The sequence below is a fragment of the Oryctolagus cuniculus genome, chromosome 4 (genome assembly GCF_964237555.1).
Source record: "Oryctolagus cuniculus chromosome 4, mOryCun1.1, whole genome shotgun sequence".
Lineage (NCBI taxonomy): Eukaryota > Metazoa > Chordata > Mammalia > Lagomorpha > Leporidae > Oryctolagus > Oryctolagus cuniculus.
Genome location: NC_091435.1, coordinates 77,752,282 through 77,874,177, shown reverse-complemented (window position 1 = coordinate 77,874,177; position 121,896 = coordinate 77,752,282). Strand labels below are relative to the sequence as shown.

The 121,896-nt window shown below is 40.9% G+C and overlaps 2 protein-coding genes across 21 annotated transcripts in view; one reads left to right on the top strand and one right to left on the bottom strand.

Annotated features, from left to right (window-relative positions):
- The first annotated feature begins 253 nt into the window (after positions 1-253).
- On the top strand, positions 254-105,065 carry POLQ (DNA polymerase theta). 7 transcript variants are annotated; one of them, XM_002716640.5, is made up of 30 exons: positions 254-552; positions 1,596-1,775; positions 4,140-4,270; positions 6,495-6,651; positions 8,530-8,638; positions 13,675-13,894; positions 18,294-18,441; positions 21,232-21,378; positions 23,087-23,299; positions 44,591-44,733; positions 47,533-47,737; positions 48,053-48,195; positions 54,064-54,257; positions 55,731-55,855; positions 57,058-57,301; positions 62,751-65,839; positions 67,686-67,829; positions 69,528-69,724; positions 72,029-72,269; positions 75,496-75,689; positions 75,933-76,070; positions 78,415-78,589; positions 83,495-83,621; positions 85,017-85,138; positions 88,537-88,721; positions 94,093-94,204; positions 96,496-96,620; positions 101,127-101,280; positions 103,560-103,675; positions 104,101-105,065. In XM_002716640.5, exons 1-30 carry the CDS (start codon positions 387-389, stop codon positions 104,212-104,214), a joined length of 7,758 nt encoding a protein of 2,585 aa, XP_002716686.1. In that variant the 5' UTR covers positions 254-386; the 3' UTR covers positions 104,215-105,065. The 7 variants fall into 7 exon arrangements, 4 of the variants coding, with proteins under 4 accessions (XP_002716686.1, XP_069928293.1, XP_051715231.1 ...); XM_070072192.1 differs by lacking the exons at positions 101,127-101,280; positions 103,560-103,675; positions 104,101-105,065 and adding an exon at positions 96,706-98,757; XM_051859269.2 differs by lacking the exons at positions 254-552; positions 1,596-1,775; positions 4,140-4,270 and adding an exon at positions 5,857-5,962.
- A 15,584-nt stretch (positions 105,066-120,649) lies between these two features.
- STXBP5L (syntaxin binding protein 5L) overlaps positions 120,650-121,896 on the bottom strand; it is a 426,109-nt gene continuing 424,862 nt past the window's right edge. For all 14 annotated transcript variants that reach the window (XM_051859274.2, XM_051859272.2, XM_051859275.2 and 11 more), the window contains one exon: positions 120,650-121,896. This exon is cut by the window's right edge and continues 4,254 nt beyond it. The gene's annotated coding sequence lies outside the window, so the exon portion shown is untranslated.

Here is a 121,896-nt window from a genome sequence, read left to right as displayed (position 1 = left end):
TTGTGTAACTAAGTCATTCTTGGACACGGCTTAACGTCCAGAACTCTTTTGCTTCTACCTTGCCGAGGGCAGGAGCACATTTAATCCAGATTATAAACGCAGATGCTTTGAATTTAGATGTAAACGCGGTCCGCTCCAGTTAACCAGCAAGAGGCCAGAGGTCGGCTGTCTTACACGCGCCGTGGGAGCCGCTCCATCCCTTCGACTCTATGGTTCTCGGCTTACTCTCGCCGCCGAGAGCTCTATGGTTCCGGGGCGGGCTGGGAGCCGGAGTTTCAAAGCCGTGGCGGGAAGATGGTGGCTTAAGCTGTCTCCAGGCCGCGGTTCTCCGGAATGGAAGGGCGCTGGGACTGTGGTTTGCCCTAAAAGTCCGAGAAGACGGCGCCATGAATCTCCTGCGCCGGAGTGGGAAGCGGCGGCGTCCAGTCTCAGACTCGTTCTCGGCAAGCAGCAGTGACAGCAGCGCCAGCCCCCAGCTCCTCGCAGGGTCCGCGCTGAGCCCGCCACCGGGCCTGGGGCGCAGCCTGAAGGAACGTGGGGGCCGCGGGCGAGGTGGGCAGCTTGGAGTGGGGTGGGAGAGGCACGTGTCGGGAGACGGCCTCGCCGCTTGGGGGATGCTGCTTTGCAGAGCTCGCTGGGCTTCTATTCCCTTTCTCTGTGCACGGGACCTCTGCGGCATTATTGACAGGCGTGCGCTTAGTGATCGTCGGGTGAAAATGTTCACTAGGCTAATCCTCCGCCTTGCGGCGCCGGCACACAGGGTTCTAGTCCCGGTTGGGGCGCCGGATTCTGTCCCAGTTGCCCCTCTTCCAGGCCAGCTCTCTGCTGTGGCCCGGGAGTGCAGTGGAGGATGGCCCAGGTGCTTGGGCCCTGCACCCCATGGGAGACCAGGATAAGTACCTGGCTCCTGCCATCGGATCAGCGCGGTGCTCCAGCCGCGGCAGCTATTGGAGGGTGAACCAACGGCAAAAGGAAGACCTTTCTCTCTATCTCTCTCACTGTCCACTCTGCCTGTCAAAAAATAAAAAAGAAAATGTTCCAGTGGCTTCTGGGTCTTTTGACGTGATAAAAGCAATGTCTTAGTTGGCCAAATCCCGTTACATGTCGGCAGGTTCGCTCCTAACAGATCCGTACACCGCATGGTGGGTCTAGGACGTGGCACGGGACGTTTGGGAGTACAGAGGAAGGCTGGGTGGGAATTGTACGGTTCTCTCAGATTGGTTGGATTTCCGGGGATTGTTGATCTCATATTTGTCATTGTGCAGTCCTCGTAATGCTAAAACTTAAAAAGAAACTCCCCTCTAACTTAGCTTTGCAATGATTGCTTTGTGATTCCAACATTCTTCATTGTGTACAGCAAAATTTCTTGTCTGGGGTTTAAGGAAATTGCTTTTTTTTTTTTTTTAATTCTATGCAATTTACTATGATCCTTCTATAAGAGCGTGATCAATTTCTCACCAACTGCTGAAGGTCAAGATGTACTTTGAATCACTTCATTCTAACACTAGAATTCCAACATACAGGTGAGGGCCAAATACTAAAGTCATGTGTTACAACCAAATTAAACTCTTAATTTTTTCTGTTTTTTCTGAAAGGGGCATGCAAGCAGACACTGCCTGATGACCAACTAGACAAGCTGCTGTTGGCAAATTGGGGACTACCTACAGCGGTTCTGGAAAAATATGACAGTTTTGGTGTAAAAAAGATGTTTGAATGGCAGGCAGAGTGCCTTTTGCTTGGACAAGTCTTGGAAGGAAAGAATTTAGTTTATTCAGGTATTCAAATTTATGCAAAGTAATTGTGCTGTTTTTAAGATATCAGTATAAAGGATACTCTCTTGAGGAAGTTATGTTTTTATAAAAAAAAGAGACTGCTTTGTAGCTGAAGAAAATTTTAAAATATATATGAAAAGTGGGATCTCATTGTATGCATTTTTTAAAAAGATTTATTTATTTATTTGAAGGCAGTTACAGAGAGGCAGAGAGAGAGAGAGAGAGAGAAAATCTTCCATCTGCTGGTTCACGCCCCAGTTAGCTGCAACGGCTGGAACTGTGCTGATCCAAAGCCATGAGCCTGGAGTTTCCTCCAGGTCTCCCACAAGGGTGCAGGGGTCCGAGCACTTGGGCCATTTTCTACTTTCTCAGGCCATAGCAGAGCGCTGGATTGGAAGTGAAGCAGCCAGGTCTCGAACCAGCACTCATATAGGATGCCAGCACTGCAGGCTGTGGCTTTACTCACTACGCTACAGCGCCAGCCCCTGTAACTAGTTTATCTTTTTCCTATGATCTTATGCTGTTCATGCTGCCAAAGTTACCTTTATAAAGCATAAATATGATTTTGTCACTCCCTTTCAAAGAACTCCTCAGTAATTAATTTATTAAGGAATATAAATTTTGTATGTACAACTTTATTCTTCCCACCATACCTGCCCTCCCACCCACACTCCCACCCCTCCTCACCCTCTCCCCTTCCCAGTCCCATTCTACATTAAGATTCATTTTCAATGAACTGTACGTAGAAGACCAGCTCTATACTAAGTAAAGATTTCAACAATTTGCACACACATGCACATACACACACACACAAAACTGAGAACAAGTATCACATTTAACTCTAATAATACAACTCTTTGAGGACAGAGGCCCTGCATGGGGAGTTAGTACACAGTGATTCCTGAGGTTAATTTAACAACACACTTATGTATGCTGTCAGTGTCCACCCAAGGCTCTTGACATGAGCTGCCTAGGCTATGGAAACCTTTTGAATCTACAAAGTCTGTCAATATTTAGACAAAGGCCATTAGCAAAGTGGAAGTTCTCTCCTCTCTTCAGAGAAAAGTACCCCGTCTTTGATGGCTACTTCTTTCCGTTGGGATCTCACTCACAGAGATCCTTCATGTAGAATATTTTTGCCACAATATCTTGGCTTTTCATGCCTGAAATGCTCTCACGGGCTTTTCAGCCAGGCCAGAAAGCCTTAAGGGCCGATTCTGAGGTCGGAGTGTTACTTAAAGGAATTGTCATTCTATGGGTCTGTTGTGTGGACTGCTTCTCATGTTGGAAGAGTCTCTCCTTTTCTCAGACTTGATCCTATTTATATGGTCATTTTAATACTTAATCCTATTTGTATGTTCACTTTCACACTTAATGTGATCACTTTTACACTTAAGATGACATTTTTATCACCCAGCTTAATGGGATTTGGGGTCCCATGACAAGTTTTTAAACTGTACCCTTAGAAGCTAGTCCTTAGGAATGTATGCAGAACTATACAGCTTTGTAGTTACAAACTTCCTGCTCCCTCTCTTACTCCCACTCTTATTTCTTACTGAGATCAATTCTCAAATGACTTTATACTCATATGATTAACTCTATGTTAAGTAAAGAGTTCAACAAATACTATGAAGAGAAAAAAAACGAAAAAACAAACAAAAGAACCAAAACTTTCTCTACAGTCAAGACAAGGGCAACTCAAGTCATCCCTTCTCAAAGTGTCAATTTCACTTCTGCAGGTTTTGTTTTAGGTGCTCTATTCCTTCTCGCAGATCAAGGAGAACATACGGTATTTGTCCCTTTGAACTGGCTAAAAACCTCTACGTGGCCCTTTCAGGTTTCTTCTGTCACTCCCTGGAGCACTTTACATCCGGCTTACTGAATTACCTTCCTGCACGCCTTTGCATGTGCTGTTTCTCAGGCTTGTCATCCCTTCTTCCCTCCCACCCTCCCTTCCTTCTCATGTGTTGTTTCCTTTCTGTACACTTCCTTACAGCTTGTTTCCCTCAACTTCTGTCATAGTTTCTACCACTGTGTATTAAAGTTGTTTACTGTTTTCCTCAGAACAGGGCTTTTAACCAATAAAGGAAAGAATCTTTAGGTATAAATTAGGCAGTCAATAATATTCAACATTTACTGATGAGAGAATGATTTCTTTACTGTCTTTTTTTTTTTTAGTGTGAAACTATTTAGGAAGCTGATTTAAAATTAGGGCATTGCAGGATATAAAGCTTTAAAATGCTGGTTGAGGCCTCAATAGTTTAGCCTTAGATTCTATAGTATTAGATATGGCTTAAACATTTATTAGTGCAGTGTTCCAAATATGACCTCACTTTGCTGTAACTTTCTGTAATAATTGTGTTTTAGCTCCTACAAGTGCTGGGAAGACTCTCGTTGCAGAATTACTTATCTTGAAGCGGGTTTTAGAAATGCGGAAGAAAGCTTTGTTCATTCTTCCCTTCGTTTCTGTGGCTAAAGAGAAGAAATACTATCTCCAGGTAATGTTCTTGTGCTGCATTTGAAATCATCAAAGGTCCACTATTGGTAGCTTTGGCTTTATTCATTTGAAATAGGATTATAAAAGTGAGAAGAAAACACAGGATCTTTATCCTGCTTAACAGGGAACAAAGTATCTTTTATTGCCTCCTCATATAGTTTTTTTTTTTTTTTAAAGATTTATTTATTTTATTTGAAAGGCAGAGTTATACAGAAAGAGGGAGAGAGAGAGGTAGCGAGATCTTCCATCCACTGATCCACTGGTTCACTTCCGGAATGGCGTCAATAGCTGGAGCTGAGCCAGACTGAAGCCAGGAGACAGGAGTTTCCTTCAGGTCTCCCAAGTGGGTGCAGGGGCCCAAGCACCTGGGCCATCTTCTGGTGTTTTTCCAGGCCAATAACAGGGAGCTGGATTGAAAGGGAAGAAGCCAGGACCTGAATTGGTGGCCAAATGGGATGCCGGCTCTGTAGGCAGTAGTGTTGCCTGCTATTGCCACAGTGCCAGCCCATTTTTTTTCCTTAGAAAAGATTTACTAATTTATTTGAAAGGCAGAATGACAGAGAGACAGACACAAACACACAGCTAGTTTCTGTTTGCTGATGAGAGAGAAAATTTCCGTTTGCTGGTTCACTCCCCAAATGGCTGCAATGACTGGGGCTGGGCCAGGCTGAAACCAGGCACCTGGAACTCCATTGGCTCTCTTGTGTGGGTGGCAGGGTCCCAAGCACCTGGGCCATCTTCCATTGCTTTCCCAGACGCATTAGCAGAGCTGGTTAGGAAGTGGAGCAGCCAGTACTCATATTGTGCTTGTATGGGAGGCTCACAGACTGTGACTTAACCCACTGTACCATGATGTGGGCCCCCTCCCTTGTAGTTTTAAAAGTTAATTGTAAATGGCTGCAGAAGGAACTTAAAAAAAAAAAAAATATATATTATATATATATATATATATATATTGCCTAAAGGAGAAATGGTCATAAAATCAGGAGTAATTAGTAAAACTTATGTATTTTTGTAGACTTGTCCTTAGGAAGTAAACAAAATACTTCAATTAGTATATATTCATGCACATCGAGAATCAGCATTTTAACCGAATAGCGGGACTTCTGAAAGATGGAAAGGAGTGTTTAAGGAAGCATATCCTATCCTGAGGGCTATTTGGGAATATTTAGGGGTTGAAGGACAAAATCCTTTGGTGCTTAGATAAGTCTGTGGTCTGTCCTCTGTTTACCTGAAAAAATGAATAACAGTAGTTTAAATATAATAGTCAATAGTTCTTAAGACATTTTCATGAATACAGTGTTTCATTTAATAGAGTAAAGTTACTGCTGCGATTTCTCCAGTGGAAAAAAGTGCATTGGAATGGAAAGATTGTACTGATGGTCCAAAAAATCTGGATTCTAGTCCCAGTTTTACCAGCAACTATGTCTTCAGCCTAGGCACATACTCAACCGGGCTTCTGTTTTTTCTTTTCTAAAATGAGGCTAATAGCCCTTAGCACTGTATGTTAACTCAGTAAACACTCAGAAAAAAATTTATTGAATGAACAACTCTAAAGTTCTGTGGTTCTGTAAATCTTTTTAACAGTTATTTCAGAGGCCAAATAGCCACCAAAGCTGGTCCTACATGGTAACATCCTCTCAACTTAGACCCAAAGTAACAAAATGATGAAAGGATCCTTTATAATGAGAAGGTATGTTAGTTAAAAGTTGAACTAAAAAAATTTAGTATCGAAGTCCCACTGAATTTAACTTTTAAAAACTTTTTTCCTCTGTTGCATAAGAACCTAGTCCTTAGCTGGATAATAAGACCATTTTCCTCATGAAGTATAAATTTGTTTCTTAAACAAATTAAATATTAGTGTTAAAAAAGCAGCTAGTTTCTTGTTTATTAGATTAAAAGTTTTACTGCTAATTTTTCTTCAATTTTAATTTCTTTAAATAGCACTTAGAGCTTTATAGATTATTAAGTACTACAATTAAAATGGCATACTTGATTTAATTTGACTCTGTCTTAATAGAAATCCCTGTACTGAGTTTTGTCAGTTGTAAACTTCATATTTTTAGTATATGAATTGAAAAGAACAAGTGTGTCTTGGCCAGGAGCTACTGACAGTAATTTGATAAATGTCTTGAGATAATTATCTGTGTTCTTGGATAGAACCAGTGTAAGACTCACAGATTCCAAATTGTCTCACCTGTGTTATTCCTTTTGCTTCAATTCAGAGTCTGTTTCAGGAAGTAGGAATAAAAGTAGATGGTTACATGGGCAGTAGCTCTCCAGCAGGGCGCTTCTCTTCCTTGGATATTGCTGTCTGCACAATTGAGAGAGCCAATGGTCTGGTCAACCGCCTCATAGAGGAAGATAAGATGGATCTGTTAGGTAAGAAATTAGAAAGAAACCCAAGTCATTCCTGTGGCTAGTTTTGATGGAATGGATTGGAACGGATGTGATTTCTGTATGTCCATGATATTTTTCTGTTGTCTGTTATCTACATCTGGAGGCAAGAATTGGCATCTGTAATGTCAAGAACTTTATTGATTGATTTGAAAGGCAGAGATACAGAGAGAGAAAGAGAGAGAGACATGTCGGTCTTCCATCTGCTGGTTCACTCCCCAAATGGCTGCAATGGCCGGAGCTGGGCCGATCTAAAGCCAGGAACTAGGAGCTTCTTCCGGGTCTCCCATGTGGGTGCAGGGACCCAAGCACTTGGGCCATCTTTCACTGCTTTCCTGGGCTGTAGCAGGGAGCTGGATCGATCGGAAGAGGAGCATCCAGGACTTGAACCAGGGCTCATTTGGGATGCCAGCACTGTAGACGGAGATTTAACCTTCTATGCCGCAGTGCTGACCCCAGGAACTTTATATATAGTTAAGTTTTTTGTCTTGTCGCTATTACACACGTACTACTTTGCACTTTTGTACTACACAAAACTGTACCAGGCATAGAAGGAAGCCTGTTGGGCTGGGTCTGCCAGCTCTGCAATTAGTTTATATGTTTATTCATAATTGTACTCTGATACTGTGCTATCTAGATTAGGCCTGTGTCCTGAAGCTGCCATTTAGCAGGGATGGTCAAAAGCAATAGAAACTGATTGTGTATTTGAATTGGGAATATTTAATCTGGGATGATTTTCTATGTTAATGCATTTTTTTTCCTCTAAGGAAAGGACATTATGTAGAGTTAAACAGGAATAATATGGTTGTAGAGGCAGAAGCAGCAAGAATATCAGCTGCTCATTGAGAACCTGGTAAACTTAATGATTATGGTAGCATTGTGGTAGGATACAGATGCATGATGAGACTCAAAGATTAATAAGACATAGGCTTTGCTGTATGAAGCCTGGGAGGAGAAATCGCTATCAATTTCAGAAATGTCTTGTTACTTGTTAAATATCTTGAAGACTACAGTAGAATCTTATTGTCATATCAAATATACCTATTACAGTGCCTGGCATAGTGTATGTAGAATGCTTTTATATGAATAAATGATGAAATACTGAAATATCAACATACGGTATGGTTTGGAGATAGCTTACTGAAAAGGAGAAAGCATCACGTATAGAAGGAAGCTGTCTAATAGATCTTGATTTTGCGGGGCTGGGTTTGTGTGGTAGGGGACATCAGTGCATGTGGAAACTGGTCTTATGGAAATATTTGAAGATGACATTGGTGAATAATTCATTTCCAGTCAATTGTGGACATTATTCCAAATGCATAGACTGGCTCAGTTCTCCAAGAAGAGGAGAGCATTATGATCGTATTTAAATTTTGTGATAAGGTGATTGACTAGCCTAAAGTATTGAAAAAAGATCTGTTAAAGTCATATCTCTTCTTGAAGTAATTCTGTTTTTCTTTAAGCATTTCTAACATAAGTGTGGTTGTTTTCCCACAGACAAGTAAATACACTGAATAACTGACATAGATGTCTTACATATTTCATTGTAATTTCATTTCTATAACTGCCAATTTAGAATTGTGTGAGTAGTGAGAAAGTTTCTGTGGATTTGATTGGTCCTGAGTAAGTGAATCATTGATTTTTAGATCCAGGATACACTGCAGTAGTACAGTAGTAATGCTTGAAATACCTGGGAAAGTAATTTTCCATTAAGAGGAACCTACTTTTTGTTTTATGCTTTGAAATTTTTATCACTTGCAGTATATTATAATGACAGCTACTTACCGTAGAAGATTGCTTTTTAAAAATTTGTCTTAGAATTGTGAAATTCTGTTAAACCTGGTATCTGGAAAATCTTTTTAGGAATGGTGGTTGTGGATGAATTGCATATGCTAGGAGATTCTCACCGGGGGTATCTGTTGGAACTTCTGTTGACCAAGATTTGCTATATTACACAGAAATCAGCATCCTGGTGAGTACCTGACTGAAGTAACTGAGTTCCTCAGAGTCCAAACAATGTTGAGAAAGTATCTGTAAAAGTACAAAAATGTGAGTTAAAGAAATTAAAGGATATAGTATTTATTTTTTATTTAGAACAAACTTGTGTATAGTATCTTATTTTTCCAAATGAAGTACTTCAGACTGAAGTTTATTTTAGATTACTTTGTAAACTATTTTTCTTTATAGGATTTATTTATTTGAAAGGCAGAGTTATAGAGAATGAGAGAGAGAGAGTGTGAGAGAGAATGAGTGAGCACACGAGTTTCCATTCATTGATTCACTCACCAGATGGCTGCAACAGCCAGGGCTGGGCCAGACCTAAGCAAAGAGCCCCATCCAGCTCTCCCACATGGATGACAGGGGCCCAGCTACTTGGGCCATCCTTCACTGACTTCCCAGGGGCATTAGCAGGGAGCTGGATCGGAAGTGGGGCAGCCAGGAGTTGAACTGGTGTTTATGGGATGTTGGCGCTGCAGGCTAGGTTTTTAACCTGCTGCGGACAGCGACAGCTCCAGTGTATACATTTTTATTACAGATTTTTAAAAACCACATCAAACATGGGCAGTTTTGTGTGAGTTTCAATAGGAAGTCGTTAGGTATTCAGCTTACAGTCCTGATTTGGCTCCTTTTTTTTTTAATTTAAAGATTTATTTTTTATTTGAACGACAAAGTTACACAGAGAGAGGAGAAGCAGAGAGAAAGAGAGACAGAGAGAGAGAGAGACAGAGAGAGAGAGAGGTCTTCGATCTGCTGGTTCACTCCCCAGATGGCTGCAATGACCGGAGCTGTGCCGATCTGAAGACAGGAGCTTCTTCTGGGTCTCCCATGCGGGGGTGTAGGGGCCCAAGGACTTGGGTCATCTACTGCTTTCCCAGGCCATTAGCAGAGAGCTGGATCGGAAGTGGAGCAGCCAGATCTCAAACCGGCACACAAATGGGATGCTGGCATTGCAGGTAGTGGCTTTACCTGCTACACCACAGCGTCGGCCCCTCCTTCTGACTTCTTTTTGTTTCTTAATCTTAAAACAGTATTTAAGGTCATGCATTTTTCTTCAATAAATAATGTAAGAAAGTCCACATTGATCAAGACCCTCAGTTCTTTGGGGATGGACTAAATAACTATCGTTGCTTACAAAGGTGTCTGCAACTTGATGGAACCAGTGTTTATAACTAACGTTTATGTTTTTAAATTTTTATCATTTAATTCTAGTTTTTCCACAAAGTTCTAAAAAATAGTTTGTTGATTAATTTGAGAGCAAATTAATATATATAAATAATATATACATATAAATAATATACATAAATTATATACTCAGTATATAAATATATATAATATATATAAAATATATTTATATATACTATATATAAATATATTTTATATATTATATAAATTAATATAAATAGCAAGAGCTCCTATCCATTGGTTCACTCCCAAATACCTGCAACTGGTCTTCCTCATGGTGGCAGGAACTCAGTCACCCGAGCCATTCCTTCTGTCTCATAGGGTCTTTGCTCGCAGGAAGTTGTAGTCAGGAATTAGAGCTGGGAATTGAACCTAGGCATTCTGATGTGGGGTGTGGGATCCTTGAGTGCCCGGCCAAAGGTTCACTTGCTCCATGAAGTTTTTGAAGTCCTGTAGTATACACAGTTAATCTAATTAGTTAAGTGAATATTGAAAAATAGCATTTTTTTGATGCCTGCTTCTCAGAGGCAACTTTCAACTCTTCTACCCAACTCTTTTTTATTATTATTACTTGGTCTTCCATCTGCTGGTTCACTCACCCATTGGCCGCAACAGCCACAGCTGTGCCGATCTGAAGCCAGGAGCCAGGAACCTCTTCCAGGTTTCCCACGTGGGTGCAGGGGCCCAAGGACTTGGGCCATCTTCTACTGCTTTCCCAGGCCACAGCAGAGAGCTGGATTGGAAGTGGAGCAGCCAGGTCTGGAACTGGCGCCCATATGGGATGCCGGCGCCTCAGGCAGAGCGTTAACCCACTGTGCCACAGCGTTGGCCCCAGCTCACTTCGTTTTTAAATATTTTTAAAAAACCTATTTATGGGGCCGGTGCTGTGGTGGAGTGGGTTAAGCTGCAGCCTGCAGTGCTGGTTTGACAAATCCTGGCGGTTCCGCTTCTGATCCAGCTCTCTGCTAGAGCTCCTGGAAAAGCAGCAGAAGATAGCCCAGGATTTTGGGCCTTTGCACCCACATGGGAGACGTGGAAGAAGCTCCTGGCTCCTGGCTTCTGCCTGGCCCAGACCTGGCTGTTGGCAATTTGGGGAGTGAACCAGTGGATGGAAGACCTCTGTCTCTCCTTCTTCTTTGTAATTCTGCCTTTCAAATAAATAGATCTTATATATAACTTATTTATGAGAGAAAGGAGAGAAGAGCTATCTCCCATCTGCTGGTTCACACCCGCAGTGTCTGGCACAGCAAGGGCTGGGCAGGCTGAAACCAGGAGCCAGGAATTCAATGTGGGTCTCCCATGTGGGTGGCAGGGACTCAGCTACTTGAGCCATCACCTGATGTCTTGTAGGATGCATATCAGCGGGAAGCAGCAATCAGGAGCAGAGCTGGGCTGAAACCCAGGCATTCTGCTATGGAATGTGGAATGTCCCAACTAGCAGCTTAACTTACATCAAATGCCTCCCCCTATATATTTATCTCATTTTGTGCAGGATGAGGATCTAATGCTCTATTTTTTCTGTTTTCAGAGATTTATGTATTTGTTTGAAAGGCAGAGTTACAGAGAGAGGTAGACACACACACACACACGGAGGGAGGGAGAGAGGGAAGTAGAGAGTGAAAGAGAGGGAGAGCGAGAGCTTCCATCTGCAGGTTCACTTCCCAAATGGCCACAATTGCCAGGGCTGGTCCAGGTTGAAGCCAGGAGCCAGGAACTCCAGGGTCTTCCGTGTCAGTGGCAGAGGCCCAAGCACTTGGATCAGCTTCCATTGCTTTCCTGGGTGTGTTTACGGAGCTGGAGCCCAAGCAGAGGGGGCTAGGCTTGAACTGGTGCTCTGATATGGGATGCCCGTGCCCCATATGGCAGCTTAACCCATTGCGCCCCAACACCAGTACCTAGCTCTTTTTAATAGTATTTACTTGTTACTACCTAATCTTGTCTCTCTTATCCTCTAATCAACTTTCCATTCTTGAAATATAATTTTGCTAAAATCGTTATTTGGTGTTACAGTATTACATATAAATGCTATTATCAACTGAGCTATAGTATGCTAGGATAACTTTTACTTTTTGAAATTTTTGTTTTCCCTGAAATTAATAAATTTATTCTTTCTTTAGCTTGATTTTCTATGTATTTACTGCTAATTATCCCAAACTTCTTCTCCAGTTTGTAAATCTCCACCCGGTACATTCCACCACATACGCTATTCAACCAAAGTTGTCATGTTCAAGAAGTTCCTACTATGGGCCGGCACCGTGACTCAATAGGCTAATCCTCCACCTTGTGGCGCCGGCACACCGGGTTCTAGTCCCGGTTGCCCCTCTTCCAGGCCAGCTCTCTGCCATGGCCCGGGAGTGCAGTGGAGGATGGCCCAAGTCCTTGGGCCCTGCACCCCATGGGAGACCAGGAGAAGCACCTGGCTCCTGCCTTTGGATCAGCGCAGTGCGCTGGCTGCAGCGCGCCGGCTGCGGCAGCCATTGGAGGGTGAACCAACGGCAAAGGAAGACATTTCTCTCTCTCTCTCTCTCTCTCTCTCTCTCTCTCTTACTGTCCACTCTGCCTGTCAAAAAAAAAAAGAAGTTCCTCCTAGGCAACAAGTGATGGCTCAAGTATTTGGGTCTCTGCTGTACATATAGGACACTTGGATTGCATTCCTGGCTCCTGGCTTTGAAGCTCAGCCCCAGCTGTTGCAGACATTTGAGAAGTGAACCAACATATGGGGAATGCTTTCTCTCTCTCTCTCTCTCTCTCTCTCTGCCTTTCAAATAGATAAATAATTACTAAATACAAACATTACCTCTTTGTAAAAAAAAGTCTCTCCTAAAGCCTTCTTCCCTTCTGGACAGGAGGTTAATCTAGATATATCCTGTGTAGCTCTCAGGTTGGGATTTCCCTTTGCATTCACATTCATTTCTTTTGCCTTTTGCTTGGAGCATATGTCTTTTTCTTGATTTGCTTTCTTGTTTTGATAGGGATGTCTTCCATAAGTTCCAGTTTATTTCAGTGAGCACATTATTATTTGTAAAAGTTTTTGAGAACTTGCATGTCTGAAAACACCTTATAATTACTTCATAGATGGTCAAGTAGAAAAGTCAAGATTGCAAATTCTTTTCCTTCATTGTAAAGGAATTACTTCATTTTCTCATTGCTGTTGAGGAGTTTAATGCTATGCTAATCGTTTATCCTTTTTATGCTTTTTTCGGTTCTCTCTGGGAATTTTTAGGAGCTTTTGCTTTTCTTCAGTGCTGTGAAATTTCACACTGATGTGCTTAGTTGTTGGTATATATAGAGAAAGTGGAAGAAAATAAATGATAGAAACAGCAAATATTCAGGAAAGAGGGAAGAAACCATACAGAACATTAGAAAAATTCTACAAATGAGTAAGAACACAAATAACCCAATATATCGATGGGCAAGAACCTTGAACTGGCATTCCCAAGAAAGTACCCAGATGGCCCATAAATGGAATGGTGTTCAATCTTAGTGACCAGGGAAATGTAAACACCTCTTGAACGAGCTGTTACCACACACTCTCCCTAGCAGTTGACATTAAACGTGTTGACAAAACCAAGTGGTAGCAAGATTGTGGAGAACGAACACACATGGCTTGTATGGATGCATAATTTTGGAAAGTAGCTTGACATTATCTGCTAACAGTGAAGACAGTCTGACTCAGTAGTCTGGGATTCAATAATTTGGTTCCTAGATATGTGCCCTAAAGAAATATTCATATGTGTACCAAAGGGCATGGCCAAGAATGTTGTTAGCAGCACAATTTGTAATTCACTGTGTCTCTTGATCAACGCTTTGATTTGTTTTCCACAGCCGGGCAGGTTTAGCTAGTCCTTTGTCTAATGCTGTACAGATTGTTGGCATGAGCGCTACTCTTCCTAACTTGGAGCTTGTGGCTTCCTGGTTGAATGCGGAACTCTACCACACTGACTTCCGTCCTGTACCACTTTTGGAGTCAATAAAAATTGGCAATTCCATATATGACTCTTCAATGAAGCTTGTGAGGGAATTTCAACCCCTGCTACACGTGAAGGTGAGTCAAATTTCTTACCCCATTTTTACTAGTATCTTTGTGTTTGATGGCATTTTCTAGCAAGTTGTTAACAATTTTCAAATTATATAATTAGGGGTTGCAAAGTAATTGAATGTATATTACATGGATGTTTTAATTAGTATTAAGCTAGTTGGTTTCATATTAAAGAACTGGTGGTGATGGTGAGAGTGGAAATGTATTTTTGTACCTTTAATATAAATAATCGCCATTTCCTGATATATAAACATTGAAAACATTTGTGCATTTTTCTCTTTAAATGGGAAAGGTTTTCTTATGGTTTAGTTTACATCAAATACTGATGTGGAAAATAAAACTTTGTTAAGGTAGATATACAGTAGAGTAGAAAGAGTTTCATTTTTGGAGTCAGATTTACTTCTGATACTTACTAGACATGCTAGACTGTGACATTAGTTGAATCACAAAACCTCTTTGAACCTAGTAGTTTATAATACTTTAGCATTATTGCCAGAATGAAATATGTTGTTTTAAAGATTTATTTATGTATTTGAAATTCAGAGTTACACAGAGAGCATAGGGAGGGAGGGAGGGAGGAAGAGAGAGAGAGAGAGAGAAAGAGAGGTCGGTCTTCCATCCACTGGTTCACTCCCCAATTGGCTGCAACGGCTGGAGTAGTGCCGATCCGGAGCCAGGAGCCAGGAGCTTCCTCTGGGTCTCCCACGTGGGTGCAGGGGCCCAAGGATTTGAGCCACCATCTACTGCTATCCCAGGCCATAGCAGAGAGCTGGATCGGAAGAGGAGTAGCCGGGACTAGAACCAGCACCCATATGGGATGCTGGCGCTTCAGGCCAGGGCATTAACCTGCTGCGTCACAGCGCTGGCCCCGAAATATGGTTTTTAAAAATTGTCCAGCATTTAGAAAGTGCTTGGTAAATAAGAACTGTCCCATACTCCTAAATATGCTTGAAAAATTTTAGTTGACAGAATTTTCTTTTTTAAAACCTGGATTCTTTAATCCTGAGGTTAAAGAATTGACATCAATCTAGAGTGGGGTACCTTTTTTTAAAATGTAGATTTGTGCCTCTGAGTACTTAAACATTTAAGGGTCATTTTGAAGTTGAGATTAGGACTAAATTTGTGTGTGTGTCAATGTCTTCATAGTTATGTGTTTGTAGTCTATGTGTGCTTGGGATGGAATCTTACTCAGTGGCTTTGCGCTGTACCCCAAATTTACCTGGCTTTGTTTACCTCAGTATTTATGTAAACACATTTACATTCCTGTTAATCATCTTACCCTGTGCCTGTCTCTACTTTATTTGGGCCACTTTCACTTCTGACCTAGGTTATTAAACTAGCCTAATTTTTGTGTCTTCTGACTTTGTCCACCTTAGATCAGGAGCTGGTGATCTATTTAAAGTGGACATCAGATCTTGTTACTTTTCTGCTCAGAAACTTTCAGCGACTTTGTATCCTTCAGCCTTATAAGACTCTACAAGATCTGACTCCACCTACTGCATTCATAGTGATGTCTTCGCTGTTCCTTAATATGCCAAGAGTCACCCACTCAGGTTCTTGGAATGTTTTCCCTTTAGTCATCAGTAAGCTTTACTTTTTAACTATTGATTCTTTACCCAAATGTTTTTTAGACCTCGTGTGACCACTTTAACTAAATCAAGTTGTCCCTGTTTCTTATTTTTCTCCTAACTCTTTCTCTTTCTCTCTCTCTTTCTTCCTTCCTTTCTTTTCTTTCTTTTTTTTTTTTTAAAGATTTATTTTATTTATTTGAAAGAGTTACGGGGTGGGGGGGAAGGGAGGGAGAGAGAGAGGTCTTCCATCTGCTGGTTCACTCCCCAGATGGCTGCAATGGCCAGAGCCGCGCCAATCTGAAGCCAGGAGCCAGGAGCTTCCTCCGGGTCTGCCACATGGGTGCAGGGGCCCAAGGACTTGGGCCACCTTCCACCGCTTTCCCAGGCCATAGCAGAGAGCTGGATTGGAAGAGGAGCAGCCAGGACTAGAACTGGCACCCATATGGGATGCCGGGCGCTTCAGGCCAGGGCTTTAACCTGCTGCGCCACAGTGCTGGCCCTTCTTTTCTTTCTTTTGCAGAGTTATGCAGAGGTAGAGAGGGAGAGGGAGAAGGAGAGGGAGAGGGAGGGAGAGAGAGGTCTTCCATCTGCTGGTTTACTCCCCACATAGCTGCAATATCTGGAGCTGTGCTAATCTGAAGACAGGCACCAAGCGTTTCTTCTGGGTCTCCCACGTGGGTGCAGGGGCCCAAAGGCTTGGACCATCTTCTGCTCCTTTCCCAGGCCACAGCAGAGAGCTGGATCTGAAGTAGAGCAGCTGGAACTAGAACCGGCATCCTATATGGGTGCCGGCACTGCAGGTGGCGGCTTTATCTGCTACACTACAGTGCCAGCCCTTTCCTTATCTTTCCAAATGGAATATACTGTGCCTTTTACTTACCTTGTTTTTGTTACTATCTTCCTGCTGGAGTAGAAACACTAGGAAGACTGAGCTTTTTTCCTGCTTTGTTCTCCATCTCATCTCCTGTACTTAGAACAAGTACTTGGAATATGGTGATATTTAATTCACTCATTGAAGAGTGAATGGGTGGATGAATGAATCCAGTTACACACACTGACCTTCTAGAATAGAGAACTTGTAGAATTGCCTGAAATGAGTTAACTTACATTGAGAATAATGCCTCCTCTTCGTATTTCAGCTAAATCATTTCTTTCAGATCTTTCTGTCAAATTTTTTGCACATAGGAGTCCTTGAAGCACCAGATTCTCCTTTATAATTCATCTTATGTTTGTACTTTGCATTTGTTTATTTAGAATTTTAGTGTGTCTTTCAGTGAAGCCATAAACCTCCTGAAAATTAGTGATTTATAGTCTTGATGTTCTTTTTTTTTTTTTTTTTTTTTTTTTTTGACAGGCAGAGTGGACAGTGAGAGAGAGAGAGACAGAGAGAAAGGTCTTCCTTTGCCATTGGTTCACCCTCCAATGGCCGCCGTGGCCGGCGCAATGCGGCCGGTGCACCGCGCTGATCCGATGGCAGGAGCCAGGAGCCAGGTGCTTCTCCTGGTCTCCCATGGGGTGCAGGGCCCAAGCACTTGGGCCATCCTCCACTGCACTCCCTGGCCACAGCAGAGAGCTGGCCTGGAAGAGGGGCAACTGGGACAGAATCCGGCGCCCTGACCGGGACTAGAACCCGGTGTGCCGGCGCCGCAAGGCGGAGGATTAGCCTATTGAGCCACGGCGCTGGCCTTCTCCTGTAACTTGTGCTTGGTGTTAGTAGCCAGATACAGCAAGACTGTGCTAGCTCCACTCAAGAATGCAGATAACAGCAGCGGCGTGGTGTCTGACAGGGGTCAGATGCAGAGCCTAACTGAATTACTCCTAATTGCTCAGCTGGGAGGTTGCCACCCAGCAGGTATTTCATCGCTTTGTCTCCAACAAGATGGCGTATCATCACCTGCGATTTTAAGTGCTCGGGACACAGATCCTCCAGCAATCTGTTCAGAGATGCTTTAGAAAAAAAGACCTCTGGGGGCTGGCGCTGTGGCGCAGTGGGCAAAGCCACCACCTGTGGTGCCGGTGTCCCATATGGGCAACTGGGACAGAATCCAGCGCCCCAACCGGGACTAGAACCCCGTGTGCCGCCGCCGCAAGGCGGAGGATTAGCCTAGTGAGCCACGGCACCGGCCTTGATGTTCTTTTGCTCATCATTTTACCCCATTCCCTGAGAGTTGGAACTTAGTAAGTATTAGTTGAGTAGATAGGAAATACAAGGGTGCTTCAGAAAGTCTTTGGGAAATGCAATTAAAAGATGAATTTATTTTGATGCAAAATAATTTTTTTTATTTATTTTTGAAAGAGTTAGAGGTAGAGACTGAGAGAGGTCTTCTATGCGCTGGTTCACTCCCCAGATGGCTGCAATGGCCAGAGCTCCGCCAATCTGAAGCCAGGAGCCAGGAGCTTCCTCTGGGTCTCACGTGGGTGCAGGGGCCCAAGGACTTGGGCCATCTTCCACTGCTTTCCCAGGCCATAGCAAAGAGCTGGATCGGAAGAGGAGCAGCCGGGACTAGAACTGGCGCCCATGTAGGATGCTGGCACTTCAGGCCAGGGTTTTAACCTGCTGCACCACAGTGCTGGTCCCGCAAAAGAACTTTGAAATCTATACATAATATTTTTATAACGTGCTTTCTCATGAAGTTTTTGATGACTCACTATATTTCCTTCTCATCCTATATCATAAGGTGTGTTTTTATTTTCTTTTTGTTTTTTTTTTTCTTTGTTATTAACTGATTTTTATCATGCCTTTGAGTAGAAAAACCTTCCCCATGAAGCAAAAAGACTGATTTGAAAATGTTTTGAAAGTACCACCTGAGTGGCTGTTTCTCTTTCTTTTTTAGGGCGATGAGGACCACATTGTTAGTTTATGTTATGAGACCATTCGTGATAACCATTCAGTATTACTTTTTTGTCCATCGAAAAAATGGTGTGAAAAGTTGGCTGATGTTGTTGCCCGAGAGTTTTATAATCTGCACCATCAAGTGGAGGGTGAGTTCAGGATGGAATGGAACCCATCCATTCTTGGTACCTTTGCCTTAGGGTACTCAGTGATCATGTTAGCAATGCCTGGCCCTCTTCATCACTGCTACTGCCTGCTTCCTGGGTATTGTCTTCACTAAACTGCTTTTGTGATTCCAATCCTCCTCTTTCTTCCTGATGTGTGTACACAGGCTGATCATCTTCAAGTTTTTAGCATCTTGAGTTTATATCGGTATGCGAATATACAAGGTTCTTCATCTGTGATCCATGTATTTATAGAGTTTGACCTTTGGAGCTCCTAAGTTGTATGCACGTCACATGTGCACATTTTTTTTGGGAAAGTGGCCATGTCTTTCTTTAATTCCATAGGAATGTATGGCTAAAATAATCATACATACACATATATATGTGTATATATACATGTGTGTATATATAATCACATATACTCATATATTTTAAAATCGGCTATGTTGGGGTATAATTAATTTATATATAAGTGTTCCCACATTAAATGTATAATTTGATGAATTAAAAAAATGTATATATCTGTTTAACCACCACTATAAGCAACATATAGAATGTTTTGATGACTCCAAGATGTTCTTTCGCTGTCACTCTCCTTTGAGCTTTATCCTCAGCCCCAGTTAACCACTGATCTGCTTTCTGTCACTTTAGGTTTCTTGTGTCTTTTCTAAGAATTTCATAGAGGGCAGACATTGTGGCACAACAGGTTAAGCCGCTGCTTGTGACACCTAATTCCCATTTCTGAGTGCCCATTCTAGTTCTGCCTGCTCTGTTTCCTGTCCAGCTTCCTGCTCATGCTCCTGGGAAGGTAATCAATGAAGGCCTAAGTACATCAGTTCCTGCTGCCCACGTTCAAGACCCTGATAGAGCTCCTGGCTTCAGCCTAGTATAGCCTTGGCTGTGGGCATAAGGGGAGTAAGCCAGCAGATGGAAGATTTTTCTTTCTCTGTTTACTCTGCCTTTCAAATGGATAAATAAAATTAAAAAAATTTTCACTATAAATGAAGTTCTACAATATATATATATATATATCTTTTGTATCTGGCTTCTTTCGCTCAGCATGATTTTGAATTTCATCTGGGTTGTTAATGTTTATCAATTTGATTCTTTTTGATTGTTGAATTGTGAGCTAATGTGTAGCTATAACCATTTGTTTTTATTTTTATTGATTCTGAGATGCACACTGTTGCCTCACCATTTTTACTAGCATGTGGTGGTCCTTTGGGGCCCAAGGTAAATACAGGAAAAACGGAGACTAGGTCTAGTCACAGAATGTTAGGATATTTTATTACTAAAGTGCCTATGACATCATGAGGGCAGGTGGCAGCTATCTGAAGCATGCTCCAGTGAGTACATTTTGCCTGCAGGTTATATTAACTTGGTGCTGGTCCAATATTGTATTATCTCATCCTGTTCCCTCTTAATCAGTGCCTTCTGTTTCATGCTAAATTATATTCTTTACGTTGTACCATGACAACTTATATTCCTTAACCACAAACAATTTTTTTTCTGTAGTTCTTTTATCTTTATTTGTAGATGCGGTTTCCACATGCCAGTGCTTGAACTGGAGCCTGGCCTATGATGAAATTTTCAACAGAATAATTAAGACAAAGCAGCACATTTTTTTTGACAGGCAGAGTGGACAGAGAGAGACAGAGAGAAAGGTCTTCCTTTGCCGTTGGTTCACCCTCCAATGGCCGCTGCGGCTGGTGCACTGCGCTGATCCTAAGGCAGGAGCCAGGTGCTTCTCCTGGTCTCCCATGGGGTGCAGGGCCCAAGCACTTGGGCCATCCTCCACTGCACTTCTGTGCCACAGCAGAGAGCTGGCCTGGAAGAGGGGCAACTGGGACAGAATCCCGACTGGGACTAAAACCCAGTGTGCTGGCGCCGCAAGGCAGAGGATTAGCCTATTGAGCCGCGGCGCCGGCCCAAAGCAGCACATTTTTTTATGAAGCTGAAATTTGAATTCTTTTATTATCCCTCTACTTTTTTTCAAGTTAGAATGACTTTTTTTGTATTAAAGATATTGACAAATGATAGTTTTAAAAAATTTTTAATTGATCTTCCCAAAATAAAACATTGCCAACCCCCTCTGAGTCCTCAACATTTTAGAAAAGTTTACCTCAAAATTAAAAAAAAATATACATAAAATGTGAGATATATATTTAAAGATACTTATTTTTTATGAAAAGTTTTACAAGTTCAGAAATCTAAAATTCTGGAAATTTCAGTTCCTGCATTTAAGAAGGTTCAGGTCTTTTTTTGTGGAGAAGCTTACAAAAGGCAAAAACAGAAGGTAAAGCATGATGATTACCAGATAGTGCCAGAGAGGCTGGGATAATTTTCTCAGAAAACTAGGCTCCTAGCTGGTATCAATACTGCTGGCTGGTGGGATATGCTTTGAGCAAGGGTTTGAGTTTTAGGCTTTAGATGGCAGTTAGAAGCTTCTTCTTCTTTCACAAGATCCTCTGCCTGCCCTGTGTGCCTGCCCTTACCTTAAGACAAGTTTCCTGACTTTTAGCACACATAAGCATTGTCTGAGATTTAAAAATTTTTCATGTCCAGGTCATACTGCATAACAATTACCTGACACTATCCAGGGATGAGAGCCAGAGCTCACTGTTTTAAAAGATCTCCGTGTGATACAGTATTTTGGAGTTTCTGAACCATTTCCTTCGTATTTAGCTCTATCATGACTTAGTCAAGTAGCACTTAAAGAGGCCCAGGCAAAGCTGCATAGTATTGATAAACTTTTTTTCTTAAATTTGGTGACAGAATTGGTAAAGCCACCTGAATTTCCACCTGTGATTCTGGAAAAAAAGGGCCTCCTGGAAGTGATAGATCAGTTAAAACGTTTGCCTTCAGGACTGGACTCTGTATTACAAAAAACTATACCATGGGGAGTCGCATTTCATCATGCAGGTATTTATATTTCTACTCTGTTATTAAAGCGTCTTCTTCAGCAATCTGTATAATCTCTTCATTTTTATATTTATGTGTGTTTATTTCTTTTTAACCAAGCTTACTACTCGTAGATTTCAGTTTAAGAAATCACGTGACTGGGGCCAGCGTGGCATAGTGGGTAAAGCTGCCGCCTGCGACACCAGCATTTCATATGGGCTCCAGTTTGTGTCCTGGCTGCTCCACTTCTGATTCAGTTTCCTGCTAATGGCCTGAGAAAAGCAGCCATGGATGGCCCAAGTGTTTGGGTCCTTGCTACCCACGTGGGAGCTGGATGAAGCTCCTGGTCCCTGGCTTCAGCCTGGCCCATGCCTGGCTGTTGTAGCCCTTTGGAGAGTGAACCAGAGGATGGAAGATCTCTCTCTCTTTCTTTAACTCTGTGTTTCAAAACAAACATTTTTTAAAAAAGAAATTGTGTGACTAAAATAAGAGTAGAGCAAACATGTTTAAATTTATTTGTATGGTATATAAATACTAAATGAAAATGTGTTTGGGCCACTGGGTAGGTGAATTCCAAAATTGTTAACCTTCCTCTACTTTGTTTTCTTAAAATTGAGGTTGGAGTGGCACTTGCTACCCTAATTCTTTGCCACTCTGTCTCCTTTTGTCTCAAGGAGTACTGAAATAGTCTCTTAATTATATAAAAATCAAATTAGTGTTAGAATTTGTCATACTGCATTTGGAGAGGGCTAGAAGTATCCAAAGTTGTCAAAGTTGCACAGGTTATGACAGTCAATGAATTAAAGAACTTTAAGGAAGTGATATCAGTGCTCAGATGTGCTAAGGATATGATGAAGAATGTGTAGTTTCCAAGTTAGGAATTTAACCCCTTAATTAATTTTTAATTAAAGTTAAAAATGATAAATGCACATAAAGGTCCGTTTTTAGTATACACACATTTATACACACAAACACGAAACAGGGGGCTGGCAAAACTGTGTTGGTCAAATCTAGCCTACTGTCTGTTTCTGTAAGAGAAGTTTTATTGTCATGCCCAGTTATTCTGTGTCTGCTTTCATGTCACAGTGGCAGGATTGAGTGGTTTCAACAGAGACTTTCTATTCCACAAAATGTAAACTATTTATAAGAAAATCTTGCTGCCTCCTGGTCTAGAAGGTGAGATATACTAGAGATGGCAGATTATGCTTTTCAATAGATTATTTCTCTGTTTACAATAATAACAATAGCTTAGGGGCCAGCACTGTGGAGTAGCAGGTAAAGCCGCTGCCTGCAGTTCCTGCATCCCATATGAGCGCTGGTTCATATCCCGGCTGTTCCACTTCTTATCCAGCTCTCTGCTATGGCCTGGGAAAGCAGTAGAAGATGGCCCAAGTCCTTGGGCCCCTGCACCCGCGTGGGAGACCTGGAAGAAGCTCCTGACTCCTGGCTTCAGATTGGTGCAGCCCTGGCCATTGTGGCCATTTGGGGAGTGAACCAGTGGATAGAAGACCCCTCTCTCTCTCTCTCTCTCTCTGCCTCTCCTTCTCTCTGTGTAACTCTTTCAAATATATAAATGAATCTAAAAAAAAAAAAAGCTTAAAACCCTTAAGCTTGTAGTAGATTCTTAGATTAATTTGTAAGTGATCAAGACTTGTATTTTCATTGTGTTAACAGATATATATAGAAGCCTTTTTTGTTTTTATTTTTTTATTTTTATTTTTTTTTAAAGGTCTTACTTTTGAGGAGAGGGATATCATTGAAGGAGCCTTCCGCCAAGGGCTCATTCGAGTCTTGGCAGCAACTTCCACTCTTTCTTCTGGAGTGAATTTGCCTGCACGCCGTGTCATTATTCGGACTCCTATTTTTGGTGGTCGAACTCTAGATATTCTTACTTACAAGCAAATGGTTGGTCGTGCTGGCAGGAAAGGAGTAGACACAGTAGGTAAGTGAGTTTGATTTGAATTGTAATAGCATTGCTGAAGGACAGTGTCATTCTGCTTGAAATTTGACTAGTGCCTGGCATCTTGTTTCGCAACATGGAGTATTTCTTCATTATCTAATGTACTAATGTTCTCTTGGATTCCTTTAATATTTATATTGAGTATGTGTGGGGATTAAATCCTCATCTGAGTTTACTCCAAGTTCTGGTCTTGTGAGAGAAGAATTCAAAGCAGAGATATAGAAAAGGGAAGCGGGATTCATTTAAAGGGATAGTACATATTGAGATGTGAATGCAGGCAACTTCTTCCAGAGGAAAGAATGGCTACAGCCCCCTCCAAAGTCAGATGGTTCCTTTATTGGGTAAGGAGTTGGTGACCTAGTTGGGTATACAAATGGAGTGGAATTTGCAGGTGGTGATCTCTTTAGGGAGGTGTCATGGTATCTCCACATGGGGCTGCAGTGTACACATGGTTATCCTGGTGCCTTGTGAGTCTCAGGTGTAGGATGGGAAGTGGGTGTGCTGAACCCTCTGCCATGTTCCATCAGCTTGGAAGGGGGTAGCATTCTGGGTGATACTGGGCTTTGGCCACAGGCTGCTGGAGTGTCTTAGCTCTGTTTCCCCAACTCCCTGTCTTGCCCACCTGAAGTATAAGTTATAATGCTCATAGATGAACTGCTGATTTCTAAGTAGAATTAAGATAATCTTCTGTATTATGCACAATGAAACATTTCATTGTCGGGTAAATCAGGGTGACTTTTTAGTTCTGTAGGTGACAGGCCTCAGAGGTCAAACAGGGATGCTGACCTGAGAGGTCAAAGCTGGGAAGCGTGCTCACCTTTGGGAACAGGAGCTTCGTACACTGTCTTTTTCTCCCTAAATTGGTGCTGGGTCTTAGAATACCTTTTCTGTTTCTTACCTTGCACCAGCAAATAATGTTATTACCCACAATCCAAACAAAAATCTTATCTTAAGCAATGAGGAAGAGGCTTAAATTAAATGTCAAGACAGCAGCAAACATAATTTCTAATCTTTGCTACATCATTGGGTGTGACTAAATTGTTATGGGTCTTCTTCTTCTTTTTTTTGTTTTTGACAGGCAGAATAGACAGTGAGAGAGAGAGACAGAGAAAAAGGTCTTCCTTTTGCCGTTGGTTCACCCTCCAATGGCCGCCGTGGCCGGTGTGCTGCGGCCGGCGCACCGTGCTGATCCGATGGCAGGAGCCAGGTACTTCTCCTGGTCTCCCATGGGGTGCAGGGCCCAAGCACTTGGGCCATCCTCCACTGCACTCCCTGGCCACAGCAGAGAGCTGGCCTGGAAGAAGGGCAACCGGGACAGAATCCAGCGCCCCGACCGGGACTAGAACCCGGTGTGCCGGCACCGCAAGGCGGAGGATTAGCCTAGTGAGCCGCGGCGCCAGCCATATGGGCCTTCTGACATTAAAGAACCTTGGGAGGAACATTTCCTGTCATTGCGTCTTTCTTTTCTAGGACCTAATTGGCTCTAGTATTACACAGACAAACAGCTTTGAGGTTTCTGAAGAGAAATTTGGAAATCAAGCAGAAAAGGGAAAATGCTAATGGGAAAATAGGTGGAAGATTCGGGGCACAGAAAACTGAGTGGTTGCTGAGGAAATAACTTTAAAAATAACCTGACTTGTTATGTGAATAGTATTCAGTGTTTGTGGTAACTTTATAAATACCACAAAAAATGAGAGTTGATTATATTGTGTTGGTGACTAGATTAGTTAGAATCTTAAGTTCACTCTTGTGAAAAAAAGCCAACATAATAGGTGTTTAAGGAAGACAGAAGTTGGGGCCAGCATTGTGGTTAAACTGCCTCCTGCAATGCTGGCATCCTATATGGGTAGAAGATGGCCCAAGTGCTTGGGCACCTGCTACCCATGTGGGAGACCTGGATGGAGTTCCTGGCTCCTGGCTTGTTGTGGCCACTTGGGGAGTGGACCAGTAGATGGAAGATCTTTATCTCTCTGTCTCTCCCTTTCTCTCTCTGTAACTCTGCCTTTCAAATAGATAAATAAGTTTAGAAAACAAAAAGAAAAGTTCATTTCTTTCTTTTTGCAAGGGCTACAGCTAGGCCAGGCTGAAGCCAGGAGCTTTATCTGGGTCTCCCACATGGTTACAGGGGCCCAAGTTCTTAAGCCATTTTCTGCTTCTTTCCTAGGCATGTTAACACGTGGCTGGGTCTGAAGCAGAGCAGTCAGGACTGGAACCTGTACCCCTGTGGGGTACCAGTATTGCAGGTGGTGGCATAACCTGCTGAGCCATGGTGCTAGCCCCTGAGAAGTTCATTTATTTCTTATATAACAATATAATATAATACTAATGTAATACTAATGTAATGTAATATAAATACTAGTGTAATTAATCTGAGGCTGATAACAGTGGATTCATTGTGTCAGAAAATCTGGTTGTCCATTTTGATTTTCTGTCTTCAGTAATGTAGTTTCTATCCCATTATATAAGATAGATAGCCAGTCTCATTGCTGTCATTGTATCTGCATTTCGCCACCAGAAAAGGGAGATGAGGCAGTAAAGGGCATGCCCTGCCTGCTATGGGCATCACCCGGAAGTTACAAGTAGTGTATTTCTTCCATGCGGTTGTCTAGAACATAATCACATGGTTCCATAAAGGGTGTGGGAGGATGTAATCTTCAGCCGGTGGCCATGTGCCCAATTAACACTTAGGGTTTTATTAAAGGAAGCATGAGATAATGGCTATCAGGAGACAACTGTTAGGCTCAGTCCCAGTAACAAAATGACTCATATATACAATCCCTGAAGGGCTGAAAGATTCTGGTAATGAAAAAAAAAAACATCTAACTTGTTAGATTTCCCCTATAGTAGGCATCAGAGAAGTTTATTCTACTTTTCTTAATTTACCTACAAAATATGCAAACTGCATGTATATGTTTAAAAAGATAAGGCACAGAGACTAAGACTGCCTTCCCATTCCTATTTGCCTCACCCTGTGATTTTTTAGTTGACTCACAGCTCTGGAGAGTAAAGTGCAAGTTCATTTTTTATGTAATTCTTCCTTCAGGGCCAGAGGGTCTGTAAGTTAATGGAGAAGATGAGGTCTTATTTGCCTTGCTATATTTTTTTGGGAAGATTAGTGTCCTAGACTAATCATCAAGCCTAAAATCAGAAAACACTCAAAGAGAACTAGACTAACATTGTTTGTGAGCTCCTAAGGACTTCTTGCCTTGTATACTGATCCACTTCAGGATGGCTTATGACTGTGTTGAACTTCAAGCAAGCGGGGAGTCTGGGAATATATTATTTTATATTCACTATGAGCATATTATAAATACCTGGTCATTCTTTTCATATTGAGTAGCATCTTTGCAACATCTATGCATTTAATATGTGTTGCTAACATTTCTTGGACACTAATACGTGGTGCTTCGTTTAGATGACTACTTAGTTTTTCTCTAGATGACATGGAACTTTTATAGTGTAGGATGATGGTGCTTTGTGCCAAAATAGTGATTTTCAAGTTCAGCAGTCAATAATAAATGTTTTGATTCCAAGTCGTTTTGATTTATCTGTGTGGTATGCATGAAAACTTCCCAGACAAGTGAGAGCAGGAGCTGAATATATGCACTGACATTCATCTGGACATCCTGAAAAGGCTAGTCCATTTTGCTGAAGAATCAAAGCTTGGAAGAACTTTAAATAGCTCAAAGTGGCTTGTTACCTTGGTGCTAATGTTAGTTGATCTAATTTTTGAATTTTTTTTCCTTAAACTGGTTTGTTTTATAGCCATTATAAGAGCAAAGTGTTATATTTTGTTCATGTGATTTTTTTAAAGATTTTATTTATTTATTTGAAAGTGTTAGAGAAAGAAGGAGAGGAAGAGAGGTCTTCCATCCGCTGGTTCACTCCCCAGTTAGCTGCAACGGCTGCAGCTGCGCCGTTCTGAAGCCAGAAGCCAGGAGCTTCTTCCAGGTCTCCCACATGGGTGCAGGGGCCCAAGGACTTGGGCCATCTTCTACTGCTTTCCCAGGCCATAGCACAGAGCTGGATCGAAGTGAAGCAGCCAGGACACGAACTGGTGCCCATATGGTATGCTGGCAGTGAGGTGGCAGCTTTACTTGCTATGCCACAGCGCTGGCTCCTCAGGTGATTTTTAAAAATTGAATATCAACAAATTACATTTGCATATATTTATGGTGTATAAAGTCCCACTATCATATAGGTGTATAATGTGAAATGATTGAGTCAAACTAATTGACATAACTATCACCTCAAATATTTATCATTTATTTTAATTGAAATATTGTGTTTCTTAATTAGCATCTCGTTATTTTCTCCACTGTCCAGTCTGTGGTAATCTTCATTCTATTCTGTTCCCTAAGCCATCAGCAGCATGGCTATATAACCTTTGGAAAAATGTCCAGTGTCTAAGAAGCCAGGATTTTTTAAAAAATATTTTTGTTTATTCATTTGAGAGGTAGAGTTACATACAGTGAGAAGGAGAGACAGAGAGAGAGGTCTTCCTTCCGCTGGTTCACTCCCCAAATGGCTGCAATGGCCGGAGCTGTGCTGATCTGAAGCCAGGAGCCAGGAGCTTCTTCTGGGTCTCCCATGCGGGTGCGGGGGCCCAAAGACTTGGGCCATCTTCTTCTTCTTCTTCTTCTGGGTCTCCCATGCGGGTGCGGGGGCCCAAAGACTTGGGCCTCCTTCTTCTTCTTCTTTCTTCTTTCTTCTTTCTTCTTTCTTCTTTTTTTTTGACAGGCAGAGTGGACAGTGAGAGAGCTAGAGAGACAGAGAGAAAGGTCTTCCTTTTTCCGTTGGTTCACTCCCCAGTGGCTGCTGCGCTGATCCGAAGCCGGGAGCCATGTGCTTCCTCCTGGTTTCCCATGCGGGTGCAGGGCCCAAGCACTTGGACCATCCTCCACTGCACTCCTGGGCCTCAGCAGAGAGCTGGCCTGGAAGAGGAGCAACTGGGAAAGAATCTGGCAGCCCGACCAGGACTAGAACCTGGGGTACCGGTGCCGCAGGTGGAGGATTAGCCTAGTGAGCAGTGGCGCTGGCCAGTTGGGCCATCTTCTGCTATCCCAGGCCATAGCAGAGAGCTGGACTGGAAGAGGAGCAGCCAGGTCTCAAACTGGTTCTCATATGGGATGCTGGCACCGCAGGCTGAGGATTAACTTACTGCAGCATGGCACTGGCCCCCAGGATTTTTTTTTTTTTTTAAGATTTATTTATTTGAAAGACATAGTTAGAGAGAGAGAGAGAGAGAGAGAGACAGACAGACAGACAGACAGACAGAGAAGGAGGTTTTCCATCTGCTGGTTCACTTCCCAGATGGCTGCAATGGCCGGAGCTGAGCTGATACGAAGCCAAGAGCCAGGAGCTTCCTCAGGGTCTCCCATGTGGGTTTCCCAAGCACAATAGCAGGGAGCTAGATCGGAAGTGGAACTGCCAGGAGTCAAACTGGTGCCATATGGGATGCTGGCCCTGCAGGCTGGGGCTTTAACCTGCTGCGCTGCACTTTCGGCTCTAGAAGCCAGGATATTTTATCATGAAAGTTTGTGGAGAAGAAAGCATAAATCCTTACATTGAATCTACGTTTGCCTTGAGGGTTAATCTTCAATATGTGGGAAAAGGATGTGGAGCAGTTTCCCTCTTTTTTTCTTTGCTCAAACTTGCCAGTTAAAATAAACTCTTTTCCTTTCCTCCATTCTCCTGCCTGTAATTAAAGCAGCACATCTCAGAATTCATCTCATCTATTTGAGTTCCTTATATATTTTGTACATTAGTCTCTTACCCAATATATGATTTGCAAAGATTGTCTCCCAATCCATGTGTTGTCTCTTAACTCTATTTTTTAGTTTGATGCAAACTCCTTTGTTTATTTTGCTTTTGTTGCCTCTGCTTTTGGGATTATATCCAAGAAATCTTTACCGTGTGTTCTTCTAGTTGCTTTATAGTATTGGGTTTTACATTTACATCTTTAATCCATTTGAATTGATTTTTGTGTAAGAGTTCAACTTCTTTATTCTACTTGTGGTTATCCAGTTTTCTAACTACTGTTATTGAACAGACTGTCCTTTCTCTACTGTGTGTTCTTGACATTTTTGTTGAAAATTGTCTCTATTTGTGGTTTTATTTTTGGGCTCTTTGCTGTTCCATTGGTCAGAGAGTCTGCTTTGATGCTGTGTTTTAATTTCTCTAGGTTTATAATAGATTTTGAAGTGAGGTAATGTGATGCCTTCAAATTTGTTGTTTTTCCTCAAGATTGCTTTGCTTATTTTGGTTTGTTGTAGTTTTGTGCGAATTTTAGGATTGTTTTTTCTGTTTCTATGAAAAATCACTGGCATTTTGGTAGGGATTGCATTTAACCTTTAGATTGTTTTGGATAGTTTGGACATTTTAATAATGTTCTATCAGTCAGTGAACATAGAATATCTCTCCAATTATTTTTGTCTTCAATTTCTTTCATCAAAGTTTTTTAGTTTTCACTATACAGATTATTTACCTCTTTGGTTAAGTATATTCATAAGGATTTTTTTTTGTGGTAGCTATTATGAACAGGGTTGTTTTCTTGATTTTTCTTTTTTTAAAAAAATTTTATTTAGTAAATATAAATTTCCAAAGAACAGTTTATGGATTACAATGACTTTTCCCCCCATAACTTCACTCCCACTCGCACCCCTCCCATCTCCCACTACCTCTCCCATTCCATTCACATCAAGATTCATTTTCAATTATCTTTATATACAGAAGATCAATTTAGTATATATTAAGTAAAGATTTCATCAGTTTGCACCCACACAGAAACACAAAGTGTAAAATACTGTTTCAGTACTAGTTATAGCATTACTTCACATTGGACAACACATTAAGGACAGAGATCCCACTTGAGGAGTAAGTACCTATATCTTGCAGGGTATCTCCAGTGCTCTCTAATAATTTGATGGTTTCAGGTCATAGATTTAAGTCTTTAATCCATGTTGAGTGAATTTTTGTGTAAGGTGAAAGGTAGGGGTCTTGCTTTATGATTCTGCACGTGGAAATCCAATTTTCCCAGCACCATTTATTGAATAGACTGTCCTTACTCCAGGGATTGGTTTTGGATCCTTGATCAAATATAAGTTGGCTGTAGATGTTTGGATTGATTTCTGGTGTTTCTATTCTGTTCCATTGGTCTATCCATCTGTTTCTGTGCCAGTACCATGCTGTTTTGATAACAACTGCCCTGTAGTATGTCCTGAAATCTGGTATTGTGATGCCTCTGGCTTTGTTTTTGTTGTACAAGATTGCTTTAGCTATTCAAGGTCTCCTGCGTCTCCATATGAATTTCAGCATCATTTTTTTCTAGATCTGAGAAGAATGTCTTCAGAATTTTGATTGGTATCACATTGAATCTGTAAATTGCTTTTGGGAGAATGGGCATTTTGATGATGTTGATTCTTCCAGTCCATGAGCATGGAAGATTTTTCCATTTCTTGGTATCCTCTTCTATTTCTTTCTTTAAGGTTTTGTAATTTTCATCGTAGAGATCTTTAACGTCCTTGGTTAAGTTTATTCCAAGGTATTTGATTGTTTTTGTAGCTATTGTGAATGGGATTGGTCTTAGCAGTTCTTTCTCAGCCGTGGCATTGCTTGTGTATACAAAGGCTGTTGATTTTTGTGCATTGATTTTATATCCTGCTACTTTTCCAAACTCTTCTATGAGTTCCAATAGTCTCTTAGTAGAATTCTTTGGATCCCCTAAATAAAGAATCATATCATGTGCAAAGAGGGATAGTTTGACTTCTTCCTTCCCAACTTGTATCCCTTTAATTTCTTTTTCTTGCCTAATAGCTCTGGCTAGAACTTCCAGAACTATATTGAATAGCAGTGGTGAGAGTGGGCATCCCTGTCTGGTACCAGATCTCAGTGGAAATGCTTCCAGCTTTTCCCCATTCAATAGGATGTTGGCCGTGGGATTTTTATAAATTGCTTTGATTGTATTGAGGAATGTTCCTTCCATAGGTTTTTCTTCTTCAGTCTGTTAATGTGGTGTATCACATTGATTGTTTTGCAAACATTGAACCATCCCGGCATAACAGGGATAAATTCCACTTGGTTTGGGTAGATGATCTTTCTGATATGTTGTTGCATTCTATTGGCCAGAATTTTATTAAGGATTTTTGCGTCTATGTTCATCAGGGATATTGGTCTGTAATTCTCTTTCAATGCTGCATCTTTTTCTGGCTTAGGAATTAAGGTGATGCTGGCTTCATAGAAAATTTGGGAGGATTCCCTCTTTTTCAATTGTTCTGAATAGTTTGAGAAGAATTGGAGTTAGTTCTTCTTTAAATGTCCGGTAGAATTCAGCAGTGTATCCATCTGGTCCTGGGCTTTTCTTTGTTGGGAGGGCCTTTATTACTGTTTCAATTTATGTCTCAGTTATGGGTCTGTTTAGGTTTTCTATGTCTTCCTGGTTCAATTTAGGTAGGTTGCATGTGTCCAGGTATCTATCCATTTCTGATAGATTTCCCTGTTTGCTGGTATACAAGTCCTTGTAGTAATTTCTGATGATTCTTTTTATTTCTGTGGTGTCTGTTGTTACGTTTCCTTTTTCATCTCTGATTTTATTGATTTGGGTCTTTTCTTTTTTCAGTTAGTTGGGCCAGTGGGGTGTCAATTTTGTTTATTTTTTCAAAAAACCAGCTCTTTGCTTGGCTGAGTGTTTGTAATTTTTTTTTTGGATTCAATCCTGTTGATTTCTTCTCTGATTTTAATTATTTCTCTTCTCCTACTAGATTTGGGTCTGGTTTGCTGCAGATTTTCTAGATCCTTGAGATGCATTGAAAGCTCATTTATTTGGTGCCTTTCCAATTTCTTGATGTAGGCACCCATTGTTATAAACTTTCCTCTTAACACTGCTTTTGCTGTATCCCATAAGTTTTGGTATGTTGTGCTGTTATCCTCTTTTACTTCCAGAAAGTTTTTGATTTCTCTTTTAATTTCTTCTATGACCCATTGTTCATTCAGGAGCATGTTGTTCAATCTCCATGTGTTTGCATATGCTCTAGGGATTCCTGAGTTGCTGATTTCTAATTTCTTCCACTATGGTCTGAGAAGCTGCATCACATGATTCTAATTCTTGTGAATTTGCTGAGACTTGCTTTATGGCCTAGTATGTGGTCAATCCTAGAGAAGGTTCCATGTACTGCTGAGAAGAATGTAAATGCTTTCTGTGTAGGATGAAAAGTTCAGTAGATATCTGTTAGATCCATTTGGGCTATAGTGTCGTTTAAATGTACTGTCTCCTTGTTGATCTTCTGTCCTGTTGATCTATTTCTGAGAGTGGATTATTGAAGTCCCCCAGTACTATTGTATTGGAGTCTAAGTCTCCCTTTAAGTCCCTTAACAAATCTTTTAAATAAACCGGTGCCCTGTAATTAGGTGCATATACATTGATAATCGTTATATCTTCCTGTTGAATTGATCCCTTAATCATTATATAGGGCCCCTCTTTGTCTGTCTTAGCAGTTTTTGTGTTAAAGTTTATGTTGTCCGATATTAAGATGGCTATGCCCACTCTTTTTTCATTTCTGTTGGCATGGTATATCTTTTTCCAGCCTTTCACTTTCAGTCTGTATGGATCTTTCTTGGAAAGATGTGTTACTTGTAAGCAGCAAATAGATGGGTTTTGTTCCTTAACCCAATCAGCCAATTTGTGTCTTTTAACTGGACAGTTCAGGCCATTAATGTTCAATGTGACTATTGATAAGTATTGACTTTGCCCTGCCATTTTCCCAAAGATGTTTTCTAGTATATGCTTTGAGCTTCCTATGATCTTTTACTGGTAGGTTTTCTTCCTTTACATTCTTTCATATTGATCACTGTGTTTCTGTGTGTAGCACATCTTTAAGCATCTTTTGCAGGGCTGGACGAGAGGCAACAAATTCTTTCAATTTCTGTTTGCTATGAAAGGTCTTTATTTCACCTTCATTCACAAATGAGAGCTTTGCAGGATATAATATTCTGGGCTGGCAGTTTTTCTCTCTTAGTACCTGGGCTATGTCTCGCCATTCCCTTCTAGCCTGTAGGGTTTCTGATGAGAAGTCATCTGTGAGTCTGATTGGAGATAATCTGAGAGTAATCTGACGTTTCTCTCTTGCACATTTTAGGATCTTTCTTTCTGTTTAACTGTGTTGAGTTTGATTACAACCTGTTATGGTGAGGATCTCTTTTGGTCATGTTTACTAGGGGTTCTATGAGCTTCCTGTACTAGGATGTCTCTGTCCTTCTCCAAACCCGGGAAGTTCTCTGCAAGTATCTCACTAAAAAGGCCTTCTAATCCTTTCTCTCTCTCCATGCCTTCAGGAACTCTTAGAACCTGAATGTTGGTTTGTTTAATAGTATCCTGTAGATTCCCAACAATATTTTTTAGATTTCTAATTTCTTCTTCTTTTCTTTGGTTTGACTGTAAACTTTCCTGTGCTCTGTCTTCTAATTCCGATATTCTCTCTTCTGTTTCACTGACTCTGTTTTTAAGGCTCTCTAATGTGTTTGTCATTTGATCTATTGAATTCTTCATTTCATTTTGATTTATCGTCACTATCACACTTTCCTGTTCTATTAGTTTCTGCGTTTCATTTGGATTCCTCCTTAAGATTTCATTTTCTCGAAGGAGATTTTTTATCTTGTCCAGTAAGGATTTCCGTAGCTGAAGCATTTGTTTTTGAAAACTTCTAATTGTTCTTAGCATAAATTTTTTGAAATCCGTATCTTGCATTTCTTCTATCTCATCATCTTTATAATCTTGGCTTGGGGTGTCTTGTTGATTTGGGGGTGCCATAATGTCTTCATTGTTCTTGTTTCCTCGTTTTCTGGGTTTGTTGCTTGGCATTGTGGAGATATTCTTTGTATTCTTCTTTCCTTGCTGTGGTGTTTTTTTTCGTTATACTATCACTCTAGATTAAGTGGACTGTCTGCTTTTGATGGATCCTTAGAGGCTTGAGATGGGTGTGGCCTGAGAGCTCTGTTTGGTTCCTCAGGGTTAAGGGTGTGCCAAAGGTGATGCTCCCAGGTTAGGTGTGGTAAATCTCTCTCTCTCTCTCTCTTTCTCTTTTTTTTTTTTTTTTTTTTTTTTTTTGATTCAGAAGGGAAGTAATTCTGCACAGCTGAACGGAATTGGAGGTAGTTAGCAGGCGAATGATATACCCACAGGAGCCAGAGATTGGAAGTTCTTTCCCAAGGACCACACAGGGAATCTGTTCTGCCCTCAGTGTGGGCTCAAATTCTCCTGCAGTCTCCCGTGGGTTGCCAAGGTTACTGAATTGTAGCATCTCTGGAGAGTACTCACGTGAATTCCTTGAGTTCTTTCCCCCTCTGTCTCTTTTTTCACAATCTCAGTTCATTAGCACCACATACTCACTAGGTCCTAATCTCCTGTTATTTCCCCCCTTCCAGAGTCAGGTTTTTCTGCTTGGTTGAGGGTGGGTCTAGTCCTGAGGTCGCACCGCTTATGTCCAAAATGGCACCTGCTCTTTGTCTTGCTAGCGTTTGAGAGGTGAGCGGAGAGAGAGAAACTCGTGTCTGTATTGGCCACTTTTTTTTTTTTTTCCCTTCTCTCTTCTAGTGAGCCTGGTGAACTTTTCCCCGCAGGGTTTCAAGCCTTGTTTCCTGTAGTCCCCCCCACCTCCCCCCGTGTCTTGGGCTATTGAGGTTCGGCTCACCTCACGTTCCAGAGCTGGTGCGTTGATTGTGCTGCTGGTGTCCCGAGCCGTGGTTTCCCACACCCTCCACGCAGGTCCACTGTGAATCACTGGTTCGGAAGAATTTCCTCTGCAGTTTATTCCCCTACTCTTCCTCGAACCTGCAGTATCTCCACTTTTATTAAACTGTCTTCCCGCACTACCAGTGTGCTCCCTTCCTATTCCGCCATCTTTCTGCTCTGATTTTGTGTTTTCTTGATTTTTAAAATATAGTTCATTGTTAGTGTGTAGAAGTGCTATCATTTTTGTGTGTTCATTTTGTGTCCTGCAATTTTACCAAATATGTTTATTTATTTATTTTTAAAGATTTATTTCTTTGAAAGATAGGGTTACAGAGAGAGGTAGAGATAGAGAGGTCTTCAGTCCTCTGGTTCACTCCCTGGATGGCCGCAACAGCCGGAACTATGCCAGTCCGAAGCTAGGAGCTAGGAGCTTCCTTCAGGTCTCCCACGTGGGTGCAGGGGCCCAAGCACTTGGGCCATGTTGTACTGCTTTCCCAGGTCATAGCAGAGAGCTGGAAGGGAAGTGGAGCAGCTGGGACTTGAACCGGCGCCCATATGAGATGCCGGTAGTGAGGCAGTTGTTTTACCTGCTATGACACAGTGCCGGCCTCTGTCTCCATTTTCTGATTGTTGGTTGTGTGCTTTTCTTTTTTTTTTTTTTTTGAAGATTTTATTTATTTATTCGAAAGTCAGAGTTACACACAGAGAGAAGGAGAGGCAGAGAGAGAGAGAGGTCTTCCATCCGATGGTTCACTCCCAGTTGGCTGCAGCGGCCGATGTCGGGCTGATCCGAAGCCAGGAGCCAGGAGCGAGGAGCTTCTTCTAGGTCTCTCACATGGGTGCAGTGGCCCAAGGGGCCCTGTTATGGCTTGGGCCATCTTGTACTGCTTTCCCAGGCCATAACAGAGAGCTTGATCAGAAGAGGAGCAGCCAGGACGCGAACTGGTGCCCATATGGGATGTTGGTGCTTCAGGCCAGGGCGTTAACTTACTGCACCACAGCGCTGGCCCCGGTTGTGTTATTTTCTCTGAATTTTCTTCACTGGTCAAAGATTGGCAGGTAGAGGCTACTCCCAGGCCTGTGAGCTTTACTTGCTGTGTAATAGGAGGAAAGGGGTGAGAAAATATGACTTTCTGCATTTAAACAAACCAAAAAAGTTGATGTTTAATTAGGTAGAGGTGTTATGCTTTGTTAAAGAACCCCCTTTCTGCACCATTGGTGAATAGAGATGGGTACATGGGAAGAGCTTTGTCAGACCAGTATACCCATTGTGGGTTTCTTGAATATGGAGGTAAAACGGATTCTGGACGTGTGTATTAGTTTCTGTAAATAATTTAGCATAATGATGGCCTTAGATTGTGTGACCTCGGTAGCTATTAAATAACGTGAAGTAACATCTGCATGAGGCCCTCATAGACCATACAGTTGAGTGGGAGTGAACAAAATGAAGACAAACATGCATGTTAGTGGCTATGCAAGAGAAATGAAGATAAAAGCCTAAACAGGAACAACTTCTCACAACGTTGATGCTGGACATACAGATGGTGATGGTAAAGATTTAGAACACATTTTTTCAAAGATTAAATCAAAAACCCAAGGTAAACATCAGTGCTCAGAGTTAGCATAATTTGGAGCTATTCAGGAATTGCAGAGAAATGCATTTTCACAGAAATCAAGATGTTATTTTTGTATACTCTAATACTTAGGCAACTGTGTTTCATTTGCTGTAATTAGTTTTTAAAAGTCAGATGGAAAAAGCAACTGAAGTCCTAGAAAATAGAAATGTAATTTTAAACTATTCCAATAAAGGCTGGAGGAGGAAAGAGTGTGACTTGAAAAACAAAAGCTTTCAGTAACTTTTATTTTAGTATATTATTGTAATTATCTTATGTTATTAGTTATTTTTATTAATGTCTTATTGTGCTTAATTTATAAATTAAAACTGTTATAGATATGTATGTATTGGAGCAAAACATAGTATATATAGGATTGGGTAGAACCTTTGGTTTCAGTTATCCACTTGGAGTGTTAGATTATATCCCCAAGGATAAGGAAGGAGTAATGTGTACTGTTATCTATACTTGATCTTAGCCAAAAGGCAGAGAAGTGATGTGAGTAATGTTTTCTGTAGGCTTGTAAAATATGGCTTTTATTGTGTTGAATTACATTCCTTCCCATACTTAATCTGTTGGAAGTTTCTTTTTTTTATGATTAAAAGATGTTAAATTTTGTTAAATGCCCGTTGTGCATTTAGTGAGATGAACATGTGATTTTTGTCCTTCATTCTGCTAATGGGGTGTATCAGGTTTATATATTCACATATGTTTAACCATCTCTGCATTCCTAGGATAAATTCCATTTCATTGTGTTGATTGATTGTTCTATTGTGCTGTTGAATTTGGTGCACTGGTATTTGGTTGAGGATTATTGCATATATGTTCATCAGTTGATATTGGCCTGTAATTTTCTTTTCTTGTTATTTAGCTTTTTTATTAGTAATATTAGTCTTGTAAATGCGAAAGTTTTTCCTCCTTTTTAGTTTTTTTGTAAAATTTTGAGAAGGAATGATATTTATTTATTTATTTTTATTTTTTTTTATTTTTGACAGGCAGAGTGGACAGTGAGAGAGAGAGACAGAGAGAAAGGTCTTCCATTGCCGTTGGTTCACCCTCCAATGGCCGCCGCGGCCGGCGCGCTGTGGCTGGTGCACTGCGCTGATCCGATGGCAGGAGCCAGGAGCCAGGTGCTTTTCCTGGTCTCCCATGGGGTGCAGGGCCCAAGCACCTGGGCCATCCTCCACTGCACTCCCTGGCCACAGCAGAGGGCTGGCCTGGAAGAGGGGCAACCGGGACAGAATCTGGCGCCCCGACCGGGACTAGAACCCGGTGTGCCGGCGCCGCTAGGCGGAGGATTAGCCTAGTGAGCCGCGGCGCCGGCCGAGAAGGAATGATATTAGTTCTTCCAGTGTTTGTTAGAATTCAGCAGTGAAGCCATTAGATCCTAGACTTCTCTTTGAGTGGAGAATTTTCATTGATGATTCAATCTGCATGTTTGTTATTGACCTGTTCAGATTTTCTGTTTCTTCATGATTTGATCTTGTTAAGTTATGTGTTCAGGAATTTATCTGTTTCTTCCAGGTTATCCATTTTGTTGGTATTTAAGTGTATGAAGGAACTTCAAAAAGCTTGTGGAAAAATGGAACTAAAAGATGTTTATTTTGGTGTTTAAAAATGTTGGAATGCACACATTGCTTTTTGATAATATACCTTTTCCACAAGCTTTTTGAAGACCTCTTGTATTTTTCAGTTACAATTTTTCTTCTTTCAGTTCTGATTTTATTTGTCTGCTTTGTGTTTTTCTTGGCCTACTTAATGATTTATTGATTTTAAATATCTTCAAAAAACCAATTTTTGATTTTATTTTCTATTTTTCTAGTGTCCATTTATTTCTGCTTTGATCTTCATTTTCTGGTAAATTTTGATTTAGTTAATTCTTTTTCTTGTTCGTTGTGATGTGGGTTGCTGTTTGAGAGAAGCCAGGAGCTTCTTCCAGGACTCCCACGCGGGTGCAGGAGCCCGAGGATTTGGGCCATTTTCTACTGCTTTCCCATGCCACAGCAGAGAGCTGGATCTGAAGTGGAGCAGCCGGGTCTCGAACTGGTGCCCATATGGGATGCCAGCACTTCACTGTGCCACAGTGCTCGCCCCTCCTTTTTAGTTTTGATATAGGCATTTATGGCTACAAATTTTCCACTTAGCAATGCTTTTACTGTATTTTATAAGTATTGGTGTATTCTATTTGCATTGCCATATTTCTCAGGGTATGTTTTGATTCCCTGTTGATTTCCTTTTTTAACACATTGGTTGTCCAGAAGCATGTTGCTTAATTTCTACATTTTGTATGTGATATGTGTCTTATCTCTTGATGCTTTCAGAATTTTTTTTTCAGTTTTTGATAGTTTGATTATTTTTGCCTGGGTGAACTCCTTTTTAGGTTGACTTTGATGGGGACTTCTCATGTTTCTTACACCAGGTGGTTATTATTTCTACCTAGATTTGGGTCATTTTGAACCATTATTGCTTTAAATAAGTTTCTTGCCCCTTTATTTTTTTAAGAATTTATTTATTATTTATTTGAGAGGTGGACATACAAACAGTGAGAGGGAGAGACAGAGAGAGAGGTCTTCCATCCATTGGTTCACTCCCCAAATGGCTGCAGTGGCTGGAGCTGGGCCAATCCAAAGTTAGGAGTCAGGAGCTTCTTCCAGATCTCCCACATGGGTGCAGAGACCCAAGCACTTGGACCATCCTCTGCTGCCTTTCCCGGGCCACCAGCAGGGAGCTGGATCTGAAATGGAGCAGCCAGGACCTGAACCTGAGCCCACATGAGATGCTGGCTTTGCAGGTAGTGGCCTTTATCCACCACATCAGTACACCAACCCCAGTATTCTACTTGTTCGAGCCTGATTTTGAGGCTTTCTGTTACATTTTTCAGTGTAATCGTTGTATTCCTCATTTCTAGAATTTCTATTTGGTTTTAAATTGTTTCTATTTCATATTCAAACTTCTTGCTTTGTTTTCCAAATTTCATGTATTTTCTTCTCTGTAGTCCTTAGTTCATGCAACTTAAGAGTATTATTCTTAATTCTTTGTGATTTCATAGATTTTTTTTCCTAGGGTCTGTTGTTGGATCTCTGTTAGTTTTTCTGGAGTTGTGCTGATTTTCTGAGTTGGTAATCCTTGTGTGTTTTCATGGTTTCTGCATATTTGAGAGATTGTCACATGTTGTGGATTTTAATGATGTTTGGCATAGGTCGAGTTTCACTTATTAGCCTAGCTTTTGTTTCTGAATGAGCCAGCTGATAATGATCCTGGGCTGGCAGAACTTGTTTTTGAGTTCTGTAGACAGAGGAATGCTCCTTGGCTCTGGTTTCAAATGGGATTGCTGGCTGCGCTCCACTGCCAGGTGAGCAGTTTAGTCAGAGTTGCTAACTGGGTACTGTAATCACCTCTGATTGGGTTGGAGCCTGAGGTATATTCCTTGGCCAGGTGGAATTGCTATTGAGATCCGCATTTGATTGGTGTTGCAGGCTGGGCCCCGAGATTAGATGGGAATTATTGCATGGAATGGATGGGAACATCTGCTGTCCTCAGTGGAAATATGTGGCTGAAAATTGCCTCCCTGATACACAAGGTACCTGATGGGCCTTGAGGTTGAGCCAAGCATTATTTAAATGCTTCGATGTGGGAGAACTAGCTGCTGTGTGTTGCTGAAATGCCTTGTAGTTGTTTCTCTTCCTTGGTAGTTCCTTGGGTGAGCTTAGAGGCCCACCATACAGGAATTTAAGCCAGCCTGAATTTCCCACAACTTTTGGGAGTGAGAAGCCCAGCTCTATGGGAAGGCCATGTTGTGAATGGTCTCTCTGAATGCCACTGGTAGCCAGTACACAGAACTTACTACCAAGATCTGTGCACTGGTCTCTGTGAGTACTATCTCCTTGCTTTGTTTTGCCTCATCCCAGGTGAGGTAGCTGGGCGGTTAACTCTGGTTTCCCTGTAGAAATTGATAGTAGAAACCATGAACCCTGGAGATTCCTCTTTGTGCCATGCTGTGCTGACTTTAAGGAGGGGAAGGCACAACACAGTCAAAAAAATGAGACTCTCTTACCCAGTGTGTGTATGTGTGTGTTTCCTCTTCCAGTTCTGTGTTCTCTTCAAATACTCCAGGATTATTCCCAAGTATTCGAGATCCCACAAAGCGGTTCTTGTCTGTTGATCGTTGCTAAGTTGAGGTTCTTGAGACATGGCTAAGCCAGGGAGAAGCCAGGAGGGAGGTACCCAGTCCTTGTCTCCCCCATGGGTAGCAGGGACCCAACTACTTAAGCTATCACCTGCTGCCTCCTAGGATCCTTTTTAGCAGAAAGCCGGTTTTGGGAGCCAGAGATGGAATTTGAATTGAATCATACTGACATGGAGTATGGACATTTTAACCAGTGTCATAACTGCTAGGCCAATGCCTGCCCCTGCATTTTAAAAACTTCATGTTTGTATTTTTTTTTTTACATTTAAAAAAATTAAATGAGTAATTTTTAAAGGAATATAAATTTTGTAAGTACCGCTTTAGGAATAGTTACTTTCTCCTACCATATCCGCCTTCCCACCTCTCCACCTCCTCCCTCTCCCCTTCCTCCTTCTCCCCTTGCCAGTCCCATTCTCCATTTAGATTCATTTTCAATTAACTTTCTACACAGAAGACCAACTTTATACTAAGTAAAGGTTTCAACAATTTGCACTCACAGGCACACACATACACAAGCTGTTTGAGAACAAGTATCATAGTTAATTCTCATAATACAACTAACTCGTTCAGGATAGAGGTCTTGCATGGGGAGTTAGTGCACAGTGACTCCTGTTAATTTAACAACTAACACTCTCATGTATGATGCCAGTGACTACCCAAGGCTCTTGACGTGAGCTGCCTAGGCTATAGAAGCTTTTGAATCCACAAACTCTGTCAATATTTAGACAAAGCCATAAGCAAAGTGGGAGTTCTCTTCTTCCTTTAGAGAAAAGTCATCCTTATTTGATGGCCACTTCTTTCCTTTGGGATCTTTCACAGACATCCTTCATGTAGAATATTTTTTTTTTGCCTCAGTGTCTTGACTTTCCATGCTTGAAATGCTCTCATGGGCTTTTCAACCAGACCAGAAAGCCTTAAGTGCTGATTTTTTTAATTAATTTCTTTTTTTTAAACTTTTATTTAGTAAATATAAATTTCCAAAGTACAGTTTATGGATTACAATGGCTCCCCCCCATAACCTCCCTCCCACCCGCAACCATCCCATCTCCCGCTCCCTCTCCCATTCCATTCACATCAAGATTCATTTTCAATTATCTTTATATACAGAAGATCAATTTAGTATATAATAAGTAAAGATTTCATCAGTTTGCACCCACACAGAACATAAAGTGTAAAATACTGTTTCAGTACTAGTTATAGCATTACTTCACATTGGACAACACATTAAGGACAGAGATCCCACATGAGGAGTAAGTACACAGTGACTCCTGTTGTTGACTTAACAATTTGACACTCTTATTTATGGCGTCAGTAATCACCCTAGGCTCTAGTCATGAGTTGCCAAGGCTATGGAAGCCTTTTGAGTTCGCCAGCTTTGATCTTATTTAGACAAGGTCATAGTGAAAGTGGAAGTTCTCTCCTCCCTTCAGAGAAAGGTACCTCCTTCTTTGATGGCCTGTTCTTTCCAATGGTATCTCACTGGCAGAGATCTTTCATTTAGGTGCTTTTTTTTTTTTTTTTTTTTTTTTTTCTTTTCCAGAGTGTCTTGGCTTTCCATGCCTACAATACTCTCACGGGCTTTTCAGCCAGATCTGAATGCCTTAAGGGCTGATTCTGAGGCCAGAGTGCTGTATAGGACATCTGCGATTCTATGAGTCTGCTGTGTATCTTAAGGGCTGATTTTGAGGTCAGAGTGTTACTTAAAGCATTTGTCATTCTATGAGTCTGCTGTGTGGACTGCTTCTCATCTTGGAAGAGTCTCTCCTTTTTAATTCTATCAATTATAATTACCCCAGACTTGATCCTATTTATATGGTTATTTTAATACTTAATCCTATTTATATGTTCACTTTAACACTTAATGTGATCACTTTAACACTTAAGATGACATTTTTATCACCCAGCTTAATGAGATTTGGGGTCTCTGTAGATATGTGGAGTGTCTATTTTCAGTGAATATCTAGAGGTATGTGGTGGGTGTGGCCAGGGAGCGCTGTTCAGTACTCCAGGGTGAAGGGCATGCCTAAAGTGACACTCTCAGGTTTAGTGCTGTAAACCTCCTTTTTTTTTTTTTTTTTTTTCTAATCAGAAGGGAGATTTATTCTGCTCAGCTGAGCTCCTCTCCTCAAAGGAGACCAGTGCCTGAGCACCTGCCCCAGTGGGTGTTAATTTGTCTGCTCTATCCCAAGGACCACACAAAGGATCTGTGCAGTCTTCAGTATAAGCTCAAATTCTCCAACAATGTCCCTTAACAGCTAACCAGGAAGTCCTGAGTGTGTGGAATCTCCCACAGTGACTGCCTAAAGTCCCAGCCACTCTGTGAGTCCTCCCACATAGCCTCAGTTTTTTTTTTTTTTTTTTTTTTTTTAATAGTTCTGGCACACAAGCCTCCCACATTTACAAGCACTGAGCTCACTGTTAGTTCTTCCCACCAGTCAGGAGTTTCCACTCGGCTGATTGCTGGGCTCAAACACATGCTGGCGCCCCTGTAACGGATGCCCAAATGGCGCCTGCTCTGTTGCCTTGTTACAGGACTCCTTTTAAGGTGATTAGGGAGAGAGAAACTGGTTTTTTTTTTTTTTTTCTTCTCTAGTTTGACAGGTACACTATCCCCCATGGGGCTCCACACTGGAGTCCTTCAAGGCTTTTCCAGCAGCTTTATTGCCAGTGGCTTGGGCTGCTGTAGTCTGGTCTCACTTCAGTATCCCATGCAGGTTCAGAAGCTCTTGGCTGCTGGAGTACTGAGCTGTGGTGTCCACACCGTCCACGTGGGTCCATTGTGTCCCTCTAATTTATGTAGCATTTCCTCTGTCGTTTTCTCCCTAACTCTTGCCTGAGACTGCACTCTCTCCACTTTTTTAAGCTACTCTCTCCGAGACAGAGCAGTAAGCTCCCTCCTTACTTTGCCATCTTGGAACCTCTCTGTGTATTTTAATTTACAAGTGTTTTTGTGTATTTTTCTTCATTTGATTATCAGAATAACCTAAAAATTTTACGAGTAAAGTTATAATTGTTAGCTATCTGTCAGTATTTTTAAATTTATCATAATACATAACTAGTAATAAATTGCATTGGAATTTTACACTGTACCTGTATTAATTTGATTATACAATTGTAATGGTTAATCTTGTTAGGGAAGAAAAATCTTTTCCTTCACTTTCTTTGGTTCTGCAGCTGGGGACTGTTAGTTAAAATGAAAATGCGTGTCAATTTTATTTGATGTTAATATTTAATTTTTATGTGTCTGGGGGCCTTTATAAAAAATAAGACCGAAATTGCTGTTAGACCTGCAGTGTTATGAATTACTTGAACAAAAGGCAATAAATTGAGAGAAGTGACAGAACAGAGGAAATGGTGTTTGGGCTTCTAAGGACAGGAATTGTGAGAAGATGAATATATTGGGGAAAGTAGTGGGAGGTAAGGGTTGTTTTAGTAAGGTTTACGCAGATCCTTTCAGTGCTGACCTCTCTCTCCCAGGAGAGGGAAGGGGAAGCATCTCCACAGCAAGAAGTACGAGTTGTTTTTAGGATGCCTTCTGCTCAAAATAAGCCTTATGCTGAAGTAGCATATTTTGGAGTAGCATGTCCATGCTGTCCAAAGTTTAAAAAAATTTTTTTGAAGACATTAGCCATAATCCTGTGACAAGCACTATCATCTCTTAGTTTTGTTTAAATATGTAAGCCAACGTTTTAGCAAGTATCTTATGGAAATGCATTGGCATTTTGTAAATGTATGGTTTTTGGTTATAGGTGAGAGTATCTTAGTTTGTAAGAACTCTGAGAAATCAAAAGGCGTAGCTCTACTTCAGGGATCTCTCAAACCTGTTCGTAGCTGTCTGCGAAAACTAGAAGGAGAAGAAGTAACTGCCAGCATGGTTCGGGCTATTCTGGAGGTAAGAGATGGTTTACTAAATTATCATGTGCTTTTTTTTTTTTTTTTTTTTTTTTTTTTAAGATTTATTGTAATTTATTTGAAAAGCAGAGTTACAGAGAAGGAAAGACAGAGAGAAGGAGGGAGAGAGAGAGATTGATCTTCCATCTGCTAGTTTACTTCCTAAATAGCTACAATGGCTGGAGCTGGGCCAGGTTGAAGTTAGGAGTCTGGAGCTTCAGTCAGGTCTCCCATGTGGGTACAAGAGCCCAAGAACCTGGGACATTTTCCACTGCTTTCCTGGCCCAATAGCAGAGAGCTGTATGAGGAGTGGAGCAGCCTGCTATGCTACAACGCTGGCCCCATCATTTGCTGTTTTATACCAGTTTTATAGTAGAACTTCAGTATGTGAAGAATCTTAACTCTGTTTCTTCATAACTTTATTATAGTTATAGCCTTCCCAAACTTGAATCTATTGTGATTTCTGGTAGATATTTTCTACAAATGCAAAAAATTTTGTATACTTATATACATATATAAATAATATATGTATGTGTATATAATGTCTGGAGCTTCATATAGTTAGTACTGTATCAGTCTGTTTCAAAACCATGATTAAAAACTAAATGCCGGATGACTTATTAGTTTTTAGATATTCTTTATTATTTTCTTATTGAAAGAAGAGGTGACAAAAATGGGCCCTAGTTCCGTATAATATCTGATGACATTAAAATAAAATGAAGTGAAGTTATAAATACCTATGATTAGAAGTTTTGAACAATATAAGAAAATCTAAAGTGAAAAATAAAACCATTTGCTCTTCAGAGTCCTCAAAGGTAATGCCGGCCCAGTGTTTCATGTGTCCATTCAGAAAGGTTTTCTGGGCGTATGCTAGCCTGCTGTGGTATTGGACAGTACAAGTGCTGGTCATTCTGGTACCTGTAACTGTACTCTCCCTCCCCCTTAACTGTTAGTTTGAGAAAAAGATGAAAATGCTTGCTAACAGGGTTGGTGAGGATGTAGGATGTAGGCACTTTCATATTCTCTTGCTAATGAAACTCTTAGGGGGCAAGCTGACCAGTACATTCCCATTTGTCTAGCAGTTTTATCTCTAGGAATTTTATCTAGGGGTACATCTGTGAAATTACATGAAGTTAAATGTACTGGAATGTTTACTATAGTACTATTAGTAATAAGAAATGGTTGGGACAAGCTAAATATTATTATTAAATTATGCTGAGCCATGGGCTGACTCCGTGGTGCAGTAGGTTAATCCTCTGCCTGCAGTGCCAGCAACCCATATGGGCGGCGGTTCTAGTCCCAGCTGCCCCTCTTCCAGTCCAGCTCTCTGCTGTGGCCTGGGAAAGCAGTGGAGGATGGCCCAAGTGCTTGGGCCACTGCACCCATGTGGGAGGCCTGGAAGAAGCTCCTGGTTCCTGGCTTTGGACCGGTGCAGCTCTGGCTGTTGCTGCCATGTGGGGAGTGAACAAGCGGACGGAAGACCTTTCTCTCTGTCTCTCCCTCTCGCTGTCTATAAATTCTACCTCTCAAATAAATAAATAAATAAAATCTTGAAAATTTTGCTAAGCCCATTCTTTATGGTTATTAGAAAGGAGATAGCTCTGTTATGATTATTTGATGTGTCCACTATATATTAAGTGAAGGAAGGCAAGAAGAAAATTAGTATATGTATTTAATAGGATCATTGTGCAAAATGATATCCAGAAGACATGACTGACTTCATCCTTTTCTGCACTTATTCTCACCCAGAAAGAATATTTGATAGTAGCATTCTTACATGCCCACGTATCTGAGAGGGAGGACTGAGAGAACTGATTTGGTTCATGGCCACGAGCCATCACTACCTCTTTTATATCTGTTATTGCTTCCAAAGTTTCAGATGGATAATGATTAATTGTATTTTGTTTGCAAGAAATTTTTTTCTACTTTTAAGGAAAAGTTTTCATATTTCAGTAGATGTTATCTACATTTACAATGAATAATGTTGGAAGAATTAACAGAGAGTGTACCTTAACATACTGTGATTTCTTTTTTTTTTTTTAAGTTTTATTTATTTGAAAGAGTGATGGAAAGATGGAGGGAGGGAGAGAGGGAGGGAGGGAAGGAGAGAGAGAGAGAATCTTTCATCTACTGATTTACTCCCCAAATGGTCACAGCAACCAGGTCTGGGCTAGGCTGAAGAGAGAGGTCTTCCATCTGCTAGTTCACTCCCCAAATGGCCACAATGGTCAGAGCTGGGCCAATCCAAAGCCAGGAGCCAAGAGCTTCTTCCAGGTCTCTCTGTGCAGGTGCAGGGGACCAAGGGCTTGGGGCATCTTCCACTGCTTTCCCAGTGCATAGCAGGGAGCTGGATCAGAAGAGTAGCAGCTGGGACTAGAACTGGCACCCATATGGGATGCTGGTATTGCAAATAGAGGATTAACCTACTGTGCCATGGCTCCGGCCCCAAGATTTATATTATTCTGAGAGGCAGAGTTAGAAAGAGAGGTCTTCCATCTGCTAGTTCACTCCCCAAGTGGCCACAGTCTCTGGGGCTGGGCCAAGCTAAAGCCAGGAGCCAGAAACCTCATCTTAGAGCCCCCACATGGGTGGCAGGAGCCAAAGAACTTGGGCTGTCTTCTGCAGCTTTCCCTGGAGCATTAGCAGGGGACTGCATTGGAAGTGGAACAGCCCCTGGGACTTGAACTGGCACCCAAATGGCATGGCGGTGGGGCAGGTGGTGACTTTTCCCATTATGCTATGATGCCAGGCCTGAATGTCTTATTAAAATTTTACAAAATTTTTCGAACATTTATTTCAGATTATAGTTGGCAGAGTGGCAAGTACATCACAAGATATGGAGACTTATGCATCTTGCACGTTTTTGGCTGCAAGTATGAAAGAAGGAAAGCAGGGAATTCAGAAAAATCAAGATTCTGGTCAACTTGGAGCAATTGAGGCCTGTGTGATGTGGCTGTTAGAAAATGAATTCATCCAGATTACAGAAGCCAGTGATGGAACAGAAGGTAAATGTGACTTCTTAGTTGCAAATTACTCACTTTTCCATCTTTTCATTTTTGCTGATTTAGAATGTGTAAGACTGCTGTATAAAAGGAAATCAGCTTTTCAAGGAGTATAAAAGGAAATTGATTTTTCAAGCAATGTATCGACTCATAGTTCAGCAACTTTAGACAATTAGCATAAAGCCTGCTCATAAATTTACATATGTTGGCTTAAGTTTTGTTTGAATGGTTTGTCAGAATCAGGGAGGTTAATTATGGAATACAGAAGAACAGTGCTTTGTTTTATTTTTAACATTTGATCCTCTGTTTCCCCACCAGGAAAGATATATCATCCAACACAGCTGGGTTCGGCTACTCTTTCTTCTTCACTTTCTCCAACTGATACCTTAGATATTTTTGCTGACCTCCAAAGAGCAATGAAGGGTTTTGTTTTAGAGAATGACCTTCATATTGTTTATCTTGTAAGTTCTATTTTCTTGAACTATTATAAGAGAAAATGGAGGGAAAAAAATAAATTCCTGAGCATCAAAGCTACTCTCAGGCACTGTCTTGTCTGTTTCTTGACCAGATTTGTAGGAATAGAAAAGAGGTAAGAAAAAAAATTTTTCAAATTAGCTAAATGTTTTAGAGACTTTTTAATCTGTTTTCTCCAGTCCCCTTTCAAAAAGGATTTGAGGTAGCTTAAAAAAAATTTATCCCACATTAAATAAGTGAATAGCAAAGGGCACTGGGTTATCTGAAAACTGAAGATCAGATCATAGTGTGAAAACCCAAGCAAAGGCTGGTACCTAAGCTGGCATGCCATTAAGTCGTGTATAGGTGCTCTTGCAAACTTTTGTTTGGAGTTCCAGTAAATAAAGAGGGAACTGTGATTAGTTTCAACATTCATAAAGTGAAAAAACACATTTAGAAAAGTATTGCATTTATTACTTATGAAAAATTAATACTAAAAAAATTTGAAACTTACATTCTTGATAATAAATGCAAAAAAGAATTTTAAATGTTTGCATTATAGTTCTCAATGAATATTATTCTTTTTAACAAAGATATTGATAAAAATTGGATAAAATAGTTTGAGGTCATATTCTTTGGCAAGAGCTTGACCAGAAATACAGTAATTTGTTTTGTTAGTTAAGAGAAGATACATATATTTTGTTAAACACACGAGAGAGAGGGGTAAAATTGGATTTCTCATTAGAATGAAGAAATTTTATCAGGTGATGTTTCAATAAAAACCACTATATAGTTAGCAGAGGAGAAATGTCTAAACAGTGCTTTTTTTTTCTTGTAAACGTGTGATACATTTGGTGATGATATGCCCAAAGTTCTGTGTCCTAGAAAGTGGGAGAAATCTCAAAGCAGGTCTTAGCATTCATCTGCCAGGACCTTGAGGACGTCTTATTTATGAGTGGATGGTTGAGAATTTGAACTCTAGGGTCTGGTTTAGCTTTGGCCTTCTCAGTTACAACCATGCAACCTTGGGTAAGTGTTTGGCCTCTCTCAAGGTGCCATTTCCTCATTTGTGAAGTGGAGATAATAATACCCTCTTCAAGGCTGATAGTCTTTGATGGATGCTGGATATCTTAGTGAATATTTAATAAATATTATCTAGTATATCTAATGCATTCTCCCAGAAAAATTATATGTGTCATTTCCCAGAAAAATTATATGTGTCATTTCCCATGATGACCTGGTTGCTCCTATCACCATGGGAAACAAAGACCGATTATGGGCATTGTGAGGCTGGATGCTGTGTTAGTGGTCCCATGCCTTTCAGAAGTCAGTTGCATTTATACCCAAACTGTTTGAGTTTACTTCCATGAAAATTGGGTTGAATGCAAGTTACTAAAAACACTGCTGATGGAGTGGTACCTACTCTTGTATCTGAGTGAACTTCAAAGTTCCAGCTATTCCACTTCTGATCCAGCTTCTGGCTAATGCTTTTGGAAAGGCTGTAGATGATGGCCCAAGTGCTTGGTTCCTGTCACCCATGTGGTTGACTTGGCTAGAGATCCTGATTCTTGGCTTCCTCCTGATGCAACCCTGGCTTTTGGAAACATTTGGGGAGTGAACGAGTGGATGGACAAGCTCTGTCTTTTTCCCTCCTTCTCTGTCATTTCTGCCTCTCAAATGAATATAAATAGATCTTAGATTTAAAAAAAATTGCTGATGACAGACAACTGTAAAGACTCAGAAAAAGTTTATGGGAAAAAAACTGGAAGGTTGCTGTTCACTGATTATTTTAGTCACCTTTCGTTTCTGTCTTCATATTAGAAAGCAGAAATGATTTCCTAGACAGTGTGTTAAGATAGTTTAAGAAAGTGGTAGTTTTTTTTTTTTTTTTTTTTAAAGATTATTTATTTGGAAGTCAGAGTTACAGAGAAGGAGAGGCAGAGTCAGAGCGAGGTCTTCCATTCACTGATTCACTCCCTAAATGGCCCCAGTGGCAAGGGCTGGCCAGGCTGAAGCCAGGAGCCAGGAGCTTCTGGGTCTGCCACGTAAAAGGTAGGGGTCCAAGCACTTGGGCTATCTTCTGCTGCTTACCTGGGCCATTAGCAGGGGGCCAGATCAGAAGTGGAGCAGCCAAGACTCCAACCGGAGCCTGTAGAGGATGCTGGTGTTGAGGTGTCAGCGCCGGCCTTGCGACACTGAATTCTAATCAGTAGACTGCCTCTCTCAAGGCCTTGATCCCAGATCAGAATATTGGCAAATAAATATACAGTCATGTTTTAAGTTAAAATGTGTGAAGTATGCATGTACTATCTTATTTTTATGAATATTTGAAGTGTTTATGATTCAAAAGTCAGAACTATATTAAAAAGGGGTAGAGAGGGGCCAGTGCTGTGGCGTAGCAGGTAAAGACCTCTCTCTGTCTCTCTCTCTGCCTCTGCCGCTCTGTAACTCTGCCTTTCAAATAAATAATTAAATTTTAAGAAAAAAAAAAAGAGAAATCTGACTCTTGCATCTAACTCCTGCATATCTTTTCTGTCTACCCTCCCAGGTGAGTAATTTCTTTCTTTCTTTCTTTTTTTTTGTTAAGATTGATTTATGTATTTGAAAGTCAAAGTTACACAGAGAAGGAGAGGCGAGAGAGAGGTCTTCCATTTGCTGGTTCACTCTCCAATTCGCTGCAGTGGCCGGAGCTGCGCCTATCTGAAGCCAGGAGCCAGGAGCTTCTTCCGGGTCTCCCACACGGGTGCAGGGGCCCAAGCACTTGGGCCATCTTCTACTGCTTTCCTAGGCCATAGCAGAGAGCTGGATTGGAAGCGGAGCAGCCTGGACCAGAACTGGTGCCCATCTAGGATACTGGCACTGTAGGCAATGGCTTTACTAGCTACATCTCATTGCCTGCCCCGAGTAATTTCATTAAGTTTTATGTGTATCTCTTTTCTTGTTTCATTTTACAAAAGTTATCCAGTAATTAATTTGTTCTTCATCTGCTTTCATCTACAGAGGCTAGCATTCTATCTACATTATTCTATAACGTCTTTCTTTTTAACAGTATATCTTGGAAATCACCCATCTTGGAAATCACCCCATATTAATTCATGGAGAATTTTTTTCTTTTGTATAGCTGAACAGTTCCACTGTTTAGGTAGATGTATTATTGTTTATTTGATCAGCTCCCTGTTAACGGACATTAGGATTTTTTTCTGATATTTGATTTGGCAAAGAATGCTGTAGTAAATAACTTGGTGCCTACAGTGTTTAAATTTTACAGATAAGCTCAGATATGATTGCTTGATGAAGTACAAAGGAAATAAATGATTTTCATTTTTAAAATTGTCCTTTAGCTTGTATCATTTTCCAATTTTACCAGTAATGTATAAGACTGGTTGACTTTTCATGACTTCATATACTGTCAAGCTTTTTTATATTTTTTGAGTGTAGTTTTAATTTATAATTTACATAATATATTTTATGAGTTAATTTTAATATTTTCTCTTGCCATAATTTCTTAGGATTTTTTTTTGTTTCTGTTTTTTCCTTCTGCTACTTTTATTATGCATATATTTGTACACTTAATGTCCTCCCACATTTCTTGAAGCTCTGTTAATTTTTGCTTTTTTTCGTCCCTCTCTTTCAGATTGCATAATCTCTGTCAATATTATTATCTTCATGTTTGATGATTCTTTCTTATGCTAGTTAGATAGATACATTAGGGTTCTGTAAAACATTGATATAAAAATCCCTATTTTGAAAAATGTACACATGGACTTAAACTATTTTTTGTACCAAAATGATTTTATCCTTTAAACTGATTTTTCCAGGAATTTTTGAAGTATCCTTGCACTTTAAATTCCCTAGTGAATTATTCAGTTCTTTTTTTTTTTAAAGATTTATTTATTTATTTGAAAAAGTTACAGAGAGAGGCAGAGAGAGAGAGAGAGAGAGGTCTTCCATCTGCTGGTTCATTCCCTAATTGGCCACAACGGCCGGAGCTGCGCTGACCTGAAGCCAGGAACCAGGAGCTTCTTCCAGGTCTCTTATGTGGGTGCAGGGGCCCAGGGACTTTGGCCATCTTCTACTGCTTTCCTAGGCCAGAGCAGAGAGCTGGATTGGAAATGGAGCAGCTGGGACTCAAACCGGTGCCCATATGCAATCCTGGCGCTGCAGGCGGCAGCTTTACCTGCTATGCCACAGCTCCAGCCCCAAATTATTCATTTCAGTTATTCAGTTATTGTGTTTTTCTTTTCCTTTTTTTTTTTTTTTTTTTGACAGGGAAAAAGGTCTTCCTTTTCTGTTGGTTCACCCACCAATGGCCACTGCGGCCGGTGCACCATGCTGATCCACAGCCAGGAGCCAGGTGCTTCTCCTGGTCTCCCATGCGGATGCAGGGCCCAAGGATTTGGGCCATCCTCCACTGCACTCCTGGGCCACAGCAGAGAGCTGAGCTGGATTAGAAGAGGAGCGACCGGGACAGAATCTGGCGCCCCAACCAGGACTAGAACCCAGTGTGCCGGTGCCGCAAGGTGGAGGATTAGCCTAGTGACCTGCGGCGCCGGCAGTTATTGTGTTTTTCAACTCCAGAATCATGATTTGGCTCCTTTAAAATTTTTTTTTTCCTCTTTAATCATCTTCTATACTTGTTAAGACTGTCATCATGCCTTCCTTTTTTAAGCTTGACTTTTTTTTGTTCTTTGACTATATTTATAATGTCTGCTTTGAAGTCTTTTTTAAAAAAAGATTTATTTATTTATTTGCAAGTCTGAGAGAGAAAAAGAAGGTGGGAGAGAAGAGGAGGAGGAGGGTGAGAGAAATATCTTCAATCTGTTGGTTCACTCTCCAAATGGCTGCAGTGGCTGAGCTGGGCCAGATTGCAGCCTGGAATTCCATCGTGGTCTCCCACATGGGTGTTGGGGTCCCAGGTACTAGAGCCATCTTCTGTTGCTTTCCGGGTGCATTAGCAGGGAGCTAGATCAGAAGTGAAGCAACTGGGATGCAAACTGGTACTCTAATACAGGAGATATGGGATGTAAGTATTGCAAGCAGTGGCTTAACCCTCTGCACCACAACACAGGCCTCTGCTTTGAATGTCTGTCTGCTAATTCCACATATGGGCCCTCTTGTAGGTATTTCTTTTGTCTGTTTTTCTACCTGTGTTTGGGATACACTTTCTTGTTTCTTGCATGTCTCATAGTTTTTTGTTTAATCCTGGACATTTTAAATAATATAACAACTCTGAGAATTCATTCCTCCCTCCTCTCCATTTTCTATTTTATTGATTCTTTCTTTTTCTCTTTTTTTCCTTACTTATTTGAAAGTCACACTTATAGAGAGAGAGGGAAAGGTCTTCTATTTACTGGTTTCCTCCCCAGATGACCACAACAGCCCTGGCTGGACAGAACCAAGCAGCCAGGAGCCTCTTCTGAGTCTCCCACATGGTGCAGGACCCAAGCACTGCTGTTTTCCCTGGTTGTTAGCATGGAGCTAAGTTGGAAGTGGAGCAGCACTCACTTCCATGTGGATGCCGGCATTACAGACAGTGGCTTTACCCACTATGCCACAACGTTGGCCCCAGTTCTTTCTTGAAAATTACAAAATTCTAAGGATTGTACATAAAGTTGGAATTTTGCAATCAAATGGCCTATGATTAAAATTAGGGTTCTGTAATATCCACCACTTGTGTGCTTAGTGGTTCTTTTCCCTTTTGTCCTGGCAGTGAATTGTTTAAATATATCATGGTTCTATCTAAATGAGATTTTATTATAGTTAGAAATTTTTCTAAATCTTGAGGCTGTTGACTTTAATATGGTTTTTATTTTTATAATTTTGTTCCTTCTGTTATGCAGTAGTTTTAGCTGATGACTGATGTATGTTCCCTTTAGGTTACACCTATGTTTGAAGATTGGACTACTATTGATTGGTATCGATTTTTCTGTTTATGGGAGAAGTTGCCAACTTCTATGAAAAGGGTGGCAGAGCTAGTAGGGGTTGAAGAAGGATTCTTGGCTCGCTGTGTGAAAGGAAAAGTAATAGCCAGAACTGAGAGACAGCATCGGCAGATGGCCATCCATAAAAGGTAAACATCAAGGAGCCTGAGCTTTTCAGTATTGAACACAGTGGCTGTCATACAGTAGGTGTATAGTCACTTTCATTGTTAATAAAATAAAAGTTTTGGCTGACTGTAGTAAAATGTTTTAGTTTTCCGTATTTACTGAATTTGTTGATGTTTCAGTTTCTTTGTGCAGCTAATAGTTTAACAGCCATTGCATATGAGTATCTTTAAAAATAGAGTATTTAATTACCACCTCCTTTTAAAAAATTAATTTATTTATTTGAAAGAGTTACACAGAGAGAGGAGAGGCAGAGAGAGCAGTCTTCCATCTGCTGGTTCACTCCCCAGTTGGTCGCAACGGCTGGAACTGTGCTGATCTGAAGTCAGGAGCCAGGAGCTTCTTCTGGGTCTCCCACATGGGTGCAGGGGCTAAAGGACTTGGGCCATCTTCTACAGCTTTCCTAGGCCATAGCAGAGAGCTGGATTGGAAGTGGAGCAGCCAGGTCTGGAACTGGTGCCCATATGGGATGCCGGCGCTTCAGGCCAGGGTGTTAGCCTGCTGCGCCACAGCGCTGGCCCCACCACCCTTTCTTAAAGAAGATATGTTAGGAAGAACTGCCCACTTCCTGTTGCTTCATTTGCGGTTATTCCTTGTATAATCCTCAGATATGATTTATTACTTGTAGGAAAGAATGCATTAAAAGATGCACATAGGGAAATTGTACAGCTTCAAAGAATTTTTGTTTCTTTTTGAAATATAAAGTTATTTTTCTTAAAGTGTTATTGTCTATTATTTACAGCATGATCAAGTGTAAACTTGTAGGAATTTGTATACGTGGGTTGTTTGTGTCACTGTTTCTTTTCAAATCAAAACTGGATTTTATGATCAGATTCTGTCATTTCAGTGAGATATTAAATAACTGTACATCAATCCTGCCTTTAGGTTTTGTGCAATCACATTCCTTTTTGTTTTTTCTATTTTTAAATTTATATAAAGTGAACAAATTTCATATATTTCCTATACACAGATTTCGGAGCCTAGTGACACTTCCCTTCCTAGTCTCCCTCCTGCCCACATTCCCACTCTAGCTTCTCCTTCCTTTCTCATTCTTTTTCGAAAAATTTTTACAATGACCTACTTTCAGTTTATTTTATAATCATAAGCTTAACCCTCCATTGAGTAAGGAATTCAACAAGCAATCACATTTCTTGAGCTGAGTCTTATTTGTTTGCAGAATGGAAATATAGGGGATTTTTTTTTTTTTTTTGGTCACACTGATATAAGTTTTTTTCTCTAGCACCTAGCACTAATGCCTGTCAAAAGTGGCTTTCCAAACATTGGTCTTAGTCTTTGTCCACTAACCCTATCCATATTAGCACTTTTCCCCAAGTGTGTAAACCCTCTGCTGCCTGGTTCTTAGTTGTTTTCAGCACATATTGTACTTTAATAGTAGACACAAGTGAACTCTTACCATACATCTGGTGATTAATTTTTAGGTTTTTTACTAGTCTTGTGCTGTTGGATTTAATCAGTGAAGTTCCCTTAAAGGAAATTAACCAGAAATATGGATGCAATCGTGGACAGATTCAGTCTTTGCAACAGTCAGCTGCTGTTTATGCAGGTCAGTTAAAGGATTTCACATTTATTTAAGACTGCGGTTTGAGGTCAAGTTAAGATTTTTTCTAATTCCATGTTAATATAAGCCTCTCTAAAAGTGCCATAATTTTGTCTTGTCCTTGTCATAATCAAAAGATCCAAAACTATTGCTCTTCTCTACTCATACCCTGGTGCAGAGGACTGGCAAGAATAAATTGAATGTCTGGATCTTACTATCATTGTGTTCCTTAGCAGAGTGCTGACTGTCTCCTTCTTTTTCTTTTATTCTTTCATTTTTATTTTTTTTTCTTCTTTTTTGCTTCTATACCAAGAAGCAAGAGGAACAACTTTCTCAATGGTGTCCATTTTTTCATCAAGGTACTGTTATTGAGGCAGAGGATGGTGGATGGAGAGGGATTTCTGGATTGTTCTGATTTCTAAATATTGTCTCTTCTTAGGAAGCTCTGATTTTCTTTAAATATGAATGTGAACTCCATGTCCTCTAAACCAGGCAAACAAGGAAATTTTAGGCCTGATTTTACTGCAGAACCTTATAAGCCCTTAGGCAGGAAACGCTGGGCTAATATAGGATGTGTGTATTTAAATGTGTAGGAGGTTTCATGTGAAGGTTTGTGGTACCAGGGAGTGCTTAGCGAAGATGTGGGTGAGGGTAGTAAGGAGGGAGGGACTTCCTGTTCAGGTCACTGGCCTCTCTACGATTGCCTCTAGGGTTACTGTTCTCATAGGGAAGTGACTTTCTTAATGACTTGGTGTTTGGCTGCTATGGTGTTTTTATTTCAAGAGAGGATAGCTGTTGAGCTGTGCAACCTTTCTTTGAAGAAAATAATAAAGGGAACTCCACTTTTTGGGATACTAAGGTGGCAGAATAGGGAAGAAGCTTACTGCTCTAGACTAGGGAAGATAGTTAAAAAAAAAGTGGAGGGAGGTTTGGGTGAGGGTTTCTTGTTTGCTTTATATTTATGTGCTCTGTCTGAGTTTCTAACTGTGAATTCCGGGATTAGAATAAATGTCATTTAATGTGTTTATCACATTGATTGTCCAGTTCATTAGGCCCTTAACATATATCTTTTGTCACATACAATATACCTTTGGGTATACCTTCTAATTCTTCCATAAAAAAACAAAATCAGAAACTTACATCTGAATAGGTATAGGTATGGTCTGTAAGGAATTTCTAATTGAACAGATATTCAATATATGTTCTAGGGATGATTACAGTATTTTCCAACCGCCTGGGCTGGCACAACATGGAACTACTGCTTTCCCAATTTCAGAAGCGTCTCACGTTTGGCATCCAGAGGGAGCTGTGCGACCTTGTACGGATATCCTTGCTCAATGCGCAACGAGCCAGGTTCCTCTATGCTTCTGGCTTTCTCACTGTGGCAGATCTTGCTAGAGCAACTATTGCTGAGGTAGAGGTGGTCCTGAAAAATGCTGCACCTTTCAAAAGGTAAGAAGGTCCCTTTGTCTATAGAGGGTTGTCAAATGGAAAATCATTTAAAGTTTTTTTGAATAAAAATTTTGTCTCTTGTTGAAACACACACACACGTGTAGACACACACGCAGGTATTTCATATTTACCAGTTTACTCCTCAGATGCCTACCATAGCTAGGGCTGGGCCAGGTTAAACCAAGGAGTTAGAAACTTAATCTGAGTCTCTCATGGTAGGTGGTAGGGACTTAACTACTTGAGCCATCACGTGCTGCTTCCCACGGTGCACATTATTAGCTGGAAGTTGGAATTGGGAGCAGACCCGAAACTTGAACCCAAGCACTGTGAGGTGTGGGTGTCTTAAGTGGCCGCTGTGCAAACATCTGTCCCAGTATTATAGTATTTTTCTCTGAAGTCATCTTAATACATCCTTGGATGTGGCTGCCTTTTCCCCCTTGAAGATTAGTTTTTATTTTGTATATTAAAAAAAATTATAACTGATAGGACTTTTTTTAAAAAGACTTATTTACTGGGGCTAACGCTGTGACGTAGCGGGTAAATCCACCACCTGCAGTCTCGGCATCCCATATGGGCGTCAGTTCAAGTCCCGGCTTCTCCACTTCTGACTCAGCTCTCTGCTATTGCCTGGGAAAGCAGTAGAAGATTTGTCCCAAGTCCTGGGCCCCTGCAAACCGGCATGGGAGACCCGGAAGAAGCTCCTGGCTCTTGGCTTCAGAGCGGTGCAGCTCTGGCCGTTGCAGCCAATTGGGGAGGGAACCAGCAGGTGGAAGAACTCTCTTTCTCTCTGCCTCTCCTTCTCTGTCTGAGTAACTCTGACTTTTAAATAAAATAATAACTATTAAAAAAGATTTATTTATGTATTTGAAAGGCAGAATTACAGAGAGAAGAAGATAAAGAAAGAGATCTTCTGCTGGTTCACTCTCCAAAAAGCCCCAACAGCCAGGGCTAGTCCAGGTTGAAGCCCGGAGTCTGGACCATCCCAGTCCCTAACGTGGGTGCAGGGCCCAAGCAATTGGGACATCTGCTTTCACAGGGGCATTAGCAGGGAGCTGGATCAGAAGCTGTGCCACAGTGCCAGCCCCTGAAATGACATTTCTAAAACTATCATAATTCTGTCCTAGAAAGATTGAATCAACGTATAGTACCAATGTTTTCTGCTTTGATGAATTAATTTTCATTATATATTCAGGACTCATCTTAGACTTCCTTTATGCAAGAGCACTTTAAAATGCACTCCTTTCAAATTGTTGTTGGAATACTAGCTCCTCAACATAATTTGTGGGAAGAAGATTCCCTGTTTTGTGTATGTGTAGATGCGTATTTAACCCGGCACTCAGTGACTGCGCTCAACATATAATCAGGGGATAGCTTAGACCATCACTGTTATTTGATCTCCGTCCTCTATGAAATCTCAGGCAGATCCCATAGCTTTCAGGTACATACAGTTACATTTTCAGGCATGAAAATTTTTTTCTTAATCAAAGCATCAGTCTTGTTTGCAGGTTACTATTTGTTCTCTCCCACACATTTTAGGTCTGAGCCAGTCTCTGAAACTTGAGACGTGTGGGAAGGGGTAGGGATACAAACTTTCTTCTCCTAGCTTTTGTATATCTCCTCCCCCATTTGCTCTTTGCCTTTTATAATGGTAAGTTTTTAGGTGAGAAGGAGAGATGAGAGAAAGGAGCCAAAAATATTTTTTTAGTCATTTATTCTTTTTAAAGATTTATTTATTTGAAAGAGTTACAGACAGAGTAGAGACAGAGAGAGAAGTCTTCCATCCGCTGGTCCACTCCCCAGATGGCCGCAACGACAAGAGCTGTGCCGATCTGAAGCCAGGAGCTTCTTCTGGGTCTCCCACGCGGCTGCAGGGACCCAAGGACTTGGGCCATCTTCCACTGATATCCCAAGCGATAGAGAGCTGGATCGGAAGAGGAGCAGCTGAGACTAGGTCTGGTACCCATATGGGATGCGAGAGCCTCAGGTCAGGGCTTTAACCCGCTGTGTCACAGCACCAGCCCCAAAATCTTGTTTTTTAGTGGTATTTATATCTAAATGTGTGTTGGATGTTGAAAGCTGGCCTATGTCCAAATTTTGGACCTTTCTCTTATAAATGGTGTTTGGGGGGGAATGTGGCTTTTTATTACATCCACACTAATGAGAGCCCTCAAACTAAAGAAGTTACAAAAGTCTTTCAGAAATAGTGGTATAAGAAAGGCTATGTATGAGGGCACTTCAAAATGTTACAGAAAAGTGGAATTAAAAAATATGTTTTCTTTAGTGGAAAAATGTTTGGAAATCTATACTTTTTTTTAAGATTTTATTTATTTGAAAGGCAGAGTTAGAGAGAGATTGATAGTCCATCTGCTGGTTCAGAGAGAAGAAGAGAGCTTCCATCTGCTAGTTGACTCTTCAAATGGCCTCAATGGCCAGGGCTGAGTCATACTGAAGCTAGGAGCCAGGAGCTTCTTCTGAGTCTCCCATAGGGGTGCAGGGACCCAAGTACTTGGACTGTCCTCCACTGCCCTCCCAGGTGCACTAGCAGGGAATTGGATCGGAAGTGGGGCATCTGGGACTCGAACTGATACCCATATGGGTTGCTGGCACTGCAGATGGTGGCTTTACACACTATACCACAGTGCTGGCCCTCATAGTTTTTTCTTTTTTTTTTTTTAATAATTTTTTAAAATTTATTTGATGAATAGAGTTAGAGAGAGACAGAGAGAAAGATCTTCCTTCCATTGGTTCACCCCCCAAATGGCCACTACGGCCGACACTGCGCCGATCCGAAGCCAGGAGCCAGGTGCTTCTTCTGGGTCTCCCATGCAGGTGCAGGTGCCCAAGCACTTGGACCATCCTCCACTACCCTCCCGGGCCACAGCAGAGAGCTGGACTGGAAGAAGAGCAACTGGGACTAGAACCCAGTGCCCATATGGGATGCCGGTGCCGCAAGGCGGAGGATTAACCAAGTGAGCCACGGCGCCGACTCCCTTAGTTTTTTCATAATATGCGTTTTCTATGAACTTCTTGAAGATTCTTGAAAGATACCTCGGAGTTAATGAGTGTTGCTGATACCTTTGGAATGTTCTTTAGCTGTGTTGGTGGTGTTCACTTTACCATTGTTTTTCATCAGTGCTGTGGTAATAAAGCACCATATGTTTTTACTGGAGTGTCTTTACTTTTTTTTCCTCCTAAGCCTGTATGGTTTTGTTAGCAGTGATAGATGAAACAGGTTCTTGTCTTCACACAAGAAAGAATTCCAGATGTGAGACAGAACAGTGGTGAGTGAGGTAGCAAGGTTTAATGGGGTAGAGCATCTGTCAGAATGGATGGGACAGAATCCGAGAGAGTGTCCGGTCATTCAGGCGCAGGAAAGCAAGGTTACGTGGTTTAATGGAAGAAATACACCTGACAGCCCAGGAGGGCAGCTCAGGAAAGAGCTGAGAGCTGAGCAGTCTGTATTCAGACTGGGGCTGATAAGGGAAGGGAGTCCAGTTCTTTCTGCTATTTCTCCTTCGCTTCCTTCTCATTCTCCAGGACAAAGGGTTGCTGAGTTTAAATTATGTGAAATTCCTCTCAAAGTTTCACTACTCAGTGGTATCAGACTGGGTAGCACACCTGGTGCAGGGCAGAGGCGATTCCCCAAGGGTGTCTGCCTTGGAGGAAAGATGTGAAGAGTTTTATCAGGCCAGACGGCCTATCTGGTGCTGAGCAGAGAGGATTCTCCTGGGGAGCTTCCCTTGGGAGGAGGCTAAGACCACCTGGAAAGTTATCAGGGTACGGGCAGGACTTTGTAGTGTAAAATCCTGGGCTGCTTCCAAGGTGAGCTTCTGCAGATGCTTTGTGTTCCTAAGGCCCCTCTCACACACATAGGCTAATTTCTAACTTCCTACCTGACAGTTTTACTGTGTGATTTTAAAGTAAGGAGGTTTATTTTTAGGAATGAATATAGTACTGTTGAAGGAGTTCTTGTTCTCAACATTTGCTCTCATGAGGGCATTGCACATTTGTGCTCGTCTTAGATAACTTAGGGTTATACTTTTCAGTAATTAAAATTTCTGAACAATTTTGAGGAAAAATGTTTTTGGCATATATTTTATACTTCTGAAACAATTATTTTAATTTCGACTCAATAGCTTTGTGCTCATTCTTCCAAATATTACTTAATTAGTATAGAATAGTACTTATGGAAAATCTGCTTTTTTATTGAAAATCTACTTATGAAATGTATACTTTTAAACTGCTATGCTTTGCTGCTGTGCTCTGTTATTTGTGACTTCAATTTTCTCATTTTCTTGAGTGTCAAGCTATGAGCTGATGAGCAGGCATTTCTCATTGCTGTCAGTATCAGCAGTTCAGTTCCGGTCCTTGGCTAGGACTCAAAGACCAAGGGATACTTTATTATACATTTCTTTAGCTTTTCAGCACAGTTCACCCCTATCTGTTTGAGAATTAGGTCTTTGTTTTGTCACATTGGGGCTTGCCTCTGGCTGAAGCCTGATTAAAATCTGCTTCCCAAAGCATTGCTCAGCTCTAGGGCCTCAGGTTTTTACAGAATCTTTGGCTATAGCCAACCATGCCCAGAAGTATAAACTGGTAGTTCCTAAGGTTAAAAAAAAAAATCAGGTGTAAGAGTATCAGCAACATACCACAAATGGTCTGGAACCCTTCCAGGGAAAACTGTAAAGGCAGTGCACATTTTAAGAAGGTTACTTAGAAAAACTTATTTGTTATTTTTTTGCACATAATTGAGGTCATTTCTGTATTATGCCAATATTACAGCCATGGCTGTGCCTTATCTGGAAGCCCAGAATCTTTTTCGATCAAAATTAGTGATACCAAGCCTTACTCTGAGTTCTGTTCTGATTTTTGTCAATAAGCAAACTCCAGATATTTTTTTTTCCCACAAACTTTAGTTAATCTGTAGGGATCTGACTCAGGCCTACTTCCTTCAGGTTAAAAAGCAAAAATTCATCCACTGCTATTTTTTTGTCTTAGGGTTCAACCCCCCTCCATTGTATACTTGCTTTTGGTCATTCTCTAGTCCTTTTAAATGTTTTGTCCAGCGTTTATATTGTGTAGGATTTGTTTCTAATGAAAGTTTTATGACTTTCACCATTTTTAAGACTTATGCCTTAAGAATTTGCCTTGTTAAAGTCTTCCCATATTATGCCATTTACAAATTGTGGAAGCACCCACTCCTTTCTCATGCTTCATTTTTATACACAATTCTTAGTGCCAATTGACACAGAATGCATTTTAAACATTAGTTTATTTTCTGAATCTCCCAAGTAGCAAGTAAATACCTTGAAAACAGAGACGCTTTTCTTTTGTTCAGTGGTATTTCCTGGTTCCTAGAGGAGCTCATATTGCTTGCGAAGCACATAGTGTTGTATGAATAAATGAAATCAGTGCATTAACATCTTTCTTTTCCTGTCTTCTTGCACAGCACCCGAAAGGCAGTGGATGAGGAAGAGGAAGCAGTTGAAGAACGACGAAGTATGCGAACTATCTGGGTGACTGGCAGAAAAGGTTTAACTGAAGGAGAAGCAGCAGCCCTGATAGTGGAAGAAGCCAAAATGATTCTTCAGCAAGACCTGGTTGAAATAGGAATACATTGGGATCCATATTCCCCTTTAAGTCCTGGTATTCATTCATTGACCAGCAGTAAGTCGGAAGTAAAAGAACAAACTTTTACTTCCTATACTAAGAGTTCTTGTAAAAGGTTAACATCAAGAAACAAAAGTAGTACAAAATTTAATGATTCTTATGTTAACCAAATACAGTCACCAAATACAGTGCAAAAAAATTTAGACAAAAGTAGAGTGCATTCAAATTCCTTTTTTAGTAAGCTAGAGGATGGGAATCAAGAACGTGAGAGACAGTCCATTTGCAGAGCACGAAAACGGACATTTTTGGACAGAGATAAAGAAAAGCCAGAAATATCTTTGCATGAAGGACAAATAAGTTCTAAGGAAGATGTTCAGACTTTTTCATTTGAGAAAACCAGAAAAGCGGCTTTGAATTTAAGTTCAGAAAAAAACACAGCTTTTCGATTTTCAAAACATAGAAAGCATCTAAAACGGTCCAGAGACAGTAGCCCCGAGGAAGACTCTGGATTGCATAGAATCGGCATACAAAGACAGACAACATCCAGTCCTATTCTTTGTGAAGATCCATTTACCTTAAATGAGAAGAACATGGAATTTAGAAGTCCAGGGCCATTTCCTGAAGATGTATCTTTTCGTGCTGGTGAACAATGTGAGAAAATAGCATTTCCATTACAAACTGAGCAGAATTACTCAAGGAATAGAACTGTAACTAATGGTACTCCTGTGACACAGAATAAAAATGTGACTTGTCAAGCCACTAGTGTGGTTAGGGAAAATGGAAGGGAATTTGCTGTTGTTGAGACAGAAAAAATAAATGCAGTGCTGATACAAAATAATCCAGAAAACCAAAATGGTTGTGTGAAACATTGTGACATCCATCCAGTTAACCGGTGCCCAGAAAAGCATTCTGATAAACCGACAAATGCTGATCCCAAACATAAAGACACAATAGAGAGACAAATGCCCTGTGAGGTAGTCAGTAATTGTATGAATGGAGACTCAAATATCACTACTATCAGATGTCAAAGGGTGAAATTTAATTCTGAGGAGAAGAAACCCAATCATTTTCTGGGCTCAGGAGATAAGGAAAGCAGAACTGAGAGACCTGGTGGAGTCCTTCTGTCAGCTGGATCATTTGGTAAGCCAGGAGGCCAGTCGGAGCATTTGCTAAATTCCTCTAGAATGCAAGAAAAAACACACGCTCACACAACTGACAAAACTAAAGCTAATCATGTTCACAACTTGGGTTTTGTTCTCTGTGATTTCGAAGACAGTCTCTACCTCGATACTCAGTCGGAGAAAATGCTACAGCAGGTGGTAACGGCGAATGCCAAGCCGGCAGCTCAGGACAGCAACCTGGCTGCAGCGACAGTGCTGAAGAACCTAGATGGACAGAGCTCACTGATGTCTCTTCAGAAAGAATTAAACACTGCCTCTGCTGGAGAACAGCATTCTCCAGGAGCGACCAGTAAAGATCACTTGGACCTTAAGACTACAGACACTATGAGGCAAAGCACTGGTGCAGATGGTATTGATAACCTGACTCCCAAAAGCCTAATTTTTCATTCTCCAATACTACTGGGGGAAGATAGTCCTTGCTTTAAAGGGGATGGGATATCTGTTACTGATTCCCAATTAAATAGTTTTCTTCAAGGTTATCAGACACAAGAAACCGTGAAAACAGTCATACCTCTGGCTCCTCAAAAGGACCCTCCCCTGGCAGGGGAAGGAGAGTGTCTCCCAGCTCCTGAAACAAGTCTGAATATGAGCGATTGTCTACTGTTTGACAGTTTCAGCGAAGACTCCTTCATAAAAGCACCACCTCCCGAGGTCCCACTGAAAGAACCCCTTCTCTCGGATATGACATCAAACCATTTCAGAGATTGTCTGAAGGAGGGCTCAGTGAAAAAATCAAACGTGAGTGATAATCAAGATACTCGGCAGTCGGTGACTTGTTTCAATGATGAATCTATTTTATTTTCAGAAATGGTTTCTGGTCAGATGGTTGAGGCTTTGGACAATGTAGATACATTTCCTGTCCAAGAGAAACAGAATACTGCGGAATCTCTTATAACATTAGAACTAAATGAGCCAGGTAGTGATCACTGCCCAAGAGAACCAGCTGGAGAAGATCAAAATGAAAAGACTCCAAGGTCCAAATTGACTGGGACCAGGCAAAATGATTCATTCGTGTGGTCAGGGGCATCATTTGATTTAAGTCCAGGACTGCAAAGGATTTTAGATGACGTATCCAGTCCTCTAGAAGATGGAAAGCTAAAAGTAATGACAACAAACTCGTCCAGTTTGAAAGGGAAGAGAGAACTAAATGAGACACAAGAAGTGATTTCGAATTTGGGGATAAGCCAAGTACGGAGAATTTCAGTTTTCTCTAACAGTGAAGTTAAAAGCAAGATTGAGGTGCTACAGAACAATGCAAATCCTGGTAAAACCTTATCCCTGTTGCCTTGTAAAGAAAGCTGTGCACTTGATGATAATGGTCTTATTCCTCCTACACCCATTCCAGCATCTGCTTCCAAGCTGGCATTGTCAGGGATTCTTGGAATGTCTATAAAACCTCAGAAAACTCAGAGTGTATTACACCCAGGTGAAAGTTACTCATTTGACTCACCTTCAGATATAAACCATGATTTAAGTCCTGAAAGTAGAAATGGCTTCAAAGGCAATAGTCCTATTAAAGATACAAGTTTTTCACTGCAGTTGTCACAGGATGGATCGCAGTTAAGTCAAGCTTCCTGCAGTTCAGAAAGTTTGGCCATAATTGATGTGGCCAGTGACAAAACTCTCTTTCAAACATTCATTAAAGAGTGGCAGTGCAAAAAGCGATTTTCCATCTCATTGGCTTGTGAGAAGAGTAGAAGTTTGACATCTTCTAGATCTGATACCATTGGTGGTAGGTTTAAGCAAGGTAAGATTTTTTTTTAAAGTTTTTAATTTTTCACATCTATAAACTAGTTAGTGAACTGAGATGAGATTTGAATTTTTCAGAATTGAATATTTAATGTAATCTATTCAAAATTAAGGAAGTATCTCCTTTAATAAGTATTTCCTATGTGGATTTTCATTTAACAGCCTTACTTATTCATCAGCTAGATTACTAAATGCTTGCCTTCCAGTATGAGTTGCATGCAGTATATGCAATATTAATTGGAATATAAGTTTGTAAAAATTAAGATACATTTTGAGTATGATCAGGTGTTTGTTTCTTATGATATTTTTATGTGCCATAATGGTTGTTTATTAGTCATCAGTGCTCATGAATTATTTCCTGCTGTGTTTGTTTAATCACAGAAGTAAACACCAAATAGGCACTACATTTTTTTAAAGATTTATTTATTTGAAAGGCAGAGTTACACAGAGGCAGATGAAAAGGCAGAGAAAGAGAGAGAGAGAAGTCTTCCATCCGCTGGTTCACTCCCCAGATGGCTGCAATAGCCGGAGCTGCACCAATCCCAAGCCAGGAGCCGAACCTTCTTTCGGGTCTCCCATGTGGATGCAGGGGCCCAAGGACTAGAGCCATGTTCCACTGCTTTCCCAGGCCATAGCAGAGAGCTGGATGGGAAATGGAGCAGCTGAGACTGGAACCGGTGCTTATATGGGATGCCAGCACTGCAAGCGACAGCTTTACCTGCTATGCCATGGTGCTGGCCCTGCATTAGCTACATTTTGCAAGACTTATCTCAAGTAGAACTTAGGCCTCCAATAATAGTTTTGAATTCTATCCTGAGGAGTTGATTCCAAAGCCTCACAGAGCTCTTACAGGTTTTGAGAAAGTTGAATCTTGTGGTCAAGTAATGCTATGTATTTTCCTGTCTTCCTGCAAAAACCCCGAGTTCTGGAAAAAGGAGAATAGCCGTAATCAGCTTGACAACCTATTGTGGAAACTGGAGATGTGATTAGATCTTAGAATCTTTGTATTTATGAATGGGTTTGTTCATGAAGTTTTGAATATTTACCTGATCTTCAACTCATGGAGCAAATGTGTTCATGACAAGTTTTATGTATACTTTTAATGTTGAACAACACATTCTGTTTTTCATCCATCAGGCAAAGTTGAGCACATTTTCTGGATCAGGATCTATGCCAAATTCTAGAAGGATAAAAATGTTCACTGAAATTTAAGAAATATATATTGGGTTCCTGTGTGCTGGTTATTTTTGGGTATTAGAAATATAAGTAAGATTAATTATTTTTTAACATTTATTTTTATTTGAAAACAGGTGTGTGTGTGTGTGTGTGAGAGAGAGAGAGAGAGAGAGAATAAGAGACAGAGAGAAAGAGAAAGATATTGAGATTAATTTTCCACCTTCTTGTTTACTCTCCAATGCCTGCAATAGCCAGTGCTTGGCCATGCCGAAGCCAGGAGTCTGGGACTCCATCAGGTCTCCCACGTGGATGGCAGGGGCCCAAGCATTGGAGCCATCATCTGCTGCCTCAGGATCCATCAGCAAAAAGCTGGATCAGATGTAGGGTAGCTGCAACTTGAACTGGCACTCCCATATGGGATGCAGGCATCCTAACTGGCTGAAGTCATTGCACTGTGCTACCTGCTGCCAGATTGGTTCTTTTTTAAAAATATTTAATATTTATTATATTAATTGAAAGACACACACCTAAAAATGGCTGTCCAAATAATGCATATTTTAGGATCAGGAAATTTTGCCTATCAATTATAGTTTTTGTTATCATTGTTTTAACAGTTTACGTTTATTTTTACAAATTTTTAACAGTGGTTTCCCTTTTGATTCCCTTAGTAAGCTCATCTCAGGCAACCTCTGTTAGAGCTGATGGATTTCCTGTTCCTGGCTGCGATGATATCTTGGTGGTCGGCCTGGCAGTATGCTGGGGTGGAAGGGATGCCTATTATTGTTCATTGCAGAAGGAACAACAGCATTCTGGTAAGTGATCAGTGTGGGCTAAGTCACCATGTGGCTAATGTAACATCTATCAGGGTGGTGATACTGTTTATTGAGAATAATTTTGTGGTATTTACCTAGGATTTATTTTTAGAATTAAAATTATTAACATTTGCAGAGTGGATAGTGTGTACATAGTTGCATACAGGAAATAGCATGAGAAACTCCTCCCTTACTCCATCCTGCCTGCCACATGAGGTGTTTTCTTCTCTGAGGAGCAGTGGAGCTTCGGGATTTCCTGGCCACCTTCAGGGTTTGCTTCTTAGGACTGGATCATTGTAGTTTCTTATCACTTTTTTCTCCCATTGACTGGGTCTAGAACTCACCTATAGGCAGTGTTGAAGTAAAAATTTATAGAAGTGGATTCATAAAGCCTTTGGAGAAGTCTTTGAAATTTAAAAGATATGATCTAAGAGTACCTTATAATTTGATTATGGTTGCTGAATACCCAGCTGATTGGTTGGTTTTTCACAGGAGTAGAATTAAGGATGCTGTATAGTGTCTGTTCCCTAGTAATCATGAAGTGTTTTTGTTTAGCTGGAAAAATATGTTGTAGTAAGTCAGTACTTGCATTTATAGTTCTCTTATTTTTAATCCTGTAGGCTCATAATAAATCTCCCTTATGAATTCATTTCGTTTTTGTTTCTTTAAAGATTTATTTATTCATTTGAAAGTCAGAGCTACACAGAGAGAAGGAGAGGCAGTGAGAGAGGGGTCTTCTTTTTTTTTTTTTTTTTTTTTTTTTTTTTTTTTTTACAGGCAGAGTGGACAGTGAGAGAGAGAGACAGAGAGAAAGGTCTTCCTTTGCCGTTGGTTCACCCTCCAATGGCCGCCGCGGCCGGCGCGCTGCGGCCGGCGCACCGCGCTGATCCGATGGCAGGAGCCAGGATCCAGGTGCTTCCCCTGGTCTCCCATGGGGTGCAGGGCCCAAGCACCTGGGCCATCCTCCACTGCACTCCCTAGCCACAGCAGAGGGCCGGCCTGGAAGAGGGGCAGCCGGGACAGAATCCGGCGCCCCGACCGGGACTAGAACCCGGTGTGCCGGCGCCGCTAGGCGGAGGATTAGCCTAGTGAGCTGCGGCGCCGGCCAGAGAGGGGTCTTCTATCCGCTGGTTCACTCCCCAGTTGGCCGCAATGGCTGGAGCTGCGCGGATCTGAAGCCAGGAGCCAAGAGCTTCTTCTGGGTCTCCCACACAGGCGCAGGGGCCCAAGTACTTGATCCAACTTTTACTGCTTTCCCAGGCCATAGCAGAGAGCTGGATCGGAAGTAGAGCAGCTGGGACTTGAACCAGCGCCCACATGGGATGCTGGCACTGCAGGTGGCGGTTTTACCAGTTATGCCACAGCGCTGGCCTCAGGAATTCATTTCTTTAAGGTCTTTCTTGACTTTAATTCTTTATTCTGAGAAATGTAATTTCATTTTTAGAAATCTTGATATTTAGAATTTTTCACACCTAATTCAGTAGAGCATTATAAATCTTCTAAAGCATAGTTTTTAGATGAAGACACTTCATCCACGTAGCTGATAAGATCTGGAGGTCAGGTTGAATACAGCGTCATGTGGAACCAGACCCGCTAGCCTTCTTAGCCTCTTTCAGTCTTTCCACTGAGGACTAAGGACTGCTGCTTCAAATGAATGTATGTGAAATTTGCCTTAAGACTTTTTTCTCCCCCCTTCAGAAATTAGTGCCAGTTTGGTCCCACCTTCTCTGGATCCAAGGCTGACTATGAAAGATAGGATGTGGCATCTTCAGTCCTGCTTGCAAAAGGCATCTGATAAAGAACGTTCTGTCATCATCTACGACTTCATCCGGAGCTATAAAATTCTTCTCTTATCCTGCGGCGTCTCCCTGGAACAAAGTTTTGAAGATCCTAAGGTTCTAGGTCTTAGTTTTTTTATACTTAATTTTTTTAATGTTAGGTAAATTTTAAATGACTTTGTGTTTCTTATCTTTAATAGTGCAGTTTAAGTCTGTTAGAGAAATTACTTTTAAATCCAGTAATCTCAGGGCCGGTGCTGTGGCACAGTAGGTTAAACCTCTGCCTGCAGTCCCCAAATCTCCTAAGGGCACTGGTTCAAGTCCAGCTGTCCCACTTCTGATCCAGCTCCCTGCTAATAACCTGGGAAAGCAGCAGAAGATGGATCAAGTGCTTGGCCCCCTGCATTCATGTGGCAGACCTGAAATAAGCTCCTGGCTCCTGGCTTTGGATCTGCCCAGCTCTGGCCACTGAGGCTATTTCTCTTTAAAAAAGATTTATTTATTTGAGAGGTAGAGTTACACAGAGAGAGGAGAGGCAGAGAGAAAGAGAAAGGTCTTCCATCCAATGGTTCACTCCCCAATTGGCCTCAACAGCTGGAGCTGTGCCCATCTGAAGCCAGGAGCCAGGAGCCAGGAGCTTCCTCTGGGTCTCTCATGCGGGTGCAGGGGCCCAAGGACTTGGGCCATTTTCTACTGCTTTCCCAGGTCAAAACAGAGAGCTGGATTGGAAGTGGAGCAGCCAGGACTCGAACCAGCGCCCATATGGGATGCCGGCATCTACCTAATTCATCTGCGGGCGACGTCTTTACTTGCTATACCATAGTGCCGGACCCAAATAAATAAATCAATCTTTATAAAAAAAATCTAATAATCTCTTCTACCTAGAATAGAATGTCATACACTAAATGCCTTTGTGTAGATAAAAACCTAACTAGCCCCAAGCCCTAATGTTCATGTCTTTTCTCAGAGATTGAAGAAATTTTTAATTTTTGGTCATAAGCTCCAAATTTTTTGTCCCATGTTAAATTAGAAGTAAACTGTTAGATTTCATTTTGAGTGTACTTCGAAGATTCATTGGAATATGGAATTAAAAGGTGAGATTATTTTTGTGCCTAAAGATAAGAGTCTAGTAATTTGATGGTAAGGATGGAATATGCTACTCTGAGAATCAATGAACACCAGTTGCTGGGCTTGTATAGGCTGAGATCCCAAATGTATTATGCATAACATAGTATGCATTTCCATGAACATTCTGAGGTACCCTCTTATATGATAGCAAAATGTTTCAAATATTTATAAAGATGGAGGCAGAAAATAAGTAAAGTGCATGAGTGGAAGATGTGTAAAAAGATTGTAGTGAGAGGCCACTTAGCATAGAGGCAATCACATTCCTAGCCTCTGGGAATTTTCCTATCGTATAGCAAAGTTGATAGATTCTGAGTTATTAGAATATATACAGTGAATAATATAATGCATTTTCAGATAATTTTTATTTAAATATCATAGAGTTACATCATTTTTTCCTACTTTTTTATATGGATACATAAGGTATGTAGAGAATCAATTTGGAGTTGAAAAATGGTACTATTTGCTAGTTGTTATCAGTGTAATTAATGACAGGCTGATTTTTTAGTTTCTTTGTTTCTTTAGCTTTTCTTTTGCAGAGATTTTCAAAGGCAACATCAGGTAAACTCAAGTTACTGTCCTTTTCTATACTTCAAGACAGGCTTCGTTTACATGCGATATATTCTGACCTTTACTGGCTATAAAGGTTGTCACTTAATTGTGATATTCTGGAGTCTAAAACAAGAATATGGATATTATGAGCCTCTCATTAGAGCTACAGTTATTACATCTCAGATTTGTATTATGCCTTTTTTTTTTAAATGACTTGATATATTCCATAACTGGTTTTGTTAATCGAAACATTAAAAAAGTGTTTAGAAAGAGTGGGAATGAAAGAGATCTTCTGTTCACCAGTTTATTCCCCAAATGCCTGTAACAGCCATCTATGCCGGACCAAATCCATGAGTCTGTAACTGTATTTTGAGTATCTGATGTGGACCCCAAGCAGTAGAGCCATCATCTGCTTCGTCCCAGTATGTGTTAGTAGGAAGCTGGATTGGAAGCGGAGTAAATGGGACTAGAATAGGCACTCTGATATGGGAGGCAGGCATCCTAAACATCAGTTTAATCTGCTGTGCCACAACACTTGCCCCAGTCAGAAACTTTTGGTGTAAGAAGATAGACTATTGATTTATGAAATTTCACTTTTATAAGAAACATCTGCCAACTTTTATATATATATAAGTGAAAAGGAATGAAATCAGAAATGAGCTCTTTTTCTCCCCATTTTAATTTAAGGGAGCAGATATATCTTTGAAAAATTCACGAAAATATCCTAATTATTCTCTTATTCAGGTGGCATGCTGGCTGCTAGATCCTGATTCTAAGGAGCCAACTCTTCACAGCATAGTTACTAGTTTTCTTCCTTGTGAGCTTCCGCTCCTAGAAGAGATGGAGACTGGCCAGGGAATTCAAAGCCTGGGACTGAATGTCAGCATGGAACATTCTGGGCGATACAGAGCATCAGTAGAGTCCATTCTCATCTTCAACTCTATGAATCAACTCAACGCTTTGTTGCAGAAGGAAAAGCTTCAAGGTAAAAACAAAACTCTTGGCGTTTTCATGTGACAGTTGGGAATGCATGTATTTAACCACTCTTGTTCAAAAATTGGGAAATGACACATTTTTTGCAGATCCTAACCTTTGGATCATCTAGTTCAGGAATCAATCAACATTTTCTGTAAAAGGCCACATAGTAAACATGCTTGACTTTGTGGGCCAGGTGGAGTCTGTCACCAATACCCAGCTTTACCATGGTAGCAGGAGAGCCGCCATGGACAAAATCAAAGTGAACGCATATGGCTGTTTTCCAGTAACACTTTAGTAATACAAACATGCACCTGGCCCTATTTGGCCATGGTTTTCTTATTCTTGGTCCTATTATATTGAAGAGAAAAAAATGATATTTTATTCAGTTGTTGCTAACTTTATATTTGAATGTTATCAAATGATTTTTATTCATACTTAGAAGATAATCTTTCATGGATTTAAAAAAGGTGAACTGTTTTCAGAACTATTAACAGCTTTTTTTTTTTTTTAACAAAGGCTACTCATGTGATTCACTTGTTAGCCTAGATTGACTACATTGACTCCAGAGAGCATAACAGATGCCCCGGCAGAGATGGTAAAGCAGGACAAAGTTGACTTCCTCGTGAGGAGTTTGCACCAACAATTTATTGACTGATCTCAGGAAACTAGAAACGGCAGACAGATGGGTTCACACAGGATAGGCTTTGGATCCAGGTTGTCTCACTTATTAGCTAAGGGACCTCTTGGGCAAATTTCTAAAACAAAGTCTGGTTCTCACAATGCTGTTCTAAGAATTAGATGAGACAATGCAAATAGTGCAGTGTTTGGCACTGGGTAGGTTTCTATTACTATGTTAGTTGACTATTATTACTGTTTTTACTACTGTCACATCTGCAGTGTTGGTGGTAGTGTTCACCCCAGCATCACTGGGGCAGAATGTAGAATGACAAAGGCAAAGACTAGACTGAATTGTATGTTCATTTAGGGTTTCTTGCTTGTAATACTAATTAGCTGCCCATGTACGGGCACTGTTTTATTTCTGACTCAGCTTCTCTAAGCCAATCTAGACAGGCTAATGAGTGGGAGTGTGTGGCACACATGCCACAGGCCTGCTTCTACATCTGTGGACACTGATGCTGGGTGTACTGGCTGTCTTCTGTGTCTGTCTATTCTGCCCTTAGGCCAGGTGTCCTGGATTATCTGTACTTCCCAGATACTGGCTTTGGATGATGCTGATATGAATTGGTCTGTAACTTTTTATAGACATTGTACCCATTATCAGAACTATAAGCTTTTACTTTAAGAAATTACTGTTTGGTACTTAACGATAATTTCTCACCTATGAAAAGAAAGAATGGGGGCCAGTGTTGTGGCCTAGCAGGTAAGTTGTTTCTACTCTTTGTGTAAATAGTTCTCATTTGTAGCTGTGTTTTATTCTTTTTGAAGAATCCAGCTCTTCAATTCTTGGGGATATAAATCTGTTGGTTATTTCTTCTGAATTCCATTCATACTTCTTTGTTATCTTGTATTTTTCACACTTTTTGAGTTTATACAGATTTAATCAGGGGAACCCAAAATGCTAACTTGGGGGGAAGCTGCTTTCTAGAATCTGCCTCTACTGCTTAGCATGCTGCGCCACATCTAGGGTCTGTGTTAGCCTTTCCTGAGAGTTTTGTTTTGTTCCTGAGAAGTCCTTTGCCCTTTAAGGATATATATCCATCCCTCAGCCTTTCTGTTACTGAATCCGTCTCCAAAACAACCTTGTTCCTTTGTACTGCCTATGGATCCTGGCTGTTACCCTTATGTTGCGCTGCTTTGATTATTCCCATTCTGTCTTTATTGCTCTGAATCTATATCACAGAAATTCTGCTGTGGCTTGAGGCTCCTAAAGCCAGTCTGTGGCTGCCCAGTGTCTGTTCTTGGCTATTAGAGGCTGGTAGCTCTCATTTGTTTGCTTTTGGTGGTGGTTATGGGTGTCCCTGGGGATCTCTTCTGCTAATTAGAACTAGCAATGTTTCAAAGAAAGTGTGGAGCTGGCTGGAGTGGGCTGAGGTTCCCTGGAGTCCTTGTAACTCACAGTATGGAAACTGAAACCTTTAATATGGATTTTTTTTTTTTTGTTAACTAAGTAGGATTTCATTTCCTATAGTGTTTTCTATAGATGCTTACTTTTCAGTATGTGAACAAATATTATGTAAAATAAAGGGCATTATGGTTAAATAATTTTGGGATTTTCAGCAAAACTAAAATGAAATAGTAGTCTGTGCATCAGGCCTTTTCAGAGCCTTTGATAGATTAGCAATTGTTATGAATATCCAAGAACTCCCAACAGGCAATGCTTCTCAGCTCCACCCTTTTAGGTAGAGCTTCAGTGGGGCTAATATTCCAGGGGACACACTAAGGAAACTGACTTAGAATGACTGTTCTGTTGAGTAATGTCAGCAGATTGAAAAACACTGATTCTTTAATGGGTCATAGAAAACTTCTGTTTTAGGATTTTTTTTTTAAGAGTTATTTGTTTATTTGAAAGAGTTACAGAGAGAGAGAGAGAGACAAAGGGAGACCTTCCATCAGCTGGTTCACTCCCCGGGTGATTGCAACAGACAGTGCTGGGCCAGAAGCTTCTTTCTGGTCTCCTATGTGGATGGGCGGGGCCCAAGCACTTGGGCCATGCTCTGTTGCCTTTCCCAGGCCATAAGCAAGGAGCTGAATTGGAAGTGGAACAGTCAGAACACAAACTGGTACACACACAGGATGCAGGTATCACAGGCAACGGCTTTTCCTGCTGTGCAACAGTGCTGGCCCCAACTATATTTAGTTCTTTGTACAAGCATGCATATTATGGAACCTGGAACATTGGAAGTAATTTTGAGAAATTAACACTATGTGGTTAACTCAGCAGATAAAGCTAGCTACCTTGCTCCTCCTAAGAGTAGAAGCAGAAACATTATCTTGGGACAAATGTAGTGTCTTATAATCCAGACTGTTCACAAGATTGCCAGGTCTTCTACTTCCTGTGTGGACAAGGATAGTAGTCTAGTGTTTAAATGGCCTGTATTCTTTCCCCTTTTCATTGTTGGTTTGAGATACTGCTCAAAGGACTGGATCCTAAAGGAGAGTTTGGGAAGCACTTCTAGATTTTCCTGAACAGATTCTATGTCATTTAGGTAATGCTGCTGTTTTATTCACTCAGTTGTTGAATTGACATTTTAGTTTTCTTTTTTTCCTTTCAGATATTTTCCATAAAGTAGAAATGCCCTCTCAGTACTGCCTGGCTTTGCTAGAACTAAATGGGATCGGCTTCAGTACTGCAGAAAGTGAAAGTCAAAAACACATAATGCAAGCCAAGCTGGATGCAATCGAGACTCAGGCCTATCAACTAGCCGGCCACAGCTTTTCCTTCACCAGTTCAGATGACATTGCTGAGGTTGTATCTGGGGAATAGGGAAGTGATGTATGCGTGTGGTTCTCAAATATGCCTACTTAAACACCAAAGATAGTAAAATAAAACAGTCAGCAGGAATGCTTTAGGAATGGAATCTTCTAACATCTCACTTATAAGTTGTAATGCTGTGGTGGACTGTAGAGATTGTTTTCTCAAGTAGCTTTGAAAACTTTTATGGATGGCAGTTCTTATTATCATGACTGAAGAAGCATTAATGTCTTGCAGGTTTTATTTTTGGAATTGAAATTGCCACCAAATGGAGAGATGAAAAGCCAAGGCTGCAAGAAAACTTTGGGTTCTACCAGGAGAGGGAATGACAAAGGATGCAAACTAAAGCTGGGAAGACAGCTCAGCACTAGTAAGGTGCTTTTGGGGGCAGTCATAACAGAATCTGAACTACATTTAGCATTTCAGTATGTTGAAAGAATTTGTTCAAATCAGGATCCAACATAGCCCACTGTTTGAATTTATCTAGCTACAAGCAAATTGGTTTGTCATTTGGTAGCCTACAAAATCTGTGGTGACATTCCTGCATGGAAGATCTAGGTTAGCACTTCTGTCCTTCCTATCATTAAAGTAGTATGAAGGCTTGTACATGCAGACCTCAGATACTCAGTTATTGCCATCTGCTACTCTTGGACTTTGAGCATAGTGTAATTTGTATAGTTATATGAATATGGAGAAGGGTATGGGAGAATTAAAAAGAGAAAAAAAAGATCCTTGACAAAACAAATAAAATCTTTTTAAAAATTGTTTTTAAATTTTGTAGGGCAAAATTGTTAGTTTTCTCTGAATTTAAGAATCTTACCTTCATAGGAATGGGCATTTAGTCAAGCAGTTAGGATTCCTGTATTTCATATCAGAGTGAGTGGATTCAGTTCCTGCTTCTAGCTTCCTGTTAATATAGATCCTGGGATGCAGGAATGTTGGCTCAAGTGATGGGGTTCCTGCCACCCATGTGGGAGACCTGAATAGTGTTCCTGGCTCCTGACTTCTGCCTGGCCTAGCCCTAGCTATTTGTGGGCATTAGGGACAATGAACCAGTGGATGGGAGTTGTCTCTCTATATCTCAGTTTCTCTCTCTCTAATCTAATCTAATTTCAACATAAATTAGCAGGGCTTGCCTTGTGGCGTAGCATGTTAACCTGCCATCTGCATTGCTGGCATCCCATGTGGGTGCCAGTTTGTATTTCAATTGCTCCACTTCCAATTTAGCTCCCTGCGGCCCAGCTCCAACCATTGAGGCCATTTTGGCGTGAACTAGTGGATCGAAGATCTAAGTCAAATAAAAAAAAATTCTAATCATCATCCTTGGGAACTATATGCATTAGTGGGAGAGAAGAGAGAAAATGATTTAATTTTACATTTTTACCGAAGTCTCCATGGAAAATCAAGTATAGAAAATACAGTTCCTGTGGCTGTGGGGAGCTGTCCAAGTTGCTGTTCTATAGGATTTTGACACTTGTTCCATTAACCATGACTTGCCTGCCCTTGGAAAGTTTCCACAGCCTCATGCTGTAGCATAACTTTTTATTTAATCTCATTGGCCATTTTACAGTTAATTTATTTTTATTTATTTGAAAGGCAGAGTGATAGAAAGAGAGGAGGGAACCGACCATCTGCAGGTTCATTCCTCAGGTACCTACAATAGCTGGTGCAAATCTAGAGTGAAATCAGGAGCTAGGAACTCCACCCACATTTCTCATGGGAGTGGAGGGATCTCATCCTCTGCTGATCTCCCAGGGTGGGCATTAGCAGAAAGGTTGATCAGAAACAGAATTGGGACTTGACCCCTTGCACTCTGATATGGGATGCTGGCGTCCCAAGCTGTGGCTTATCCACTGTGCCACAATGCCTGCTCCCTCATTGAACCTTTATCTCACAAGTTTCTATTCTTAGTGGCTCATTGATCTGCAGTATGGAGAAATTAAGTTTTTTTTTTTTTAAGATTTATTTATTTACTTGAAAGAGTTACACAGAGAGAGAAGCAGAGGCAGAGAGAGAGAGAGAGAGAGAGAGAGAGAGAGAGGTCTTCCCTCCGCTGGTTCACTTCCCAGTTGGCCGCAATGGCTGGAGCTGTGCCGATCCAAAGCCAGGAGCCAGGAGCTTCTTCCAGGTCTCCCACGCGGGTGCAGGGGCCAAGGACTTGGGCCATCTTCTACTGTTTTCCCAGGCCATAGCAGAGAGCTGGATGGGAAGTGGGGCAGCCAGGACTTGAACCAGTACCCATATGGAATGCCAGCACTGCAGGTGGTGGCTTTTCCTGCTATGTCACTGTGCTGGCCCAGAAATTCAGTTTTAAAAAGAAATGTCTTCTGATTTCCTTGATACAGAAGTGATACATGTAAATATTAGGACAAGAGGGAAAACGACTGGGGTTTTCCAGTCATGTGAGTAATGGATTGGGACAGTGCATAAAGAATATAGATGTTATATATTCTTGGTGGGGTATAGGGAAGCAATTACTTGGCTAACCTGGTATTTCATTGATTTATTTAAAAGTAACTCTAAACTGATAATATTCAACATTACTGTGTTTGTAGTTATCACAGTTTATCATTAGGATGATTTCTTAAAATACCCAAATGATTATTTTGTGTTATAGAAATAAGGGTTATGAAATTTAGGATCTATTGTTTACCTCAATGATGTTATAGTTTGCAATGGAATTTGGATAAGAATCCAATTTATTATCTTTCTTTGGCAGGATGTTTTAAATAAGTTAAAGGCATTGCATCCTTTACCAGGCTTGATATTAGAATGGAGAAGAATCACTAATGCTATTACCAAAGTGGTCTTTCCCCTGCAACGAGAAAAGCGCCTGAATCCTTTTCTTGGAATGGAAAGAATCTATCCTGTTTCACAGTCACATACTGCTACAGGTGATGAGAGATTGTACTGTGGATGATATGTACTTTTGAAAGAAAAACAGTTTCATCTATGATATTTGCTTGTGATGGTCAGGGAATTCCAGTGATGAATATAGGGTTCAATGGAATTCAACACCATTCCTAAAACACAGAACAGTCAAAGCATTGATAGAGATTACCTAGATTCACAAATGATGTTTAGTAGATATGTTCCTGCCTTTAAGTACTTGTACAGAGAAACTGGCTTGTCTGAGACAGTGCTTTGAATGGAAGTAGACACAGGAGTTGCATATTTATTTGGGTCAGTGATCTTACCCAATTTCAGCCCTGTCTCTCTGCTGAGCCTCTTAATTCTTTCCAAGTTGCCTCTGACTAGGCCTCGGGGACATCTATATAATAAGTGCATGTCTTACTTTGCTCTAGCAGAAAAGAAACTACAGAGTTCTTTGGGTGTCTGTGGTCCTCTTGGGATAGGTACAAGTGTAGTCTGGTAAAGAAAAAAGTACAGCGCAAAATATTTGCCAATGTGAGGGATGAAAGAGCAGCTTGAAATCATTCATAAGGGAGGCAGCTTAGATTGTTGCTGCAGAATGTAAGCTCTGCAACCAGAATGGAGGTTTCAATCCTGGAGCTGTGAACTTTTAGATGAAGTTTGTAACCTCTCAGTGCTTGATTTGTGGTCCTGCGTTTCTGGATCATTCTGACCTCACAGAGTCATTCTGAGAGTTAATTATGTTAATGCACAATTATGTTAATGCGTATGCGTGTTGGGAATGGTGCATGGCTCCTAGAACATGCGCAGTGCCTGTTGTTGCTGCTGGGAAGGTGCAGGCACCAGGAAGAGCTGCTTTGCTCTCTGCTCACCTAGTCTTTGTCCTAAATAATTTTCCTACTTCCCTATTGAGGTAACCTTTTGTTCCTTCTTGGTCATCTCTACATTCGACTTAAAAATGTTTTATTTATTTGAAAGAGTTCCAGAGAGAGAGAAAGAGGAATCTTTCTTCCATTGGCTCACTCCCCAGATGCCACAACAGCCAGGATTGGGCCAGGCCAGAGCCAGGAGCCTGGAACTCCATTGATTCTTTCATGTGTTGGAGGAGCCCAAATACTGGGGCCATCTTCCATTGCTTTCCCAGATCCGTTAGCAAGGAGCTGGACTAGAAGTGGAGCGTCTAGGACTCAAGTTAGTTCTTTAATGGGATGTCGGTGGCTCAACCTGCTGTACCCCAATGCTAGCCCCTTTAATTTTTTTTCCCAAAGGAACCTTATTAGGTAAGGAATACAAACTTCATTCATTTCATAAAAAGCCAGGCTTAGAAAACCAACCATTAATTCAAGGAACTGGAAAGTTAAACTTTTGAGTTGATTAGTCCCAGATGATCAATATGACCATTTTTTTTGTTAGTAATAAATAGCATTGTATCAAAGTAAATCAATTCCATTTTCTTAAATCTCTTTTTTCCCCCAGAAACTTTTTATTTAAGGAATACAAGCTCCATGCTTTTCATAAATACAACTTTAAGTATATAGTGATTCTTCCCCCCATACCTGCCCTCCCACCAACTCTCCTACCCCTCATCCTCCTCCCTCTCTTATTCTCATTCCCATTCCCATTCTCCACTAAGATCCATTTTTGATTAACTTTATACACAGAAAACCAACTCTATACTAAGTAAAGAGGGCAACAATTTGCATGGAAAAAAAAAAAACCAAACAAAAAAGCAAAAAAACCCTTGTTCCTCAACAGTTGAGACAAGGGCTGTTCAAAGCCTTTGCATCTTGAAGTTAATTTCACTTTTTTTTTTGAAACATAATTAACTTTTTTTCAAAATATTTATTTTATTTCTTTGAAAGAGTTACAGAGAGAGGTAGAGACAGAGAGAGAGAGGTGTTCCATGTGCCCAAAATGGCACCCGCCCTCTCTCAGCTAGTTACAGGGCCCCGGTGCCAGGTGTTCGGGGAGAGACAAACGTGTGCCCTTTTTTTCCCTTCTAGGCTCCTGCATACACTGTCCTCCACAGGGCTCCAAGCCAGATTCCCACAGCTTTATCACCAGTGGCTTGGACTCCTATGGTCTGGTCTCACCTCACTCCAGAGCTGGTTCTGAGGCTCTCAGCTGCTAGGTTCCTGAGTTGTACCTGTCTCTACCCTCCACCTAGGTCCACAGTGTCTCTAATTTGTGTGGGATTTTCTGTGCCATTTTTTCTAAATTTTCCCTGAGATTGCGCTCCCTCCACTTTTTAAAAATTATCTTTCCTTAGACTAGAGCAGTAAGCACCTTCCGTATTCCAACATCTTGAAAAACCCCAGCCCCTAAATTTCACTTTGAAACAGCTGCTATTGCTTTATAGTTCTGTAAAATAAAATCCTAAACATTAAAAAAAAAAATTTCATTTTCAAAGGTGTTACAAATTTATTTGTGCTAGTAAAGTAGAAAGTTAATTCCATTTCATTGATTTTAGAAACATTTTAAAATTTTATATTATAACAGTGTTTTAGAAATGTAGAGTTAACCATAGCATACCTGAGCCATCACATGGTTAGAAATAGCTTACAATAAGTTGTATTCATGGTTTATAGTTTTTCCTTATCTTTTTTGTCTGTTAGTCTTATGTCATTATTTCAACTAATTGGCCAGGGCTGAGTATATTAAATATATTATAGCAAAGAATGCAGTGTGTTGAAATGGAAAGAGCCTTAGATACCATCCATTGCTGTGTGTTAGCATTAGAACATTGAGCAGGTCACTTAACAGCAATGACATTAAAAGGTACTAATGGAACAATTATTTTGTACTAAAGACTAAATAACAAGCATGTAATATTGGGTTTATTTCGAAAAAACAGTATCCAAAACTTTAGAATGTCTGATTTATCAGAAGAAGATGAAATTATATATGGTAGCTAGTAGAGAGCTTGTTAGAAGGAAAAGTCATAAAACAGAGGACTTTAGTGTTGCTCTAGATGTGTTGTACAAACAGCAGTTTGAAAATTAATTAACCAAACTTTTGAACATTTATTTATTTGGAAATCAGAGGTTAAAACAGAGAGCAATGGCCGGCGCCGCCATAGTTCAATAGGCTAATCCTCCGCCTAGCGGCGCCGGCACTCCGGATTCTAGTCCCGGTCGGGCGCCGGATTCTTTCCCGGTTGCTCCTCTTCCAGGCCAGCTCTCTGCTATGGCCCGGGAGTGCAGTGGAGGATGGCCCAAGTGCTTGGGCCCTGCACCCGCATGGGAGACCAGGAGAAGCACCTGGCTCCTGGCTTCGGATCGGTGTAGTTCTGGCTGTAGTAGCCATTTAGGGGGTGAACCAACGGCAAAGGAAGACCTTTCTCTCTGTCTCTCTCTCACTGTCCACTCTGCCTGACCAAAAAAAAAAAAACAAAACAAACAAACAAACAAACAAAAAAACACAGAGTTAGGGAGGGGAGAGAGAGAGAGAGAGAGAGAAAGAGGGAGCGAGGGAGGGAGAGAGAGAAGAGTGATACCCAAACTCTTTTGGAAAGCACTTATATGTTTTAGAAAAATTCAACCAATGGGGAAATAAAATATAAAATATTTTGGGGAAGCAAAGGCTTTATAAGCATTTTTACTAAATAACTGTTTTCTATCAAGCACTAACTACCTAATTCTAGTCTCTGATCATATGAGTACTTTTGTTAATTCTCTTGATATTCTCTTGATGAACATTCTTTTTTTTTTTTTTTTGACAGGCAGAGTGGACAGTGAGAGAGAGAGACAGAGAGAGAAAGGTCTTCCTTTGCCGTTGGTTCACCCTCCAATGGCCGCCGCTGCAGCCGGCGCACCGCGCTGATCCTGGCAGGAGCCAGGAGCCAGGTGCTTTTCCTGGTCTCCCATGGGGTGCAGGGCCCAAGCACCTGGGCCATCCTCCACTGCACTCCCTGGCCATAGCAGAGAGCTGGCCTGGAAGAGGGGCAACCGGGACAGAATCCGGCGCCCCGACCGGGACTAGAACCCGGTGTGCCGGCGCCGCAAGGTGGAGGATTAGCCTATTGAGCCACGGCGCCGGCTCTTGATGAACATTCTTGTTCATAAAGCATACTGGCCAGGTGATGTCTGAAAATGATGCACTGGTGGTCACCATTGCTAACTTCTGCTCCTTCTCCTCCCCTAGTTAACTCCCTAATCTCAGGTGCTCCTCTGCCCTGGACAGTCTCTGTCTTGTGCATTTTTGGCTTTCACAGCTTCAACTGGCATTTTTCCTAAAATCCATTAGCTTAATCTTTATATGTTAACATGTAACATGTTACATCTTACAAAACTGATATCTTGTACTCATTTTAGTGTAATAGTAGTTCAGTTTATCAAATTACTTTTTTTTCTTTTTAAAGATTTATTTATTTATTTGAAAAGCAGAGTTACAGATAGGCAGAGAGATAGAGAGAGAGAGGTCTTCCATCTACTGGTTCACTCCCCAGATGGCTGCAACAGCCAGAGCTGCACCGATCCGAAGCCAGGAGCCAGGAGCTTCTTCTGGGTCTCCCACACGGGTTCAGGAGCATCTTTTACTGCTATCCCAGGCCATAGCAGAGAGCTGGATTGGAAGAAGAGCAGCCGAGGACTTGAACCGGCACCGACATGGGATGCCTGCATTGCAGATGGTGGCTTTACCCACTCTGCCACAGCACCAGCCCTCAAATTACTTCTTAAAATAGGATTGTTTTCTAGACAGCTGGGTTAATGGAAAATATACTGTAATATCTGATTCATTCATTTTGGAGTGATCTTGTTCTTATTTATCATTATTGGATTCATGAACATGATAAATATATCATGTAACCATAAATTTACTTTAACATTGATAGACCATGTATTTTAATGATAATTCAGAAATGCAGGTATGATCAAAATGTAAATTTTTTTCTAATTTTACATCTTTATTCTGTTTCATTTTAGGACGGATAACATTTATAGAACCAAATATTCAGAATGTCCCAAGAGATTTTGAGATCAAAATGCCAACACTAGTAGGGGAAAGCCCTCCTCCTCTCGTCCAAGGCAAAGGCCTACTTCCCAAGAGCAGGTAGACTCTGTTTCTTTGTATCTACTCTAATACACTGTTGTGAGTATGAAAAGCTCACAGGTAGCCTGTTAAACAAAACAGTGGTATTAGTTCGATTTTGTTTCAGACATGCCCATTGTGTTTTAGATACCTGTTTCACATCCTGAGTATGTGTTTAAAGAAGCTAGTTGATGGTGAAAGGCTTAAAGCATGGACCACTAAGTAAGTCATTTAGTACCACAGCAGGTGGTTAATGAAGGCTGTGGAAAATGGAGTTTAAGAAATATGTTTATTTTGTTGTAATTTTTTTTTAATTTTTAAAAAAGTTTTATTTATTTGAAAGGCAGAATTACAGAGTCAGTCTTCTATCCACCGGTTCACTCCCCAGATGGCTGCAACGGCCGGAGTTGAGCAGATCTGGAGCCAAGAACTTCTTCTGTGTCTCCCATGCAGGTGCAGGGGCCCAAGGACTTGGGCCATCTTCTACTGCTTTCCCAGGCCATAGCAGCGAGACACAGATCAGAAATAGAGCAGCCGGGATACAAACTGGCACCCATTTGGGATGCCAGCACTGTGGGCAGCAGCTTTACCCGCTATGCCACAGGGCTGCTGCAGTGTCAAAACTTTGATGCATAATATTTTCATAAAATATCTCTTTTCCTTGAATGTTTTTGAAGAACTCTTATATGCTGTTTTTTTTTCTTTAATTTTTTAAAATTTATTTGACAGGCAGAGTTACAGAGAGAGGTAGAGACAGAGAGAGAGGTCTCCCATCCACTGGTTCACTCCTCAGATGGCCGCTACAGCCAGAGCTGCGACGATCTGGAGCCAGGAGCTTCTTCCGGGTCTCCTACACGGGTACAGGCGCCCAAGGACCCAGGCCATCTTCCACTGCTATCCCAGGCCATTGCAGAGAGCTTGATTGGAAGAGGAGCAGCCAGGACTAGAACCGGCGCCCATATGGGATGCTGGCACTTTAGGCCAGGGCGTTAACCTGCTGAGCCACAGCACTGGCCCCTTTTATGCTGTTTTAAGTCTAATACTAAAGCTAAGAATTTAGTAATGTTAGTATTCCCCCCCCCCATCTCCAGCACACCCTCTCATATATACAAGAAGAAAAAGCATAGATAATTTATATTTTATATAATTTATATATTTGGTCACAGAGATTTACTGAGTTGAACTAAACAACAATGAATTATCTCAAAATAAATTTTTGGGAAAAGCTTTTCTAGAAATGCCTCAACGTTGAATTGAATGTTTGCTAAAAAAGGTTGGTTTTCTTCGTTGAGCTTTAAGATGGGTTTCCGATAAGAACATTTTTCTTAGGTGGAAATGCTGACTTTACTGAAAATCAGACCTCTTGTGTACTTGCGATTGCTACACGTGGGGCTGACGATACTCTCTACACCACAGAGGACCAGATGAGAAGGATTGTACCCTGAACCCTAAGCCCTGGGCACAGATGGAAGAGCGAGCCTCAGACAGAGGAATACCGTTTTCAGTGAGCATGCGGCATGCTTTTGTGCCTTTCCCAGGTAAGGTGGACGATGGTTCCTGAGCTTCTCGTTGTTGTGGGAATGTTTTGCAGAACGCTGATAAAGTCTGAATCATGCCTGCATTGGTCCCTCCATCTTTCACCTCTGTGGTGGACCTGTGCTTTCCTTTAGTTTGGCCAGGTTTCTGGTAGTCTGCATTGTCTTCATCATCTGTTCTCTGTGAAATTTCCATGGTGTATCATGTGGCAGCAGTCAGCTGAATCTTAAGAGAGGATCTGAAAAAGTTCAGAAGGGCAGCCTGTAGGGTAATTCTTTTTTTTTTTTTTTTTTTTTTTTAAACAGGCAGAGTGGACAGTGAGAGAGAGAGAGACAGAAAGAAAGGTCTTCCTTTGCTGTTGGTTCACCCTCCAATGGCCGCCACGGCTGGCGCGCTGCGGCCGGCGCACCACGCTGATCCTAAGGCAGGAGCCAGGTGCTTCTCCTGGTCTCCCATGCGGGTGCAGAGCTCAAGCACCTGGGCCATCCTCCACTGCACTCCCGGGCCACAGCAGAGAGCTGGCCTGGAAGAGGGGCAACCGGGACAGAATCCGGCGCCCCGACCGGGACTAGAACCCGGTGTGCCGTCGCCGCTAGGTGGAGGATTAGCCTAGTGAGCCGCGGCGCCGGCCCAGGGTAATTCTTAACACACCAGTGAAGATGCCTTTCTTCCATTCTCTGCCAACTGGCAAACCCAAGGTAGTGTAATGAGCCATAAAAATCTATCTACATTCTGTCAGAAACTTATTCTTCAAAGATTAATGCAAGTCAACGATAACATAACCTTCTTGGCAATTTTCAGTTTTGTATTTTAAACATCTGTTGTCCAAGTGAGCCTTGACAAGGTCTATATGTTAAATGGTAATTTTGTACTGGAAGTTATGCAATCCAGGGCATCTTCTTTTATGTACAAGGAAAGAATTTAAAAGCGGTATTGTTCAATAGGAACATAATGAAAAGTTAAACTTTAAAAGTGGAAAAAGAACATAGTAGTGTGAAGTCCATTTATGATTTAAAATTTTCTAAGTAGCCACAGTATTAATGCTTTTCCCAGTTTTAATATTTGAAAGAGCTCATGAGATCCCACAGAACATGTAAAACTTGTGTTTGAAAACAAAGGCTCTTGTGTACACACACACACACACACACACTCACACTCACACTCACACACACTCTTACACACACAAGAATATAGGCAAACATTTTGAGTCCAAGGCACATTCCATGCACAAACTCCTCAGAAGTCTGTGTAAACCACACTGTATCTCTGATTTGGAGAGGAGTCTAGGCTCAAGAAAACCTCGAAGAAGACGTTCCCAGTGGGAGGCTTAATATTCTATGCCACAGTGTTGGCCCCCATCTCATTCATTCATTCATTCATTCTCTCTCTCCCTCTCTTTTTTTCTCTCTCAAGATTATTTATTTAATAATCAGAGTTACATAGAGAGAGGGAGGGAGAGACAGAGAGAGAGAGAGACCTTCCATCTGCTGGCTCGCTCCTCAGATGAGATGGCTTCAACAGGCCAGTTCTGGGCCAGGCTGAAGCCGGGAGCTTTATATGGACTTTTTGACTCTCTGGCTATAAAATCAAGCCAGGTTGACTTAATTGGTTAGTCTCATTGGAAACCATCAGTAAAGAAACTAAACCCAGAGTTGGCTTGTGGAATGCCAGATCTTATCGTTAACTCCATTGCTTTAATTTTGGCCAAGAGCTAAAATAAAAAAAGCATTCAAGTGATCCTAGAGATAGATAAAGGTTTCCTAATATATTATACTTGTCAATGAGCTCTATCTTCCCAAGACATTAAATTGGGAGGGGGTTGAAATTATTTAAATTTTTAAAAAATTTATTTAATATTGAAAGGCAGAGCAATAAAGGAAGGAAGGAGATGGGGACAGACAGACAGACAGACAGACACACACACACACACACACACACAAGGAGGGCTTCCATTCACTGATTCATTCCTCAAATGGCTGCAAGAGCCAGGTATGAGCCAGGCCAAAGCCAGGAGCCAGGAACTCCATCTGAGTCTCCCACATGAGTGACAGGGGCCCAAGTGCTTGGACCATTTTATGCTGCTTTCCATTAGCAGAGAACTGGTTCAGAAGTGGAACAGCCGGGACTCTAGCTGGTGCTCTGGAATGGAATGGCTGTATCAGTAGTGGCTTAAACTAACACTGTGCTACAACACTGGCTCCTATTTTAAAAAATTTAACCTAGTATGTTCAAAATATCATCACTTTACCATGAAATCAGTGTAACAATTATGAATAGACATTTTACTTTTTAAGTTTCCAATCTTATAAATCTAGTGTCTTTTATAGTTATCTCAGTTTCAGGCACTAAAGATTCATTGAAAGTACTTGGTCTGTATTTGAATTTGATAAAATTTATAGTCAAAAATATATTCACTTGCCTAAGTTTTTCTTTTTTTTAGATTTATTTTTATTTATTTGAAAGAGTTACAGAGAGAGGTAGAGACAGAGAGAGAGGTCTTCCATCCGCTGGTTCACTCCCCAGATGGCCACAATGGCCAGAGCTGCACTGATCTGAAGTCAGGAACCAGGAGCTTCTTCCGGGTCTCCCATGTGGGTGCCGGGGCCCAAGGTCTTGGGTCATCTTCCACTGCTTTCTCAGGCCATTGCAGAGAGCTGGATCAGAAGTGGAATAGCTGGGACACGGACTTGTGCCCATAAGGGATGCTGGCACTGCAGTTGGCAGCTTAACGCATTACTCCACAATGCCAGCCCCTCGTCCTACTTTTAATTTTTCAATTTGGCTTTTGTTTTTTTCATATATACCTAACCTACTTATTTCAAATCCATAGGTAAATTATCTTAATCTTCTCAATAATTCTTCCTCACCTGTTGACCACTTGATTTTCTTCACTGAACATCTTTGTTGTCATCAACTCAAAGCACACATTTCTGTCCAGCACACTCTCAATGTGCACTTATTGGATGCTAGTTTTTCCATTAATTAATTCATACCTTCAGCAGCCATTTGTTCAGGGCATAATTTGTACTTTGCAAGGCTTTCTATAGAGCAGAAAGGAAACTTTAGTTTTCTGTGGACTACCTTTTGATTGAGGCATGAGAGAATTATTGTAGGTTGTGTGCGGATGCTATTGGAACACTGAAGAAGCACACAGAGAGTAGAGGCAGACGTCAGGGGCAGCTTTAACACATTATGAGTACTACATGTACTTGAAATAAAAAATCGAAAATAAAAATGACCTAAGGTATAGAACTGAATTGCAGCGTGTTAAGAGCTAGTTTTTAAATCATGAGCATATAGTCTCCAAGTTCTAGGTTAGAACTAGATTTCTATTATACAGAACTTGGATAGCATTGCATGGAACTTTGTATTAGCATTTCTAATGCCATTTCTCCTTCAGGTGGATTAATATTGGCTGCTGATTACTCTCAGCTGGAGTTGAGGATCTTGGCCCATTTATCACAAGATCGTCGTCTCATTCAAGTATTAAACACTGGGGAGGATGTTTTCAGGAGCATTGCAGCAGAATGGAGGATGATGGAGCCTGAATCTGTTGGAGATGATCTGCGGCAACAGGCAAAGCAGGTGATCTTAGGGAACATGCTTATTGTGTATGATTCAAAAAATTAGAAGTCTCAATTATTTGCAGTTCGAACAGTTTCTCTGTCTTTGAGTCATTCATTCATATGAGCTTATCATATTCATTGAGTTCTTTTTTCCCAATTTAATATTTTTTGAGATAACATTTTTAAAAAGTATTTATTTATTTGAAAATCAGAGTTAGAGAGAGGAGGGAGGAGACACACAGAGAGAGATCTCTTCTATCTGCTGGTTCAGTCCCCAGATGGCCACAGTGAGCTGCTGGGATTCTAACCTGCTGAACTCACTGTACTGCGATAGTGCCCTTGAGATAAATGTGTGCCTGGTAAATGTTGCATAAATGAATACATTTTAAAAATGGACTGTTATCATCAAAGGCTTAATGCTCCACTACATAAAGAGTCCAACAAATAAAAAATCAAGCTCTTCTTAGAAGCAGGGGAAAGTATCAACTATACAGAGGTCTGAGGCCATTACTGTCAGCAAAGCCATGTGTATTTAAAACTGTAATATGGCTGCTCACAGCACCTGATACTCAGTAGATGCTTACTTAAAAGTGGTAGTGGTGGTGGTGATTAAGTGTGTGTGTGTGTATATGTATACGCACAAACCTATTTCTAACATCTCTTTCTCAGCTGTAAGCGTCCTCTGATAGTTCTGTGTTTTCATGTGTATATTTCCCCACAACATCAAGCCTAGATGCACTGGATAGAAGGTGCCCCATAAATGTTTGTTAAAAAAGTAAACACTGCAGAGCTGTGAAGCATCTCTAGTAACCGACAGCTTTGGTCAACTCACCCACCTGGGACTCTGCATGCTGCCCTTGGACCTTTGAAGTGGTCACTGTTACTTGCTACTGCTTGGTGGCTCTTAGGCACAGAGAGAGTCAGAGGGCTCATTCACCCATTTTGTGGCCTGAATTAATGTTAATCCTTCCTTACCCCACACCTGCTGGGAAGGCTGATGCCCTTTTCCAGAGAACAAGAGTATGGTTGAGGTAGAGGCACAGTGCTCAGCTCTGAGACCCTGCTTTGTCACTTTGCATTCACACTTCTGCTGTCTGTTTACATGCCTCACCCCCTTCTCTCCCAGCCCTCGCTACCCCAGGGTTCTGCATTTGGCAAGAATCAAACCCTATGTAAAATAGGTGATATTCTCAAATATTTCATCCTGATATCAACACTTGAGAGGGGTATTATTATTAGAATCACATTTTATAGGGGAGGAGCCTGAGCTGTAGTAATCTGCTTGAGGTCATCTAGCAGAATGAGATAGGATAAATCCCGAATGCCAGAACTCAGGCATTCTGCTTCTTCCCCTACTCATTTATCCACCTGTGATAGCTGCCTCTGTTTAGTGGGTTCTTACCTGATTTAATACTGTTCCGACTACACCAAGTTTGACCTACGTCACCATGCACTGACATTGAGTCTGCATCTTTCTGAGATCTCAGCATGTAGTGATTTATGAAAAAAAAAAAAAAAAAAACACTAGGAAATCCAAGAAGATAAGAAAGTATAAGAAAAAAGAATATAAAAAAGATACCCCCCCCCCCCCAATGCATTAAGAGGGAGGGACCCTCTACTTACCTTACTTGGAATTCTTTTTTTTTTATTTTTTAATTAATTAATTAATTTATTTTTATTTAGTACATATAAATTTCCAAAGTACAGTTTATGGATTACAATGGCTTTCCCCCCCATAACTTCCCTCCCACTCGCACCCCTCCCATCTCCCGCTCCCATTCAATTCACATCAAGATTCATTTTCAATTATCTTTATATACAGAAGATCAGTTTAGTATATATTAAGTAAAGATTTCATCAGTTTGCACCCACACAGAAACACAAAGTGTAAAATACTGTTTCAGTACTAGTTATAGCATTACTTCACATTGGACAACACATTAAGGACAGAGATCCCACTTGAGGAGTAAGTACACAGTGACTCCTGTTGTTGACCTAACAATTTGACACTCTTATTTATGGCGTCAGTAATCTCCCTAGGCTCTAGTCATGAGTTGCCAAGACTATGGAAGCCTTTTGAGTTCGTCGACTTCGATCTTATTCTGACAGGGTCATAGTGAAAGTGGAAGTTCTCTCCTCCCTTCAGAGAAAGGTACCTCCTTCTTTGATGGCCCTGTTCTTTCCACTGGGATCTCACTCACAGAGATCTTTCATTTAGGTCTTCTCCTTTTTTTTTTTTTTTTTCTTTTCCCCAGAGTGTCTGGGTTTCCATGCCTAAAATACTCTCACGGGCTCTTCAGCCAGATCTGACTGCCTTAAGGGCTGATTCTGAGGCCAGAGTGCTGTTTAGGACATCTGACATTCTATGAGTCTGCTGTGTATCCCGCTTCCCATGATGGATTGTTCTCTCCCTTTTTGATTCTATCAGTTACTATTAGCAGACACTCTTACTTGGAATTGTAATGCGCATTTTATGTAAGTTCTCTTTTTAGATTTTATTTAACATTTATATAGAACCTTATGTCAGGCAATTTCCTAAACAATTATAGATAATAATTACTGATAAGAATTTTTTTTAAAGATTTATTTATTTGAAAAGCAGAGTTACAGAGAGGCCGAGGCAGAAAGAGAGAGGTCTTTATTTTGCTGGTTTACTCTCCAGATGGCCACAATGACCAGAGCTGTGCTGCTCTGAAGCCAAGAGCCAGGAGCTTCTTCTGGGTCTCCCACACAGGTGCAGGGGGCCAAGGACTTGGGCCATCTTCTGCTTTCCTAGCCCTTAAAAGAGAGCTGGATTGGAAGTAGAGCAGCTGGGACTTGAACTGGTGCCTACATGGGATGCTAGCCCTGCAGGCGACAGCTTTACCTGCTATGCCACAGTGCTGGCCCCAAGAATTTTTTTTTTTATATTTATTTATTTAAAAGGTAGAGTTACAGACAGAGGGATAGACAGAGGGAGGTCTTCCATCTGCTAGTTCGCTCTGTAAATGGTAGCAATAGCTGGAGCTGGGCCCATCCAGAGCCAGGGGCCAGGAGCTTCTTCTGAGTTTCCCATTTGGGTACAGGGGCCCAAGGACTTGGACCATCCTCCACTGTTTTCCCAGGCTATAGCAGAGAGCTGGATTGGAAGAGGAATAGCTGGGATGTGAACTAGTGCCCATATGGGATGCGGTAGTGCAGGCACTGCAGGCGAGGCTTAGCCCACCCACCACAGTCCTGATAATAATATTTTAGTGTAACAATTCATGTCCTTGATTTGTGGATGAAGAAATTGTGATTCAAAGAGGTTAGGTGACTTATACACTGTCCATCTTGTGCATGGTGGCACTAAGAATTGAACCCAAGCAATACTTAGTAAACAAGAGTTTCTTTCTTTTAAATGATTTTTTTTTTTATTTGAAAGAGTGACAGAGAAAGGTAGAGACAGAGAGAGAGATATTCCATCCACTGGTTCATTCCCCAAAAGGCCACAGCAGCTAGGGCTGGGCCAGGCTAAAGCCAGAAGCCAGGCGCTTCATCCAATACTCCCACATAGGTGCAAGGGGCCCAAGCACTTGGGCTGTCTTCTGCTGCTTTCCCAGGCAGGTTAATAGGGAGCTGGATTGGAAGTGGAGCAGCTGGGATGCAAACCAGTGCCCATATGAGATGCTAGGTTTGCAGCCAGGGCCTTTACCTGCTTCACCACAGCACCAGCTCAGATGGCTACTTTTTAATGTCTGCCTATAAGTGACAATAATGTGGTATTTGTCTCTCTGTGTCTGATCTATATTTAACATAATGCTCTCTAGTTCTAGCCATATTGCTCCAAATGACAGGATTTTATTATTTTTTGGGGGGAGGGAATAACACTGCATTTTATATTTATACCACATTTTCTTTATTCATTCATTAGTAGTGGATACCTAGGTTGATTCTGTATCTTGACTTTTGTGAATAGTGCTACATGTGAAAACATGTGAGTGCAGATGACTCTTCAACAGCTTCATTTCATTTCCCTTGGATGTATGAGTATATCTGGTGTAGGATTGCTGGACTGTATGGTAGTTTTACTTCTAGGTTTTTTTTTTTTTCTGTTATTTTTTTTTAATAAAATTTATTTATTTTCTTTTGAAAGGCAGAGTTGGAGGGAGAGAGAGAGAGAGAACATCTTCTTCCCGCTGGCTCACTCCCAGATAGCCATCTTTGGCTGCTTTTCCAGGCTGTTAGCAGGGAACTGGATCAGAAATGGAGCAGCCAGGATTCAAACTGGAGCCCATAAGGGACACCGGTGTTGCATGCAGTGGCATTACCTGCTATGCCACAACACTGGCCCCTACGTCTAGTTTTTTGAGGAACTTCCATACTGTTTTCCATAATGGCTGTATTACTTTACATTGTCAAAATCTTTCTTTTTGGGCCGGCGCCGCGGCTCACAAGGCTAATCCTCCGCCTAGCGGCGCCAGCACACCGGGTTCTAGTCCCGGAAGGGGCGCCGGATTCTGTCCCGGTTGCCCCTCTTCCAGGCCAGCCCTCTGCTGTGGCCCGGGAGTGCAGTGGAGGATGGCCCAGGTGCTTGGGCCCTGCACCCCATGGGAGACCAGGAAAAGCACCTGGCTCCTGGCTCCTGCCATCGGATCAGCGCGGTGCGCCGGCCGCAGCGCGCGGGCCGCGGCGGCCATTGGAGGGTGAACCAACGGCAAAGGAAGACCTTTCTCTCTGTCTCTCTCTCTCACTGTCCACTCTGCCTGTCAAAAAAAAAAAAAAAAAAACAACTTTCTTTTTGAATCACTAGAATTATTTTCATAGACTACACATATACATTCATTTTCTTTTTTTTTTTTTTTTCAAGATTTATTTATTTACTTGAAAGAGTTACAGAGAGAGAGAAGGAGAGGCATATATATAGAGAGAGGTCTTCCATCCACTGGTTCACTCCCCAGTTGGCTGCAACGGCTGGAGCTGTACCGATCTGAAGCCAGGAGCTTCCTCTGGGTCTTCCCATGTGGGTGCAGGGGCCCAAGAATTTAGGCCATCTTCCACTGCTTTTCCAGGCCATAGCAGAGAGCTAGATCAGAAGTGGAGTAGCAGGGACTTGAACTGGCGCCCATGTGGGATGCTGGCACTGCAGGTGGCGGCTTTACCTGCTACGCCACAGCACTGGCCCCCATACATTCGTTTTCATTCACATTTTCTTTGTCCCTCTTTCTCTCTCCATTTAGTACTGCTAAAAGGTAGAAAACGTGTTAGGTGGATATCACCTTCTGTAAATCTACGAAAAAGTTCTAATCATTTTTTTGAATCACTGTGAAATAAAAGTTTATTAAAATTCTGATTCTAATTAACTGTCTTCATATTTGTGTTTCGTGTTATGGCCTTTAATGTATGTACTGGACGTGATGACTACCTTTCAGATTTGCTATGGAATCATTTATGGAATGGGAGCTAAATCTTTAGGAGAGCAGATGGGCATTAAAGAAAACGATGCTGCTTGCTATATTGACTCCTTCAAATCCAGATACACAGGTAAAGAAGCCTTGAGTGCTGATTCTCTTGTAGACACAACTCTTTTCAAGCCATCTTAAACCATTGTGTATCAATTTAAAAAAGTCTGTTAAGGAATTTTCAGTGAAAATCTCACCTATTTGGAAGTTTTCACCAAGCATTTTGAAGGACAAGTAACATTAACTATGATTATTTACTAAGATATGCTTTTATCATAAAGTAGGGATAGAGATGGAACAGCAAAAATATGGTTGATGTATATGCTACCGGCTCACTGTGGCTGTCCTGTAAAATCTGGGGTAGCTTTAGGTTGAAACAGGAACCATTGACTTGGCAATTCTGAAAAACAACTGCTGTTCTACATCAGCTTGATATCACTGTTTATTTCTTCTTTTGGCAGTTTATTGAGGTATAGTCACACACAGTAAAATCTCCCCTTTTCAACTGTATAGTTCTGTGAATTCTGACAAACATATGTGGTCTAAACTGTACTCAGAAACCACCACTCTGTCACCTGGAAGTGCTTTCATGTCCTTTTGTGCTCAACCCTGTCCTTTACCCAAACTGATGCTCAAGGAACCAATGCTACAGTACAGGAAGAAAAAAGTATGTTACAGATTTGAAAGAAAAAGGAAAAAAAGTTCTTACTTAGATGTGACATGATCTTCATAGAATCTTGTACATGGATTCTACAAAACCAGCTATTGGGACTAATAACTGAATTTAGCAAGGTCCCACCTTATGAGTCAATCTGTCAAAACCAGTTTTATTTCTATATTTGAGCAACAGACATTTTAGTGAATGAATTCTGTCTCACTCACATACACACATAGACACACAAGTATACTTCAGCAAGTTCATAGAAAAGTAGAGTTAAATGATAAGTTTATTTTGGTGCAAAAAAATTTGCAGTGTTTACTACTTAGGATGAGCAGAACAGTCAGAAAGCAGAGATCATGTGTATGACTGAAGATCCACCAACATGGTCTCCATGACCTGATTGTGTGGTAAAGAGTATACACAGGAATTAGCAGTGACAAGATTAGTCCATGTGGAGCCAAGGATTCCTAAGATAAAACGAACCTAGAAGGCAAAAAGGATGAATGCCGGCATGGGGGATATGAATGGGTGTGAATACTACACTGTACATGAGAGTGGGTCATATGTGTGTCTAGTGAAGTAGTTCTTGTAACTCATGCATTAATTTTAGTATGGACTTTGGATTGTTAGTTAGATGGCAACAAGGAGGGGACTGCGATGTTTTGAGCCTCAAAATGATAAAAGCAAAGACTAGAAGGGAAATCTGTGAAAAGTAGTGTGTAGTAGTCTTAAAGATCCTGACTCCTGTGCTTCTGATCTGGCTTCCTGCTAACGCATCTGGGGAGGCCATGGAAAATCTCCCAAGTATCTGGGGCCCTGCCGCCTACATGGGAGACCTGGATGGAGTTCTTGGTTCTTGTCTTCAGTCTGGCCCAGATCTGGCTATTGCGGCCATTTGGGGAGTGAATAGTGGACAGATTCTCCCTCCCTCTATCTTTCTCCCCCTCCTTCCCCCTCTCCCTCTTCCCTTCTCTTTCTGCCAGTCTGCCTTTGAAATAGAGATACATGTTTAAAAAAGCAAGTGTAAAACCACCTAGATACCTGCTCTATTTTGGAACTTGGTTGCATATTTTGTTTTTGTTGATTAAAAAACAAAGATGGGGTTAGATTTTTTTAAAGTCCCCTTTGTTTCTAACTTTCTGAGTCTATAAATAGTAAATGAAAGTTCGTATGCATTATTTTGATATGCTATTAGTGTTAAAAATTATGATGGTCTCTCTGTCTTTCCCTCTCTTCTGTAAGTAGCTCTTCAAGTTAAGTAATTAATTACAAAACAACAAAAAAGGGGCCAGTGCTGTGGTGTAGTAGGTTAAGCCTCTGCCTGTGGTGCCGACATCCCATTTGGGTGCCAGTTCAAAATGCCATCTGCTCCACTTCCAATCCAGCTCTCTGTTAATGGCCTGGGAAAGTAGTGGAAAATGGCCCAAGTACTTGGGCCCCTGCACCCACATAGGAGACCTGGAAGAAGCTCCTGGCTCCTGCCGTTGGATCAGCCCAGTTCTAGCCATTGCGGCCATTTGGGAGTGAACCAGCAGATGGAAGATCTCTACCTCTCTGTCTCTCCCTCTGTTTGTAATTCTGCCTCTCACATAAATAAATAAATCTTTAAATAAGTATGATGGCATTTGGTATATTTCACTATATTGAAACCAGCAAGTGAAAGGAAGGATGGACTTTGGTTTTAATTAAATATTTCTGTGTTTTCTTTTTAGGGATTAATCATTTCATGAAGGAGACAGTGAAGAATTGTAGAAGAGATGGGTTTGTTCAGACCATTTTGGGAAGACGCAGATATTTGCCAGGAATTAAAGACAATAATCCTTATCATAAAGCTCATGTATGTTGAATTTCCTGGATTTTTAACTTGCCAGCTCAATGATACGTACTTTTCAGCAAAGGCTAAACACTAATATTCCTTTCAGGAATACTAGCACGTTAATAGGATCCGTATCTGCAAGGCCAACCAGTGGTTCCATTAAGCAAGTGACAGTACGTGCTGAGATTGCAGACTTGAGGGGACTGGGGTACCTGAAGCCGACTAGCTTTGGTAATAGTTACAAATAGACCGAATTCTCATATTTGCTAGTAGTTATTTGTTTCAGATGTCATTTGCTAATTTGTCAGCTCATGCCCACAATGCTGGTGTTTCTCAGAGACTAGCCAGTCATTGAAGTGTGATTTTACTCTTTTTTTTTTTTATTTCCTCTCATTTCTTTATTTTTTTAAAAGATTTATTTATTTTGAAAGGCAGAATTACAGAGAGGCAGAGGCAGAGAGAGGTCTTCTATCAACTGGTTCACTCCCCAGATGGCCGCAAAGACTGGAGCTGTGCTGATCCGAATCCAGGAGCCTCCTCCGGGTCTCCATGTGGGTGTAGGAACCCGAGGACTTGGGCCATTTTCCACTGCCTTCTCAGACCACAGCAGAGAGCTGAGTCGGAAGTGGAGTAGCCGGGACTCAAACCGGTGCCCATGTGGGATGCTGGTACTGCAGGCGGTGGCTTAACTTCCTATGCCACAGCACTGGCCCCTCATTTCTTTATTTTAAATGTGCTGTTTCATCAGAGGTTATCTGGATACCTAAAATATTTTAAAAGACTACTTTCAATAACTTTTTAAAGATATATTGATGATATTTGCCCAGACTAGGATTAAAAAAAATTTTTTTGTATCTGAGTATCTAAGCTTCTATTATAATCCAGTTCTTCCTAAATTAACTTGTGTTTTGCCCATCTCAGCCCATTATATGTACTGAAGATACCCAGCTGCCTAACTGCCTACACTTCTCTCTGGAGCTCAGACCTCCAGGGGTTGGTGTTGGGGCACAGCTGGTTAAGCTGCCACTAGGCACCGGTATCCTATGTCAGTGCTAATTTGAGACCCAGCTACTATGCTTCTGACCCAGGTTCCTGCTAATGTGCCTGGGAAGGCAGTGGTAGATGATGCCATTTATCGGGTCCCTGCCACTTATATGGGAGGCCCAGATGGAGTTCTGGGCTCCTGGCTTCTGTGTGATGCAGTCCTGGCTGTTGCCAGCATTTGGGGAATGAACCAGTTTGAAGCTATTGTGGATCTTGCTGATTTTAACATTCTTGTCCAAACTTCATGGTGCAGTTTGGTGGTTGCAGTGCAAAAGCAGTCACAAAAAATACTTGAACAAGCAGGTGTGGTTGTGTATCAACAAAACTTCATCTCCAGAAACGGGAGGTAGGCCAGCCTGTAGTTTACTGACTCATGGTGTACTACAGCCAGCTCCTCTCTTTGTGCTCTACATTTTTTCTCAACACAGTATTTTTCTTTCTGCCTGATTTCAATCAGATTATTGTTTTGTGCCTTAAGAGTGTCTGTTCTTGTAATTGATGTGCTCTTGGGTAGGGCTGTGTTTAATTGATCCTATTAGGATTTAATCTGTGGCTTGATAGTTTCTGTTGATTTTTAGAAAATTGTTGGGCTTTGCTTCTTTATTGCTTTATCATATTCCTTCCTTTTTTCTAGAACTTGTTATAAATTTTATTATTTTAAAGATTTATTTATTTGAAATATGGAGTTACAGAGAGAGGTAGAGGCAGAGGCAGAGAGAGAGAGAGAGGTCTTCCATCTGTTGGTTCACTCCTCAGATGGCTACAATGGCTGGAGCTGAGCTGATCTGAAACCAGTAGCCAGGGGCTTCTTCCAGGTCAACCACGTGGGTGCAAGGGCCCAAGCACTTGGACCATTTTCTACTGCTTTCCCGGGCCATAGCAGAGAGCTGGATCAGAAGTGGAGATCTGGGATTCAAAGCAGCGCCCATATAGGATGCTAGCACTTTACACCACAGTGCTGGCCCCACTTTCTAAATTTTAAACCTATATTTTAGTCCCCCATGTTTCTTAATATCTATATTTTCCATGTTTATATTTCACCATGTTTTACTCTGAATTTCTTTTTAATGTATTTTTCCAATTTATTGATTTGCCCTTCAGTGTGCTGTATAATCCACCTGTTGTGATTTTAAATTTATTTTTCATTGTAAAGTTTCCATTTTGTTTTTATTTTATGGCATTTGCTATACTGTTGAAATATTCAACTTTGTCTTTTTTGTGTCCTTGAATATATGCCTATCTTATGGGATAATTAACTTGGTGATAGTCCATAGTCTGATAGTTCTCTTACTTCTGTCCTATAGTTTGTTCTGCTTTTTGTTTTTCATCATTTTCTTTCTTTTTAATTTTTTTTCAAATTTGAAAGGGAGAGAGAGATCTTCTATGTACTGACTCACTCTTCACATGTCTACAACAGCTGGCACTGGACTAGGCTGAGGCCAGGAGCCTGAAACTCCACCTGAGTATCCCAGATTGGTAGCATGAACCCAAGTACTTGAGCCTTTACCTGCTTCCTTCTTGTGTGTGCATTAGCAGGAAACTGGATTGGAAGCAGAGCCAAGATTCGAACCATGGGACTCTGATATGGGGTGCAGGCTTCTGAAGCAGCACCTTAACTACTGCACAAATGCCTGCCCTTTTTTGTAGTATTCTATAGAAGCAGTTACATTGTCTTAGCTCCTTGCTGTCTGGGTTTTTTGGGTGGTGTCAAAATTGTGTATCAGAATCATGGAAGTATTTGAGGCCTGAGCTATGATGTTACTTTTATTGAGAGAGGGTTCATCTTTGCTTCCTATAGGAGGGTAGAATCAACAGGATTACTTTGATCCTACTTTAGTGATAGAGATAATTAGAAGCAAGGCTGTCAGGGCCAAATGATTTCTAGCTGATCTTGTCCTTAGGGTGTTGACTTTGGATTGTAGCTGGGTGATTGACCAAGCCCCCTTCTACTTATTGAGCCCCGAACCCTTACATTTGTTCCCCCATCTCCTCATGACCACCAGAAGATCTGCTTTTTTAGCGTCTCAGATGCATCTTCCGGAGTGTGGTATGCCTCCGGGTGGAAGGTGACCTCTGATGCCTTGGGTTCCTTTCTCTCCTCCATCTCTAGTTTCTGAAATTCTTCACTTTGTTTTTAGCCATCTGATTCCTTCAGAGAGGCATTTCTTGTTTACCTTCCCTGGTTCAGATAATATAAGTGGCAGGGCTGGGTCTAGTGGCCTAATTGTTACTGGAAACTTAAATTCTCACTCATATATTATAGTTGCCTCCAGATGTGGCTTAGCGCTATATCATCTTCATTCTGGAATTCAGAAAGAAGGAACAGACCTCATCTGGGTCCCATTTTTTTTGGGGTAGTGCTGGATAGTTCTTAGAACTTCTTAGATACACTATGTGGTGGTTTTTCATTTCATTGATCAAAACAAGTCAAGGCCATTCTGTTATGGGCAGCAACACTTCAAGTCTTATGGCAGTGAGTGGGGGCCCTGAATTATCACAGAGATAGGCAGCGTGATAGTCACAGTAATACTGTCTATGACATGGAGGTACACAGTTTCCAGGTGGAGTCAGTGTAACTCTGACATTGTCACTCTTTACACAGTGACAACTGAGTGAGGTTACAGTGGATTCATCAGCATTTGACAAAAATGACAGATACTTTAAATACCTGTTAGATAGACTTGTTTTTAATCTACCAGAAATTGAGTGTAGCCCAGGTGACAGGTGCTGGCAGGCACCTCTCAGGTTATATTGACCCCCTCCCTTGAGCAGTTTCTGAGTCATTTTAGGCCATCAGGAATGGTGTTCAGGGAGAGGTTACACCTGGCTATTAATCCACCCCTCCTTCCCCACTGCCCCGGGATGGTTGTGTTCAGTGGCCATGGTTGCCTGCCAAGAAGCTCCTGGCAGCAGTGGTTTGGGCAGTTCTTACTACCCAGGATCTGCAGGTTCTCTAGCAGCTGTTGATTAACCTCAGTAGTCCATGAAAACCTCTGATTCCTACCAGTGGGCTCCACAAACACTGGGGCTGAACTTTACACTTGGGACCAAGAGGCCATTGGAATGGGGCGTGCACTGAGGACATTCCAACCCGCATCACGAAGAGTCATCTACTTACATCCTGGCATTAGGAGCATTTGGAGGAATAGATTCTTTCTATTGATGTTTAGACCAGTTAACTCACTGATCATAGATGTTTATAAAATAAAATAATTTGAGCTACTAAATGCAATGCTGTTTTGGGGTTCCTGAGTATTGAAGATTTCTGAACTGAAGCAATCTGACCACGTATCTAGTCTTGGGTTGTTATTGTTGTTATTCTTAGGATGCAGTCTAATAGTTGATGTCCTGGGCCATATCTCAGTCCAGGTTTCCATTTTAGTTGCAAATGTGAGCATTGCTCTAGGGACGTGATCTGTGGATACTAAGGGCAAGTATGAAACCATGCTGGCATATCTAACAGAGCACCTGTTGTTTTCATAGGCTGAGCGTCAGGCTATCAACACAACAGTCCAAGGATCAGCAGCTGATATAGTGAAAATAGCCACAGTTAACATTCAGAAGCAATTAGAGACCTTCCACTCAACCTTCAAATCCCACGGTCACCGTGAGGGTGTGCTCCAAAGTGACAAAACAGGTTTGTTCATCAGTGAGGCCATATTTAGATAATTATATCAAAATAGAAAAGGGGGGGAAGTATTTTATATTTTGTTTGTTAAGACTTCTCAAGTGTTTGGTGCCATGATGTATTTATACACTTAGAAATTGTTAAGGATCCCAAAGACCTTTTGCTTAGGTGTGTTGTATCTATCGTGTTAGAAATTAAGACAAAGAATTTTAACAGAAGTTATTTTTATGAAAATAATCAGTTATTCAGAGCAAAAGAGAATTTTATTAGGTGGTTTTATTTTACATTTCTGCAAATCTCTTTAATGTCTGACTTAAGACAAGATAGCTGCATTCTCTTATCTGCTTCTTCATTCATCCTGTAACAATGTCACAAGTCCAGTAACCTCTGGAAAACCCTTTGTATAATAGGGTAATGTGTGTCCCATTTACTGGGAGACTGATGGGTTTTCAATGACATGGAACTCTGAGGTCTAAAACCAGGATGGTTGGTTACCTTGCTGAGTGCCTCTGAGAGAATGAGATTAAAAAAGGTGAGTAACCCCATGGTGCTGTCATGAAAGTAATGCTGACACTGCCGGCTCAGGGACGCTCTGTGCTTCCTAGACCACACGTGGAGACATCTTGATTTCCATTTTTGACCTTTAGTATATTCTCTGAAGTCTAGGAATAAATTTGGAATTCATCTACTCATCATGTATGTTACTTTATGATGTTGCCATCTTGTTCTTGTTTCATGTTTTCCATGTTTCATGTATAGTACATACATATAACTTTCCCTTTTCTCTTTTGCCATGTACCTATACCTCTCTCTGCTTTAAATATCACTTCAGTGCCCCTGAGGTTGTCAAATCATGACTACAGCCATGTTTTAGTTTTGCTTGGAAAGAAGTCAGAGGACTTGGGGCATAGGGTGGAAGGATAAGCTACTCGAGATGGAATAGGAAGTATAGAGAGAGCTGTAGGTGAAGTTTTCTATTTCCAGAAGATTCAGATGGAGGTACTTCAGAAAGCTCTTGGAAATACAGAATTAAAAGCATGCCTACTTTGCTGCAGTTTTTGAAATCCATGTAGTTTTTTTTCTTCATAATATGCATTTTCCATGATCTTTTTGAAGATCCCTCATATATAGAGGATAATAGTTACATCAGATGTTAATTTACATGCAAAGATACTAAAGTATATTTGTTCCTTAAATGAGAATTGTCTTCAACCCCAAACAGAATATCTGAGGTTGCTTATTCAGCATTTTGTGGGAGGGAATGTGTATGTATAGACATTTGTATTTGTAGAGAGAAGATGTACACACTTGGGAAACAACCCTGTGCTGTGTGCTCAGAGGATTTAGAAGTAAAAGTTGTGTTTAGGTTTAAAGTCAACTAAAGAAAGGTAGGGAAGATATGACACCTGGCTAAAGTATTTATGTAACTCTTTATAGCAGGTGTCAAGTGTCAAAATGAGGATACAGGCAATACCAACACTAGGAGTGAGTGGAAGAAAATGTGGATATGCCATTCACGATGACTTTGTGGAGTCATGCTGGGTTAAAGGTAGCAGTGTGTCAGTGGGATTGAAGGGAGGTCACAGGAACAGGAAGAGTACCCGGGGCACAAGAGGATCGAGGTGTTCTGGGTCAGAAATCAGGTCAGGGAAATCGAGGACAAAAGAGTGGCAGTCAGAAAGGAGCTAAGCCGGAGCATGCAGTCAGCGCTGGGGGCTTAGTGGGGTACATCGTGTTTTAGCCAAGTGGATGCACACAGCCTTTGGAGCCCTATAATGTCAAGCATTTCACACACTCTCTGAAGCCCACATTTGGGCCCTAGGTTTAGAATGATGTGTCTTGAGTGTATAGTACAATTGGTAAGTACCAGTTCTACCACAATGATGGTGCTTGTCATAAAAAAGGTACCACAGAGTGTTCCCCTTTATACAACACTGCCTAACAATACTGGTTCATTTTCCTAGAGCAGGAATCAGGCCCCACACCTCATTACTCACATGGTGGAAGGGGGATACAAGGAGAGAAAAGGTTGGTTGGTTATAAGAACAGAGCTCTTCACACCCCTAACTTCTTGTCAGATTCCTTTCTGGAGGAAGTTGATGGGGATTTGAGTTTATGTGATATGTAGGCTAGAGAGCAGCCAATAGGTATTTATTTTCCTGATAGTTCTAAATCATATGTTTTAATTTCTTAATTAAAATTTCCAAGAACTTCTTAGAATCTCTGAAAACACCTGTCCTCTAGCACGGCGATGTGCTCATCAGCTTTGTCACGTTTTCCCGGGGTAGGGTTGTTTCCCAAGAGAAGACTGCCTGGGGTGTTCTGCCCGGTCAGAGGCGGCTTCTTCATCCTCCAGCTCCACGATGAACTCTTGTACGAAGTGGCGGAAGAAGATGTCGTTCAGGTATTTTTGTAGCACTGTGTCCATTCCATAAGTCAGGCCAGCAGCTTTTTGTCCTAAACGTGAGGTTTAGCCCCAGACTAGCTGTATAAATGTCAAGTTCATACAGGGAAAGACCACGCTAAGAGTGCTGTTTCATACTCATTAAAGAAATTCCTGATGCAAGGATGTTTTTGGGAGAAACTAGAGATAATAATTTGGGGTCTTGCTCTGAGGGTTTCTGAGCTGTGAGCATCCCCACTAAAGGTGTCAGAAGCAGGGAGAGCAGTTGGAGATTCCTGGCTGTGTTCTGATTTGGTGTTTTCAGCGTGACTGGAGGAAGAGGCCCAGTCTGGCTTATCACCTTCTTAGTGGGTGGGTTGGGAAACAGTCTTTGACTGGGTAGAGAATTTGTTAACCTCATTTATTTATATTTTCCTTTTGTATAGGTAGCTCAGATTGTCAAAAATGAAATGGAAAATGCCATAAAACTTTCTGTGAAACTAAAAGTGAAAGTGAAAATAGGTGCCAGCTGGGGAGAGCTCAAGGACTTTGATGTCTAATCGTGCACTTCCTGCAGTCCTCTTCGGCATCACACACTGCAGAGTCACCTGGAAAGAATGGACATTACTTTTCCACCTGTTTCATGAAAAAATTCTCAGATCTGGATGCACTTAGGATATTAATTTTATAGTAAGTGTTTCCAAATGTATAAAGAGGTCTAATACTTGTAGTGCCAAAAATCTTTTTGGGAGAGGAGGAGAAATACCAAGTTTAATGATTATATTCTTAAAGAAATCTGTGACTTTAGCATTTTGTAATTTATTGTGGCTTTAAACAGCTTCAGAATGTATGCTTGAAACCATGCACGTAGCACTTTGCATCCTTGTCTTGCTGGACTGAGCATGAGGAAAACTGCTCTCCAGGCAGTGCCAGCCCTGTCCTGTGGTTAGGCACTCATGGTGCAGGCTCCAATGGGAGCCACAGGCAGACAAAGATTTGTTTCACTTATACTATGGGGTTAGGCCTTATGCATTTTTCCCCCCACCAATGTCAGTTTAATTCTACTGAAATAGTATTTTAAAATAGCATTGGTTAATAAATGATGAATTCTGTAAAGTGGTAAGACTTAGCATGGATGGAACTTAGGAATGAATTTTCATAAAATGTTTCTTATTCCTTTTCTCTTGCCAGTTTATAGAATAAATGTATTTGAAATATCCAGGTATTATACCTTTCCAAGAAATAATCTTGTTCTTTAAACAGTGAAAAGAAATACCCCTTCACACCTTGTTCTGTGTTTGTGACTTGGTGAGAATACCCAGGCTGAAAAGAGTATACTTTATCATCCCAAGCAGAGGTACAGAAATGACCATTTTGTGGTTCAAATAAAATGTATTTATGAGAAACTTTTTATCAGTAGTTACGTGTTTTTAAATTATATTTAGTCTGACAGTATCAGAAACCCATATTCTGTATTTACAAATTCCATAGCTTATTCATCAATGTCAGAGCATATAGAACTGTTTATTCTTTACTTTCCCCTGGAAACCTTTTATTTAAGGTATACAAACTTCATAATTACATTTTTAGGAACATGGTGATTCTTCCCTCTGTACCCACCCTCTCACCCTTCTTCCTCCTCCTTCCCCTATTTCCATTCTTATTTTTTATTAAAATCTATTTTCAGTTAACTTTATACACAGAAGATTAATTCTATACTAAATAGAGAATTCAACAAGTAATATGAAGAAAAACACTGTTTCTCAACAGTTTTTTGATTTCTCATTTGATTTCTTCTATAACTCACTTTTCACTCTTCAAGATTCTTGAGTTGTTGATTTCCAGCTTTATTCCATTGTGGTCCAAGAAGATGCATGGTATGATTTTATTTTTAATTTGCTGAGACTTGCTTTATGGCCTAGCATGTGGTCATTCTTAGAGAAAGTTCCATGCACTCATGAGAAGAATGTGTAATCTGCACTGAAGGATGAAAAGTTCTGTAGATATCCATTAGGTCCATTTGGTCTATAATGTCATTAACTCTGTTTTCTTGCTGATTTCTGTCTGGTTGTTTTGTCCATTGCTGAAAGTAAGGCATTAAAGTCCCCCATTACTATTGTATGGGAGTCTATGTCTCCCTTTAGATCAATTAACATTTCTTTTAGAAGGCAGGTGCCCTGTAATTAGGTGCATATACATTTATTATAGTCACATCCTCATGTTGAATTGATTTCTCAATTATTGCATAGTGCCCTTCTTTGTCTCTTTTAACAGTTTTTGTGTAAAAGTCTATTTTGTCTTCTATTAGGTTGGCTAAACCAGCTCTTTTTTGGTTTCTGTTAGTATGGAATATCTTTTTCCATCCTTTCACTTTTAGTCTGCATGTATCTTTGTTGGTGAGATGTGCTTCTTGTAGGCAGCAAATAGATGGGTTTTGTTTTTTAATTCATCCAGCCAGTCTGTATCTTTTAGCTGTAGAGTTGAGGCCATTTACATTCAAGGTGACTATTGATAAGTAATGATTTGGCCCTGCTATTTTTATAAATATTCCTATTGTTTACTTTGGATTGCCTCTGTATTTACCTTCTTTGATAGTGATGTCATGCTTCTGTGTGTAGCACATCCTTAAGCATCTTTTATAAGCCTGGACAAGTGACAAAGTCTTTCAGTTTCTGTTTGTTATGGAAGGTCTTTATTTCAACTTCATTCATCAATGAGAGCTTTGCAGGGTACAGTGTTCTGGGTTGACAGTTCTTTTCTCTTAAGACTTGGACTATATCTTGCCATTCTCTCCTGGCCTATAGTATTTGACGCAAAGTCAGCTGTGAGTGTAACTGGAGATCCTCTGATATTTATCTGGTGTTTCTCATGCACATTTTAGGATCTTTTCTGGTCATGTCTTTTAGGAGTTTTTTGTGCTTCCAGTACTTGATTTCCCTTTTTTTTCCTCCAAATTATGAAAGTTTTCTGTAATTACTTTACTAAAAAGGCCTTTTAAGCTATTCTGCTTCCATGATTTAAGGAACTCCTAAGACCTGTATGGTAAGGCGTTTGATAGTATCCCATAAATCTCCAAAAATGTTTTTAAGTTTTTTGGTTTTTTTTTTTTTGTCTTACTGTAATAATTCCAAAAATTTGTGTTCTAGTTCAGATATTCTTTCTTTTGCCTTGCCACGTCTGCTGTTAAGGCTTTCTACTGCATTTTTTATTTTTCATGGGAAAAATGTTCATTCATATCATGTATGGACTTCATTAATTCATGGATTTGCTTCTGATTACTTCTGATTATCCTGCAATCAGTTCTGGCATTTCTTCAATCTCTTCATCTTCTAGTATTGAGGTGTTGTGTTCCTTTGGCAGGTGTTACGTTGCTTTCCTTATTATTTTTTGAATTGCTGTGTTTGTTTTAGGCATTTGTGGAGATACATTTTGAGATCTTTTTTCCCCCTGTGATGTCTTTTTTCTTTGGACTATGCCTCTGTGGCTTAGTGGAGTGCCTGCTCTCTGTGAATACCCAGATGTGTGTGCTGGGTGTGGCCAAGGAGTTCTGTTCAGTGCTCCAGGGTAAGCAAAGTATCTAAGAGGACACCCAAGTTGGGCGTGCTAAATCTTGCTCTTTTTTTTAAATTAGAGGGGAAGTTTGATTAGCTTTGCTGGAGTAGTCTCACGCTTACCTCCTCTCTTCCATGGAGACCAATGCCTGTTCGCTAGCCCCAGTGGGTATAATATTCATTCACACTCTTACAAACCACACAAAGAATCCATTCAGTCCTTGGTGTGAGCACGGGTCTTGCAGCAATGACCCTTACCAGGGAATCAGGGAGCCCCGAGCCTGTGGATCCACTTACATTGACTGCCCAAAGTCCCAGCCACACCCTATGCTCTCCTATGCAGCCATAGCGTTTTACTATCCCAGTATACAAGGCTCCCACAGTTAGGAGCACTCGGCCTCATGTCAATTCTCTCAGCCAGACTCAGGTGTCTCCTCTTGGCTGGTTGATGGGCACATGGCATGAGCTGGTACAGTTGTTGTGTATGTCCAAAACAGCCCCCTCCCCTCTTGGCTAGTTACAGGACACCAGTGTTGGTGACTGGGGAGAGAGAGAGAAATGTGCCCCTCTTTTTTCCCCTCTAGGTTGGCAGGTATAATGTGCCCCACAGGGCTCCATGTTGGACTCACACCTGACTCTTCCCACAGCTTTATCAACAGTGGCCTGGGCTCCTGCATTCTGGTCTTACTTCACTCTCCAAAGCTGGTGCTGCTGCACTGGGTTGCTGGGGTCCTGAGTTGTGTACCTCCACACCCTCCATGCAGATCCACAGTGTTCCTCTGATTTGCATGGAGTTTACTCTGCTGTTTTCTCCCTAACTCTGAGATTGCACTCTCTACATACATTTTTTTTTTTTTAACAACCTTCCCCTAGATTAGAGCAGTAAGCTTCTTCCCTATTCTGCTATCTTGGTTTCCTAGAATATGTGTTTCTGACTGCTATTATATTCTTAATCAGTTATCAGAAGAGCTCTTTTATGTTTATCAGACAGCATAGAGAAAAACAGTTGTTTTCAAAGATAATGCATTATCAGTGATTGGGTATTGGTACACTAGACATAGTTTTGGGGGTCAAGGGAATGAGCAGAACATGGTAGAGATGCATCATTATTTGAGTTTTTCCTATATTCACTTTTACCGTGTTCTTCAAAAAACACAGCTGTAGTGCTGTCCATTTTCTGGTAGGCTTGAGATCTGGCACAAGGGAAAGCTCAATTTATGTACCTACCTGTATGTGTTCCTTAAATATGAGGGCAAATGTTGATTACTTCATTTTCTGCAGCCCTTGCCTGCACATGTAGTCACATGCATTTTCTCATCCTTTGTGACCTATCACTTGGACTTAAAGCAGGCAGTCTTTCCTGACTTTGCATGATTCAGTTATGCATAAATTCTAGTTACTATGATTTACTTAAATGACATGAGTTCCCCCACAATACAATTCAAATTTCAGTTATTCCAGAGTATTACTATGTGTCATTATCTAACATTGAAACATGACTGGTACCTCTTCAGTCTGCAAACCTCTGTGCAAATTTTAGATTGGCATTGTATTAGGCAGAATAACCACACTCACCTCCCCACTCCCCCGCCAATCCCCAAACCTAAGAGGTCTACATCCTGATCCCTGAAACAGTTATATTACATGGAAAAAGGATCTATGCCGATGTGATGTGTCAGTGTGAAATGGGGAGATTATCCTGCATTGTGTGGCTGATTCCAGTGTAACTGCAAGGGTCTTTATAACAGAAGAGCAGATAGAGATAACCGAGTCCGAGATTTGGAGATGGCACACTGCTGGCTATGAAGGTGCAAGAATGGGTCTTAAGCTAAGGAACACAGGAGGCCTCTAGAAAAGGCAAAGAACTGGATTCTCCCCTGGAGACTCCGGAAAGGTTGTAATCCTACCAACACCTGAATTTTAACCTTGCTAAGACCGTTTTGAACTTTGGAACTTCAGAACTGTAAGACAAGAATTTGTTTTGTTTGGAGGTAGTAAGTTTATGGCAATTTCTAATGTCATTAACAGAAAACATGCATACATCATGATAACTGATCAATTACATCACTTCTTTCAGAGTCTGTCTATGGTTGCCCACTGCATGTCCATTACCTTACAGACAGCAAAGCAAGTAATTATCTTGACTCTTGGTCTCCCATGTGAGACAGTTTACAAAAATGGATAATCAGAAGTGGAGATTACCTAATAAAGATGAAAAGTGCACTAGAAAAATGAAAAATGACAACACTGGGAGTGAAATTCAAATTGAGCATAAGTGGGATTATGAAAGAACAGGAAGCTGTGGGAATGCTGACATTTCCATTGTTTAAGAGAATCCAGATTGCAACCTGAAAAACTTAGTGAAGGCAAAATTATCAACCTACACGAGCAAAATGGTTGTGACCAATGGGTAAAGTTATCCCAGAGGAAGTGAAACCAGCAAAACCAAGAATTAATTAATCTGTAGCTTACTGTAATTTTAGTCAAAATCTCACCAGGGATTTTTTTTAAGATAATGTACTCAAACTTCTGAAGAAAAAAATGTCAATGCCTATCACAGTTGAAAAAAACAAAGATCTGTCAGACACTAGCACACATTGTAAAGAGAATCATTTAAAAGTTGGATGAGGACATAGAAATAAATTACTAGAATAAAGAATTTAAAAAACAGACATCTATGGGAAATGATTAAAATATCATGACAAATTAGCAATCAAGATTAGTTGTTAAAAAATAGGGATGAAGGGATAAGTAAACCCATTTGTTAAAATACCACATTAGAGAGGAGGTTCCAAGATGGTGGAGTAGCGAGGGAGCTTACTGCTTTAGTCTAGGAGATGATAGCTTAAAAAAAGTGGAAAGAGTGCAGTCCCAGGGAAAAGTTAGGGAGAAAATGGCAGATAGAACTCTATGCAAATTAGAGGGACACAGTGGACCTACATGGAGGGCATGGATGCTCACAGCTCAGGACTCTAGCAGCCAACAGCTTCTGCACCAGCATAGGAGACTGAGGTGAGACCAGACTGCAGCAGCCCAAGCCACTGTCACTTTCCTCTAGGAAGAGCCTAGAGGGAACCAACTTGGAGCCCTGTGGGAAATAGTGTAACTAGGCCGGCACCGTGGCTCACTAGGCTAATCCTCCACCTGCGACACCGGCACACTGGGTTCTAGTCCCGTCGGGGTGCTGGATTCTGTCTCGGTTGCTCCTCTTCCAGTCTAGCTCTCTGCTGTGGCCTGGGAGTGCAGTGGAGGATGGCCCAAGACCAGGAGAAGCACCTGGCTCCTGGCTTTGGATCAGCACAGTGTGCCGCAGCTGTGCACCAGCCGTGGCGGCCATTGGAAGGTGAACCAATGGCAAAAGGAAGACCTCTCTCCTCTCTCTCTCTCTCTCTCCACTCTGCCTGTCCAAAAAAAAAAAAAAAAAAAAAGTGGGGGGGGGCGGAATAGTGTAACTATCACACTAGAGGAAAAATAAAAAGAAGAGAGACTTTTCTCTCTCCCTAATGGTGTCCTGTAACAAACTGATAGACTGGGCGTCATTTTGGGCATATATAACAGCTGCACCAGCTTGTGTCCATGCCCAGCAATCAGCTGAGTGGAAACTCAGGACTCTGGTGGGGAGAACCAACAGGGGGCTGAGTGCTTGTGAATGTGGGAGGGTTCTGTGCCAGGCTGTAAAAAAACAAACAAACAAAAACCAAAAAAGACCCTGAGGCTGTGTGGGAGGACTCACAGAGTGGCTGGGACTTTGGGCAGTCACTGTGGGAGATTCCACATACTTAGGGCTTCCTGGTTACCTGGTAAGGGACAGTGCTGCAGAATTTGAGCTTACACTGAAGACTGCACAGATCCTTTGTGTGGTCCTTGGGATAGAGCGGACAAATATTACACCAACTAGGGCAGGTACTCAGGCACTGGTCTATTTGAGGAGAGGAGCTCAGCCGACCAGAATAAATTTTGCTTCTGATAAAAAAAAGATTTACCATGCCAAACCTGGGTGTGTCATCTTAGGCACACCCTTCATCCTAGGAACTGAACAGCGATCCCTGGCCACACCCACTGCACACCTCTAGATATTCACTGAAAGCAAACATTCCACATATCTACAGAGGCATAGTACAAAGATAAAAGCCACCATAGAGAAAAAAAACGAAGAAGAAACCAATGAGTATCTCCACAAATGCCGAATAAAAAAACACAACAATTCAAGAAACAAGATTAAGGAAGACAACATGACACCCACAAAAGAACACAACTCTTCAGTACTAGATTGTGAAGATGATAAGACTGAAGAAATGCCAGAAATGGAATTAAAAACACCGATCATAAGATTACACAGAAGTAATCACAAGCAAATGTATGAATTACTGAATTCTGCTCATGGCATGAAAGAAAATTTCTCCCACGAAATTGAGATCTTAAAGAGAAATCAAAATGAAATGAATTCAATAGCACAAATAAAAAATGCTGAAGAAAGAATATCTGACCTATCCAATAAAACACAGGAAACTATACAGTCAAATGAAGAAGAAGAAATTAGAAAACTAAAAAACATTATTGGGAATCTACAGGATACCATCAAATGACCAACATACAGGTTCTAGAAGTTTCTGATGGTGTGGAAAGAGAGAAAGGATTAGAAGGCCTTTTTAGTGAAATAACAAAACTTTCCTAATTTGGAGAAAGAAAGGGGCATCCAAGTACAGTAAGCACATAGAACTCCTAATAGACACGACTAGAAAAGATCTTCACCACGACACACTGTAATCAAACTCACCACAGTAAAACATAAAGAAAAGATTCTAAAATATGCATGAGAGGAATGCCAGATTACTTTCAGAGGATCTCCAAGTAGACTCACAGTGGACTTCTCATCAGAAACCTTACAAGCTAGGAGAGAATGGCAAGATATATTCAAAGTCTTAAGAGAAAAGAACTGTGAATCCAGAATACTGAGTCCTGCAAAGCTCTCATTTATGAATGAAGGTGAAATAAAGACCTTGCATGACAGACAGAGATTGAATGTCACCACCCATCTAGCCCTACAAAAGAAGCTTAAGGATGTGCAACACACAGAAACATGGTCATCACTATGAAAGAAGGCAAAGGAAGGAAATCTCCCAGTAAAAGTTCAAAGGAAATTCAAAGTAAAAAATAGAAATATATTTGGAAAAATGGCACGGCAAAATTGTTACTCATGAATAGTCACCTTGATTGTAAATGGCCTCAACTCTCCAGTTAAAAGACACAGACTAGCTGAATGGATTAAAAAACAAAACCCATCTATTTGTTGCCTACAAAAAAACACATCTCACCAACAAAGATACATGCAGACTTAAAGTAAAAAGATGGAAAAAGATATTCCATGCCAACAGAAACCAAAAAAGATATAGTATAGCCATCCTAATATCAGATAAAATAGACTTTAACAGAGAAACTGTTAAAAGAAGGACACTATGTAATGATTAAGGGATCAATCCACAGGAAGATGTAACTATTCTAAATGTACATGCACCTAATTACAGGGTACCTGGCTATTTGAAAGAAATGTTAAGGGATCTAAATGGAGACTTAGACTCCAATACATTAGTAATGGGGGACTTCAATACCCCACTTTTCAGCAATGGACAGATCAACCAGACAAAAAATCAGCAAGGAAACAGCAGAGTTAACACTATAAACCAAATGGACCTCACAGATATCTATAGAACTTTTCATCCTATACTTGCAGAATACACATTCTTCTCAGCAATGCATGGAACTTTCTCTAGGACTGACCACATGCTAGGCCATAAAGCAAGTCTCAAAAAAAAAAAAAAATTGAAATCATACCATGCATCTTCTTGAACCACAATGGAATGAAGCTGGAAATCAACAACTCAAGAATCCCTAGAACATATGCAAACACATGGAGACTGAACAACATGCTCCTGAATGAACAGTGGGTGATAGAAGAAATCATAAGAGAAACCAAAAAATTTCTGGAATAAATAAAGATGACAATACAACATATCAAAACCTATGCGATACAGTAAAAGTGGTGTTAAGAGGAAAGTTTATAGCAATTGATGCTGAAGGCCATATGGAAACACAGGAGACCTCGGATAGCTAAAGCAATCTTATACAACAAAAAGCTGGGGGCATCACAATACCAGATTTTAAGACATACTACATGGCAATTGTAATCAAAACAGCTAGATACTGGTACAAAAACAGATGGATAGACTAATGAAATAGAATAGAATCAACAGAAATCCGTCCAAGCATCTACAACCAACTTATATTTGACCAAGGAGCTAAAACCAATTTCTGGAGCAAGGACAGGCATTCAACAAATGGTGCTAGGAAAACTGGATTTCCACATGCAGAAGTATGAAGCAAGAGTCCCACCTTAACCTTACACAAAAATCCACTCAATATGGATTAAAGATCTCAAAACATGACACCATCAAATTATTAGAGAACACTGGGGAAACCTTGCAAGACATTGGCATAGGCAAAGAGTTCTTAGAAAAGACCCCAGAGGTACAGGCAGTCAAAGCCAAAATTAAATGGGATTACATCGAATTGAGAAGTTTCTGCATTGCAAAAGAAACACTCAGGAAAGTGAAGTGGCAACCAACACAATGGGAGAAATTATTTGTAAACAATACAACTGATGAAAGATTAATAACCAGAATATAAAAAGAAAGCAAGAAACTCCACAACAAAAAACCAAATAACTCCGTTAACAGATGGGCAAAGGACTTAAACAGACATTTCTGAAAAGAGAAAATCCAAATTGCCAACACACACATGAAAAAATGTGCAGGATCACTAGCTATCAGGGAAATGTAAATCTTTAAGCACTATGAGGTTTCACCTCACCCGTTAGAATGGCTTTCATACAGAAATCAACAAAAACCAAATTCTGGTGAGGATGTGGGGAAAAAGGTACCCTAGTCCACTGTTGTTGGGGTTGTAGACTGGTTAATGTCACTGTGGAGGACAGTATGGAGATACCTCAGAAATCTGAATATAGACCTACCATATGACCTAGCCATCTCAGTCCTGGGAATTTACCCAAGGGAAATGAAATCAGTAAATAGAAGAATTATCTGCACTCTCATGTTTATTGCAGCTCAATTCACAATAGCTAAGACATGGAACCAATCTAAATGCCTGTATATTGAAGACTGGATAAATTATGGGATATGTACACTATGGAATAATTCACAGCAGTAAAAGATAAAATGAAATACGGTCATTTGCTACAAAATGGATGAATTTTGAAAATATCATACTTAGTGAAATAAGCCAATCCAAAAAGGACAAATACTGTATTTTCTCCCTGATCTGTGAGAATGGATAGAGCACCTAAAGGAAATCTATAGAAGTGAAATTGACACTTTGAGAAAGGATGACTTGAGCGGCCCTTGTCTCTCTTTTGAGGAAGTTTTTTTTTTCTTTTTTTTCTCTTAAAACTATTTGTTGAATTCTTCAAGCATAGAAAGACAAGACACTGTGGCAAAAAATGTTCTATATGAAGAATCTTTATGAGTGAGATCCCAATGGAAAGAAATGGCCATCAAAGAAGGATATACTTTCCTCTAAAGGGAGGAAAGAATTTCCACTTCGCTAATGGCCTTGTCTAAATACTGACAGTTTGTGGACTCAAAAGGCATCCATAGCCTAGTCAGCTCATGTCAAAAGCCTTAAGTGGTCACTGACATCATACATAAGAGTGTTAATTGTTAAATTAAAAACAGGAGTCACTGTGCACTAACTCTCCATGTAGGTCTCTGTCCTCAATTAGTTGTATTATGAGAGTTAACCGTGATACTGTTTGTGTGTGTGTGCATGCACACACGCGTGCAAACTGATGAAATCTTTACTTAATATATACTAAATCAATCCTCTGTATATAAAGATAATTGAAAATGAATCTTGATGTGAATGGAATGGGAGAGGGAGAGGGAGATGGGAGGGGTGCGAGTGGGAGGGAAATTATAGGGGTGGGGAGCCATTGTAATCCATAAACTGTACTTTGGAAATTTATATTTACTAAATAAAAAAAATAAAAATAAAATATAAATTAAAAAATTTAAAAAGATATCACATTAGAGCCCCATCTCAAACACTGACAAACATCTCCACATGGATTATAGCTTTGCTTATGACTACAGAAGTTAAAAGTGATCTTTACAGCAAAGTTTAAAAATCATAAAACATAAATTTGCCCACAGTAAAAAGAAAAATCCTTAGTATGAGAAAATAAAATTATTATTATTATTATTTTTTACAGGCAGAGTGGACAGTGAGAGAGAGAGAAAGAGAGAAAGGTCTTCCTTTGCCGTTGGTTCACCCTCCAATGGCCGCCGCGGCTGGCGCGCTGCGGCCGGCGCACCGCGCTGATCCGATGGCAGGAGCCAGGAGCCAGGTGCTTTTCCTGGTCTCCCATGGGGTGCAGGGCCCAAGCACCTGGGCCATCCTCCACTGCACTCCCTGGCCACAGCAGAGGGCTGGCCTGGAAGAGGGGCAACCGGGACAGAATCCGGCGCCCCGACTGGGACTAGAACCCGGTGTGCCGGCGCCGCTAGGCGGAGGATTAGCCTAGTGAGTCACGGCGCCGGCTGAGAAAATAAAATTATTAATAAAGTTGAATCATCAAAGACACTCAACAGTCTGAGGGGCCCAGGCATGATAGAAAATTCAGAAGGGACCCATGGTATGGCAAGACCTAATTAAGCAAGCAAGGGCATGGGGCCATGCTGCAAACAAGAAAGCTGACCACAGACTCACCACTGTACCTTCAGTCTTTGTCAGCAAGAGGGGCTCATGGGCAGAACAGAGCCCTGGGGGACCCACCAGGAAGATGAAGAGCAGCACTCTGTCCTGGCCATGAGGTCTGCTATTCCTTTACACCCAGAAGCCAGGAGTCTTGCCAGGAGGAAGAGGGAGATGTGCACAACTGTGAAGACTCAAAAGCAAGGAAAAATTAGTTATGGAAAATAAGTGACATTAATTCCTAGAGTTATGATAATACATTATGTTGGTAAAGAGTTTACTCCATCTTCTGATAGCAGAGAAGTGTTCAGTCTCACACTTGCAATTCCTGTTATGCCCACACCAGGGTAAGCTGAGAAGAAACCCGGGATTGTCCCTTTTTTGGTGCCAGCAGGAGATTCAAACTACACAAGCCTCTTCCTGCAAACCCTGGTACACTCCCCTAGTCACAATAAAACCCCCAAGTCAGTCTCTTCCTTGTTCTCTCAAGCTGCCCTGCTCTCTGCAAAAAGGCTTGTGTGAGTAATAAACCTGCTCAGGTCCTCTTATGGTGTGTATGGTGTCATCGTTGCAACATCTGAAACCAAATCTTGGATTTCAGGGCCCAGCCTGCTTCTGTAGTTTGGTGGCAACGTGATGATTCAGAAAAAAATGGTCAAGAAATATGAGCAGACAAGTCACAAAGGAAGAAATAGTGTCTGATAAAAAGTAAAAGTGTTTAATTTCACTATTAGAAAAATTCCAACTAAATAAGATGTCATTTTCACTTTTCATATGGTAGAAAAATTATGGTAGACAAAATATTAATATTTGAGGATAAGCATAGGTAAGGAAATAGTAATCCTTACATACTGGTGAAGAATAGTTCAACTGGCAATATCTATTTAAAAGGCTTAAATGAGCATGCCCTTTGACTCAGCAATCCCACTTAACAGTGCCCTAGAGATGAATTTGTGCATATGTAAAATGCCTATGCAGTCCTCTACAATATGAAGAAATTGGAAAATAGCTACATGCTTTTGTAGAGGAATGGTAACAAATTACTTTTTATTGGCACCTTGGGGTAATTCAAGTGTGTTGAAAAGAATGAATTACAAGTACTGACACTGATAGATATCTAAGACAGTAGGTACATGAATGAGCAAGTTTCAACATAGAGAAATGGAAACGCATTAAGTAATAATCAGTTAATTTAGATAAGGGTAGGAGTTGACCAAGGAAAACATTCACTTTATCTTGTCCAAGTTTATTATATGGCTATTACAAACACATTATTCATGTATTATTTGTGTAATTAAAACACAACTTTAAAAGAAAATGTTTAATGATTGTCAAAGATAGAAAACAACGACATTGAAGTGCAACTAATTCACCAAAATTGAGAAAATTATTTGATTTTTGAAATGACTTCAAACCTAAGTAAAAGTTAAAAATTGGAACAAAGAATCCCAGTCAAATGGAAAATTAGTCATGTTTTGTTCCTTGCTCCAACTATTGCAAAAGTGTCCAATCCAAGATCACACTGTGGCTGTGCCTCTAGTCTTCCCTAAAAATGGAGCATCCATTTTTCCCTTAGCTTTCATGACACTGAACATTTTGAACAGAAGGCAGCCATTTTGTCAGATGTCCCTCAATTTCATCTCATCCATGATTTCCTCATGATTCGACCCCGATGGTGCCTGTTGCAGTGGTGGTGCTCCTGATGTGGGTTTGTGCCATTTCTGGAGGTGGTAACTTTGATCACTGAAATAAGATGGTGTCTGAGTTTCTCTACATGACATATACATGACATTTGTTTATGATTGACAACTGTATTTAGTGAGAATACTTTGAGATTATGTAAATGCCATTTTTCCATCGCACTTTACCCTACTAGTTTTAGGATCCATTGGTATTTATTGCTCAGATTATTACTGTAATGGTTGCCAAATGGTAACTGAAAAATTTCATCAGCATTTGTTATTTGGTGCTCTGTAGGGAAGAGCTTTCTTTTTTCCTTGTATCAGTGTGGACTTGGTGGTACCTATTTTATTCCATTACTGTCATTATTTTTGATGTGGAAATTATACCTGATTTAGTCTGTGCAGGCCCTTCTGTGTCTTTTGACAAATCGGAGTCATTGCTTGAATATTTTCTCTGGGACAAAAATATATTCAGTGTTGAAATCAGCGATTTCTTCCAGGAGCTGTAGTTCCTTTCAGCAGAAAACAGTATTTAGAAATCAGAATCCAAGCACTAGCTGTGCCAATTGCTCCTGGAGGGTTGCTCCTGGTCCACTCTGTTCTATAAACATAGACACACACACGAGGATACTTCAAAAAGTTCATAGGAAGTAAAATTGATGTATTTTCCACGAACTTTTTGAGACAGCCCCTGCTCCGTGTGTGTGTATGTGTGTGTGTGTGTGTGTGTGAATCCTCGAAAAGTTCATGGAAGGTGGGAGTTAGGATAAGTATATTTTGGTGCAAGAATTTTTGAAATTCATGCATGATCATGATACATGTTTTTAAAAATTATCTGTTAATTCCATTTTCCCATAAACATTGAGAGGCAGAGAGAGCACAGAGAAACCTCCCATCCACTGATTCAGTCCCCAAATATCCCCAGTTACCAGGGCTGGGCTGGAGCTGAAGCCAGAAACTGGGAACGAATCCGAGTCACCCATGTAGGTGACAGAGACACAAATACTTGAGCCATGACTTGCTGCCATCTAGGGTGTGACTCAGCAAGGAGCTACAATTGGGAGCTGCAGCCAGGACTTGAGCCCAGGTATTCTGATATGGAGCAGGTGCCTCCTAACAGCAAAACCAAAAGCCTGCCTCAGTTTTTTCATAACACGTATTCCCATGAACTTTTTGAAACTTGTGTGTGTGTGTGCACGTTGCCTGTGTGTGTGCATGAATTTCAAAGATTTTGGTACCACAATAAAAATTCCATTCCATGAACTTTTTGAAGTACTCTGGTGAATGTGTGTGAGTGGGTGTGTGTGTACAGCACACATTGATAGTTCTAATTCTAATCTAACACTTCAGGGTTTATTCTAACATTTCCTTTTTAATAATGTTTTATTTTTAATTGTCAATAATTGTAAGTTCTTATGGGGTACCATGGAATTTTTTGATACATGAATACATTGTAGAGTGATCAAATCAGGGTAATCAGCATATATATCACTGCAAACATTTCTCTCTGTTTTGTGGTGAGAACACTGAACATCCTCCTTTAGCCTTAGTCACCCTGCTGTGCAACAGCACAACCAGAACTGCCTTCTCCATTCTGCACTGGGAAATCTGACTCCCACATCCACAGATTTGCTCCTGATCCCACTGGTCTGCTTGCTGTCCTTGTCCAGCACTGACTCACAGCCCCCCATTACTGACCACTGAAAGGCCGATCCTGCCACTTCCAACTGCAGCCTCCTCTGGGCTGTCCACCTAACACAAAGAGTGGTGCTGTGGGGCTGCCTGGTTGACTTTTGGACTGAGTGGAAGGGAATGAGGGGAGGACAGAAGGCGGAAGACAGTGAGGAGGTCAAGTCAGTACTTTAAATGTTGAATGCAGGTGTGTGGGAAGCCTGAGTACTAAAAGATGAGGAGGTTAAATGGATCCTTTTGAGACAATTCTAAAAAGAAGACTGGCATCTTACGGGATCTGTCTTTACATTTGAACTTTAAACCGAAAACCATTATTTTAGCGTAGGGTTGGTTAGTGGAATTTTTTTCAATTTTTATATGAAACAAAAACTAGGACAAATGTCCTGAGAAATCGAGATTTGGAAGTATAATGGAAGTGAGTTAAGGTCTCTGAAGAGCATTTAGCTATGCTGAGGCAACCTAGAGGAGCTTAGAAGCACACACTGTAGGCCCTGGGGTAACGAATGCTCCCTATGACCGCTAGGTGGTAGGCTGAAGCCATAATAACAATCGTTTTGCTTGGCTGATGGTTAAAGCGTGAACAGAAAAGATTTTAGTGAGGAAACAAGGTTTCTGTGTTGAGTGTGTAGGCTCATCTTATTCTACCTTAGTTTGTTATGCTGAACTGCTACCAAATTTATTTTTACTGTACTTCACCAAGGGTATAGTTCATCCTCAAAAGTTGTCTTTAAAGCCTTCCAATAGGGGTGGGTGTTTAGCCTAGTGGCTAAGACGCCTGCGGCCCCCATCAGAGAACTGGGTTTGTTTACCTGGCCCTGGCTCCCAAGTCCAGGCAGACCCAGGAAGCAGAGGTGATGGCTGAAGTAATAGTGTTCCTGCCCCCCACATGGGAGACCTGAGTTCTGGGCCCTAGCCATTGTGGGCATTTAGGGAGTGCATTAGTAGATAGAAGCTCTGTCTTTCTCTTTTCCCTTCACATTAACAAAAATTAGCCTTCCAGTAAAAAGTTCCATATCTACCTAACTGCTGGAAATATGAATGGCTACTATCACCCTTTGGACTAATAAACTTTAGTAAAACCTGCATTTTAGGAATTTGCGTCTAGTTATTCCTTTCTCTTAATTTTAAGTAAATATGCTGTACAATGAATGTTCTCCCACCCCTTCCCTGCTTTTTTTTAAAAACAATACTAAGCAAAATTATAGTTCAGAGTGAACTATGAGAGAAAGTCTCACTTCTGTCCATATTTAATGTTGGAAAAAATTACTATCAGAGCATGATATTATGACATAAGAGAGCATCTATTTACAAACATATACAATTTTATTGGTATCTCTACATACTACAAGAACTTTGTTAAGTATAGTCACAATTGCTGAGTGCAACAGAAAAATAGTAATTTGTCATTTTCTGAAAAGATGCAAAAATTCTGAAGATGAAAGAAAGATACATCAATGATGTTATCTGTTTCTTATTTCCTAGAATAAAACATCACATAATTAAGTACTAAAAATTATAGGTTATTAGATATTTTGATTCTGTGTACAATTTCCAAAACCACCTCCTACTTTATTTTCTGGCTTTGAAGTTGAAAAGAGTGGGCCAATACCAGAAGGGAAGCAGTATGAGAGGGGATAACTGGAGTCTTCTCATTGGTAACACTGCCTTTGATAGGCTGGGCTCTCCCTCTTAGAAGGAATAAAAGACTCTTTCAAGGCATTGGGGGTGACATAGTAAGTTATAGGCATTCCTTCCCCTTTAAACATGTGCAACAAATAAGAAAGTAAATCCAATGGCCCTGGGAACTTTTAAGATAATATCATATAAAAAAAGAAGAGTTGTTCTCCCTCTTTGCTAATATCAAGTCAAATAAAATATACCTGTAGCAGAACACCTGGTATCCATGTGCCTTCCATAAGAAATTTGTACCCGATATAGTAAATGACTGTTTTGAGAATTCCCACTGTCCAAATATTGACAATTAGTTTTCTAGTTAGCTTTATTATGCTGTTGCATTTACTATGATCCAGTGCATCAGATGTGTAAGACAATCAAAAACCTAGAAGTCTGAATTAGAATAATTAATGGGAAAGTCACACAGGAAAATATCACAAAGTGTTAAGTGTTAATTAGGCCCTGCCTGGGCAGAAATATTTTGTTCTGTGAAAGACACAAAATAAATACGAACCCAGTCACCACTGTATCTCTTACCCCTTGCCTCCCTGGACTACTCAGAAGCCGGCTGAGACACCAGCCAAGGTGGACAAACATACTGTCCTTAGTTGGCCATAAAGCAGTTGTCAACTTTGGCTGGACATCAGGGCCACCTTTGGGACTTTCGAAAGTACTTACATCTGGTTCATCACTGGGAGGAATTTTGTTATAATTGGGAATTTTGAAATTTCCTCAGGTGATTCTTATGTATAGACAAGATTGAGAATCATATATCTAAAGGCATCTACCCATGCTTCTGAATCCTCATCAAAGCCTCTTCCACTTTGCTCGCTCCCATGTCCCTCCTCATCCCAATTTCCTTGCACCAAATTGGTTC

Coding starts and splice junctions, on each gene's coding strand:
- POLQ (XM_002716640.5), top strand. CDS start 387: ATGAATCTCCTGCGCCGGAGTGGGAAGCGGCGGCGTCCAGTCTCAGAC. Junction 8,639..13,674: donor ACACAGAAATCAGCATCCTG/GTGAGTACCTGA, acceptor TGTTTTCCACAG/CCGGGCAGGTTTAGCTAGTC. Junction 72,270..75,495: donor GCAGAAGGAAAAGCTTCAAG/GTAAAAACAAAA, acceptor TTTTCCTTTCAG/ATATTTTCCATAAAGTAGAA.